The sequence below is a fragment of the Zonotrichia leucophrys genome, chromosome 4, assembly GCF_028769735.1.
Source record: "Zonotrichia leucophrys gambelii isolate GWCS_2022_RI chromosome 4, RI_Zleu_2.0, whole genome shotgun sequence".
Taxonomy (NCBI): domain Eukaryota; kingdom Metazoa; phylum Chordata; class Aves; order Passeriformes; family Passerellidae; genus Zonotrichia; species Zonotrichia leucophrys.
In genome coordinates, this window is record NC_088173.1 from 20,455,856 (window position 1) to 20,600,034 (window position 144,179).

A 144,179-nucleotide genomic window follows, 5' to 3' on the forward strand; every position below is an offset into this window, starting at 1 on the left:
CAAACAAAAATTTAATAATAAAAATACAGAAAAATCACTTATGCAGGGGGTTACAGAAAAGGAGAGGGAAAAAACCCACTCAGCTTCCAAATTTTTTACTGCAAGACCAAATCTTTTATTGCCTCCAGCTGTTAGATTACTCACACATGTTGCTGAAACCCAGCCCTATCAGGTATTTAGAACTGCTCCCTTGCTGGGTGGTGACCATCCTGTACATGTAACAATTCTGCATCAATACTCTATAGGCTTCAACTTCAATTTCATACAAAATGTATTTGACATTTGCACCTGTACAAATAGCAATGACTTATTGCTGCCTCTTGTTCAAGTTTGCAGGAGTAGTAACTGCTCCTGGGATGATGGTAGGTCCTGGAGATTGGACTGGAATGCTGCTTCTGAGAGATGCTACAGCCTGGCTATGATGCCAAGTATTCACACAGAGAAACTGCCATGCAGGATCAGTGTGAGGGTTTGAAAAACTGGCTGATAGGGCTTTTTAAAAGTGTGAATCATGATCTTAGAGGAGCATTCTTCTGGTCTTCCCCAGGGACTGATATTTCAAGTCCAAGGGTTAATTTATTCAGTGATTACATAAACGTGAATCATAACTGATTAAAATGTGTGGATGACAAAGAATGGTGAATAATAAGAATATAGAAGCTCTGGAATGTGATTTAGTTGGTAAGTCAAGCACATTTAAATATCTCAGAGCAGCAAATTGTGAATTACACTTAAGAGCAAGAAATGAAAAACACAGATGACAGTCTGGCAAGCAGCATTGCCAGAAGCATTGAGAGATCACTAAAGCTGGGTGATGACTGTATGTTCCAGGGCAATGCTTAGACAGAAAGATAATGGTTAAGTGGGAGTAAGTGATTATATCACAAGGTGGTCTCAGAGAGAACAACATGGACACACAGTTCTGATATCTACAGCTGAAACAAGACTGAGAATTCAGAGACAAGCCACAGCAGTGATTTGAGAAACAGAGGGAATGCCTTACCCTGGAGGATGATACCATCTGGTGAGCTGGTGAAAAATAAATTGAAAAGTGACTTGACTACTGTATTTACTACCTTCACAGACAGAAAATTATAGCAAGAACTAATGGCTCCTTGTCTCTGGACCTGCCAGTTACAGGATTCAATGAACAAGATGTGCCAGAGGGGTGCAGCTGCCAGAGCAAGAGAGGCAGCCATAATTGGGGCAGAAATTTGGAGGCAATTAACCAGACACTGTGGTTAACAATAACTAGCAGTAGCCATAATGAAAGTTTCAATAAGGTAATTTTTCAACAAAAATGAACATTAAAAATCTAGAAACATATCACAGTTTAAAAAAATTATCATAAAGCACGCAATATAACACTGTGAGGAAAATAAATGAAATAATGTAATCTTATAATCATAATAACAATCAATATTAAAATTTTCTGGCATACTCTGCTGTAGTGTAAAATAAAGCACCTTATTTTGTATTTCACATCAGCTGCCAAAAGCAGTTGATTATTTTGCAATCCTAATCATTACAGTTTATAATACTTTTCCAGTTTTCCAGTTTTTGACATTAACTCCAAGAAATTAATTCATGGTTTACAGAGAACTTAATTAATGTCATATCCTAAGGCACAGCACAAACTGATATTTTTCCACAGATGAGCTTTAATTAAACTAAATCAGACTTTCAGGAAAAGATAAAGTAGTGGAAAATGTTCCTCCCCCACCGATTCCCCTGTCCTACCTTATTTAAATCTATCTCCTTGTTGAAGATAATAAAGGACAACTGATTGTGTAAGGTTTTGTTATGCATTGTGAAGACCCAAAACTGTTAATCCATATGTTTATCATTTTTTACTATTGCACAAAAACCTCTTTATTTTCAGATCTGCACATACTCTATAGACTCTCTCACAAAATATGGGGGGGGGGGGAATCAGTGAAGTCTCATTTAATAAGGGCCTAAAATCTAAAAAATGTAATTTCCTCACACAATTCTTCATTTGCATAAAAGACACAAAGTAATGAGGTCGCTCATTTACTCACAAGCATCACATTCAGCAATAAATACAGGCTCCTACATTTGAAAAAGCAGTGGGGTGGTGGTAAAATGCTCGTCCATCTGAGTCCTGAAGAAAACAAGCCTGTGGTTTTCAAATGCAAGTTCCTGTGTTGAGAGGTCCAGCAGGCACATTTTTGTTCCACAAAAAATAAATTTATAAAGCACAGCTTGCATAATTCTCTAGGGATTTGTTAAAGAAAGAAGATCAGAAGCAATGATGTGATCACACTGTACACTAAGGATGTACATAAAATAACCCAAAAAACTAAAATAGCAGTGAGTGTCAGAAAAACACGGATTCAACTAATTTTAAAAGATCCAAAAAAGCCCCATGCACGCTTCCCTAGACGCACGTTTAAACTGCATTCTTTATTTTTAAACCTCTTGAAGAATGGAATGTACATTACAACTTTGTAAGTCAATCCCATCATGTTTTTAGCACTTTGCTTCAGCTTTCCAATAGCTGAGGAGACACCAAGCTTTTACAAATACCTTTACTGGAATATTTAATCAAGTGGCTCCCAGCTGTGCATAATTTGCGGCAGTGTGAGTGGAGGCATAAGCCAGCAGGCTGAGAACAAATGAGTAGAATGATGTTCACAGGAAAAAGCTCTGAAAGCTCCTTCTGTTTTTAGGCTAATGCTTCAGTCAAATAAAGCAAAGTATAGCTGCAGCTGCAGGATGGGAGTGGAAGTTGACAAAGCAGAGGATAATGGCCATCTTTGAAATCTGATTAAAGAGGCTGCTTCCACCATGGAGAGTTCAGGCAGGCAGTGCAGATGGATTCAGCAAGGCCTAAGTACCAGTCCCTGCTAAAAATTGAACAGTGCAGGGATTTCAGTTCTGTTCACCTCCTATAGTCAAATATATTTGTCTTACTTCTTTTTAGAGGGAAGAGAAAGAATACTGAATTTCAACAAGGATACACAAAGAAGTAAAAGCTCCTAAAAAATACATACAAAAAAGGAATCTGAACTACTTCCACATCCCAAGTAATATTTGAGTCATTCTGCATGTCATTAACACCCCACTTTTTGTTAGAAGCCTGATCTCATCTGCACTTCCACTGGATTGTCTGTTTTGACAGTTATAACAGATTGCATGTGAAGCAGCACTAAAATTCAGGTGTGTTCTTGAGTAAGCAAAACACTGAAAAGTCGTGTAAGGAACATGTTGAGTAGATGAAGTGGTATTAGAAGTCTGAAGAGCAGCTGACATGACAGTACAAAGTACAAAATCTTTTAAGGGTTTAAGCCCTTCTGAAATACTTCACTGTTATTTCCTGTGCAACAGATAAACACTTAGAGTAGATTCCAAAATCCTAGACTACTGCCTGTGTGATTAGTGCAACTCAAGCAGCAGATTTTGAGATTCTAGCTTGTGATCAAGCTGCAGCCTGAGAATTCACTCATCCCAAAAGATGCTGCTACATTGATCAGATATGTATCCAAGCCTTCCAAAACAAAAGCCAGCAGAATTTACATGTTCTGTTTCCATTTCTCACTGCTGCTTCTGTAAGTAGTTTAACAGATGGCATTGCTGCAAACCATCCTAACAAATAATGCTTCTTCATTAAAGAGATGAAGAGTAAGACTATATCCTACGTGCTTTTATCTCAACTTGTGTTTAAAAGCATATGAAAAGTATAATACATGCATCAAACCAAACCACGTTTATTTCATCAGTCACAAGTGCAAATATAGCAACAAGTCAGATCAGCAAATTACAACACAGAAGAATGTAATGTAAATGCTAAGTACACTGACAGACCGACTTCAAGAGAGCAGCAAAAAACAGTGTCTTCAAATAAAAATTTCTACTCTTCTTACTCTTTTGTAATCTAAATTAACATAATAAATCTAGATCAGGAATGTCTCTGACAATTCATGTTTAGCCAGGTATTGTTATTAGCAGTTCACATTATCCAGTGTGCAAAAGACCTGTCCAAGCTTCCTAGTAACAGACATTTTGGTTTTAAGCAATTTTTACCCAATATTTAAATAATTCAGTGCTGATGCTAGTTAATAACTTCTGCTATTTGATATTATAAATTCAAGAATATATATTTAAAAAAACTAAGACCAACTTCAGCGTACGTACATAATTCTACCCAGATCCAAAAATGGGCAACATTATAGATAAAACTGATTTTTTTCTTGTCAAAAAAAAAAGATAGACACAAGTTGTCTCTGGTTTTTTCCATCATCTTTAAATCTGTAGTTAAAATATATGCAGTACTTATGTACAAAATAGAAAACATTCCCATTAGAAAGATACTGCAGTTCAATTAGCTGTTTTCCCCTACCTCTTAGTAGCCAGGGAACAAGATTTATGCTAAACACCCAATCACTATTTTGCTTTACAGAAAAGCAAAAGATGACTTTTACACTGGAAATTTAGTTAGCCTTCTTCTTTGTTAAGCATTGTTTCTTCTTCTCCTTTTCTTGATAGGCAATGAACTGAGAGTCTGTGCCAAAGAGTCTGTCCCACCACGTGAAGGTCGAGGCGTAGTTGCCGATGAAGTTCATGTGGTGGAAATCATGGAACCGGGCCCCGGCGTAGAAAGGCACCAGATGGAGAGGGTTCAGCGGCACGTCGTAGCCACTGCAGGGCAGGGAAAAAGGAAAAGCAACAAGGGTAAGGATTTTTCTGAGACATAAACTACAAAATACAGACATTAACTTGTCGTTTTTATGAAAGAAATGTATTTTATAGTATTCTTAGGTCCTAAAGTAATCACTGTGATACTGGCTTAACATGAAAACGAGTTCCCTCCACTCCCAGCCAAATGACTGTAAATTATCCCACAATGGCTTTGGCACTTGCTTTTCAGCTCAGTTTACTAAGCAATACAAAAAAAATTGAGCAGGTAACTTTAAAAAATCACAGTGGCTGCTCTCCTGCTGGCTTAGCAGTTTTCACTTAGAGTGACTTTAGGAAGGAGGAACAACGAGTAACATTAAGTGCAAGCTGTGGCCATCAGCACAGCAGCTCATCTGAGAGCATCCCAAATCAACAATCATTGTATGCCTACTCTTATTTTCACCTTACTGCAAGTTCTTCAAATATTTAAAATCCAAATATATGATTACAGTAAGATTAAAAGCAGAACAGTGTGCTCTAGAGGGATTCCAACTCCTTTGCTTGGTAGGGCTGGAAAGCCTCTTACACCACCTAGTGGGGAGAGTGCAAGGCAATTCATTATAAACTCCTCACGTGGAGAACAAGCTAAAATGATAATTGTAATAGGAAATTCATATTTTTTCTCAGTTTATGGTATATCACAACATATACTTCGGGAACTCTACAAGCAAAACATGACTAAACCTGGAATGCTTTATACCATGAATTTACTGGCAGCTTATGTTCCATTGAAACACCCGATACTCAGCTTGCAATAAGACACTATGTGCTTCATAATATATTTACAAATACAAGGTCAAGTGTTAATACTTATCATTTCAAAAATAAACTATTAGTGTCCTCTGCCTCTTGAGCACAGGAAAGAAAATCTCATTAATGTGTAGATGAACTAAACTAGGCCTACTGGGATTTGCCCTAAGATTTTGGAGCCAAATTTGTCAGTTCTACTACAGTGACAAGACGACTTGTTCTTTTTATTTACAATAAATAAACAAACAAATAAACAAAAGAAATCTATGCATTTGCTTTAAATAAACAAAAGAAATGCATGCATTTGTTTTAAACAGAGTCACTGGTTACAGAGCATGAAGTTTCTCTTGAGCAAGAAAATAGTCTGACAAAATATTAAACAGAAAGAACTCTTGGCTGGAATATCACCTTTGGTAATTGATTTTTGCTATTCCAATACGTATAAGATCACTTGCACACCAAATAGCTGTAGCCAGACATCATAATCAGGTGCCTAGCTTCTCCAACCCTCTGAGATGCTCTAGCTGATAGTCTACACTCCTCTAATCAGCAAGATCTGCTGCTAACACTGCCTCAGAACAGAAATGAGTGGTAACCCCCCAGGTAGGCTCATTCTTTGTACGACACAGAAACATATTTTAGTGCAAAATAAAACATACATCTCAGTGACAGAGACAGGTGAGTTTGATGTAGGGACAAGAGGAAAAACAATTAAGAAGCAATGAGCATCTCACCTGTGTACATCAATGGTTTCCATCAAGCGACAGATCACCCACGCCCACAGAAGAACCACATGGTTACAGAAAACAACAATTCCAATAAAAAAGCCAGCTCCAAGGATGAGTGTTTCCAAAGGATGTGCATATTCTGCTTGCATTCCAAATGGAGACTAGAAAGAGATAACAGACAGGAACAGTCACCATTTTCAGTTTTATGTACTCCCAAATCAAAAGCACCATTTTGCAAGGCTCTCCCTTTCCCATTACCCCACAAGACTACAGCAGGACAAATGGAACAATGCTGTGGACCAAGGGAACGGCATGACTGAGCAAGGGCCATAGCACACATATTTAGCTCCTCTTTGGAAAAACAGTATCCCAAGGTCATAAGGATTATCACTCTATTAATGATTCCAAACACTACACTACTAGTTGAAAAACTGAAAACTTTTGTTTAGGCTTACCATCACCCCAGGTCAAAGCATTATTTCAGGAGTATTAAAAATGTTTGGCAAACTCCTATCACCTTTGCTATACATCCAGGCTTGGAAGCAGAAGAAAGAAGAAAGCCAAAATATTCTCAGAAGTAGGCCTCACTCAGAAATTTATTATCAAAATAAAAATGAAAAATTCCTCATCTTTGACCACTTTTTAAAATAAATAAATTTGTACCCCTCAAAAGTGATTTTGAGATTGATATAAAACATATATATATACACACATACACCAGTCATTCCTACATTTGGTTTAGCAAAAAAAGACATTCTAAAGAGTTTTCAATCACAGAACACCATACACAGAGAACAGTTTAAAAAATTTTAACCTAAGGCAGAAAGTTATAAATAAGATCATCAGAAAAAAAAAAAAGTCCATTTTATCTTAAGGGATACTTTAAAAAAATCTCTTTTTACTGTCAGGAAAAGTTTTTAGTGGAACAGCCATTAGGCCACAGATCACTTCTGAGAGAGCTGCTAACCACTCTCAAGAACAATGGCCAAAAGCTGCTCCAGCTAGAGACCTGAGGGGCTGCCAAGTGCAAGAGGAAGAAAGCAGCTGCTGCTGCAGATGTCTGTACATATGCATGCATCAATCCATACCAGGCTCCTCTATTGCTGGCAGCACGCATAAAGCACCCACGACCCAGCAGCTTGCAGATTCTTTTTGGCACAGCCTAGGTTATACACAGCAGCACAGAAACACACAGCTCTGACTCCTGGGCTCCACAGGCAGTGCCTCCTAAACACAGCAGCACCACTTACAGAGTGCAAGCACTGCTGCATCCCACCTGGATCCAGCCAAGTGTGGTTCATTGCCTGGCACTCAATGCCAGCTCCAACACCACTAAATACAGAACCACCCAAAATGCATGCCCTTGATACATCTGTGTATTTGAATTGCACAATGGGCTATGCTAATTCCAGAGGCCCTCATCCAGAGCTGTAATCCTTTCCTTGAACCAAGTACATGATGCACACACTGGGGTTGTGCAAGAGCTGCCTGTCTGATCACATTCTGGGCATTCATATGCTCTGGGCAACAGCCCGTGTGGTGGGGAACTGATGAACAACCACATCCAGACATCTACTGTTTCCCTTCCCCTAGCAATGAGATCTATATGTGCATTCTTAAAAGTCCATTTCACCTTCAAACTTTAGCAAGAGTGTGATCTTTTATTTCTCTGAAATGAAATCAAATTACAGGAGGTGTTTTCAGAACCAAAATGGATGACTGCTCTTGACAAAGTGCCCGTGAAAAGGCATCTAATCACACTGTCAAAGGAATGCAAAATTCTCAGGTCTTTCAAATAAGATGCTTAAGTAACTTCTATGAAACATATACTAAAAGCTATTTTTAAAGAAAAAAATCAAGTAATACGTACAACAAACTCATGGTGAACCTTATGGATATACTTGTATATTCTCTTGTGATGCAGCAATCTATGCAGAAAATAGTGCCAGGCATCCTCAATCACTGCACATCCAAAACACTGGCCAACCAGAACATACCTTTAAAAAGCAGAAGATCTATTAGTTATAGAAAATACTAGCAGACATCTGTTTCTGAAAGAGAATATGGTTTATATGCTAATAATGGTCAGGAATGTTTATACCTATTACTGACTGAATAGCAGTGCACTACTTTTTTAACATAAAAAATACTAAATACTTGGTAAAAAGGCTGTGGTGCTTATCAGCTCATCAGTTGATATGAAGTGAGTTAGCACACGGTAACTCACTTTGGCGAGTGTTAACTCACAGTTAGTGTAACAAGTTGTCATTTCAATATTACAAATGCATTCTACAGAGAACAACCACAGAGTGTGCGAGGCCTTGACAAAGAACTTGGAGCTGCATCAGCCATCTACACCAGAGAGCAAACAGCTCTCCAAGAAAGATGACCTTCTGTGATAAAAAACTACTGTTGCTGGGGTGGGGGAGAAGGGGGCACTTATAGCTAATCCAGTTCTGTTCAGAAGTCCATCAGCTCAGTGCAAGAAAAGAACACTGTGAAGGTGGTATATTCTCCTTTGAGGAACACTCTTCTGCTATGACACAAAACAGGGTGGAAGGCAGAGATACTTAGGAGGAATAAAAAATTTAGATAAATAAAACCCCCAGACAGTCTAACATTTAACCCACCCTGCCAGGAATCTTGCTTTGCTTCCATAAACTCACTCCTAATCCCCCTTCTCTCCCAAAGATTAGAACAGCTTGGGGCCATTTAAAAAAAAATTAGAAAATTCTAATTAGTTCTTACAGCAGCTAAGCAGCAAATGAAGGATGATTAACAAGCACAATTTACATTGCCAAAAAATTATTTCCTATTAGAGTTGACAACACTAATTGTTAAATATTCTGCCTCCAGCTGTAGGCAACTCAGCATCACCATACCAGAAAGCTCTACATACCATCTTGGCATCTCTTCCCACCCATACGGGATGTTAAAATACTCCGTGAAGTAATAGGTACCACAAATCAGGGGCAGCTGAATGAAGAAGTGATTGAAGAGGAGGGTTTTGAAACACTTCCATTGTTTTTCCCATGTTTCTGGTTTATCCTAAAATGAAGCAAAAAGAATTGATTGTGTTACGTGTTTCTGTTGTACACAAGTGAAGTGCTCCAAAAATTCATTTGGAGTCAGTTTAATTTCACCTTGGAAGACAGATGCCTTCCAGTAATACAGATTAACTCAGGCAACACAAATAACATAGGATTGCATTCAGTTTTATCAAAATCTCATTTTTCTAGGCTAGTGTTTTGAGATAAGCTGTCTTGTCAGACACCTCCAAACTATTTCTGTTTTTTCAGTGTTTATAGCTAGGAGGAACATTTCATACTCAACAGTTTAATACAATCCAAGTTTTCTTTCCTTCTTCACACCACAGAATGCATTTCCATTGCTAAAATAATACAAAGAGAGGCTGAAGAGACAAGCTTTTGAAGAAATAATTGTCTTGAAAACATTCAGGTTTTGCAGGGAGGCATTCTATCAATTACTTCAATAACTTCAGAAGCTGTTGTTATTAATTTCTAATTCAAATTCTAATGAACATGGGGAAACCAATTATCTTTATATACTGGATATGCCTTTGCCTCCAATTAGGAGTGTGCAATCCATCCCAGGCTTTCTTCATTGTCAAAATATTTCCAAATCCTGTCAAGAGCATGTGCATGGAGGTACTTTGAAGAAGAGCACTGCCATTAAAAAAAGCACATCATGTAATTATTTCATGCTACTAAGACACACCTCTAACACCAGATGCCAGAACTCTATTCACCGTCTCTTACTGATATAAGAACTATGTATATGAAACTTTAGTAACAGTAAGACTGACATACCCTTTCCTCTCTATAACATCATGGGGGAAAGCATTACCCTTCCTCAGGAGAAAAAACAACTCCTTTTCTTCCCTAAAATCCACTTCTCTTTCTCTCCTCATACACAGAGTAAATTTACTTTGTTGTTTTCAGGATGTCCAAGTGGCAGATGAAATGGAGCCATATACATTGGTGATACTGTGATGATATACAGTGTGACTGCATGCTCTGCCTGACAGGTTCAAAGACAAGTCAGTGTATGCCTCACAACTTTCTCTTACCTGTTGAATTTTGTACTTTTGCATGTATGGTATAAACTGAAAGATAAATCCAGGTACACAGAGCAAAAAGTATGAAACTTCATGAACTAGAAGTGATCCCCAGGTTGCAATCTGGAACTTTGTGTAGTTATCCAGCATGTAATTCCAGGCATTTTTAAATGGTTGCTGCAGGGGATTGTCAGGTAAGAAGGAGTCTATATATTCCACTGCCAGATAAGCAGAGTTCAAGATATTAACGCTGTCATTCATGGCCATGGTTCAATCTTAAAACATCACAATTAAGCTCTTCTGTAGTTGTCTGTAAGTAACCTGCAAATTTTGAGAAAAATACAATAAAGAGAAGTTAATCTACAGAGAAAAAAAACCAAAACATTACATGATAGTCATTACCTAGTCTTAAAGTAAAAGCTGAGAAAGGACAGGAAAGACAGATTCTCTTCATACAGAACAGCCTGAAAGAACAAACCTTTAGATTGGTTTGAGAGGCAAGCCAATTTGAAAGGCAATCAGCTCCTAGGTTTTGAGATTATGTCAAGGGAGCAAAAGGATAAGGAAATATTAATTACTAGCCAAATTTTTATTTCAATGCTTTTGCAGGATAATTGTAGTCTGTACTAAAAGAGCAACGGGAAGGTTAAAAAAATATTTAGTATTAATTTTTAATTAGCTGTGATCTCTTGATTATCTAGTCCCGTTTTTCTCATGGCTGTGAACCAAAATCCCTGCAAATTACATCAACACTCCAGCTGGCTTGAGGCAACCCACCTTTCCCTCAGTAATGGACTTTTCCTCACAGCTCCCAAAACCACAGAAGCTGCATTTCTGCAGGTGCCCTGAACTCATGCCATTTCCACAGAGTAGGCTCCTTGCTGGTTTGGCTTGGAAGGGACCTTTAAACATCATTTACAGTCCAACCCTCCTGGGATGGGCAGGGACATTTTTCAAGACATCAAATGGCTCAAAGCACCATCCCACCCGGCCTTCAAACACTTCCAGGGATAGGGCATACAGAACTTTTCTGCTCAACCTGTTCCAGTGTCTCAGCACTCTCATTGTAAAAAATATCATTCTTATGCCAAATCTAAACCTAGCCATTTTTAGTTTAACAACACTGCCCTGTGCTTTGTCATTGCAAGCCTTAGCAGAAAGCCCCCTTGATGTACCACAGGATGGTATCCCTTGAACCTTCTCTTCTCCAGGCTGCACAACCCCAACTCTTGCAGCCTCTCCCCACTGATGGTGTGTCCTCTGACCGCTTCCAGTGCCCTCCTCTGGACCCCTTTATGCTCCATCCTCCACTCTCACACAGGTTGGTAACTCACAGGCCAGAGGACACTGCTCCATCCCCAGCTGGTATGCTTAGGCTAAATCCACAGAATCACAAGGCTGGAAGAGACCTTCAAGATCATCGAGTCCAACCCGCTCCCCAACACCTCAACTAAGCCATGGCACCGAGTGCCACATCCAGTCTTTTTTTAAACACACCCAGGGATGGTGACACCACCACCTCCCCAGGCAGACCACTCCAGTACTTTATCACCCTTTCCATGAAAAACTTTTTCTTAATACCTAACCTTTATTTCCCTTGATGCAGCTTGAGACTGTGACCTCTCATCCTGTCAGTTGCTGCCTGGAGAAAGAAACCGGCCCCACCTGACTGGGACTACCCTTCAGGAAGTTGTGGAGAGCGATAAGGTCGCCTCTGAGTCCCTTTTCTCCAGGCTAAACACCCCCAGCTTCCTCAATCGTTCCTCAACACGTTCCTCAATCCGACACAAATCAGATAGCTGCAGGTTGAAAAACAGCTCTGAGATCCCATAACCAGGACCCACCTGTAACCCCTGACCCACCGCCCCCCTACCCAGCAGAGCACAGCACCAAGTGCCACATCCAGCCTTTCCTTTAGCACCTCTGGGGAGGGTGACTCCATCACCTCCCTGGGCAGCCCATTCCAGCGTGTCATTAACTCGCACGTACTAACCAGCACACCAGGCCACTATCCAACAACATCAGTTATCGCTTTTCTTCCTTAGCAACAGCATCGCGATGCTGACACTTCTTACTGACAGCAAAAGCATCGCAGCAGGCAGCGCACAGCCCGAGCTCCCGGGCGGACGGACGCGCAAAGCAACTTAACCACGGCCGCCACCCCCGAGCACGCCGCCAGGAAGCCGAGGAGCCAGCGGACGGGCTGCACCCGGGCTCCTCCGTCCGGACACGCACCGGCACACGCCACCCACGCGCGGGGAACGCCGGGGAGAGACGGGGTCCCTCGGGGAGCCCGCACCCCGGCACCCGCAGCCCCACACCGGACCCCGCCCGCCCCGGCCCCTCACCTGTCGGCGGCAGCGGCTCCGAGTGCGCAACAACACCCGCCGGGCCGCCCGCGCCACCGCGCGCCGCCTATTGGCCGCCGCTGAGGCCCCGCCCCCGCTACCCCATTGGCCGGCGGGCGGCAGCGGCGCAGGGTCAGGCGGGCGGGGGGCGGGGCCGCGGCGACGGCTCCCGCGCGGCCATTGGCTGGAGGGGTGGAGTGAGGATAGTGAGACTCCGGCGCGTGGCCAATGGGGAGGGAGGACAGCAGGTGACGCGCACGACGCCATGGGGCGGGGCCCGTCTGGGCGCGGCTGCGGGAGCGGCGCCGGGAGCGGCTCCGTGCAGCGGCCGGGACTATGACTGGGACCGGCACCGGCACCGGGACCGGGACCCGCCGCCCGCCTGCAGGAGCACCGCGGCTTCGGACGGACACGGTGTCACCCCTGCGGGTGCCTGCGCCCGCTCCCCGTTCCGCGGTAATGAAAAGATGGAAGTGCACAGGCGGCGGTGTTGTCATGGCAGCAGCGGCCCCCGCCGCGTTCCCGAGTTGTGTCATGCGGGTGAAAGTGTACAATTCCGATACAAGGTGCCCTGGGTGAAAGTGTACAATTCCGATACAAGGTGCCCTGTGTGGACGCGTACAATGCCGATACAAGGTGCCCCGGGTGAAAGTGTACAATGCCGACACAGGGTTCCCTGGGTGAACGCGTACAATGCCGATACAAGGTGCCCGTTCACAGCCCCCGCCTCGCCCCAGCGGTGTGGAATTGGGGCACTCCGTGACTCCCAGCCCTGGCACCTGCAGTGTCACAGCTCTGACGTGTCAGGGAAGCCAGCGGTGGCCATTCGTGCACTCATGGACAACCACAGCTTCCAGAAACTGACCTGCGGCATACAGCGATGTTCACATGACTGGCTCCTAAACCTTAATAACTCCCAGTTCGGTGGCATTCAGACCTTTAGAGCTCCAGCTTCTCCCCGCTCCTTCTCCCCTGCCCCAGTCCCCCAGTTTATTTCACTGATTATTTGGTTTGAGACTTGTATTGAGAAACACAAGTTTTAAGCGACCTGTTGGCATTAGGAAACAATGTACAAACTTTTATTTGAAGAAAATGTCTCAAATATGACAGTAGCTTTGGTCATGTTAAAAGGAGGCCATCCAAGAACAAATAAAAATGTGCTGCTGTATAAGCATGGCCATATACAGTGTATTCAGATATTGGCTAATAGAAGCTGAGATTACACGCATAAATAGGCCTTTGTACCATGCAAGTTCAACGCAATTGCATACATTCACTATAAATTTTCAGTTATTTTCATGCCAAATCACCTTTTGGATAAAAAGGTAAAAAAGAAGTAACATCTAAACGTGACCAAAATTGAACAGGAAAAAAAAAAACCTTGTAAGTACAGACAACATTTTTATTAAAAAGATACTGAAATTACACCTGCTCAAGAAGTGTCAAACCGTCTCTGATCTCCTTCAGCGGGAATTAGTGTTAAGCATTGTTACATATCAAAAAATACATCTCTGTTTTACAACATAGTACTGACATATTCAAAGTACTGTGCCAAATTATAAATAGTAAAATCAGGTTTTGAAGAGTTTCAATAGAGAGCAACTTATGCTCACACAAACATATGCACGTAGTATAGTTACGTAACAAAAGTTTTATAAAAGGAAGCAAATGTACCCCATGCCAGTTTGAATTACTGAGGTGGGATTCAGTACCTACAATGAAGACTGACAGTTCATTTCCTTAAATATATTTATTAGTCTCTGGAAAAAATAAGACAAAAATTTACTTTCACCAGAATACACACCATTCTTCACTCACAATCCGTTTCTCAGTCATGACTGACAGAAGCTGGTCCTTATGAAAGTGTTGGGTTTTTTCTGAAGACCTTGCAATACAAAAATTGGTCTACCAGACTTCAAAAGTTCAATCAGCTTCTGCTCAACTGCAGAATAATCCTACAAATTGCTTCTACCTAGAGTAATCTTCATCGTCTGTCATCTGTAATTGTAGACAGTCACATCTTCCACTGTGACTCAAGGTGCAGCTACAAGTAGAGAAGTGCTTAGATACTCAGTCACTTCAAATACACTTGTTGAAGACTGCTTCTAGTGCATAATCAAGTTGAAAATCCTTTTACTGATCATAAAGGTTTGTCAATAACTGTAACACCTAGAGGAAAGGAGAGAAAAAGGGATAAGTCTTTAGGCAGTATTGTTTTTGAAATCAAGAAAAAAATTAATATGATACATTGCAAATAGCATTTAATTGTGCATCAGCAACAATGCACATATTTTTCCCTAATTTCTCTTTGACACAAAGCTGTCTGAATCAGCGCCAAGTTATGAAAGTTTCTGTGACTAATCAAATTTAATTTTGCTATCAGTGAAATACATCCTTAACATTCACTTAAATAACTCACTTGAAAAACTGCAGTTTTTGAAGGAAAAGATTCCTGAAACAGCTCATTTTCTAAATATCAAATCCCAAAGAACTTTGGAATTGGGATTCCCAATTATGTCCCTTAGATTGAGACGCATATTTCTTGTTAAAAAAACTGGTCATACCAGAATCATCTTTCTGACTCACCATGTATGCGCTAAATCATTCTTGATTACACTTTAATCCCTTTTTTTTCCTTGTAGTGAGTAATTATTTGAAGTCATCATTCAAAATATGCCATCAGATTCTTCCTACCCATTTTATTATCTTAGATTCTACCTTAGACAAGACTCTGTTTGGATGCTTTGTCAAATGTTATACTTTAAAAAGTGTATTAACAATATCTATATGGCTTACCTGCATAGCTCCTCCCTGTACTCATACAAGATGACACAACTGTCCATTTATCAGTTGTTGGATTATAATACTCCACTGTTGATAAATTACAGGAACCGTCATCTCCTCCAACCACATACAAGAGACCATTTACAGCACAAACACCTGAAAAAGGGCAGGAAACCAGAATGAAAATTAGTAATTGACTTCCACACCCCCCTAAAAGCATGTTTTTTTTATGAAAGCAGCAGAAATCCAGGTACATGCCATCCATAATTGACATTGGCACAATTTTAGTCATTGTTGCACATACCTGCATTCCTTCTGCACATGTTCATGTCTGCAACCTGCTTCCACGTACTGGCAATGGGGTCAAACACTTCCACACTTTTTCTTACCAAAGGACCATCATGACCACCTACTGCATACAATAAATTGTTTAACACACCAACACCTGCAAACATATGAAAATATGCAGAATTAACCAGAGAATTATTTGAACGATACAAAGGAGAAACAACAAATATGTCAGCTAACATAAATCCTCCGTTAAGTCAATGTTGGAAACTATTTCAGAAAACATTTGGGTCAGGATGCATTAAAGCAGAGAGACAGTAACTACAGCAAGACACTGATAAAATGCCTTGCATGCCCATCTACCATATTGCAGCATACAAAGACCAGAGCTGTTCTGCAACAGAAGATTTAGAAAATTTTGGACGAAAAATGACGTGCAGGAAAATGAGGCTTGTTGAAATTTAGGACTAATTAGAAGTGACAGTAAATGAGACAATGTGCTCAGCCAGCATAACAGAAATCTGACAGGATGATAAAGTGTAAGTGAACTTTTAGAAAGTAAAAGCTGTGCAGTACAGAGGATAAAAGCTGAATGGATAGACATTATACAATAGGGATGTTTCCACTGAAGTGTTGGAATACCTTGTAAACAGATGGAACAGAATTAAACAGTTAGCAGTGAGTACCTTCTCTGGGACTTGAAGAACACCAAGCTTCTTTGAACCAAGCTTCAGTTATCAAAATATCCAAAAGGATATTAAAGGGTGTCCTTTAATCCTAAGGTCTCCTTTACTTTACAACATAAGTTTATCAATCTGTGAGCTTGGAATGAAGGCGTGAATAAAGCTACATCTATCTACTTGCTATTTGGGTTGCACATATTGAAAAGATGGAAATGGGGGAAGCAGAAAGAAAGGCCTGCTTATTTATTACTTCCTTTATAATGCATTATTAGAGCCAAAACAATAAATTTCAGAAACATAGGGTTTTTTTTGCATTAAAACTTCTGAGTGATGGACCATAAAGACAACTAAAAAAGCACTTCTATGAAAGTATACCGGGAAATCTAATAAATGCCACATTTAAGACTATGAAACTTAAAGCAGAGATACAGATTTGCAAATATAGCTCATAAAGTATTCAATGGAACCATTTAAAAAATTTTTAAAGGGAAACAACAAATATGAATGCAAAAAATCAGGTAAGTCCCTCAAAGAAAAAAAAATGGAAGTAGAAAAAAAAAGTAGAAAAAAAGAAGAGAACCCCAAGACCTTAATAACGAGCTGAAATATCTTTAAAAACATATCACTAATTTTGTGTTTAAGAGCCATTTCTATATGTGAAGAGAAACGACTCCTACTGAAATGACTAAATTTTCTTATTAGAGACTGATTTTAAGAACTAAAAGAAGAGAGGAAGGAAACATGGAAGCTAATTGGTACTGTAAATCTGAAAAATAGCTTCTTGATAGGACACTCTTTTAAATCATGCTATTTAGGGCTTTACCAGTGATATTCACTACTAGCATTTCCCCATATCCTTCCCAGTTAATTGAATTCCTCTTTTATTACTATTATTTCTAGCTATCATGCCACAGTATAGTATGACAACTTTTCTTTCTCCCACTATGATCACACTTTATTAGAAAGGAAAGTACAACATTCATCTTTTGTAGAATTAAACATTACAGAAGGAGGGCTAATATTTTCAGTTTAAATATGGGATGTGACATAAATCCCCCCACCCATGCCTTCAATAGTTACTGGCCTTCCTATTCAGTGTGTAGAGCTTTCCCTCTGCCACATTGCCACTTTTTTCTTTCATAGCTCCTTATTTTTAATAATGTCCTCCCTTCCTCCATGGTGCTTCATTTTCCCTTAATCCCACACCCAGTTTCCAGGTCCTACCTTATTTCTTGCTCCTTCCGTCTGTATCCTCTTGTTGCCGTCTTCTGAGTTCTCCTTTCTTTGTTATTTTTCTTTCCTGCCCATTTTTCAGGACCCTGTCTTATATCTCTCAGCCCTCCCAAATGGCCTATATCTGGATCTGAAGTTCCTCCTCCCAATATGTTGCTGGAAACAGATCTGTCCCCGTATTGATCAACTGAGAAGCAGTGGGTACTAAAGAAGAGTAACTGAGGGTTAACCTCTGAAAAGTTGCTTTTGAGTGAAGCTGAAGCAGTAGGAACAGAAGAGATGAGCTTAAGTTCTTTGAGATGACCAGACATCCAAAAGTTGAATACAGGAACAAAATTTTCTTTAGTTAGCCCCCATAACACCACCAGGACTGATTTCCAGTTGAAACAGTTTTGGTGGGTTTGGCTATTTGGCTTCTACAGCCAAGCTCAATCAACAGTCACGATTTTCACATTACCACCCACTCCTCTGCCATGCAAAAATATAATTTTTCCATGTATTTAACAGAGTGGCTGTTGATTATTTTACTCAATTATATGAAACTGGAATAACTGTCTACATTTCGTTTTCCTCTCCATTTTTTTTATCAGTGGACCAGGCAAAGGGCAGAAGAGAGTTAGATAAGCAAACATAGGGACAAGGGAAGAGAGGAGAGGGGCAGGAAGATCCCAGTAGTTAGTATATTTAAGGAGTTATAGAAGAAATTCAACATCAAAAAAAAAATCTGAAAACATCTGCTATATAAATAGGCTACATGCACAACAACAGTTTGCAAAAACAGAGTATCAAAAAATAAACCCCAAATGCTGAAACAAAATGTGTGCGCAGGCAGACTGCAAAATGAAACTTTGTCACAACCCACCAACACTATTTGTCTTTAAAATTATTCTTATAAGTTGCCCATTTTATATAAATATATTCCTCAACACTTGCCAATATTAGAAAGGAATATTTTCCAGTACCCTTACTGCAACTCTGTCCAGTTTTTAATCCAGAATTTACTTCCAAGAAGCACAGGCTGAGTTACTAGAAGTTTCACAAGGCAACTGTGTTTTCTTGAGGTATATTGTATCATGTTTCCTTCATTATCATCAAAGTTTTAGTTTAGAAATACAATTGAAATGTGACTTCTAGTAATAAGAGTTATCAGCTTGCTGATCTTGTAAGGATATGATGGAAGTATCACAGACTATGTTAATTTAATAACGAATTTAGTACTTTGCTAGATTTAATTTGAAATTATTTGAACTTAATTTATTACATAGGTAAAAACTGTTCAGAGTTAACAAAGAATAATGGAAGGTAAGATGAGAAGTTGGGGTAATTACTAATCATATACTGAGTATACTAGAAGTCCATTCAGATTTATTTGTAGCAGTATCTCTTCCCATTATGAAGCACGTTATTGCAATCACCAGTAGATACTTGAAGGGTGTTGCTAAAAACCACCGTTAAGTACTTGGCAAAAAAAGTGACTTAACTACTAAAAAATAAATGTAGGAAATAATATCATGGAATTTGACTTGAAAAAGTCCATGGGAACGCATCTAGAGAAATAAAACAACTTCTGCGAGTTGAAAAAACCTGAAATACCAAAAGACAAATAGAGGACAGTGAACAGTAAATGAGATTCAAGTCCATAATATTAATAGATAATGAAAATGCTAAAGTCAATTTGGAGCTGTGGAAGCACCATTTCATTAGACAAAAGTGGAATACCATAGGCACTTTTAAAGATGTCTTTAAAGAGAAATATACACACTCAGAATTGCAAGAAGGAAAAAAGAAATCCACAAAAATAAAAAAAGAGAAGGGATTTTTAAATTTATACAGAAATAAATGGATATACCTTGGCTAAATGATAAGGAAGAATAACATGTAGTAGGCTGTACGTGTACAGGGGATGCAAACACCAGGTGATGAGAAGAATTACTGAAGGTGAAATAAAGGGTACATAAGTGGAAGTAATAGGATGAAACCATTAATACAAACTTAGGAATGAACAAGGACAAAATTTCCTGCAGTGAATCAGAATGCAGAACAAGTCCTTCAAAGAGGTGGAAACCTAGTCACAGTTCACATGTAAAGTCAACCTGGAAACGCTGCTAGAATAATCAGCCCTAACTGGCAAAGAGATCCCTGTAGAAAAGACATTTTTTCATTCTTGCTGTATAGATTTTGATACTTAAGAATTGAGGTGACAGTGATTATTACAATCCATGAATATTAGTCTGTATGTTAAAAACCATCAGAAGTTGTGGGAAGAGGAGGAATATGAAAGTATGAAAAAACAAAGAGGGATATTTACTCTTAACAGACTGAATCTTACTCAGTGGAAACAGTTGTGCTGTGCATCTAGAACCAGCACATTCCATTAGATTCAGACTTTAGCTTACCTTTCATGGTTTTAGATGCATTTTAAACCCACGAATTTTCATCCTTGCAAGGACAGCTGATCCTTGTCCACTCACCTGCTCCGCTCCGCCTCGTGCTCATTTCTGCGACGTAGCTCCACTCGTTGGAATTGGCATCGTAGCATTCCACTGAACTAAGGCACTGCCGTGACGCTCCATCATAGCCACCAACAGCATACAGCTTCCCTGGGGGGACCAAAGGAGCCTGCCAGCTGCTAATGCACATGCAGAGACTGCCACACCACAAAGAGGAAGGCATTGCTCTCCAATTAACTGCTAATCAGCACCTGTCAATCACTGACTGAGATTCTATACTGTAAACACTTGAGGTTAGCATGCCACAGATCTTGTCGTTTTTAGGATGTAAAAGGCACCCAGTATTTAACAACAACAATACAAGTCAAAAGATTTTAAATTGCCTAGCTGAAATACAAAGGTAAGGTTTTTAATTAGTCATTGCTCAAAATCAAGCTATTTCAAGTATGTTTGATACTAGAAGCTCACAAATAGGCTTCCTCGGAATATTGGAAATTTAGTTGAAAATCACTCGCACAGTCTGCATTTTCAGATTAGAAACAGCAGTGGTTCCTATGCAGTTAAAGCACACACCCACCCATAAAACTGTTTTAAGATCCAAGAGCCAGGCCAGGCCTCCATTGTGCAAGTGACATCCAGACTATTCACCACCAAGCTGACTGAAAAGTCAGCAGTTTTCCCAACACTGCCCTTGGGATTGTCCCCAGCGTGCAGCCAGCAAGGTCAGCCACAGATAACAGAGCTGACAATACAGCAGTGCTGCATCACTAAAGACCAAATGATAAGGTCATCACGTCAGCTGAAATTGTTGGCATACATAACCTAGAGCTTAGAAAGGTTTCCCTCAGCTGGCCTCAGCCACAGCTGAAGCTCTGAAAAAAAATTTAAAACTACTACTGGTCAAACCCAAGCAGAATGATTACATGTTGTTCATACTATTTCGATCACAAGATTGAGCAAAAACATAAATCTGAAGTATGTTTTCAGAAACAAGGAAAACTAGTAGGGTAAATGATTGCATTTCCGTCTGGTTTTTTTAATATCATTTGTTGACTTACCTCCAACAACACCTACACCAACACTACTTCTTCTTGTGTTCATTGGAGCTACATGAAACCACTCGTTAGTCTTTAAGTTGTAAACTTCGACTGATGACAAACCTATGAAGACAATATAGCATTTTCTCTATAAACCTAGGTGCAACATACTGTCTAGCTTTCAGGAAATTCTTCATATCTGAAAACTCAAATTATTGCATTTTAAGGATTGTTAAATACTGAACAAAAAGCACAACCTTTTGTCCTTTAGAAGGCAATTACAGTCAACCGAACTTTACGTCTGAAAACGGGCAAATTACTGAACATTTTTGTGTAGCAGTGAAAGCTTCCTCCCTGGATTATTTCCATTCTTTTTAATTAAGTTACATGCTTTCTTCTACATATGCTTCTATGATAGTTATTCAGCAAAAAGGTCACTTCTGTACTAATTGTTTAATGCATCTAAGTAGAGAATGAGCAGTGTTTGTTTTCTTACAGGTCAGAAAAAGCTGTTTATAATCTTATTTACACTACATGAAAATGCAGAAATCAATTTCCTATGCAAACAGGACTAAACAGACTAGATAATTTTTGTCTCATATCTTCCACAAGTTAAGGACTCTCTGACTGAAGAAGGAAAACTGGAAAGGAACTTGCCAGAAGTTCACTAGTCTTTAAGCCTGAACACTTAGGAGCAAACAGTCCACTTTTCAGGTAAGGGGATGTGACCACTTAAGGACACTCCACACCACAAGGTGCTAGGCTACCCTCATGATTGGTTTCACCACAAGTACCAGCAAAAAGAGGCATTCAAATTTGCAACAGTTATGTTAAGAGTAGTCAAAGCTGTTCAGAAGTGTCTCAGGCACATACCTGTACTCCCATCAAATCCTCCCACAGCATAAAGAAGGCCATTTAACACAGCTGCTCCCAGTGTGCTTCTCCTGTCTTGCATGTTAGCAACACTTGTCCACTGGTCCTTCACTGGGTCATAGGAATCTACTGTACGAACTCTCAAAGAGCCATTGAAACCACCAACAGCATAAACCATGCCTCCCATGTACACCATTCCTAGAGCAGGGACATGGGAGGAAAGGTGAGTGTTTCAGTCTCTCTGCCAATTAACTGTATTCTGTAACTGTGTTCTGCACTATCCTAAGTATGCAGATACTTGACACAAACTACAGTACTCACTACACTTGTCGTGCTTTTGACAGTCCCCTAGAACCACACTTCATTCAGATTAGGCCCCAGAATTTCTAACATTTTTTGCTAACAATGCATGTTCCTGAATACCATCTTGCTGAATTTCTTCTTGCTTAAATTGCTCAGCTGCTTTAAGATCACATGTTCATGTTTTCAGTAGTGGATTATCACTGCTTCACATTCTTTATAACATTTAATAAGATTAGGGCATTTTAATAGGAAAATTAGTCGTTATTACAATGCATTAACATTTTGATTTATTTATCCCTTGTTTCTGTGGGAGGTAATAAAGCAGTTTATCCTACAGATTGCAAACTGAAGCTCAAATTAAGCACAATTGATCAAAGTTGTATTGTTCCAGATTAGCAAGTAATTCAATGATCGGTGAAGTCAAGGTTTAGCCCTTCTTAGGTAAATATCTCAAGTACTGTTCCAGAGAACATACAATGCCTAAATTCTGAAGCATTACCAACCACAACAAAAAATTAGGCTTCCTTACCTGCTCTACATCTTCTGGAAGGCAATTCAGCCACTTGATGCCAGCGCTCTTCTTTAAAATCATAGCATTCAACACTGCGAATTGCCTTTGGAGCTTGTCCCCCAACTACCATCATCAACTATCAGGGAGATAATAGCAATAATAACTGTTAGTTATCTGCATATATGAGAGCACCTGAAAGATAAAAAAAGTGTTTAAAAATAAAGCAAGCTTCTCTACAAGAAATAATTAAAGGATGGCTCTCCTATAGAAATTTGAGTCTTGTGAACCAGGCCAAATTAATTGCTAGGTGTTTTTTTTTAAACAAATGTTATTTGTAGTTATTTTGTCTGGAGGAAATACCAAGGGTAGAAAAACAGAAAGCAATCAGAATCTTGGTAAAGCTCCCACAAAAGAGGGAGACCTTGCTTTATCCTCACAACCTACTGTGATCTCAGGTATGAGAATTCACCATCTGCAATGTTCATGTAACAGCCTTACCTTGTTCTTCTAAGAAAAATGTGTTAAGTCTGCTGAATTGAATCTCCTATTCCATTATTACCATTTTCGCAACAGTACCACAAGAAAACTTCTTTACTTCATTGTAAAGAAGAAAGTATCTAATGTTTGTTTTATGCTAAAATAAACTAAAGATTAAATAAAAAAATCTCAATACAGAAGCTTCAGTCATTCTTTGTTTTGGTTTGAGGTTTTTTGGTTTGGTTTTTTTGTTTGTTTGGTTTGGTATTTTGTTTTTTTTAAACAGGCTTACTTCTCCATAGTTGTATATTTCTCAAAATAGCTGAAGAACTTACTAAAAAATGTTTTCTGGGAAGGCAGGTAGTGATGATTCTCTGTGTAGGTGGGAGGCAAAACATCTGGATCATAAATATCATGGAGTGTAAAGGTAATAACTTTATGATATTTATTTATGATAAATAATTCTGGTACAATTTTTTTACAGGAATACCTGCAGACTCAGTCATGCTCTCATGAAAGTTTTTAAAATGCAGTTTGAAATAGTATATACACTGGAAAAACAAGGGCTTTACCTTTGGAAGGCTGGCAGGTGTTCTCAATTTTGTCCGTGTGCTTTTCATCAATGCTCGTTGCTCAGTTGGTAGCAAGTGATACTTCATAGCTTCAATGAGGTAATCTTTGCAAGCACTGCTGTTCTTAACCAGTATTTCCTCTTCAACTCGCTGTTTATTAATAGAAGTTTAACAAGGTTTGAGCATTTTAAGGCAGTAGAAATCACAGTACAAAGTGTATTAAAGCCTATGATCTATCACACAAATGCAGATTAATCTACTTGTTAAGATTGGAATTTAACCAGTAGGGCACAAATTTGTGTTGGAAATATGCAGTCACTAAAAATAAATCAAAATATGCTGATTGTTAATTAGCAAGTGGAAGAAACAGTGATAAGCAAGGTAAATCACTTTTCTTACAATTGGGCACATTTTAAAATTTTTTAAATACAGACAGTACAGAATATTTTAAGACTGGAATAGAGGAGAATAATTTAACAAACTAGTAAGCCACCCTACAAAAATAACCACAACAGAACACAACAACAAAAAAACTCCAAATCCCACCCAAAACAACCCACACAAATTGGAGATTTGTATCACAAAACCAGAATTTTAAAAATAAACACCTATCAACCTACTTACACCTACTAACCAATGTTAATACTGAACTCATATTGTCAATCTTAAATATTTGACCAGACACGAAAATATCCAAATGAGCTTATAAAATTTGAAAAAATTTATTTTATCTGAACCAGGTAAAAGAATGATTCCTTTGTCATTAATTCCTAATCAGCTTAAACAACAGATATAATTCTGAAGGGGAAAATTCACTTATGAGAAAAAAACCTTTATCAAAAGATGGTATTACAAATGAAACCTAACCTGATCTCAGCAAATTACATTGTTCAGATTCCTGGTGTAGTATGACATGCACTCAGCCAAACAGATAAATTACTTACATAAGTCATCCTCTACATGGCAATCTCTCACCTCAGTGGGTGGATGTGCACATGAGTATGTGGTAGTGCCTGTTTGTTTACTTTTTCTATCACTAACATCCTAATGGCACTGTTGTTGAAATTTAAACTTATCTACCTAGCATTAAAATAACAAACAGAAATATTCCCATGCAGAATAATTAGTTTTCCTTTTTGCTTACCTGAACTAAATACTCCCGGGAAAGCAAAGGCAGCCGAACATGCTCCATCAGACGTGCCATTAGCTCCTGCCTTACATCTTTGTCATGGTTCACCCAGGCTATCACTGCTTCAAATACCTTCCAGAAAACAAACAAATTTAGTTCTTTGACTAACAAGTTCATAAGCATGAAAACATTAGTGTGCCTCCAAAAACAGTTTTGCTTATACTAAAATTCCTAACCTAAGAACAGATGACAGTGGTTACAGCTCCTGTTATTTCCATATTTATCAACTCTAAAATTATGAAGGTGCATTATCTGGTCTCTTTTTATATCTAATCCTCTACTGTTGTTTCAAGGATAGCTGTGCTACATTGACAAAATGCACACAGTGACTTCACTGAAACTGAAAACTAGGCAAACAAGCAACACAACAGCAGGAATACTACAGTCCTGATATTTTTCTTCCTTTCTTGGAGAACTGACCTGCCACATGCCCATTCAAATGACCTATCATCACTGAGTCTTAGCAGGACAAGTGATCCCAAGCCTGATTTTGCCTGCATTGCACAGTAGCTCATCATTCACTAGAGCATTAAAACCTTAATTATACTCTACGAAAGCAGCATCACGTGTATTTAGGTGATAGATCCAGGCCTTCAGGGTATTACAGGAACAACAACATAGCTGTGCTAGCTCCTGTTTAAGCAGATAGTTCTTAGATTCAAAGTTTCAAACATGAAACACTGCCTAACTGTATAAATGAGTATTCAAACATGCTTTTGTACACAATTTAGCCTCATTTGAGTACAACTATAAACTTCGCAGAAAAAAGAAAACCAACATATTTCAAATAGATCATAACTGAATTTAAAAATCTCAAAATTAATGCTACCACATCCTGAAAATCATTAGAGGTTTACAGGGACACCCTGTGCTCACTGAAGAGCGCAGTGTTTCAAAAACGGCTGCAAAAGATTGAGATCTACGCTAAAGATGAGCTAACACATATTAAACTCTGGTTTGGTAATACCAAGCTGCCATGTCATCTCCTGTGCAAACCACATGTGCTCACTTATACACACAGAGCTTTAATACCTTTGTGGGACTGCTGATGGTAAAGTTACTAAATGACATATAATAGCTCTTCAAACTTGAAATTATTTATTCCTTGGTAAACTAAACGCTTGTGGATATGACTCAGCATGTGTTCTGGTTGTTCTGCTGGAAGATGAGAAGGAATTTCTATTTAATGTAGTTTTATTTATTGGGTTCTTTTCCCAAAAAAGGTGATGTGATTTTAATATAGTTGTAGGATTTTTAAGAGTTGAGACTAGTTGTCACCATCAGACTGTCAACACTTTTGGGAAACATCCTTTAAACTTGAGCACAATACCTGCCTAATTTTGCCATGGACACACAGAACACGTCCGAAAAAGGGCACAAGATCAGTAGGAGCAAGCTCACTCTTTCACATGAAAGGATAAAAAAATAAGGGGATACAGATTGTCTTACCTTCTCCTCTGAGGCAATTGTGAGTTTGTCACTGGATATCAGACTGCACACCTGCTCTACACCAAGATTGAGGTATTCTTCACTAAGCACAACATCAGAAAAGTGCTGTTCTGTTTGGGGGAAAAGAAATATGCTAACATACAGCAACAGGTCTCCTCATGTTTAACAAGCATCAACACAGCAGGGGAAAACAGAGGAAAATGATTCAATATGCAAGCTATTCTACTTTGTCTAGTAGCAATATATTGACTTAAAACCTCTTCTACAGGTTAAAGCTTGGTCTCACAAATAGCTTTTATATTTAAACATTCTTTAACTGAAATATTAAAGCACATTATACTAAAAGTATTGTAGTAATTTTCAGATGCTTGCTTCATCTCAGTACTTGTCCTTGAGAAGTACCTAAGACTCATTTTACCAAATTTGTATACAAAAATACAGAAAAAAGACTCCAGAGTCTTTATACTCTGTATGCTGATGACAAGCATATTTTAAATTGGTAGTTTGACATGAACAATGGTTGATTCTTTAGAACCAACCAACAACGTCATACAACAAGTCCTGTTGCATCTCTCAAAGCTTTTCCAAGGTCATAAAATATTGCATATTGCAATCTCTACAATGTGCAGAAGATATGTAGTTTTTCCTAATGTTTTCTAAACCTCACCATAAATAAAACTGAAAAAAATTCAAGTTTCCATGTTGTCATTCAGTTATTCAGTTGTCCCCTCCCTTCCTTAAAATTGCTTTTCATGGCATTATTTTGCTTAAAAAGTTGTTCCATTCAGTTTAATTATTTTTCTCCTTCTTCTGCTATTAACAGAAGTCAGAAGGGACAACTGTTACTAAGAACTTAAGAACTGTCTCAAAATTAGAATAAATAAAAAGAGGCCGGAAAACATACTCAAACCAAAGAACATTTTATAGGCTTTTCAATCACTGTATTAGTACTACTGTAACTAAGAATCCAAACTTGAGAAAGTTGTCTAAGATGTTAAAAAAGTTAAAGAATGCTGAATGCTTAAGGTCAAGAAGTCTAATTTTTCAGTTCAACTTTGCAGGGTACAAGAAAACAGCTGTTTTAATTCCAATGATCATTAGTACAAGCCCCTCTAATTCTGCAACATTCTCTCATGATGGACAGGTAGTATTTTCTGCAATACTTCAGACAATGGGAAAGAAAGGATGAAAAGAAATACTATTGATTTTTATAACATGCCCATTACTTTTCCACTCTACAAATTGTATCTGTTTGCTTTTCAGAAAAGCACACAGTTTCTCAAGCTAAGTATCTGATAGGTTTTATTGTTTGCAAATAGAAATTGAGAAAGAAAATTTGTATAGATTATTTTTACAATAAACTCCAAATTTTAGGTGAGTGTCACAAACCAGTATGCCTGACTGTACTGAGAAGCTGAGTTTGGAGAGAGAAAGGGAAAGCAACATGCATCCAAATCTCAAACATTCTGAGGTTCTGAAGCACTGTTCATCTTTTCTTGAGAAATACAATGCAACAGTGGAACACATCAAACAGAGTATATTTCATAAATCAGAAATACCAGTTTGATTTTATGGACTCACATATAAAAGCCTTGCTTTTTTAAAGTTTATTTAGATTTATGTCATGCATGAAGTAGGAAGAGATCCACCCTCTAAACCAGGAGAGGTGAAAGTTGAGAACTTTCCAAGTAATACAATGAATGTGAGACTGTCTCCAGTTTTCATGCTAGACATAAGAACGATAGAAGAGAAAAAAAACCCCAGTGCTTGAACAAAAACTGTTTTACTGGATGTCAGCCTCTTAAAGCATAAAACATGGCACATGGTCAAGGGAAGGAGTGGAAAAAGGAGAAACACTAAACCAAACTACTCAATCAACAGCTACATATCCTCAGGTGATTATGGACAAAAGAGAAATAGAGGGGATTTCGACATAAATTCTAGTCATCAAAAAAAGAGGTAAGGTGAAATAACTTGTCTTGTAAGAATCAGATCCCTTGTTGTCTAGCAGACCATCGTCACTGATTGATAGATAACATTTGGCAGAAGCCAGTTGCAATTACAGCTACATGGATTATTTAATACAATTAAAAACTGAAAAATAATAAGGAAATGTAAAAATCAATTAAATCCACCAATGGCAATTTATGTTATGCTGGTTCAAGCGTTGAAGACAGAAGGCTTCATTATTTATAAAATTCACACTTATGAAATTCAAACTTTTTGCATCCTTTTAGCAAGAAGGATATCAGCATCTTCGAAATAACGACTCAGTACTAAAATTTCAAGAAATCACACTTGGATCCTCTTTTCCCAATAACGATGAAAAATAGCACTGGAGGTGTGGGGGTTTTTTTTGCCTTCTGGGTTAGGATTTTTATTGTCTCATATTACAGCTCCCACCCTGAGAGCTTCGATAATCTGAAGACATTAACATCAAACATGATGAAAGTTATGCTTAAATGATTAAATATTTCATGTAACTGTCCCCTGTAAAATCTCAAATTATCATGGTTTTTATTTATTGCATTACAGAACACACTTCTTTCTTTATGAACATCTCTTAGAGAAGCAAAGAGAGAACTATCCATATGGAAGTTTCCATGAGAGAACAAAATAATTTTTTTCCCAAATCAGAATTTTCCACACGGTATGCAACTTTGACAAATTTGTACTGGAATCCTGCCCCATTTCTTGCCTCTTTACCCAGAAATTGAAGCCAGCTGGCTCTACAGTCTGGCAGCCTGAAAACAAGCTGGCTTAGGACCTGCAGAGGCTTGGCTTCTAAATTCCCACTTCTTAAGAAAGTAGAGTCCTACTTCTTTATTATCAAGACTAATCTCTGACTTAAAAAAAAATAAAATCAATTTTAAGACGTTTCTAAAATATCTGTTCCAATTGCATATGAAAAACAGATTTTCACATTTTTGCAACTGAGTCAGTTTCTATCTGAATAGCTAAAGATCTGTCCTTGTCTGCCCTGTGCCAGTAGGGTGGAACAAAAAGAAGTCTTTAACAACAGGAAAAGGGCTAGTAACAAAAATGTCTGGAAGCACAATAAACAATGCCAGCCTGGAAAGCATAGAAAGGAGCATTAAGTAAATGTACCACTTTTTGGTATTTGTTGTTCTGGGTCTGGAACTGTACATGCACATTCAGCAAAAAGCACTTGACACCTCTCCTATCCAAAAGGCACACAAGTCTGGCTATACAGATAGTGACATTTACTTTATATTTTTCAATTACATAGGAAGGAAAGCTACATCTGAAACCTGCACAGGACATTTTATACTTTAAACATTTATGCATTAATTCACAATGTCACATTAAGATTTTCTGGCTTGGGACAAAAGGCCTTTGCTATTGGCCTATTTTAAGGCACTGGTCAAAGAGGAACCCCAGCTTTGCTGCAGAGGTATAAACACAAGTTCTGCCAATTGGAGAACCAGCAGAAGCTAAAACTGCAGAATCACATTTTTTTCCAAAGAAACTGATTTATTTGCAAATTTTATACTTAAATAACTGTTTTTTAGAACATCATGAAATTCACAACAGCCAAGGCAACAGCAGCATAGCAACAGACGTTGCTACTCAGAATAGAATCATAGGAATGATTCTGACAACTCCATCCTTTGCATGCCAGGCATACGGATGTACACAAGAACAGTCCACAGAAGATGTGCACGCTTCCAAGGCTTGCCAGGGCTCAAGTTTCAGACTAAGAGCACCAGAATCAAGAATGCTGTTATCCCAAATACAATGCAGCAAACCCTGCATCACCAAACATGCCAGGGTTCCCTAACAAAAGAATCTTTAACATCTCAGCACAGTGCTAAAAGCCAAAAGGTGTGCCACGCCTCCAAGGACATCACTGCCACAGGTCTCCCAATGCCTGTACTGCCCTATGCAGTGGGTGAAATACATTACTATTCTTTGGTTCAAACTAACAAATGTGTCAGGACGTAAGCACTGAGCTGTGGTTTCTCTAGTCCAAGACGGCGCACCTCTTCTCATTAGAAGGTTTTACCAATTAATTTATCTTCAGGTTGAAACATAACATTACAACACCTATATAATGCACCTCCTTCTTAGGAAAAATTGTTAATTGGTGAACATTCTTTAACATCACATAAGACATATCCCACACCCAAAGTAAGGACAGACTAGCAGTGCTGATGCCACATACTCTTCCTAGGAATCCTCAAAAAGAAGGAGGAGAGGCCTCAGCTGTACACACTCTGTGACTGTGCAAGTGTAACAAGACCCAGAGCAGGACTGCTTGCCGGGACATCATGGGGACATGTGCCATCTCCAAGTTAAATTGCAACAGAAGCTCATTCCAAGTAACCTGTATCAATTGTCCACTATTTTCAGATCACAGGTGCATATAAATGACTATCCTAGAGATCTTGCTCTCTGCTGCAAAGGACCAACCCACCACAGGAATACGAAGTTCCAAATTTAATGGAAGTTGTATTTTCATTCCCACTGGAAGTTCTAGAGTTTCACTTATCTAATAACTTCTGATCCATTGGCATCCATCTGGTTTTATATTATCATTGTCTATTAGCAGAACTATCTCACCGGCTCTTTTTCTAAATCTACAATAGCAGATGTAACAAAGTAAAGACTGGGAGAAGTTACAAAACAAAATACTTTTCATTTTCACTAGCACAAAAATATTTTTACTATTTTTTTCAATCTAATAATCCTTTTCTGTACTCATTCTAATTTCTGGAGTCTTAATCCCAAAATGTGTGCCCTGGGAGTTAAGCTGCCTGTGATACAAAGCTTAACTCTGAAATGGCACAGCCATGTATTTTTGGCTCAGATTTTGAGAATTTTTTTTTCATATGTAAGAAAGCTGTGACAAAGTACAAAGAGACATTTGAGATAAGAACAGGGGAAAAAAGAAGCTATGATGGTTGAGATAAAGGCAGTAAGTAGCCTGAAAATTCAAGAGCAAAAACATTGACCTGAAAAGGTATAGAACTGTATGAAATGAAATCAGGGAGCCAGCAGACAGAAATTCAGCAAGACTGATGATGAGCCAATTCCAAGGAGAAATGAAGGCCAACGCTTCCTCCCCGGATTATTTTATCAGGAGTACTGAGCATTCTGGTGTTCAGTCCAGTATCCTGCATGTCCCAACTTCCCTCCTCTTTTCACTTGTCTGTGTTATGCTTGCAGACACTCTCTCTGCACAGCAAAGGATGCCTGAACAGTGACCCAGGGAAGGAGAGTTAACAGGTGGACACAATTCCTGTGCTCTCAAAACACGTTTAGGTCACTCAAGGTCTTGCCAGGCTCTTAGAATCTTTATTTCTAGAAAGTAATCTATACAAATATTAGCTTCAACTACTAAACAGAACAAAGATTGTTCAGAAGTAACTTAAGTACTTTAGAGGTTTAGTTTAGAAGTAACTATGGCCCAGTCAGAACAGAAGCTAGAAAAAATAATTTAAAACTCAAACTTAAGTAACAGCTGTATCAAAATGTGTTCCCTAAAATATTGAATATCTGAACGTTAACTCTAGTTAATAAATGTATGTCTTGCTTCCTATTTCAAAAACATGTAATAGCTTTTTGGATTTAATAGTGTATTACTCAAAGACAAAAGGATTTAATTAAAACTTTTTGCATAGATGTCTAAATAGAAATACCACAAAGTCATTCAGTCATGTGCACACCACAACTTCACGAGTAAGGCAGGCATTACAAAAGCTCATACTTCCAAAAACAACCTGAAAAGCTTTTGAATTTTTTTAATTGATATATCAATCATTCTTGATAGAAATACTATAATCTCCCGTGAGTTAAAAAAATCTATACCACAAATCAGCATTTCTAGGAACGAAGACAACTGAAAGCATTCATCAAAGTCCTTGCCTTTCTGAGCTCTAAATTTATTCATGGCAATAAAAAGCCTATTATTGCAACCTGAGTTGAAGCACTTAGTGCTCTATTTCAGAAAAACATTCAATTTTAACTCTGTACTAATTTTTAATTATGCTAATTGGTCACTGTGCATTTAAGGAAAGTTATGAAAAGCAATGCAGTCATACATATTTTTTTCTACAGCCTTATCAGGACATTTAATTTTTAATTCTGTGTTTTCTATTGCTCTTGATCTAGGGCTGACAGTGCTAGGAGGAAGAAGACAGAGCAAAGAATGGACCTGACTATGCATTCTGACTATACACAGCATATTTATCTCAAGAGTAAGAACAGACTGTGCATTGCTTTAAAATCCACCCCACAGACACAGCAAATACACAGTAGGAGTTGAGCTGGCAGCTTGTCATACAGGCCAGCAGTACTCCAAGAATATGATGACAATAAGGAAAGCTTTTGGGGGGAATTTGACAGAAATGGAAGGTGGTTTGGTTACAGAGGAAAGATAAGGTTAGTACCAAGCATGAAAATAGGAGAGCTGGAGAGACACATGAAATACAAGATTCAAGTGGATGAGACTACAGGTACCCTTTAGAATAAGAAATTTCAGGTCTTTGGCTAGATGAGTAGGATTTTCAGAAGATAAGTTGATTACATAATACCCAACATTACATTTCTTGCTTCTTCTCTAGTGCAGTGCAGGGGCTACCCCTCTTCCCAATGCCTTTTTCTTATTTCTTCCCCCATGTGCTTCCTAAATACTTTGACTTATGGTAGTTGTCAGAATTTTAATTCTTCTTTCCCAATTTCCTCCCCTCAGTGACGCTGCAGGATTTTACACAGGAAGCTACATTCTTTCTGGATTAGAAATGGCTTGGACCCTGCAGAGTCAGAATAGTCTGAGAAGATGCTGCCCCCTTCAACTTAAATACAATCGTGGGCCAGCCAGCACATTTTCTTTCTCTTGAAGGCATTCAGATCAAATGCAGTTTTCATCAGGAGATACATGTCTGCAATGCCCTGGATAAAACTCAGGTTCCTCTGGATCCCACCCACACTGACAGACATCAATGTGTGCTCCAGCAATGAGAACTTGCCTGCATATGTGTTGGCCTTGCTCAGGAGGTCTGTGCATGCATGCATGTCAGCAAAAGCACGAATCCCCAGGCAGTTGATAGGATGAAGCTGAGATTCCAAAAATTCACAGCAAGTCCTCTTCACATCCTGCAGTTGCAAGAGACCAGCTGCTGGGAGTAGTACCTGAAAGGAGAAGCAAGAGCTGGTTAATGTCCCAATTCAATTCTGATGTTATACAAGAGTATTGTGAATATTAGGAAACAAAATAAACCATTAAAAAACCAAGACCAAAATAAAGAGGAAGATTTCAGCATTCTGCAACTGAGGAAGTTAAAACCCAGCAGAAGCATGATTTTACCTCCCTACAGATACCATTTAGAATAACAAGCAACATCTCTACCATTGTGTTCACTGGGGAACTCGTTCCACAAACTGTAACTCACACTTTATTTAAACTCTTTCCAATATTCATTCACAAGTTCCCTTCCTGCATTTCCCAGCATTTCATAATAACATCTCATTTCCAAGCCTTCAGTTGGATATTTTTAAAAGAAAGTTTTCTAGATCATGACAGAATACGTAAATCTTATTTGCATGCAAGCAGTGGACACTGTACAATTTTTTGTTACCATCAAATATAAGCATCCTTATGCAAGAGATTCCAGTAAGGACAGAATTCAGACTTCCCCAGAAGTCTGTGACCATCTTGGAAGAATAATAATTCAAGATTGTCTGGCAATCAATATAGACAGGAAAAATAAAGGATCACACATTTAACAAGAGTTTGGTTTGAATATCAACTATTAATGAAGGAGAAATTAAGAAAAGACACAAATGTGATTGCACTCAGATAGACTATTACTAAGCAAAATACTTAAAAATTAGTTTAAATCTTAGATAATTCTTGAAAATATTTAGTAAGTCTAACAAAGTAAGTGAAAAAGATCTAATAATGATAAAAGTCAGTGTTACACAATTCCAAACAACTCTAGTAAGCTTAAAGGTTATTAATTACAAGGTTGAAAGAGTACATGAAATAGTTTTATTCTGGTATATGTTTATATAAATGCTAAGATAATATCACGAATACAATTTATATTATCAGAACACAGTATGATTAGTTATAACAGTGAGTAGGTAAATTCATTTGCTAGTTAATTCTATGATAAGATATAATCATTAACTTACATAGAAAAAATCAATGCCAGAAATCTACTACAAGTATTTATTTACACAGTTTGCCCCAATGAAGCAAACGTTTCATACCTGATCACAAATTCAGTAACTAATTCAAGGACAGTCTTAGATAATTTTAGGCACATTATCAGTATAGTTGAGAAAATAATTCTGAGAACAATCCTTGACTGCATAAATGGATCCAGTAGAAAAATCTGTAAAACCATCATCAAATCAGAATACAAAATGGAAATGTGAAGTTTGAGAATGGCATGGAGAAAATAATTTAATATTTGTATTCACAGTTATCCCAGCATACCTATATGAACAGTAAAGGAATGTTACAAGAACCAGATTATTCTTCATTATGGGAAATTTACTTCAGTTCTGAGATCACTGTAACTGAGCTTGCAAACTTAGAGATTTCAATATATTTTAATTATGACAAAACAAAACATTCAAGGCTAAATGTATTTTACATTCTGCTGCTAAAAAGGAAAAGAGAAGAAAAGTGCATCAAATTTATCTCGTTGAATTACACATTGGGCTTTGGTTACTAGGCAACAAGAGCTGTGATAACATCTAGCTATTTTCATTTGTACCTATAGAAGTGTTGGTCTGAAAGCCATAACAACCTGCATTCAAAAATACAGTTCCATCACAGTCAGATTTACTCTGCTGAAGCCAGGGACAGAACTAAAGAGGGAAGAAATATCAAAGCAACCCAAACTCCTCACAAATCCATCAGAAAAAAAAGGAAAAGGAAAAAAATACTACATTAAAACTGCAGTACAGATTAAGTTTAATTGCTGCTGACTCTAAACTGGTCAGTTATAGCTCAGATCTGTTCCAAAAATAGCCAGCAGAGGGTATCATAACTTTCCTTTAAAGATCAAAAATACTGTAATGCGCATACTGCTTTGTACTGCAAGAAATGCAGGGGTGGAAAAAAAATCTCCGATTTCTTGAAAATATGTTCTATGAAAATATATTCTCAACATGGCTAATGTTTTTTATAATTAAAGAAAACTGAACAGATTATTACTACTGATGGCAAATAAGAAATTAGGTATTCTCTTTCTTTGTGTCAAAATTGTGGTGATGAATCTCAGAATGACTGCTAGATTTCCTAAAGCAAATGATTTAACCCTTACGAGCCTGTGAAGACTCTTCCCTGGTTATTTCCTTTTGGTTCTCCTTCCTGCAGTAACATGTCTATTCCCAAAGCTCTGAGCACCCATCATGCCAAATACATCTTTCCAACCCCACAGAGAAAAAAAGGACTGTGACCAGGTGCAAGTATTTGTTTTAAAATCCACCTGCAATGTCACCTGCAGGGTCAAGAGGGATCTACTTAAGCCTGGAACATGGGTCCATGTTTTCACTGCAGTGAATTCAAGCCCTTCACAACTCAATTAAATCATCAACCTGTAAATGAGGCTGCTGCCCTTTCTTGTGGTGCTTCAGGTACCTGCCAGGAGTATGTCAGGGGCTGAGGGTACTAATGATGCCTGCAGCTTTTCTCTCTCCAGTTTTTTCCTGACAGCATTACGACTCTGTTCATCTTTGTGCAGCTGGAGACATTCACCTCACATGACTGAAACCTGTGTTGAACTTGGAGGTGAGGAGCAGCTGGAGCAGGCAGGCACCTCTCCAGGTGCTCACAGGCCCACCAGCTGACCAGGAACACATTTACAACGGTCCCAAAGAGATACAGCCTGCCTGAGTGATGAACAAACCTCCTCAAGGAAAGAAGGCTCAGAGGAGATGGGCATGGGTGATGAACTCGAGGAAGAAGTACAAGAATGAGCATCTAGTGGCATAAAGTCAAATTTATCTCCACATAAAGGGGACTGGAGGGTGACTTCTCCTTAGGTATATGGCTGTACCAGTAAGTCATGAGGTTATGCAAACAGCCTTTTCTAAAATAATTACTAGCAAGTAAAGTCTCCCCCAGCACAGCCAGGCCAGCAGGGGGAGAAGTACGTACGTGACACAGCTCAGTCCCATGAAAAGTGTAAAGCTGAAAAAGCAACAGAAGGAGCTCTCAAGAGAGCCATAGGCTTGAGAAGGCTTTAGCCCACATATTCCTTACTGGTGAACTGGAGATGCCCTCCATCCTGACAGTGGGCATATGTAGATCAGAAATGGGAATCACTTTTGCATAATGATCCAAATGTATATTTCAAGTGCTGTGTCATGCTTGTGTTGTGATTTCAGCATATTGCAGTATGTCTCTACTAAATCAAAACATAACGCTATGTAGTACCAAGTATCTTCAAAACAGCAAATTTCATGGCAATCATTAAATGTCCCTCAAGGGACTATCCAGGAGAAGCTGGTCAGAGCAGCTGCCCTGGAGTGCCTCCATAGCAGACAAGGGTGCTCATCCCACCTGAGGGCTGCTAGGTGACCTGACAGGCACGGACCCTTGACTGGTACCACTCCTTCAACACACAAGGTTTCAGTGGCTGCCCTGCTGCTTGAGAATGGGGGAACAAGTCCCGTGGAAGGAGCCACCAGGATGATCAGAGGGCTAGAGCATGTGGTATTACAAGGAAAAGCTAAGAAAACTGAGTTTGTGCAGCCATAAAAGAAAAAAAGGGAGACTTTATTACAGTCCACAGCTACTTATTGTGAGGGTATAGAAGATTGAGCCAGAGTGTTCTTGAAGATGCATAGCCACACAATGGAAACAAGGAAAAGTATGAACATAGGAAAATCTGACTGGAAAAAAAAAGGAATTAGGTGGCTTTTTCTGTTTCATGTTGCGTTTTGCTGGGTATTTCTAAAGTGAGGCAGATTAAGCCCCAGAACAGGTTGTCCCAACCAGCTGCAGAATCTCCATTCCTGAGTGATATTAAAAATTCAGGGAACAGGCCTCTCAACATGCTTTTGCAAAGCTCAATAAAAAGTGAAATTTAAATTGATTAAAGCTTTCTGCCTTTTAATTTAAATCAATTTGATCCAGTAATTTTATATCAATCCAAGCTGTCCTGTCTGCATTCCTTTTTGTAGCATGGGGTTCTCCTAGACAGACCATATTGTGATACCTGACATGAAGAGGCTTAAGACAATATTTTCTTTACTGCTTTCAAATTTCTTGTAATCATCTTAAAATTTCTGCCAGGAATATTAGCTCAAATTCAAAACCAGTTTAAGTATAATGTCAATAGGAAAATAGTGACAGATCACATTGCAGGTTTTGAAAACAAGATCCCACAATATAAACAAACCCAAAATTTCTCAGAACGCTGAAGCACTTTTCAGGCAAATAAGCCAATAAAAATCAGAGCAGTGTATGCCAAGAGAATTGAATAATGTGGTGTCTAAAATAGAAAAATTCCATACTTTATTGCATGGAGAGGAAAGAAAACAGATCTGAGACATTAGGAAAGACACTAATCGAGGAAAGCAGATGCATGAGAATCCAAACACACTACAATACAACACAGAAGCTCACAGAAGAGCAAGTTACCTCCTTGCTAATCACAGATATTGCATATTTTCAGTTACAATATTAAAATGAAATAAATTTCAGAGAACAGCAGTTATGTTAATGGCTGTAATAAAGAAATCTTGAGGAAATAGATTAAGGTTTAACATTTATTTTTAAGTTTTAAATAACCATTTCAGCATACTAAGCTCCTTCATTTGCTGTTTACATTATCATAGCACGGGGAAGAAGGAAATTAACATAGTGGTTAAATATAACCCAAATGATCTTATTTTTTTAGTCTCATCTACATGCATCTGTGCTGTAATTAAAACTGTGGTTTGTAACTGAAGTGTAATCTAAATTCTAGTGAAATCATTCAGCACAGCATTGAAATTATGCTATTTGGGAGTATGCATACAAAAGCACTAAAATAGACACAAATATTTTAAGGCATCTGTGGGATAAAATGTGGAAGTTTCAATTTCAGAAAATTCAGCCCTGCTTGAATTTCTGTCTGAACAACATGTGCATGTTAAGCACGGTGTTCCAGTGTTAAAATACAAAAATAAGAGGTTGCACTGGAATTAAAGATGTGCATGAGCTGCAAGTTTAGAACATGATGTCATGAAGCCTATGACATATACCTTCTGGATATCTTAACATCCTCAAGGCTATTGCACAATGAAGACATGGATGTATTAATTTTTCCTTTAGCTTAATGAGCCCTATGCAAATTAAAATCAGGTGCAGGTGGCAGTTTCATAGTAGCACAGGAGGGAATCAGATCACAAAACAGCCTCATTCCCTCACATTCCCCTTGTACTACATACAAATAGGTAGAGCACCACTTCAGTAGAAAATGATTGAATAATCATGAAAATACAGAATTTTAAATTATTGACATGATCTAAAAAACACTAAGCAGCTCCCAGCTTGGAAATCATTGTGACAGATTCAAATGAAGGATAAGGAAGAACTAGGTGTTTTACATATCTGCTTTTTAACTTTCATCATAATCTGTACTTAAGAGTCCACTTCAGTTAATGACATTCAATTGATAGGAAGTAATTTGCTCAAAAAGCAGCTTTTGAAGAGACAGCACCTTAAAAGATGAGTCTGAATGAACTACTAGTTATTAATAAAGACATTAGGTACAGAGGTGGGTTTTCTGTTGTTTTCTTGAGGTTTTTTTGAAAGGGGTAGTTTTGGGAGGGATTTGAGATCCAGTTAGTGGTTGCTGAAGAGCAGAAACAAGATTTATGAAGCAAAACAAATTACAGAAGAGTTACTTATTTAAGTAATACACTATAATAAGGGATATCTATCTAGTCTACAAGGGAGAACCATGCAGTCTTGCTTGGCTTCAGGGTTCTCCTACATCTTCTCTACCAGAACAGTGCCTTAACTACCACATGAAAGCACATTTTGGCATAAGCTTTCACACAAGAGAGACAGATTGATTTCCTAGTCTGATATAATGAACCTAAAAAAATTTTAAAGTTTTACATTTTTCTTTCAGTGAAAAAAATTGCAGACATTTTGATTTTATAGGAACAAAGTTCTTGATTTGAAGTTTGGCCACTGAATTTAAGTATGTGTATAGTAAGTAATCTAAAATGAAAGCTCAGAATCCTTCATCATACTTTAATTAATTCAATGTTTAGAAGATTACACAGCTGCATAAAAACACCATCATATTTTCTTAGGGACAGCATAATTTAAACAAGACTAAATTGAGTCTGAACAAAGCTACTTCTGATATTGTGTCATTCAGGAACTGGACAATTTGTTCTTTAATTACAGCACCAGAAGTGCTATGCAGTCAAATCATATACATAGCTACCCTGCAGAAGGATTAGAAGAAGCTGAAAAGATTAAGTAGGCAGGATAACATAACTCACACTGCATGGTTTGCTTTCTTCCTGTAAAGGCTGACCCACATAAAGAATCGCTGCATCAGCTGGTGCTCGGAGCTCTCAGGGAGCTTCTGCCACGGCACTGAGCTGCAGCAGCTCAGCCTCCAGCACCACACCAGCCTCAGCCCACACCCCACTGACACACACAATCACTTGGGCTATGCCAAAGATCACTACAATAGAAACGACTTCAAAGGATTGCCTCAAACTGGAGATGCGAAGGGTTGACAAAAAACTAAAAATTTTCATTTGCTGTTTCCTGAAGTACACAAAAAACCTTTGATGAGGTGGGGAGAGAGGAAGGAAGGAATTGTTGGTTTGCTGGGGGTTTTTGTATGTTACAGAATGACTTGTGACAAACAAGATTTGGTTTCCTAGTATGGCTCAGCATTTTCTGACAATTTAAAAGAGAGGGCTTGAAAGGCCATTTGCAAAATCCTAAACCTGGGCAGGAAGCAAACAGCAGCATAACTGGGATAGTAGATTGTGAATATTTGCTTGCTCTATTATTTCATTCTCTGGTACAGAAGATATACACTACCAAGTCTTAAAGTAATACAAAACCAAGAACTAAGGACAACAGAAATAGCATGAAGTAGAAATTATTTCTGTGCATGGTGCTTATCTTCAATGCAAAAATTATGTCAAGATTAACATCTAATATGCAGTAAATGGTCCTTCAGTGGACTCAAAACACATTTGATTACTTCAAGCTTTTACCATAATTATGTTTTTGTAGTTTATTAAGATAATCTTTTACTTATCACTCAGTTTCCTACAACAGACCATAATTACATTCTAGAAATGTCACAGAGGATTTCCTTGGAAAAAAAGCATTAGGCTTAGTGACAAATTTCATAAATGCTTTAATCTAGATGTTGTGCTTTAAAAATTCAGGTATGTAGAACCAAAATTCCCAAAGTAAATAGCATCAACAGCTTCCCATTTGATTTTTCTTTGCAGATGCACATTTAGTACATACATTTCACGATTTAAAGCACAACCAATATCAAGAAAACAGAAACATTTTCAAGGAAGCCTTTATGCATCTTCCATCTTACATGTTGCAACATGTCCTGAACCTACCTGCAGGTAAGAGAGGTCAACTGTGCAGTCTCTAAGTGACTTCATTTACACATAATAAGCACCTTGAATTTTACAGGGAGGTGGACAAGCACACATGCATTCATTTGAGCAACTGACCTCTGCACTTTAAGTTGGCGTGGGCTACTTTTCAGGTTTTGCCACAGGTAGCTTTATGGCCATACAAAGAAATAGAGACATGGATGCCTACAGCAAAAGTTGTAGCTGAGACAGAAGTAGCTGCTTTCATCCAACTTGACTAGAAGCACCTCTAGCATTGCCTAGCAGTGGGATGATTTTCAAGACTCAGAAAAGTCATACAAACTGTCAGTCTGACAAGGCAATTTATACACCTCCATTATTAATGTTTAGCTAAAGAGCAGCCACATCCTAGCAAGGAAAGATAAAGGCATCAGGTTTTGGGATCACAAAACTTGTGATGTCAATACTAATTACTTCTGATTTACCCAATGGTCATCATATCTGATACTCTTTTTTTTTTTCCTTTTTTTTTCTTTTTTTAAAAATTATAGAATGGCCTGGGTTGAGAGGGACCTTTAAGATCACCCAGTTCCAACACCCCTGCTACAGACAGGGACACCTTCTATTAGACCCAGTTGCACAGAGCCCCATCCAACCCAGCCTTAAACACTTCCAGGGATGGGGCAGCCACAAATTCTCTGGACAAAGAGTCTACTCAAGTCTGTAAACTCTTTTAGGCCACACCATTCTTAGAGCTTGTTGCTGTAATTCTGCTCAATGGAATCCCAATCCCAGGTGGACCATAAAACAAGGAGTTAAAAATATCTTCCAGGCTGGTCTAGAACTTCACAGTTTTCCAGAAGAATATTTATATAATAGGTAAATCCAGACCTTCTAAAAAGAAAAAACAATACTTCTCCCTAATCAACTGCATGAGAAAAAAGAGAAATCTCAGTTTCCTTCTACAGAAGGAAATGGCAACATTTTTGCCTTTGTCTAGCTCTGCAACAACCAGCTAAGGATCTCCTCCACTCTGGGTCACACTGGAAGCAATTTTGGCATCTGGTTTGAGACAGAATCTGTTATGTCCTCCATCCTTCCCCCGTATGTGTTGGTTAAACCCAGTATTTACTGAAATGAAGCTTCACAGCACTGCTCTGCTTCTACCAGCACCATCCCTTCCCCTGTCTTCCCCTCTTCTGAGGAAAGGGAGAAAAGGAAACCTAGGATGGAGAAGATTAGAACAGGTCAACTCAACCCAGATCTGGACCTCATACAGTCTCACCTAACTAGGGAGGTAAACCTTAAGAGGCGAAAATACCTGCTTTGAAACACTATCTAATCTTTGTTTTGATAATGTTTTGAAACACTGTCTATCTAATGGTAATACAGGTATCATTTCCAGGGTTCACAGGTAATTATTTTCAAACCAACCAGCACAGATAGAAAGCAGCACTGCTCACCTTGGTACCCTAATGCACTCATGCATTTTGCAGCAATGTTCTATTTATTTAGGCATTCACTCACCTTAAACATACCAACAACTCCATGGATGTACATATATGTTTTTGTGGACTTCTCTTTAGGTACTCTAAAGAAAAGCTTGTTGTCTTTCAGCATAAATTAGTAACTCACCCTTTTACCCTTTACAAGTGTATGTAGAGTCTTCGAAACACATAGACACCAGAAGAAAAATAAGAGTCCTATTTTAGCCAACTCACAGTCAACCTAGAAAAGGCCTGAATTCCCTTCCTCTCTCAAATGACAGCTTTTCCACGCCTTTAATGGCTTTAAGCCTATCCCCAAAGCATGCTATTCCTGTCATATTTTAGACCATCCAACAGTGTTTCAGGTGATAATGTAGATTTCTACAGTGACATACAGATGTGCCATTTTTTATGCTCAGATTTAAAGACACTATTTTACAATAGCAGAACTTTTTCTAAGGTGACTTCAGTATGTTATTCTATACTAGGAAAAGCTGTTAATGTAAAACATAGCAATATGTAGGAGTAATTCAATTTTTTTCTCTCCATGCATTACTTTACACTTTCCAACATTAATTTTGGTCTGTGATCATGATAGCCTGACATCTAGCTTAGCTAGAAAGCAGTGAGATTTTCTATTTTTGTCTGATCTTGAAAAAATACTTAAACCAGTTCATTACCTACATATTTTGCTACCTGCTTTCCAAGACTAAAGGAAATAGGTCCTTTGGAAGCCTGTGACACATTACAATCACTTTGATACAGCAAAACCCGACTATTTATTCCTATTTGTTCCTTTCCTCCCTAGGGATTTTTGATCTATTTATTGCTCATCATGTGACAATTTAGGAGGGACTATAACTAACTTGACTTTCAAAAGCCTTTGATATGGTTATTTCTGGACCACTCTAAGAATTACAGAAGGTTTTTAGTAGCTATGCACAACTCATGAATAGAATTCTGAAACATATGAGAAGTTTGAACTTTCCTCATCTCACCTGCCACTAAGAAAAAACAAATCCTCGATAATCTCTATAAGGCTCAGGATCACTAATGACATTGTGATTTACTAAAACATGAGCTGAAATTCCAAGGAATAGCCAGTTACAGACCATAACATTTTCATACAGTCTCAGCCACCTTGCTTCAAAAGTTTCTTTTCTGTGGGTACACAAGGATTCTTTTTACAAATATGTCTATAAAATCCTATTTGCTCTAGTGATTAGATGTTTTTATTCATTTGGTTTTGTACTTCATCTTTTGACCCTCTCTCTAAGCCTATCCTTGATGTGTAAGAGGACGCACCTTGCACAGTCTGTTGTCGTAACTGGGACTTTCTACCTTAATTAGTTTTTGGCACCTTTCTCGTGCATGGCTCTGACAGCCCACACGCTCTCCTAAATCACTCATTTAAGAAACAATATGCAAGAAATGAATAGATGTTATATTTAGAGCTGAAGTGCTGAGTAAAAGTGTTTTATTCTTTTTATCATTTAAATTAAACATGCCTGTTTAAATCCCTCGGTGACTTCCCATTCACCTCCCACAGTAATCAGAATCACATGCTTCTGAAGTGCAGGATTACAGATCAGTATCTCTTCTGTAACACACTCCTGCCTCAACCCCACTTCTCTCTCACCCCATCACCTCCTCCAAGAGTTTCTGATTCATTCCTTGGCTCCTGCTTAGACCATGCTGACATAGCCAAGCTACAAGCCTCTTCACCGCCTTTGCCCACAAGTCTCTTCCAAATAAGCAGAAACAAGTGGTTTCATAAACCTCAACCCACATTCTCCCTCCCACAAAAAAAAACCAAACCAAAAAACAAAACCAAAACACAAAAAAACAGAACACCCAAACATCTTCTGAAGGTACAGAGATTTTGAGACAGGGGAAATCTGTGATTCAGTCCACAAGACAACAATCTCTCTCTGGAAAAAGCATGACTCTCTGCCTCCTACACACACTGGCACTTGATAGTCAAAGACAGTCTTTTACAGTCTTGGGACAATTTCAATTCACTCCTCATACGTTTGGATCCACATTTTAGATTAATTTTCTCTCTGGTGCTCATTCCTAGTTCTGTTTCTCCCTTATGTACTTCTCTTTGGCAACCAAAGCCAGTGTACAACAGCTCAAATGTCCATTCAGGTTCATCTTTTCATTCTTAGAAGGCTCATACCCTTCTGCCTACTCAATTTGCTTTATGAAAAAAGTTCTTGTATCCCCATTCAGATGGCCAAAAAAAATAAAATTAAAAAGCATAATTTGGAGGACAGAGAGAAATAGCAGTAAGATATCTGCAGAAGGGAAAGAAAAAAAAGGCAGGAACATAAAAATGTGAATACCTCAGGAGGGAGTATTTGCCATATCTGTGCAACATCTGCTTCTCCTGGTTCTGGTGGTCCTGCCACCATTTTTCCCTCTGCCTTGACCACAGCTACGGCTGTATAGACACAGCAATTGCTTTCTCTGCAGACCCCTTTTGCTACTTACCTCATTAACTTCACTAACTTCTATAATCCAGGGGAGGACATGCGAAAGAATTTATCCCTAAATGAAGTATGAATTGTATTTATTCAGTTTGTCTTGACAATGCAAAAGATATTGAAGAGACAAGTGCAAGAGACTCTTTAGGAAGACAGCCCAGCTCAAGAGAGAACAGAGCAGGTGAGTGTTTCTGCCTGCACAGAGCTGTGGGGCTGGCAGCGTGCACTGCACACATGGCATTGTGCACGCACCTACCACAAAGGCACGCTCAGCCTCACCGCCAGCCTGGAGCCTGCAGACACAGAGCTGCAGCCACCTAGTTGTTATCAGGCTGCCGGCTTCAGCAACCCTTAATGCTTTCCTCACACTGAGCACACAGTGTGATTTCCTCCTGTCACATACCACCAAGCAAGCCAGATCAGAAACGGAAATCCTTTAAGAGAGCATCAAACATCTATCAAATAAGCGTGAGGCTTTGGAACACATCTTCAGCCACATCAAAAACCCAGCTCCTCAGTTAAAAACAAACAGAGAGGAGTGACAATATAGCAACTGCAGCGATTCTGCAGTGCACAGAATAATAATGTGTCCCCAAAACCAGGCAGTTCTACTTTGCACATATATAATAGCTAAAATCACAAAAGATATGCTATGAAAAAAATAGAGAAAAACACAATTTAAATGCATTTAAAAATTGTCAGAGAACAAAATAATAAATTTTCCAGCAAAGCTGTTTGCTTAGTATTTTGGTCAGCAGCTCTTAGGTGAACCTTATTCATTTAAAGTGCAAATTAATGAAGCATATATTTGTAATAAAATAGGCTTGTAAAGAGATCACGCTCCTCTTTTGCCTTCCCTCCTACACTCATTCTCCTGACAAGCAGGCACATATAAGCAAATGAAGAATGCCTACTAGGATTATTTCACTGGAAAAAATGAGATCATTTACTGTTGCCTGACATGTCTTACAATGCATATAAATTCAAGGAGTGTGCCACTGTCTCTCCTCCGGCTATGCCACATATTAGTTGTGCCCTCATATTATTAAAATCCTCAAAGCTGTTGTCATAAATACAAAAATAGGTCAAAAGGAGGCAACCAGATGGTTGCTTGAAGCCTTAAGTATAAAATACATACAATAGCAAAACTCAGTGGTAGTCTTTCAGCACACAACCAAAGAGCACACTATAAGGCTGTTTAGTCCAGCATTAAGTTCTTGCTCAGTAAGACCTAAACATGTTTCTATGAATAGGGTTTGCAAGGAAACTCATGTCAGCTTGGATTTAAGAACCTCTCTGCAGCGTCAGCAAGCCCCTAATATTATTAGAACTGTAGTGTCATAAAAGAATAGAAGTGAAAGTTTGGATTACCATGTAGTTTCAACACACATCAGAATTTAAAAACATCAGCTAATCCTGTTTTAATCATAAACTTATTAGGATGAGCCAGTTTCATAAAGTATTTTAACCTGAATAACTCTGAATACAACTTCAGACTTTGCCAAAGCTTTCATAATTTAGTATCTATGCCACAGCAGCCAAAGTGGAGATGGAGCAGAAAGGCCAAAGGTTTGTTTATTTTTAAGGCTCTATAAGATGATCCAATAAAGAACTTCATCTCCTTCTAAAGCTTTAATAATATCTGTGTCAGGGAAAGATGACCACCAACCATCAAATAGTTCTTGACACTCTAATAGCTCGATTATATAAAACATATTTTGAAAAAGAAAATACTTTCAAGAACTTATGCAGTTGCTCGAAACCTCTTAAGAAAGAAAGAAGTGAGTTTATGGACAGAACATTTTAGGTTTTCATGAAGGCAAAGCAAAAAGTGATGGTAAAATGAAATATGATGGTGGATATATGGTGTTTTCAAGATTAATCTGAGTCTGGAAAAAGCCAGGGTATAGAAGAAAAGAGAACCAAAGCCCATGACAAATACTTTAATTATCTCAGAAACAAGCAGGATTGTAACCTATCACCTCAGGGCTCAATAATTAGCACCTTACTCATGGTATATTGAAGGCAGGAAGCCAAATCTGTCCAAAATTTTATAGGAGATTATTTGGGAGTCAGAATTCAGTATCAGCTCAGAAAAATAAAACTACAGCTTAAAAGACAGCTGTACAGTTTTAATGAAGATTTGGCCTATCAGTCTGTCTAAAAGCACATGTGCTGCACTGGGATATTTTGCTGAGAGTTGCTGGCAAGTTAAATTTAAGTCACAGGAAACAAATTCACAGATTTCACCTTTAAAGATGCTATCAACAAACTTTAATGTAAAGTCAAAGCTATTTTCATTTTTTGAAAGAATCTACCGTGGCTATTGAGAGGGAAATCAGTGCAAAGATTTCCAATGACACCATACACTTTTTTAGGAGCAGTAAAAGAAACAACTTACACTCATTTACTTCAAAAAATTATCTCTAGGGAAAAAAAAAAACCACAACAAAATAAATATCGCTGTTAACTTCAACAGGATTGGTATTATCTGACCTAACTGCATTCTTCTTTAGAAGCATGCAGATAGCAGATTTAGCAATAAATCAGCTCAGAGGAAAACTCCCATGGTCCAATACCCTGTCTCCAGCCCCTAAGGTGTAAGCAGCCATGTACTGCAGGAAAGACTTTGGAAGCTAAACCAAGATGGGGTGACTGTCTAGGGACTGTGGAGATGCAAGAGGAAGTCTGTACAAAGAACAATTTGTCCAGTGGGGACAGGACAGGGACAACCAACTAGCTTAAAACATGCCTCAAAATTCTATTCAATTAATAAATACTATAGAGATGATTTTTTAATGCTTTATCAGGAAAGTGTGGTTAGTAAATAGAGGCAAATGCAAACAAATAAAAGGCCTTTATGAAATCAGACAGCAAACTTCAGAGATGCCAACCTCATTAGCCTGTGGTACAGCAGCAACAGTTTTATTAAGTTACTTGCATCTGCTAGAATGCTGTGTCTGCTTCTAGCTAGAAAAACTGCCATCATGACCCATGCTGTCATCACCAAAGTGCACTGTCTAGAACATCATCATCTATTTGGAATTGCTGCTAATTTAGAAAAAAATCTTCATTAGGAGCCCTGCATTTCAGTAGAGTGCACAACTGGGGATGTACAGGACCTGTACTTAATAGTGATCTCTTGGTGACATGCAAGGTGTTAATCATGACCAGTAGGGATGCAATTGCCTAGATACAGCCTGCCAGCACCTACTGTTCTCAAGATATACTTCTGTTTAAGCTGTTTCACTTTCCCTGATTACCAAAAGCTTTTTAAGGAAGAGGTGACTAGAGGCACATCTGTCAATGCATCAAGATCAGACATTCCCTTCCTGCCCCTTTTACGTTTCTAAGTGTGGCATTTTTTTCCACACATCTATTTCTTAGCTTCTCTGAAGGAAAATAGCCAATTCCCATAGAAGCAATTTCAGCATTACCTTCTCTCAAACCAGTTTCTTACATAAAATATGTATTTTACATTTGAAACAGAACCTACTGCATTATAAGATTCACTGAAAGCTTCACAGGATTCAGTTCAGTTGAATAAATATTTCTTTTATCTCTTCCACCCACTTCCACAGCAGCAGGCACACTTCCAGGACACGGAATGCATGTCTCTGTTCAAGCACTGAATTCAACTCTCTCCTCTTACAATGCCTAATCACACATTTGTAAAGAACCTTTGCAAAGTCAGCCTTGGATTCTAAAAAGGAAAAATCTACCCCAATTAACACAGAAAACTTCCAATATTCATCAAGAAAATATACCCCTTTGGATAGATCCCTTTGAAAGGGAGGGACATCTTTTGATCCAATAAGGGAAAAGAGGAGTTCTGTAGTGTTTGAAGGTATACTTTATTGGCAGGCTCACAAACTCCTGAAAAACATTCCAAGTTAGATATCTAAAGTGAAAAGTGAAACTAGTTCCAAAGCACATGCTTTATGCTCTTCACACATCACAGTATATGAGTTAACTCATATAAAGACAGTTTAGTCACCTGTTCATATACACAAAACACTTGTTTTCAAGGATAAAGCTTGAAAAGTATCACAATATTACTGGGAGCATTTTGACTCTCAGCTGAGATACTAAGTTAGTATGGCTCTTAAGATTACCAGAATATAAGCTCTATTAATTTGATCATGTATGTGCTCAAAGACTGTGGCAAATATTAAGTAAAGAGATCAGTCTTATAAACTGGCTTTTATTAAGTCATTCTGCATTTTCCTCTAAAAGCACACACAACTAGCTGCTGTTGTTCAGTTGATGTGTGAAGTCTCTTTTAAATTAAACTCCTGTGAACTGGTGTACCTGATGTGAACTCTCTTTTAAATTAAACTCCTGTGAACTGGTATACCTGACCCTTAGTAGAAAGGGTACTGAAGGAAAGAATCTGAGACAATAATGAGACACAGATGTGGGGAAAAAGAACAACTACATTACTAGATCTGACATTCTGGTAATACAAGTTTCAGAACAAACTTGTAGCCCCTAAACAGATTATTTCACATCCTACCCCCATAAAACTGCATGAGGTTCATCATAAGCACACCAATTCAAAGTACAATACAACAGTTTATTCTGAATATTTTTATCTGATTTTATTCTAATGATTAGCAGAAGAGCAAATAAGGAATGTTTCATGCTGCACAGAATTTTATTTTTGTCTTTAAATTAGTATCCAGTGAAGATTAGGCACAGTAAATGCAGACCTTATGTTTGCATGAACTTCATCTTATTGATCATACATAGTTCTACTACATTTTATTTATTAATAATAATAATAGATATATAATAATAGATAGATATAAATTAATATCTACTCCTTGCTGATTTGTTGGGGGCTTTTGTCCTCCTCAACAAATACCAGTCTGTACTGTTCTTTATTTTGCATTCTATTTTGTGCAATGCTCTCTTCTACATTTTTCTTTCAGTTTTAAAATGACTTGTGCATATCTTGCTTCTCTCCTGCCCTTCCACCCCAAAACCAGATATAATTTTACAAGATTTTCAGTCATATTTTTTCTATTATTGGTGAATTTTAAAATATAATTAAACATTTTCCAAAGTGAAAATAGTTAATTTCTTTACTTTTTTTGTATTAAAAGCAATTTTAACATTTGATTGTACTCTGGAAACAGACTTGCAAATTGGCATCTCTTCCTAACAGGAAATTCCTGGTGTGAACCTGAAGTCTTGCCCACTAAACTCACCGAAAGAACTTACGCTACTACTGTTAAATCAGATAATGACTTCCACTGATTGCAGTTCTGGTTCATTAGAAGTATTATGCCAAAAAACATAAATGCTTAAAACAACAAATCCCTCAAAATGGCCAGAATTTCTTTCTCCCACTGTATGACTACTTTGATGTTCTCATTCTTACTCTCTCTACCATCACAAACATATAGTGACTACTAGAAACAATGTCTTGTCATCAGAAAATCAATGACATAAAGAATCAAACACTGTATTTTTTATTCACAAGATAACAGTTTCACTCTTGTCTGTAGTAACAAGGCCTTAATGGACCAATTTTCCCAATGCAAGTTAAATATGTCGATATAGGTAAAATGGAAAGAGCAAGAAGAATGGTAAAAGATTTAGAAACTACTGTCTCCAAAGAACAGTCTATGATGTTTAGTCTAAAGAAAAAATTTAAAGTATATGAATAAGAACAGTCATTCAGTACATGAGATTACTGCAGCAAAACAGCAACAAGCTGCTTTACAAGATGACAGAAATAAGTACTATTAATCTAATATAGACCTGGAATATTTAAGTCAGGTACTACCTACCTTTTGAACTAGGAAAACTATTAAATCAACTGGAATAAACCATCTAAGGATTATTATCCAGTTTCCATTGTTAGACAGAATATGTTCTGCCAAGTCTCGATACATTCAGTCACTGTTTCACTTCACAGAACTCAGCAGCAATTATCTTTTATGCTATTCCCTGTAACATCACATTCCTTCTTTGTGCTCCTTTAACATGCCCTCAGTCCAACTTATGGCATGACCCAATCCTTGTGGGTCATGCCACAAATATAATTCAGAAGCTGACCATCTTAAAAAGAACACATCTGTTTTCTTAAACTTCTCTGGGTTTTGGTGGGAGGCACAGGCTCATTTTCAACCTTAAGAATTTTTCAGCGTTTCAACAACCCTGCAACACTGATCAGCTAGAGGTGATTATATGTAGCAAGAATAGTCAAAGCCCATATTACCAAACATGGTACTGTAGAATGTCTACCTTAGTAAATAGCTGGGACAACATTAGGATCTTCTTTTTTGAGGATTTCTTGGGGAAATCAGCTGCTTTTTTGGACCTTGTTTTGACAGCACCTTAAATCAAATCTGCTGTCAACTCTTATGCCCACACCCAATGACACCATACAAATAGAAGCATCTCTGTTGTACTTTTTATGGCAATCTGTGTGAACAGTAAGAGTTACAAAGAAAAAATGCATACATATTAGTGTTCATAATATGCTTATTACTATGCAAACATTGTTCTTGAATAATTTCAAAAAATCAGAAGAAAAAATTATACTTCTTGTATGACCCCATTAAAGATTCTGGACTTCATGTCTGTTGTACCTAACAAAATTTTTAAAAGGAAAAAATACGCCAGGATAGAGTTATACAATTGTAAAAATACAATTCTATTGTGATTTTCTCTTCTATCTCTCATGCACTCACCTTGTCCAAAAGCAAGACAGCAGTAGCAGCAAAGTGAAACTACCTGTAATGCTTGACCCAGGCTGCAGAGAAACATCTACTTCCAACACTTTAATACAGTACTCCCAATTGGGATTCTTGCTTTCATCAATTGGGTGAAAACAACTGACAGGGCTGTGATCCACGTTAAGGATAACTCAAAAGTCCCCCAAAAACCCATGTGGGGTGGAAGTGGAGATACAGAGTGTTACGCTGTCAGATGTTTTTTTTGAGTTCAGTGATCTGCTTTACAAAACAGTCCAGCAAATCGTTGTATAAGCACAATTAAAGGAACAGAGACCTGTAGCAGGGAATCGAAAGGAACCAAATCACCTAACTTGTGTTTATTCAAATCACATCCTACTCAGCCTGTGTCAGGCTGGCCTCTAAAGCCCATAACAAATCCACAGCCCACCAACAACTGCAGGAATTTCTCCTCCAATATATTTGTGCTCAGGAGAGGCCCGAGGTGTACAGCTGACTAAAAAGGGGCTGCAGTGCATTCACATAGCGTGGGAGAGTTACTCACGCATGAGCTCCTTATAGTAACCAACTCTCCCACATTGTGCACTGCATGTAATTAATACCTATATGGATATCAAAAAAATTTGATATGGAAAAAAGTTGATTTGCCTTCTGAAAACATTAACTCGCATATTCTCTTCTTAAAATATGAAGAATGAGATATTGCACTAAGTCTGACATTTAATTTCATTCCTTAAAAAAAAAAGGGAAAAGCAAAGAGTTAAGAATGCAGAAAAATGTGACTTGATATGTAAATACAGTAGAAACAGTGGTATGGCATTATGCAAAGTTAGTGCCACTAGAGATGAATTATAAAGTAACTTGTTCTAAATGAAGGACAAACACTAAAAGAATGTACACATTCATATACCAGCTGTCTAATTGTTGCAGGCTGGGGGGAACCTATTGAACCAAGAACTGAAGAAAAGAACAAATGTTCTTTTGTGTTTAACTAATGTAGCGATAACACCCAGTGATGAGGGCCTCCCGTGCTGACAGTTTCCGGGTAAATGAATGCGGTTTTCTCCTCAATCACATACTTACACCTTATTTGTCTACTCCACACCTGCTCAAAAACATACATAAGTTAGAACAGGACAGTGGGGAGGAAAAAATGGACAGCTCTCACCGAGAAGCTGCAAAGGCACAGTCAGGAAGCACTCTCCTGTCCACATCTAGATCAACTAAGATCCTAAGGAAAGAAGCTCAGAATTAACCTGCCCCTTGAGAAAGGCCAATGAGCTGGGCTATGATTATGTATTCCTTTATAATTAGTTTTCATAAATATACAATGCAGCTATTTTAGTACCAAGGACTACTTAGCAATTCTACATTACTTAAACATGAAGCTTACACACCCTCTTCAAACATTGTATCACATATTAGAAATTAATTCAATACCTATTCTTACTATGTATAACTGGGAGAGATGGAATGATACACTTGAATTCCCATCAAAGGTATCAGAACAAGAATCATAAGGAGCGAACTAGAAGCTGACGCTCCAGTTCATAGTTCAACACATTAATCCAAACATAAAATTGCATCTTAGGTTTTCACACTTCTGTATTTCTACAAAATAAATTCCTAACTACCAAAATTTCACGATATATTCTAGGTCATATAGACAAGAAATTGAGAGCTAGAATTAATCTCAATAGCATGCAACATGCTTATGGAGAGAACACATTTTTAACTAATGCCTGACAATCTGCACTAGGTTTCTAGGTTTCCAGAAAGTCACAGCAACAATTTCCCCATCTTGGCTTTCAAGCATAAGGAAAAGAATTTGCATCAGCATGTTTATTTTTATCCACAGCGTTTATTTCTGCTGTAATGCAAATAAACTCTACATATCTAGTAATAATAATGTAAAAAGGATGAAAGTGACAAAGCAAGAGTAAGTTTACATACAATACAGTCATATTACAAGTATATTCACCATCAACATTAAAGTGCAACTATATTGGAAAAAAATCAAAACCCAACTTAGAAGTCTGACTTTCTTCTCAGTACTCAAGCAACCACAAACTTGTAATATCACTCACCAAGCCATATTATTTATACTAATATCCCCAGCATCATCAGATATCTATCTTTAGACAGATAACATGAAGCCATGAAAATTAAAGCCCTATCAGACTCATGAGCGTTAAACCCGTGGATTTCTGGCCTACAAAGACTCCTGTATGAAGAAGAAATGTAATGCTTTTCCTCCCTATTAACATGGAAGAGTCAGCATTGCCAAGGACAGGTGATAATGCCTCCTCCTAGACAGCACCAACAGCCAAAATACAGTAGCACACCTGTTAAGTCTCCTCCAATATTATGGATCAAATGTACAAGATCAGGGCCATCAAGCTCTGTCAGCAAGACAGAATATTCTGCTTTAAGGATGAAAAGCCAGAAGGATCAAGCAGCAAAAGGTTTGTGAGGGAATCTCTGATAGCTCTGGATTTGCTCAAGGTCTTCCACAGCAGAGATTTGGGCAACCACCAGACTGGTAAAATACAACAAAATTTCAGCCCTTTTTTTTTTCACTGTGTACATTCATCATCAAACCAGAACAATTCCTTAAAAAGGAAGATTCTTAAGAAACAAGTCATTAAGAAAGACAAGAAATTAGTCTTGCAGAATTAAACAACTTATGAGCTAAGATATGGAAGTCTTAGTAGCAAGATATTTTGTTGGCAGCATTTCTCATTTCAGGAAGTATTCAGTCAAGCATGGCTAAAACAAGCAGTGCCCCCATTGGATTCAGCAGCCAATAAAATTGCTATTAATTTCAGCCTAATGTCCAGTAAAAGCAATTAATTTCAGAATACATAATTGCAACAGAAGTTTTCAATGACAAACACAGCAACATGGTTTTTCACTCTGCTAAAGCAGCAAAATAACTGCTAATAACCAGTTATTTGGCATTGGGCAAGAATAGAAAGAAGAGCATAGCAGTACAAGGAAAACATGAGAATTAAATATATCATCCCTTATGCAACTAGTTTTAAACTTATCAAATGTCTAGAAAAAATCTCAAAAGATACTGGAAGGAAAATCTACTCTGTCCATCTTAAGTCCACCTCCATTTAGAAAATATTAAATGCAGGAGGCTATGTTTTCTAAGCTAGTATTTGTTTTCTTCTAATTTCTTCAGGTACAGCCAATTGGAAAAACTTATTACCTCTGTGTGGGATGGACAAAACCTTCATGATAGATATAAGCTGATTTAATTTAAAAAAAATCAGTAGCTAAACATTTCTGCACAGCTGGTCACTGGCAAGTTACAGAGATTGAACAGGGAAAAGTACTTTATTGTGCAGGCTAACAGTGAAAAAAATAAACAGGACAGCTTAATTGGAAAACATGGTTTCACATTAAGGAATAAATCTACTTTGCTTATGTAAATTTCACTTAAATATTAGAGAAGAGGTGGTACAGATGTGGCTGACAGCATTAATTTTAGGCAGAGTAGACCATTTATTTTATTGTATTACATAAAGTTTGGTTGCAAGGCCACTAAAGTCAACTAATTCTTCATTTACTTGAATTGTCTTTGAATTTGAGCCAGAATTTAAACAGCATGACTACTTACTATGTAAGCACTAGGTCTGAAAATATTCCAGTTTACAGATGAGATTTCCCATGTTGGAGTTGAACTACAATGACGAAATAAATGACTCTACACATTGCATCTCATTTGTTGCAGAAAATATTCTCACTCTTACCTGCACATTTTCTTCTGTAACTTGAATTTCAGCAGTGTAAATATAATCAATAAGCATCCTTAGAGTCCAGCCATCAACTTCCTTTATTCGAACTTTTTTTGCTCGGCTTTCACTCATCTCACCTACAAATACAGTTTATTAATCAAGTAAATAAGATAAAAATACAGCATGAATGTAGAAGTTTAACAGCAGCAGAAATTTTGTGTATGAACAGTTGTGATAGCAGAAAAACTTCGACACTAATAATTTAATTTCTTCCTTTCCTTCCTTCCTCCAATGAGGAAGGAAGGTTTTGTTGTCATCACGCAAATGCTACCTGGGTTAATACTTTTAGCGCAGGTGACCTATTTTTTCCAGTGTAAAGTATCAGGAAAATATTGTTATCAGACCTAAATATGACACTTCAAATGCATACAAAAACATTTTGCTGGGAAAGCAAGATATTAAAATACTCTAGCTTTATTAACTTCTTAACTGAAGGAGCATACCAAACACAGTCCAGAGTAAATTTATTTAAATAAGAAAAGTTATGTCCCCACAGAAGAATTAACATACATATTTCTTTCCTTGCCTACTTATTATTCCCTTGGTGAATTCACCTCTTTTGCAGCTCCAATTTAACAGCTCAAGCTAAGATAAAATGGTAAGCAAGGGAAAACTTGTTGGATCTCATTTTGTGGAGGCTGACATGTTGGCCATATGCCACAACCCATCTTCATAGAAAGGCCTGCAAAATATCTTCCACCTTCTAAAATATGATGTTTCTCAAAGTGCAATATTTTCTTTATGGCTGAAATAATTATCCAAATATATTTTTTGAAGTAATGACTATAATCTTCTATATGACTTCCAGATCAGGTAATCTCAGACCTTTAAACCTTCTTGCACTGACTTTCACTGAGAAACAAAACATGAACTACAAAAGTGATGTTGGAAGATATATAAAATTTCACTTTGGAAGAGTATATCCCAATCTCTGAATATATGAGTTTCTTATTCTTCTGTACAGGATATAATTTCTTTCTCTTGGGCATAGACATCTAGAGATAAGGGTATTGGTGATATAAGAAATTTAATGTATACAACAAGAAAAGCAGATAGGATGGAGAAGTGAACAAAAACATGCTAACCATTGCAGATATTTTTTTATGAAGTCATACACATTTTCATTGTTTGTTACCCTCTGGTCTCCAGGGTTAGTGTCAAACAATGCATTTTACCCAGTGCTTTCAGCAAAGAGATCATCACTGACAAATCTGTCACCACTATTCATGGCACCATACCTTTTTTTGAGCTGAAGGGTAAAGAATGGCATTGCAAATCAACCCTTTAAGTGGCAGGGAGTTCGAAAGACATAAAAACCAGCAAAATCCAGCTCCCACAGAACTTTCTCCTTTCACCTGCACTTCTGAAACATTCCCCTACATCTCTGAAGGATGACTGCAGAACCCTGCAGGGCCCTGTATTCCAAGTTCCTGCTTCTACTTTGACACAGATTAAACCTATTGATCTTCAGAGCATGTAAGCTGCAACTTATTTATTATGCAAGCTGCTGTGGAGGTGGTCCTCTGGGAAAATTGCGTGTGTGGGAGAGCAGATTTTGATATTCTGCAAGCACATTAGATTTGTTTTCAGATTTTGTGTCAAGGCTTTTAGAGTCATGGATAGGCACCTTCTCTATTTAAAAACCAGGCCCAGAATATAAAAATAAAAAACCCTGAACAAGAAAAAGAAAACCAAACCAAAACACCCCACACCCAAACAACAATAACAAAAAAACACCCAACCAAAATAATCCCAAAAATACTTGCTTCCAACTTTCATGTGAACCACACATGCAATCCTACTACAATTCTAGATCAACCCATACCTGTTTGCTAGATCATATAGAGGAGATCAGAGATGCACTCAGCAGGCAGGCTCAGTCTAGAATTCAACCTGCTGAAGAGCTCAGTTTATGACTGGGAAGCAGCACCACCATGTCTCCATAGAGTTCTTAGTGACAGGAAAGAATATCATGAACTGAAAGAAAGCACTGAGCTGATCCAACCTCCCAAGCAGCAGCAGCAAAGCAACAGCTAAGCTGAAGATACTACGGGGCTACAAAGGGGCTATCTAAAAAGCTTACATGGTTCCTCACAAAGTAATGCAAAGAAGGCCTTTTTCTTCTTTTTTATTTTTATTACCCAATAATTTTACAAATGGAGAATGGAAGTGAAGAGAGCAGGTAAATCCCTAAGGATAACTGCCATCATCATCCTTATCTGAAGTCAGCCCCTATAGCCACTGAAGAGTCCCTTCTCTGATGCTTTATATTCAATTCCTCTAAACATTTTGGTAGATTTAAATTATATTTCTAAATAATTCCACTGTATAAGACAAAAGAATTCCTATTAACATAGATTAAATAGCAGAGACTCTCTTCCCCATCTCTTCATGGGATAATTGTTACTAACTTACTACATTTTGTAACTTTAAAACAGTAAATTTTTCTTTCCTGGTAATTATTAGGGCTACCATTACAAGTACAAATGAGGAAAAGGAAAAAAAAAAACTAACAGGCAGAGAGTTTGAACCCAGTTAGTGCCATATCCCAGCCTGCACTGCAGTAATATTTAATGACTCAGAGAATGATGGAATCAACCTGCAAACACATGTTTAAATATAAGCTTCTAATTTCTATTCAAGAAGTAACCCTAAAGATAAGAGTGCAATTTTTACCACTGTCTTTTCAATCAGTGTTTTATTCTGGATAGAAGATACTTCTCCCTTTGGTTGTGGCTGGTTAAGGGATCAAATTTGCTTATTTGAACTTGCAGATTACTGAATGAGAATAAAAATCCATCTAGGAAGTGTGGATTCCAGGCTTCATGGAGAGAACAATCACAATGAAATTCAAGAATTTTTGTGTGGGGAATGGCTGAAATGCACCAATACCACAGCTGGGCCATGCTGTAAGCAACATATAAGCCTAGCAAAAAATCTGCTGATAACTCTTAAAGCCACAGCTGAATTCTATTTAAGCTCCCACCTATTTGGCTCACCAACTACACAAACCTCACCACAGATATATTAGTTAAACACTTCACACCCATTACTCAAGTGAGTGTTCCCACCTCCTGCACCACTGGGGCTAAAGAACGCCTACATTTAAAAACATAAAACAAGTTAAAAAACTTAAAAGGGAAGATTTCAGTAATTCCATCTGGAGAGCAGCTACAGACACTGCTGCACTGGCACTCTGAATGGGTAATAAACTTCTTCACAGAAAGGGCAGTCAGGGCAAGCAGAAATGTCTTAATCACAGAAGACATAATAAAAAGCTATATGCTGAGCAAAGAGTACTTGCAATGTGATAGTCAACAACAGCTAGTCTTTAATACAGAACTAACATAAGAGGCTTGCATTTCTCTGCTACTAAGGTGATAAAAAGGAACTGTAGAAGCAGCCTTTTTTATTCTAATTTTATAGACAGCAGTAAAAATGAAGAAAGAATTTATCAGTCACCCACAATGTTTGCCTCAACCACAAATGCAAACTAAAAGAACTGCTTGAGGAAAAGATATTTAATTTTACAAGCAATTTTAAAGCGTTCTTGTAGAAGTTACTCTACTTCTGGCCTTGAATATGTCAAAATATTTGCCTATAAAATCTAGAATGCTCAGCTGCTTCGCCAGAACACAAGAACATTTCAAATTTCATCCATCTTGTTGCATACAATTAAAATTATTAAAACACCAATCTGTTTGCATATGGGCAGGCCAAGAGTCACATTTCTACCTGCATCTGAGCTGGTGGTCAGAAGCAATGGATTACAGAGAAGTCTTTTAATTTCAGACAGTTGACATTAACTACAAAGCTGGCACAAGATTTCAGGATGAACAGACAAAACCTCAGAAGTTAATTTTAACATGCATTTAGTAGCATTCTTACTTTGGCACAGAATTTCACATTATTTCAATGTGATTTGTAACCATGATGGAATTAAGCCCACAGCACAGAAATTTCAGCTGGAGGCTCCTATAAACCTGAACCTATCTTAGCCTTGCAAGCCTTCAGCATTCCCGCTCTAGCAGTAAAGCAGTAACTTGGCCAGCATGGAGTGAGCAGAAGTCAAATCAAGCCTGTACAGAAAAGTAGTGGCAATGATGCAGAGTACATATGTCATGGAGAATTACCCTAAAAATACTGAAACATGCACTCCAGCTATAGGCTGCCAAAGCCACAGAAAGCTTTCATATCTACTAAGAGCCTAGAGCACTCATGGGCTGAAGAATGTAGAAGCACTAGTTTTTAAAGGACATAATTTACTCCAAAATTCACATGAAAGTTATTTTAACCTTCTTTTGGACAAGTGAGATTACTAGAGGCTTAAAGGGTATAACAACTTGACTATCGCTGGCTTACTTAACATCTAATTTGTTTTTTAATTAAGGAGACTTTTTAAAGCATTCATCATGCTAACAAAGGCTACGTTGACAGTATGTCCTTAGACTGCAAAAAAAAAATCATTAAGAATCCCAGATGTTCCTATTGGCTTATCTAAAAATCAAATTAGATCCTAAAAAGCAAAAGTCATGAAAATTTATTCTTTATACAGTTAGACTGGATTGCAACATAGTAAGTATTGAAACATTTGGTACCTGTAAACATGGCATGGAAGTAGGGGCTGCAGGCGGCTAACACAACTCTATGCGCTGCAATTTCCATGTCTTCAGCTACTATCGTCACATCACACAGCAAGTTTTGACTATTTAGAAATATCAGAGAAGGCAATTTCACATAAGTGAACTACAACAGAAAAGTATATATTATATCATACACAATTTCTTTTCCCATGCCATCAAAAGAGGCAGGCAGACAATGTTGTTGAAGCATTGTTTTTAAATGTGTTACACAACCACATGGCTGTTACTCAATCAGATTAGGGATGGGGCTTGGGTACACAAAACTGTTTAAAAATCAAACAACTGAATTGTGATTCATTGCACAGAAGTTTTCTGCATTGAATAACCATAATTTGTATCAGCCCAATTTATAAACATTCTCTCTGGAAGTCTGGGCTCCTTTGAAAAACAGAATTTAATATACACAAGCACTAAAAAAAAATTACATAAGAAACAAGGCTTTACAGACAACAAAGAATCCAAATTTCAACGGAGGTGCCTGTATTACATTACACTGAAAACTTATGCCTACTTAATTGCACAAATCCACTACTCAATCTTCTCTATATTCACTGTTTTCCAAGCATTTTTCATATTCAGCCCATGCACACAATAGCAATTATTTTTTCCAGTCTGAACAGTTTAGAATTTATTATGGTCAACTTCGTATCTTGACTGACTTTGTATCTTCATTATAAGCATTTGTATTCTTGTCCTTTGTGACTGTAACATATTTCCTCCCCATTCAGTTGCAATAAAGTAACATCTCATAACCATTAGAAACACAGGTGTTTCTAACACAGTTTACAGCTATTGGCTATACCTCTTCCACTTAAACCCTTATAATCCAATGTTCTAGACTGAAAAAGGAGAGGGGGGAAAAAAAGAAAAACACACCACGACACAAAGGCTGCAACTTCACAGCTTCTAACTAAGGGTTACAGTCACCTCTTCCTTCCTGTTCATGCTAGCACTGTCCCTGTGGAGGTAGTATGGAATCCACAAAACTCAGACCCATGGCAACAGAGGGAAGAGGGAAAAGCACGACTTAAGAGAACACATTCCTTAGGGGTGGAATTCCTTAGGGATTCCTAGAGCTGTACACCAGTCTAGTGATTTCTATTCTCAGTACCATCAAAAAGATAATTTTTTACCCTTCCCGAATACATAATGAAGATTTTTAGATAGTTTGCAACTACCACACTGAGTTGTAGCAAAGTCAGGTGAGCAGCTGCATTTTGCTTGGGCAGAACTAGAGCTCTCAGCCAAACTGCTCAGATATTCACCTCAGTCCAAAAGAAAACTCTCATCTCTCAGTTCTGCAATTATCCAAATTTATGAGCCCAGACTCTAGTAAGGTGGCTTTGCAGAGGTCACACACCAAAACTTTTGGTGGCCACAAGTAACCTTTGGGGCCATATTGCAATCCTGACAATTATCTTTCTGCTTTCAACTCTTAATACCTACAGCAACTATGTAAATCTCATAAATTTAGCTTGCAATATAGTTATCATCAAACAATATGTACAATGTAATGACTGTACCAGACAAAACACACAATTCAGAGGATCTTGAAACAACCATTACATTTATTATAAAAAAATGGAAACAGAAAGCTACACATAAAAGGGCATCAGATACCCAGCTTTATCAGACACCTGCACTTAACCTGACAACAGGAACAAGAAGTTTTATACTTAGTTGCACAGAAATACTAAAGGTAACAACGAAGCCAGAAGAAACAGATTACATCAATGCACAACTAGGGTTACTAATTACATGGCACACACACAGACAGAGTAACACCTCTAGTCTGGAACTGCATCAGGTGAATGAATATGCTCTGAGCTACTACAGAGCTGACAAACCAGAGAAACTACTGCAGAAACGAGCTTAAAAACTTAATCATGTACTCTGCTGCAAGCATCTTGTGGCTTCCACAGCAACTCAGCACCTTCATTTCATGAGGGCCATCAATTTATTTTAGAAAAGGCTGTGTTCTGAAGTGGTATTGTACCAATTTGCTTATATAGAGTGACTGAATGAACAGAATTGTGGGGGATAAACCATCAGGGTATGGAAAATGATAAAAAGGGGGTTAAGCAAGTATGCATTTAAGAATAACTGAGCAACTGTTTACCAGCTTGCAGGCTATTCTTCACTGGTTCATACAGAGAAAGTTTTCATTACCCCCATCTTCAAAAGGTTTTGGTAAAGTCTTGTTTGTAAGAACAAGAATTTTGATAAATATAGGTAACATCAAATTCCTTTGTGATAAAAGCAAATTATAATAAAGTGAAAAGATAGGCATCAGAGTGTAATTTTGTCACATGTCAAGAACTAATTAGTTTTCCTAATGAGCTTTCTATTCAGTGTTGAGGTGATGCTGAGCAATGAAATGACAAAAAATATAAAGGACAAAATTGCTAAAATTTGTCAAAATTTGAAGGCACATAAAAACTCATTAACAAGCTACTAGAGCCAGACAACCTGACAGCAGCCAAAAATTTAACATAAGCACAGAGACTTAAGCATTCAAAACCAAATGTATTTAGATGCTTAAGCAAATTATTTTTTCACTAACTATTCACTTCCTGGAGAGTATACCTCGGGCAAATACCTGTTTGTGCTACATTAATGAAAAGCACTGAGATTCACTATATTTTTAAAGTTGAATCTAAATAAAAAAAAAATTACTGGATTAATATTAGATCTTTGTTTAGAGCAATGAAGTCTGAAAAATTTTTAAGATTTTCTGTTTATTATTTCAAACAAATGAATGCAGTAGAAAGGTTTATAATTTTATTTAATTACCACTTACCATCTTAAAAGCTGTATTCAGCTTAAATTGTAAATATTGTTGGTGTACCTTACTAAATGGCAACTAGTTGAGGTTATATGGCACAGCTCCTGTTCAAACTTTAAGTATTTATACATGCAAGGCAAAATTGCTCAAATTGCTTCTACAGCAATTTGAATTTAGGTAACCATGGAAACTAAAGTATATTCTGAAAATAATCCATGGGCTTCAAAAATGCACTCTGCTGGAAGACTGTGAATCTTTTACTTAAAACACAGCAAAATGCAGGTAAGGTTTCTAACTTCCAAAACTATTGTTAAGATAAATTCTGGGGAACTTCCTCCATGTAAACTCTTGCTCATCCTTAGGAAGTCATTGCTACTGGCTCTAGCCAGGCTCTGTTACACTCCTTGAGACACTGCATCTGGTTACTGGGACACTTGAAAAAGCCAATGGCATAAATTAGGTGAAGCAACAAGTGTCAGTCTATCCAGCACACACTTTTAAAGATTTATCTATACGGAACAGCAAAAGCCAAAGGCAGAGGCATACTTTTAAAGGGTATCAGTTGCTGTGTTTCTTTCTGGTGAAGCCTCTCCAATTTTTAATTTTATATAGGAAATAAAGAACTACAGGATTTTCACAGCCTCCATTACTGTCTCTGCTAGAGAAGTATTTTTATTTATTTAATTTCTCCATTGTTGCTGTAAGTTGTAGCACTAAATTACTATCAGTGATAGCTGTGAGTCCTGATTTCCAGAGCTCAGTTGTGAGCTCTAATTACCAGCTGTCACAGTTTTCAACATCACTTCACCTACTCATATGTAAAACATAAATCAATATGGATGCTAAGAACATCATCCGCATCAGCCTCCCAGTTTCACTGAAACTGATGGTATTATCCCTCAAAGTCTTACAAAACTTTATTGAGAAAAGTTACTTCCAATATTTGATTTGGGAGTTCATCAATTTCTCCCAGGGCACAAGCAAAAGATAACTAAGAAAATGTGCAGTCAGTTGGTTTATACTGTGAATTATGTCTCCAGACTAGAAAATTTTAATATTTTTCTGGTTCACAGCCTACCACAAAAATCAACAACGGGCACACAAAGAGCCGAAGGCTCAACCAGAGTCACTTTTTGTCACAGATGAAATACATACAAGAGAAGATCAGTAGCTGTAACTCCTTAAGTACAACCTGTAAGTATTTTTCAAGTCTCACAAAACTAGTTTTGACCAACTTATGAAATGCACAAACATACTGCATACGTTACAGTTATCATCACATGGCTATTATTCAGTTATCACTTCATTGTATATTTAATCCTTCTCCTCAGCTATACTTCTGAAATTCCATGTTCTTAATAAACAAACTATTATTATTAACTTAACGAATGCAAATGAAAGCAAAGATGAACTTTGGACTCCAGGCAGGTGTATACAGTGAAGTCATACCTTCTTAATTCATTCATAACTTTAAAAGCTTTCTTCATGTGCCATGGATTTACTGTAATAGGACAGTGAATTTCGGTGTTATCATCTTTCAGATCCAAGGGCTTCTGATGGCAAAGTTTGGTACATCTGGAAAGAAAGAGGAAAAAAATAAAGTTAATACTTCTGTCTAATCTCCAGTGCTGTTGCTTCTTACTTCGGCCACCTTCATCTCGGGGAGAAGAAGATTTGCACTTGAAACTTCTCCTTTACTCCAAGCAATTTTAGTTTCCTTATTACCAAAGGTGGAGGGGAATAGGTAGAATTCCCATGGAAGTGGAAGTAGTAAGTTGGTGACTAATAGTAGTGACATTGTCAGAGGCTAACTTTAATCTATATTAAAGAAAACATGAGGATGTTTTCTGGTTTTGTGAATATTATTTTATTTAGTGGAGAAATAGTCTAGAATACTTCCAATAAGCTGTGAAGTGAGGGCAGAATCAGAGTTTTGGGCACTTTTCACCTAGTGCCCTACAGATCAATGGCAGAATGCAGCAACCATCACCCAAGTCTCTTACTGCCTTCACTGCCTGTCAGGTAAGAGCTCCTCTCTGCCCTTCTACCAGGACCTCAGTTACTGTTTCACACAGCTCCTGGTTCTCCTCTGACAGGAAGAGCACACATTGACTACTGCAATTATCCAGGCTTTCCCTAGCCACAGCACAAGAAGTGGGCGACAGAAAAATTGTGTACTTTTGTAGATTCACTCAATGTTTTGAAAACCATAATGTACATAAGCGACCAGCCTTTTAATTTTTGTTACTCTCAAAACCCCACTCCAAATAACAAGAGAAAAACTAGGCAGTGTGAAAAATCATTACATCTAGCTACAATTAATTCTTTCTGTAAGACATACCCAAGTTCTACAGACATTAACTTCTGTAGAAAAATCATTATATACACTCCTCAGTCACTTGGAGAGTCCAAACAGCAAGCAGACTTCTCATGCCAAACCAAATCAATGAGTTTCCTGTTTACAGTCACAACGTTGTTCTTACAAAGCAAAATGTGTTGCTGTAGCACTTAGAAAATGCTTAGCATCAGTGATGCTTTATTCTACAGTATTGTAACTGTATTCCTCAACAGCTAAACTGGAAATAAGCAAAGGCACTGAGAAGTCATTTGGCAGGCCACAAACCCTGGTATATCAACAATCTGACTGCAAGTGAAAATTCAGCCTTACCAGCGTTAGGTAAGCACAGTCAAACTGAGCATATTCTGTGACTCACATAATTGCAACCTCTCTTCTACTATACCTGAAACTTTTTAATTGGGCATGTCTAATGAATTTAAAAGAAAAAGCCAACAATAATTTAAGATTTTAACCTAGAACTCTAAGTTCCACGTACTACAATTGTGCAAAGCCAAGTAACTGGTTCTGTTTTCCATTATCCCAACACTGGCTACAAAATTTTGGAGCAAAGCAATACAAAACTGCATCAAGCAACAAAAGAATGTGAAAAGTTTCCATAAAACTAACCAAGCAACATCCATCCACAGAACTCTGACTACAACCAGCTTACTCGAGTGTACCACAAAACTGATATGAATTAAAAGTTTCATGTTCAATTTTGAAAATTATACACTTCATTACTGAAAAAGGACAAATTACAGGAATTCTGCATCAATCAAAAAAAAAAACCCAAACAAGTTACATGCTATTCAGCACATAAATATGCTAGTTCATAGAGGTAAAAAAAAAAATACTTTCTATCTAGCAAACTCCTTTAGACTGAAGGTTACTTTTCTACATTATGTGACATATGTTGTGATCAGAATTCCAAAAAATTATAGACAGAAATCAATGACTGCAGAAAACATTCAAAACACCAAAGACCTATAACCAAGAGACCCAGCTTTTAATTATACCACTGACCTATCAAGTTCAAGATAGAACACTTTCATTGCAACTTTCTACATCCCAAAGCAATGCATCAGATATTGATATCTATTTATCTGCATATATATACAGGCTGTGTACACACCAAATACAGCTATGCAAGGAAAACAAAAGTGATCGAGTTGTCCGTAAAGAGCTGCCAAGCAACCTGGATTAGATGGAGGAGTTCACATGAAGCATAAATTAATTTGCTGAAGTTTCATTTGTTTGTCACAAAGGGGGACTTTGTTTTAAGGTAATGAACCCTACAAAACCATCAGTCATACGCCTTCTGTTTTGCTAAGTGCCAGTCTGCCTGAAGTACTGAGGTCTCTCTTACCATTTCACCCACAGGGCCAGAGCTGTCTGCAACTGGTTTCTTTCAGTTTGTTCTCAAGAACCTCACGCACATCACGCCTGAAATCTACCTACCGAAGGCATAAGATGAAGTAGCACTGAACCGGAGCCCGTGAAAGGACTGAGGAGGCCAGCTGAGGTGCAGCTGGAGATGGTTGCCTGGAATGCATCGCCTGGGCACTGCCACTAAAAAAGATGCTTAACTAAATAACCAGAAAACCGGGAGTGAGATAAGCACGACTGCTGAGTCAAACATGGAGTAATTTGGGACCACATATGGAGGAAGCAGAAGGAGTGAGGGGGAGGAGGGAGAAAAAGCCCGCCTGTCCGCACAGGCTGGAAGGCACACGGGAAGGCGATGGGGCGGGGGTGCCGGCAGCGCTGCCCGCCCGCGGGAGCCCCGCGCCCGCTGCCCCCGCCGCACGGTGCCCGCAGCGGCACGACCGGGCATCTCCGAGCGCCGCGCTGCCCGAGGGAGAGCCGGCCGGGCGGGCACCCGTTCCGCCACCAGGTCGCCGACACGACCCTCCCGCCGGCGCTGCCCCGCGGCCGCTTCCGAGCGTGCCCCGTCCGCAGGCACCGCTCCCCCGGTGCCGAGGGGCCCGGCGGGGCCGGCCGGGTGCGGAGAGTCGCGGCACCTTCGCTCGCTGCAGCGCGGCCGGGCCCGCCCCGCCGCCCCAGCCCACGGACCGCTCAGCGATCCGCTCCGCACCGCCGATCCGGCGGGCTCCGGCCGCCCGGCTGCCTCCCCGCCCGCCCCGCCGCCGCCGCCGCACTCACACGGGCGGCAGCAGCATCTCCATCGCGGCTCCGCTCGGGCTTCCTCCGTGCAACGCGGGCGCGGCGAGCTGCCGCCAGCACCATGCCAGCTGCGCTGCCCCGCCGCTGGTGCGGGGTGCGGGGAGCGGCTGCGCCCGCCCGGCCGAGCCCCGCCGCCGCCGGGAGCCGCCGGCGCTGCGGCTTCCGGGTGCCCGCCCGCGGGAGGGCGCGGCGGGGACGGGCCGCTCTGCGCAGGCGCGGCGGCGGTGGGACCCGGCCCGGCCCGGCTCGGCCTGTGCGGCGCCTCCTGCGGTGGTGGCCGGGGCTCCGGTACCCTCCGGTACCCGCCTTGCCAGAGTCTTCCGCCCTGGAGGTGGGACAGCCTCGGCCAGGGGCTTTAGGAAGAGGAGGCTGAGGCGCCGGTGCCCTTGCTGAAAGAAGCCTGGCCTCCGAGTGGGATGAGTCGGGTTCAGCGCCCAAGTGTGCGTCTCCCGTTTCCCAGGAAAGCGGCGGTTCAGGGCGGGTCGGAGAGCGACACCCGGAGCTACCCTGCGCAGCCACACGTCCCGCGGAGCGCCCGGGCCAGCGTGTCCTCAGCGCCAGCGAGGGTGGCTTGGGGTGCTCGCGTGGGACACACAGGTGCTCTGTCCCACGGGGGAAAAAATAATTAAATATGAAAGCGGTTCCAGGTCTCCTCAGCGAGACTGACAGTGAGAAAATCCACCAGCAGGTGCACACCATGAGGGACATCGCAACTTCTTGGCAGGCCAGCCAAGGAGCTGGCCCGGCACCAGCTCATGCAGGTGGTTTCTGCTCGAGCAGGGGCCGAAAGGAAGAGCAGAAGTGGCGTCGGCACGGAGGAGTTGAACAGGGTCTAATTCCCTGTGACCTGCTGGGTGTCATCGACTTTTATTTGATCAGTCCAGCAGGAGCACTGCCGCTCAAAACAGCTGGCCTCCTGTGTTTTGCAAACATTGCTGACGTTGATCATTAAGTACTTGTATTGTGGTTCAATGTTTGCTGAAGTAGCCTCTGTGATACAAAATGGCAAAAAGGAAAACGAACAGACATCTATTTCAAATGTGTCTTTGTAAACAACACTAATCAAGAATCTACATTTAGCAACTTCTGACTTGGGGCACTAGAGAATAATTTACTGTACTTAAACCTCTGTAAGTTTTTTTCCAAATTTTGAAGATTGTGTGGTGGAAAATGGATTTAGCAGGCTGGACACAATTCAGATATTTAAATCTGATTGTGTAAAATTAAAATGCTTTTTCACTGGAGTAAAGATTTTAAATAGTAGTAGTATCTCTAAACAAATAAATCTACCAATAACTGACCAACACTATTTTTCTAAGAGTGAGAAGAGTTTGAGGGCAGCATATTTCAAGTAAGATACAAAACAAAATGGCAGGAGTGTTTTGGGTGAATACTTGTTATAAACGGATACTGAAAGCCTTCACCAGTGTTTCTAATAAAATCACTGGCTATTAAAACTAAATGTATTTTAATCTGTTATTTTCATTTTTGCCAATCTCCAGTAATACTCCTCCCTAGGAAAATGTCATTTTAGTTTTCTCAGTTTACCAATCCTCTTTCACTACAGTGATGTTTGATTTGGGAACACTTCAAAATTTTTTCAATGGGTTATCACTGGAGGTTTTTCTAAATTAAATAATCACAATTGGCAGTGCCTGTTTTTATGAAGTCTGTGCTTTGTAACTACTGAATTTGTCTCTTCTCAGGAGACAACTAGATTTGCCTCTGGGTTGTGTTGAAGAAGACAAGGTACTTGCTAAAGATTTAAATACATACCAAAACTTGCTTTCTGGGAAGTCTGCTCCAAAGGAGCCAGCCAGAAATAATGCTCTCTGAAATGGAGGTTTAAAATTCAGCTGGCTCCACATAACAAAGCATGTCCGAGGTCTGAGTTCATAAGCAGGTGTTGCCTGGGTAGATCTGAGAGTGGATGATGTCTGTCACATCACACTTGCAGGTTTCTATAATTTAAACTCCTGGACACATCACTTTGTAAGACAAGGATCCCAGCTTCTACTGATCTTTAAGACCTAAGTGAATTCTACTGTGTTGTGTTTAAGGGTGCACACGAGACCACTGTGAACTTGTGAGCTGGTCTGGAAGCTGAGGGGCTTTGAACACTCTTTGCATATAGATCCTGCAAGTAGGTAGGCAGCTGCAGATTCTGCTCCATGCTAACACGGCAGAACTGTTTAGTGATGTAGCTGTTGTGGTTTAATCCCAGCCAGCAGCCACACCCCAGGCAGCCACTCACTCACTCCCCCAACAGTAGGATTGGGAACAAAATCAGAAGGCTAAAAGGTAGAGAACTCATGGGTTGAGATTAAGGCAGTTTAACAGGGAAAGCAGAAGCTGCACACACACACAAAGGAGAACAAAGAATGAATTCAGTGCTTTCCAGGGCAGGCAGGTGTTCGGCCATTTAGGAGAGCAGGGCCCCAGCACATGTAAGGGTTACTTGGGCAAACAAACACCATCACTCCAAATATCCTCCCCTTCTTCCTTCTTCTCCCCACTTTATCTGCTGAGCATGATGTCACATGGTGTGGGAATGTCCCTGTGGTCAGTTGGGGTCACCTGCCCTGTCTGTGTCTCCTTCCAACTTCCCATGCACCCTCAAATTCCCCACCAGCCTGGCCATAGAGAGCAGAAACAGCCTTGGCTCTGTGCAATCCCTGCTCAGCAATAACAAGAACATCTCTGTGTTATCAACTCTGTTCAGCACAAATCCAAAACACAGCCCCATGCCAGTCACTGTGAAGAAAATTAACTCTACCCCAGCCAAAACCAGTACAAACATTTATTCTTAACATTAAACATTTCCAACCTGTGACTTCTCTCATTTTCTTGCAGTGTTGTTTTGGCTTCAGAGCCAAATGTTCAACATTAGTTCAGTTAATTTCTGTGATGCAGAGCATGAGAAAGAAACAAATAGGGCAAGGTTCAATTTTTTTCCCCTGAAAATTATATCTTTATAGTTCAGCAATTTCAAGAGGAATAGAAGCAAAAACAACTTCATCCAAAATACATTATGTGGTTATGGCAAAACAACCTGTATCTCTAACCATGGGAAAACACATCCTTTAAATACAATGCCTAGATTTTTATGGGATTCTGCTTGATCCAATACCTCTTCTTAGAAAAGAACTTTCAGAGAAAAAATTTATTTATATATGTCTGTGGGTGTATGTATGTAGATTTGAAAGGAAATGGGCTATGTATCTTATCTATGATGAAACAGCTGTCATTTTTGTTTATGCTGCAGCAATTCAAATTACTGCATTTACTGAGAAAATTCCCTGTCATGTTTCAGGCTGTTCCTGTAATAATTCTTAGCACTTTCCCACTTGTTTTAGTGAGTTACAAAGAATGTGGCCAATGCTTACTTAGGATCACACAGTTCTTCAGATCTATTGACACTAGAAATATTTTACTCATACAGAAACTGCAATACTATCAATGAATTGCATCCAGTGAAAATGCAGTTATGCTAGCAGAGCTCTGCTTGCTAACAGGATAGCCCCACAAGTTACACAGACCTATAAATAGAATAACTAATGCTGGTAAAAGTCAATGTGACTGCATACATACCTGGTGGTTTATTAGCATGTTTAAGGGATCATGCTCTATGCTGACATGGTCACTTTAGAAGAAATCTGGTTTAGGTTTAGCCATAGAGGACACTGATATAAGTTCTTACTTAATTTTAAATGACCAATATAAGCTAGGAAGACATCTCCAAGAAAGGACAAAATATAAGGTCGTAAGAACATTTGCTCTTGTTTAAGATGTTAGAAGTCATCATTCCTGAAAGATTTGGGTAGAATGCTTATGAGGACATGCTGCTGAGGCTGGGATTATTTTCATGAACAGGGGAGAGGAAAGGAAGAGCTCTGGAACTCAATACTTAAGTACCTCTCAGTACTCCTATTGCTTCAAACAGAAAAATAATGTGCTTCTTCCTTTTGTTAGCTTTTAGATTATCCATTATATTTGTATCCTACTGAATTGAGTTGAGAGTAAATTATGTACAAAAATCTATGTAAAGATAAGTATGCATTTATCCAAAATACATGGGGGCACACAGGCATTTTTTTTCCCATGCATTTCACCCTCAATAACTCAACCATCCAGCAGCTGACCTTTATGCAATCCGGGCACTTGTATCTAAACAAATCCACAAGGACTTTTGTGGAATTCATGGCAGGACTTGAGTTCAACACAGACACCAGCTACTACTACATTCTTTTGTCTAAGACACCAGCACTAATATCAGCATTAATCCAGCATTGCCTAATCTTAAAAGGCCTCACTCTAGTGGAAGAGATTCCTTTTTCTTGCTTCAGAAGCATGGAATATTTAAAGTTTCAGAGAACCATTGAGATAAGGACATCAATGCAGTTGAGAAGAATTACACTGAAAAGCAATGTGAAAAGGAAATGCAAGAAAGTGCATGTAGCAGACTGAGAAAGGGACCAGATTGCAGAGAATATGTACTGGAGAGTAGGCAGAGAGAGAAAAAATAAAACATGTAAATTGGGATTGTGAAATAAGGAATAGCAAAGCAGCTGCTATCGAAGAGAAATTGTACTGTGACCAAAATCAGTGAAATACAATTAAGCATGGATTAAAATATTTTGTTTTTTCTAGCATTTATTTTCGTATGTGAACAATTGCTGAAGCACTAAGAATAACACATACTTAATGAAAATAGGTGAAAGGGTAAGATTTTTTCTGTAAAATTCATGGACCTTATAATGATGATGATGAAAATTAGTAACTATGAACTGGTTTTTTCAGTGTTCAAAACCAGATATAGTGTAATTTCTAAAAGGACTTGATATGACACACAGTCTAGTAAACAGATCTAATCTTATTTCTGGAAAATAAGGCCACAAAGAAGCAAATGATATGACACTTTTGAATTCTACTTGATGAAGACGCCAAGTCCCTCTGGTCAGTGCTGTGTTCCTTCTAGATTACAGCTTCCAAAAGAAAGTCCTAGCTGAAATAAGAGTTACAAATGGAAGCAAATGTAGGTCATAGCCATGATTCATATTTGTACTGCAAACTACAAAGATTCCAAGTAGATATCTTGTTGAGTAGATCTAAAGCCCAATGCTACAAAGCTATATATATTTCACATGTAGTGTGTTCCTGAGATAACTGTGAAAGAGATGGAGCAATTCCTGTTCTCGTACCTGCAGACTCATGTTGTTTCCTGTATACTGAATAATGCAGTCAGGTCTCTATACTGAGTGGGTTCCATTCACCAAATCAGAAGAAATCCCATCAGTAATTACCAGATTTCACCTTGTAGCCACATTACTACTTAGACATGATGCAAAGATAGCAGCAGAAACCTGCAGCAAGGATGTTTTGGAAAAAGTTGGACCAAAGCTGATGAGGAGTTTCACCCTTAACACAGAATTATACATTACTGAAATAAGTTATGCACCATTTTTGAGTACAGCCTACACCAGGAAAAAAAAATATTTGCAATATGTAGTTTTTAGTGAACAATGCATCATAAGCAGTTTATCCCTGATTATTTTACTTTATGAGAGTGTAGAAAAGATTTCTGTTTATTGTTGTGTTCTGTCATACTTGTTTAACTCATCAAAACGTTGTTTACTTGAAAATGAAGCAAAAGTAATTTTCTTCACAGATAATAACTGTAAGGTACCTATTACATGCAAGCCCATCAAAGTCTGTGTACTTCTCTATCATGTTCCCACTCAAACAGCAATGTTGTGAGATAGCGCTAACCAGGTCAATCAAGCAACACGCCCCTTTCTCAGAAGAAAACAGTTACAGCTCATAAATTAAAATCACATTTAAACAACTGATGTACTGCCATCTAGTGCTTCCTGAATGCACGAAGAGACAGAGAGATGGACTCTCCTGGGTATCCAGGATTGGCCTACTGCAAACCAATAGTAAAATCATCGATTTTCTCCAATCGTGCTCGTTGTGAGCTTACCTAAGAGCAGTAATTGGGAGCAATTTACACTGTGAAAAGCAGCATAGTATGCTAAAGTAATCAACCTGATTATTTACTGTTTCATATGCATATAAACAAGACAGGAGGAGCAGTATTTGCAGAGTCTGCATCACTTGAGGGGACATTCAGTGAAAATGAAAAATGCTGTAGACTGGGAAAAAGCAAGTGGGCTATACTTCACACATTGTACAGATTCTTTTGTTGTACAAAGAGGCAATGAAAACAAAGACATTAAAATACTAAAATGTTATATTCAGGGAGGTATAGCAATTACAATCACATAGGTCTAGTTGCTGCACATAATTTTGCAGAGAGGTTGTTCATAGAAAGTGAAAAGCATATCATGCTGCTGTTCCAGAAATTTAGTTTATCTTCATTTGGAATAACCTTTTCTGTGTAAGAAAGACTAGAAGTATTTATACCTCTAGTATTTCTAAGCATATACTCATTGTTTAATAAAATAGCTCAGGATCAGTACTTCTAACTATACAGAATGTCTATTAAAACTGGACTCCTAGTAAACTGGAAAAAAAAAAATAAGGGGAAATTTAAGTCAAAGATAAAGATATGAAAATGTTTAGTCCAATAATTCTGGTATAAGGAGGTACTCACAGAATAAGTAGCTTATTATGGTGTTTCTGGAGTAGAATTTTCACTGGTATCAAGGACAGTCCCTTGCCAGTATTTCTATGCAAAAGAAGATTGGGATCTGGATAAATATACTGAGGTAAAAAAATAGGTAACTTCAGAACTTAAAATATTCAAAAGAATGTTTGTTGCAATGCTAATATTTAACCATACAGCCTAAGAAGTTAGTTTACACAAACTAGTTCTTGAAAAGTTAATTTTAAGATTTTCAGACAAACTGTGGAGAAAACTGAGAAAAAAAGCTATGGGGGAAAAAATCAACTGATTTTTCCTTGAAATTTCATCTTCTCTCTTTATTTCAATTTTATCAGTAGTTTTCCCAAGGTAATTATCTCAAACATACCTCATTTTTAAGAAAATCACCCTAGAAAGCATATAATCTAAACTGAAATATTTTTAGAAAAAGCTCTGTGTTTCCCTTTATATAGTTCAAATAAATGCTTGTCATATTGTGATACCTTATAACAGAATGTAAACAGAAATGTGATTTTGAAAAATCAGAAAAAAAAGGAAAAATATAACTCTACAGAGGGAGTACTTTTCACCCTGCAAATTAGGCATTTGCTTAAGTGCTAATTTAAAACTCAAACTCATCTTTAGCATAAAGTAAGATACATTGTGATAGTTAATTCTGAACTTTTATACTTCTGGTGTGTATTTTTAAAAATAGATATGAAATTGAAAAGTTGTATCCTTTCTTTAACCCCAATTTATTTGCTTTTTAATATATATAAGAAATCAGTAAATTTTTTTAAAGTAATCAAGAGTGCCCATTCTGTTTTTCACAATTTTTCTCTTTGCTATTATTTCACTCTTTGTCTCATCTGCATAAAGCAGTCCAAATTCTCTCTACAGCCATATTATCTACCCTTTTTCATCAGTCCTAACTCTGGAATTCATTATGGACATTATGCAGAATCATTTTGCAAAATCATTTGTACTAACAGATTAGCTGAAGTAACCCCTGGGCACACTAATCCTCCAGCATTCAAATTTGTACATTAATCGGTGAAAGACTGAAAGAGTTTTTATCACTACCAGTGTAACGCTCTTCTCTTTTCAAGAGCTTGCATTTAAAGGGCACAGAATTTTTAATGGGCATTTTACTCAGGAAGCAAAGTCTGCATAGCAAGTGGCAGTTTTTGATTACATAATTACCATGCATAAATAGCCCCATGCTGCTCAACACAAAAAGTTGATTTCAGATTTTCACATCACTTACATGATGTGAAAATCTGAAAGTGTACAAGGAGTGAAAGGTTCCTTTGTATTAAACATATTCAGCAGTGAACTGTTTTTTTAACCTCCACGGGATCTCAAAAATTTACAGGAGATTGAAATAAAATGAGTACTTCTGAAGTGTCTGCAATATGAGGCTAGAACATAGACTGCACTTACTACAGTATGGCTTTCAGGATTATTACAGCCAATTTATGCAAATAAAATTTTCTACTATTATTTTTACCTTTTCACTTCCCATTTGTATTTTAAGTAATGTTGGGATCTGTCACAACCCCATATTCTCCAAGCAGAGACTGTATTCTTTACATAGAACTGAATACAGTTTAAGTACTAATTGTACTTGTAGTATGAAAAAAGAAACAGTAATGATAATTATATCTTATAGCTGAATGTGAAGAAGTTTGTGAGCTCAATCCTGTTTCCATTCATGCCAAATTTTACGTGAAACTGAGAGGAAGAAAAGTAGATATTACGTCTCTTTGTGAGGATACAATTGTGACAGCTAGTCCCCAAATATTGTAATTATTACTGATATGGCAAAGGTAATGCCTAAGTAGAGCATTTACTCCTGTGCATCTAATGCCTAAGTAGAGCTTTCCCTAAGGGCAGCACCGCATTGTTGGGCCATACTACAACTTTTTGTCTTACCCTTAGCAGATACTTTCATCATTACTGATGGAATTGCAGTGGAAATCATTTAGGACCAGGCCATATCTTTATCTGTTTTAGACTGCCCAGCTTAGATCATGCTTCAGGAGCCAGACTTGCAAGTTTGGGTATGATTAAATTACAATGTCTGCAAAATTTGAAGGAAGATGGAACAGATGGAATGGAGTAGAAGAGAATGTTACTTTATTAGAACCTATCTTCATCACTGAAACCTCTCACTATAAAAAATACTGTGAATCTAGTAATTAAAATGATAGATCAAAACCAAAGCAAAGATTGAGTGATCTAGTAAGAACAAGAGCAGACTACTACTATAGAGACTACATACACGTTTTACATAAACCAGTTGAAACTGGTAATCACATACTTCTGAATATGTTAACTGGTGTTATATGCAGTAAGTATTTATGCACTTCAAATATTTAAACTTGCAATTTTTTCCCTAACTGGGCTCTTCAATAGTCCCTTGAGAACTCTTAATTTCCCATTCAGTAAAAAACAAGGTTTACAATTATATACAAAGTTATAGCTATTCAAAAGAGTGGTAATAAATGTAAACTTACTGGGACATTAGGATTTTAAAATTACAGCTAGAAGAATAGTTAGAAGAATTAGTTCTTTTGATTTTATCTTAAACACTTGTCTAATGACATGTCTTACACGCACTACATACATGTATGCAAATTGTGGCCTCACTTCACTGTCACTGAAAACTTTTGTTTGCTGAGCAGTAGGATCTGTGTTCTTGTCAGGAATGAAAAAATAAAGAGGAAGCACAATAAGGAGGAGGAAAAAGGAACATTTAGGCTGATAAACTGGAACAGAGCATGCGCTTATCACAGGAGCTGGACTTTATCTGAGTCAAACCAGCAAGTTTAAAGCTTCTTTTTAATTTAAGATAGATGTCCAGTTCATTAAATGTGTGTATCTGCATTAAACAAAACAAATGAATGCAAGGGATGAATGTAAATGCTCTGGGTGGGAGGTTTCAGTTGAGAATTTTTTTCTAGTAAAAGATAGCCAGGAAAAGTCACAGAAATTGAGATAAAAAACTTGGAACTTCTTCTCTGAAGAAGCTCATACCTCAAGAGCATTTTCACCTCTTGGCACTTCAACATGCTTTCAAGAGAGATAGAGCCACTGTAGCTGTTCAGGGTGACAGTCCTGGCTTCTCTTGAATAGTACACATAGAACAATTACAACCTGGAGAGGATACAATCTTACTTGTCTTTCAGAGCCCTCTAACAGCTTTGATCCTGTTCAGAGGCCTCACTAGCATTAACTGACGCTTAAGGGACGTTCATAAAGAACAAACAGAAGGTTAAGAAACATTAGCAGAGGAAGAGAGTACATAACAGATAACAAATATGATGCTTTGGAAATTCATACTTTGCACATGCTTGAACAGTGTGTCATTCTGATCCTTCTCATTTCAGAGAGGTTATAGCTGAAAAATGTCAGAGAGGCTAAAAATTACCAAATAATAACTAAGCACAAATAAGTGGTTGAGGAGTATGCAGAATACACAAGGCTGTCAATGCCAATAAGACAGAGATCCATAAGGGAGTAGTCTGGACACTGTCAGTGGCCACAGTCTGTCTCAGTGTGATCACAAAGGGTTAGAAAATGAAATTACCAAGGACAAGTTTCAAAGAAAACGTGTTTCTTCCCAAAATATACAACGGGGCCAAAAATAACTTAGAAAATGTAAAAGTGCCTCATGAATGCTAAAACTTTTCCTGATCTGAAGGGGTGACCAGATCCACTGGAAACAGTAACTAGCTGCATAGGCTCCATGCTTTCTGCAAGACCAATCGGAAGTGAGAAAACACTTCACTGCAAGCTGGCACCAGCACCACGCTGCCTTTACCCCACACCTTGGCCAACCACCTGCTACTGGGGCGCTTTCCCCTCCCAGCGCTGCCCCCCGAGCCGCGGCCCCGCAGGGACACTAGCCCGGAGCCTGCTCTAAGTGCTCTCCGTTTGGAATGCAGGCTCGGGCTGAGAGAGAACTGCACCGAGCACGGCCACGGGGCAGCGTGGCACCCCAGGGCGGGCTGGGGGGGCACGGACCTGTGCCGGGGCGGCGGGACCGGACCTCAGCCCGAGACCGAGACCCCTCCCCGGCCCCGGCCCCGGCTCCTCCGCCGGCCGGGCCGCGCCCCGGGGCGGTGCTGGCGCCGCGCGGGCCCAATGGCGGCCAGGGGCGCTGCTGGCGGGGCGGGGCGGCGGCGCTGCCCGTGGCGGCAGGGCCGCACCGGGGGCGTCCATTAAACACCGCTGGGGCCGCTGTGGTGGGAAGCGGCGATGGCGCTGACGGCGGGGAGGCGGCGGCAGGACCTGGACAACGTGAGCGCGGCGGGCGGGAGCGGGGCCGCGGCCGCGGGGACCCCGCCCGGATGAGCGGCCGGGCTGCCGCTGAGGGTGGGCGCCGCCGGGCGAGCGCCTCGTGTTTCGTGCCGTCCCTTCCTTCCGCCTCCTCCTGGCTGTGTTCCGTCCTGGAGCCCGAGGCTGTATCTGCTTCTTCCGGGGGCGCCCGCCGGCCCAGGCGTGTCCCCAGTGGCCCTGTGCGAAGGGCGGAGGCCGGCGCGGCCCCTCGCTCCCCGCGCTGCCTCTCCCCAGCCGGGCTTGAAGTATCCCCGAGGCATTTGGGCCTGGGCTTGTTTTTAATCGAGGTTATTAGCCTCTAATCGGGGCTGCTCGTGTGGCTCCTTTCTTTTCTGGGTTATTTTTCCACAGGCGGATCCTGTCTGTGCCATCTCTGGATTATGTGCTGTTGGCTGGCATGAGCACGGCGTTTCTGTGTTTGTTTGAATGTGTCTCCCCGCCCCAGCTGGAAGGCTGCGTGGGCGAGGCTTGCTGGCTGTGGCTTGTTCCTGCCTGCCCTCCTCCTGCCGGCGCTGGGCTGCTGTGGCAGCGGTCACATGCTGGATCAGGGAGCCAGGAGGCCAGAGCTTTAACCTGTGCTCAGCAGCAGTGCCAAGCAGGTCTGGATTTAAGGCATTTTGGCTTTTGCCAACTGTGGCTGTGGCTCATCTTAGTTAAATAAAACCAGTGTTTGCTCCAGTAAGGAAGCACACTTACTGGATTTTCTTTATGTCAGATTGACTGCATGGGATCATCATGTCCCATGGTTTAATTCCCCTCCTCTCCATGTAATAAAATCTCTTTGAATAGATTGTGTAATCTAGTGCTTCCTAATACTAGTTGTATTTTAGGATACAAAGATGGACTGTAGCCAGTCTTGTGAGAAAGTAGCTTGGTCACAGCTCTGATAAAGCTTTGTCTGTGAAGGAGTGTGCTGATCCTTCATAGAAATGAGGGAATAGTGAAATGCAGAAATGGTGAATCGTTTGTTCCCATGAGACAAAGGTTATTGTCCTAAGAAGAATTGCTGGGTTTGTGGGAGATGTGAGCTGTTAACCCCACTACTGATTCTGTGATCATAAAATGGTTTGGGTTGAAGGTTCTTTAAAGATCTATTTCCAACCCCCCCTGCTATGGTCAGGGGCACTTTCCACTAGACCAGCTTGTTCGAAGCCGCAGCTTGGCCTTGAGCACTTCCAGAAATGGGGCATCTGTAGCTTCACCAGGCAACTGTTCCAGTGTCTCTCCACCCTCATAGTAATTGATTTTTTACAAAATGTGAAATCTAAATAATTAGTTGAGATGCCTTGGCTGCTGGAGTGCTGGTCCTTGCTCTCAGAGCTTAAAGTGACACCTGGCCTGTGAAAATGGGTAAAGGAGGGCTACAAGGCATCTTTGCTCTCATGCTTCTAGATTTTATATCAGTGCCAAAAGAGGAGTGCCATTTGTAGACATTTAGGTGTGCAGTAAATTGTCATTTTACCAGGCAGGTATTTCAGTAGGGGTCATTTTCAGTCAAAGGCTGGGCTAATTAAAAGGTGTCAAATAGCTGAGGCTGCTCTGTTCACACTCCTGTGTGGCAGGGCAGGTGTAGTGTTCACAGTTCTAAAATAAAACTGCTTGTTGACTGAAATAACTCTTGATGACGATTTCCTTCACTGTAGGCAGCTGTCAGCAGGTGAAATAACTCTGGGGAGACAATCACTTTGTCCTAATTAACATGAGGTATAAACTTAGGTTTAATCCCTCTCTTCCCGTGCTAGTATCTAGAAGGATGGCATGTTTCATTTGTCTTGAGGCTTATGCTGCTTTTTCTCATGGCAGAGGGTCCTCACTTTATAAATCAGTAAATGGCCTGGTGAAACCTGACACATCAGAAGTCTGGAGTGGGATAGGGTCTGCCCTTGTCTTCTTGTTCTGGGCTGTGGTTGGTATCATGAAGATCAGCAGTCAAAACTTGAGTGGAAATGTTGAGCTGTTTTCTCCTGTGAGGCAAGGGATGTAACAGGATGCTAAGGGAGAAACTCTAGCAGTTTTGGCCATCATAGTACCTCGTGTATGTTCCACTTACTATGTATTGAGTGACGTTGTCCTGGCCTAATGGAGCAGGGATGCATAGCTATGGGGCAAGTTCCTTGTCCAAAGCTTTTCCCTCCACCCATACTTAGTTTTACCTTCTGCTTAGTAAAGAACACTATATTTGAGCTGATTGTGAAGTCCAAGAACTAATGCTTGGCTCCAACATGACACGAGCAGGCTGCATTCTCTCTAGTGTAGGTGAGAATGTCTTGCTCAGCACCTGGTAGCACCTTCTTCCCTCTGTGAGCTTCTGCTTCTTTCCTGCCTGAGTTCTGCTTTAGTTACTGCTGCAGGTGTTTTGGCATGCCAGTAGTATCAGACGCTGAACACTCAAAATTGTTACTGTTACACTGCAACTTTGTTGTTGCCTCCAACTGTAGTCAGACAAAAGTAAGAACAACAAAGAGTTTTGCAGTACCTGTATAAAGCATGTGAGAAAGTCTTTGTCACTTTTTCCCATAAGTATACTGATGCTTCTGACATCTCAGGGTTGAAGCTCAGATACTTGTATTACATTTTAAAAACTGAAGTTCCTGAAGGCTCAGTGTGATTCTAGGAAGTAGATTAGCGTTGGATTTCTCAGGGATGTGAGTTCTCACATAAAGATGGGATGAGAGTTTACCTGGAGTTTAAGAGCTTTTTCAAGATATTGACCTAGTAGGGGTTTTCCCCCTCAAGGCTTGATTTGCTAAGAGGAAATTCCTGAACCTTTGTACTTTACTTTTATAGCTTACCTGTTGCTCTTGTTTGTCTTCCCCTTGTGATTCAGGGCTCCTTGGAAATAACACAGAGTTTGGAAGATGATCCTCTACTGGATGCACCACTCATTTCGTCTCATACATTGCATTCCCAGCTGAGGCCAAGATTTCATGCTATCCCAGCAGTTCTCCTTGCCAATTTCTTGTTGCTAATACATGTAAGTTTAAGAAGCATGATTTCCCTAAGATACTTGCCATTTCTCTTCTGAATCCTTCAGAATCCACTGTTCATGTGACAGAATTTGGATGATATGACAGTGAATTGCGTACACTGGCTGTTCTTCCAAACCAGTGAGGTCCACTTTGCCAATCAATTTTGATAGTGTGTATGCTATCAAATACTTTCTGCCTTCTTGTTGTTGGTGCTGTGATACATCTTGTTAGTAGGAAGAGCATTTTAAATAGTAGCTCTTCTGTGCTGTTGGAAGTGTAATTTAAGAATAATATTATTGCCTTTTGTAATTTAAAAATAGCATTAAATTACAGTATTATTGTAATTTAAAAATAATATTATTTAAAAATAATATATTGAAGTGCTATGCTAGTTATAGAGGGCTGAGATAATTTTCATGCTGTTCCTTCTGAGAGCAAACCTAATTTCAGCGAGAAGGTAACTAAACAGTTAAAGCTGGACTTGCTCGGGGGGTGTTGCATAGTAGTGGATGGAGAAAGAAAGTAATCCAAATGTTACTTCTTGGTCTTACTTCTGGAGGTTGAGAGCAAAAAGCATAAATACAGAACAGTATCTAGGCATTTATGGAGGCTGGTAGACAGAAGCAGAGACCTGCGTAGTAATGAGTTTTTTCTTGATAAGCTGAAGAGGCTTGTTGTTGCTTGTGGGTATGTGGCAACCAGATATGAAGAAGGAAGGCTGAAGAGCTCAGAGCCTAAGATCTGGCTGAAATGTCACTTTCATGTGTTTTAGGGACATGGGTTAGTGGTGGATGTGGTAGTTTTAAGTAAAGGATGGACTTGGTGATCTTAAGGGTCTTTCCCAACCTAAATTCTGTGATTCTGTAGTACCAGTGACACGAGCTGTTTTAGGGCTTCATTAGATCTCAAACACAAAATGCAGTGCCCAGTGCTCTTGAAAACATGCTCTCTGCCAGGACTTTAAAAGCACATACCAGCCTCTAAGGTCTCTCTTTGGGCAGTTGTTCAATGTGCTTTAGACTTCTAATTTTAGGAGTAGCTGTTTTGTGGGCCTTGTAGTAGTATCAAGAAATGTTCCTCCTACTACCATAACTAATGCAGCCAAATGTCAGTCATCCAGATCCTAGGAAACTGCTGCCTATTATCCTCCCACTTTTTCCTCTCTCCTGCAAATGGTGGTTAGGTGAAATGGGAAAACTACTGTGGCATCTGTCAACATGCCATTTCATAGGTTAGGTCTTGTTGCTGAACCTGCTTCAGTGACCAGTTGGTTTTTGGAGCAAAATGGAGAAGTATCCTTTTCTGTTGGCAAAACAGCATTATAATTGCTACCTTGAGTGGCACTGTCTTTCTCACTGAAAAGATGGGTGGGCAAAACAATTGGATATCCTTCCCCAGTGCTTCTGCCAACGTGCATGAACCTTGTGGAATGTGGAGAGTGGCCAGGGTAGCTTCTGATGCACAGCCTGCCAAAGGGGTAAAAGTCCTGGAGAAGTTAAGCCATCATGGTGTTATGTGGGAAATCTGTAATGCATCTCTAAAGCAATTTGTGTGTAACTTGGAGTATTTCTTCTCCACCTTCCTGTGCCAAGAAGTGGAGTTAGGTAGCAAAATAGCTGCTGTGATGCAGCTGCCTAGTTACATACAGTTCTGGAAATGGGTAGGATGTGCTGGGCTGTGGTAGGACTGGGTTTTTGAATGCCTTTCCTTTTGCCAAGCCTTGCTTTTCTGAAAGCTTCCCATCAGGAGGCTGGAGAGCAATGTGAAGTGTACTGGCTAGAAATAATTTCATTATATTAATCTTTTCTTTCTTTTATTCTGTCTGTGCACATACACAAAATGGAACTTAAATACTACTCTTTATAAGAATAACTTTTTATGTAAAAATATGTGTGGGGTGAAGCACCTATTATTAAACTTCCTGACAATGCAAGCAAAACATATTTAATAAATACCACTCTAAATGCCAGCTTCCTGTTTCCTCTTGTATACACTGCTGTAGTAGTTTAGTAGAGATGCAATGCTAGGTCATTCCTGCTTGCATCAGTTTAATATAGCCATTTTCTTTACTGAAATGTATTCCTAACACCTGGAAGAAGTAGAACTAATTGTATCACTACTGTAAAATGGCAAACAAAACAGCAAACAGATCAAATAAAATAGCTGAATTATTCTTAACTTTGTAAGAAAAGAAGATGGTATAGTAATAGATTAAACAAATGATAAACCTGCCTCTTATTTAACTTCTTAATCTAGCAACTTAACCTATCTCAAGATAATATGGTATTTAATTTGTATTTGAAGTAATGGTCTTAGGGATAATGTAGGGTACACTCTTATTTTGATTTAAGTTTCTTTTCTTCCACCTTCTATTCTATCTGTCCTCTGTAAAGTCTTTTTTAGGTATTGACAGTTGTGTGAAAATTATTCCCCTTTCTTGCTCCCTTCACAATTACCTAACTCTGGTCACAACCTGAGCAAGCTAAGGGCAGCTTGTCTCAAGAGTAATTAAATGGTTCTGAAAACTTAATTTCTGTGAAGAGTGTTGCTTGAGGAAAGTACAAAAATAGGAATTACAAGTTCAAGAGGGTGAAAAGGGGGCAGTGGGATCTTAAATACTCATAGAACTAAGTAGGGAGACAAAGGCAGCAAAGGAAAATTGGGTGCTTTCATCTGTCTTCAGTTCTGAGGTGTTGCTTCTGTCAGTTATGACATGCAGAACATCTGACACTTTTTTTTTTAAGCTAAGTGTATTAGAAATCATTTATAGACTTGAGATAAATTGATTTCTTTATGTTTTGTATATTAGTAGCTCTCCATTTATTTCTGTATTGGTGGGAGTGGTTTTTCTTTACAGTTCTGTTTTAAAAATATTCCTGTTCTGTAGAATGAACCAGGATGAGAAAGTATAACGTTGCTCTTGTTCATTGAATGATCACAGTAGAGAAAACATTTTCTGTGACAAAACTCTATAAATATTAAGAAAGCCCTGTGTGTATACATACACTACAGATAATATGCATCCTCAGCTTTGCTTTCTAATTGGCCAAAATATTGCTAATGTTCATTGCTAATGCTGATGCTGAAAATTTGGAGAGGAGTCTAGAAGACAGGAAAAGTTATGGCACAATGGCAGTAGTCTGAAAGGATTAGTATATACACAGTCTGGCTATATATGCACTCTGACAATCTGTCTGGTTTTACTGACATAAGTAAAAAGGTAAAATGGAAAAATATGATGGTAAATATACTAAGGAATGATTACGATTTGGCAAAGATGCCTACCCAGTGCTAATAATTCACTTTAAGTTACTCTGATGATTTACTTTTCTAAAGTCAAAGTGGAGATGATCTTCAGTGGCTGTGGGAAAGTGTTGATTTTCACTTAGGAAATGTCAATTTTGGGGAATGTCAGTTTCAGGAAATATAGAATGTACCGATAAGATAATACTGCTCTGTGGGACAGGCTCTTCAGTGTAATTGCATGAGTCTTAAAAAGATGTGATTTCTCTTTTCTAGGAGCATAAATCAAGTTTTCTTTAAAGTAAAAAGGCATAGTAAAGAGGGTCTAGAAATGAAATAAATTCACTATGAAGACGCAAGGAAGAGTGAAATTGATTTAGTTGAAATTCTTGGAAGGGTGACAATTACCAGCTCTGTTCTCCTGGAGACTGCTTGAATTCAATCTTCCCTGCTGGACTTCAATCTTACTGCGTAGCAATTTCAGTCATCTGTATGTTCCCAGAGTGACATGTAGTGGTTGTAGCAAGTGTCTAATGTTTTATATGTTACCTCAACTCTAATAAAATCAATTCAGAAAGTAATGCATAATGAATTAAGTACATAATCCTGGCTTTCTGTTTCAGGGGTTTTTTCATGTATATAGCTAAATGTTGACTTTAAAGATTTTTCTCTCTTCCTTTCTCTTCCAGGTTGCTTTTGTTGTTCTAGCATTTTTAGCAGCTATGTTTTGTTCTTACCCCAATCCAAACCAAGATAAGTGCCCTGGAAACTACACGCACCCACTTAAAGTGCAGACTGTCATAATAATTGCAAAAGTGGTTCTGTGGGTTCTGCATGTCTGTTTTGAACGATTCGTGCAGCACCACCACAGCAGAGTCAGAAGAAGAGGTTACTTCTCCATATACCGATCAACAAGGCATCTGAAAAGGCTTCCACTGCTGATACATGCCACAGGTGAAGTGAACTTGGGGTTTTTTCTATCTAATAAAAGACTGAGCAGGTTATATATAATTGTGTATTCTATATTATGAACTTTTACAAACCTGCCTATGGGCACTTACAAATTATCCTTTAGTCAGATGAACCCCTGTACTGATCTTTCTGGTCTGCCAGGTGTAGGTTGTAAGGAACTGTTAGTAGTGCAAAAATGCTTACACTGTGAGGTTGAGTAAAACATTTAGCCATTAGCATTTAGTCTTCAGCCACGGAGTGTTCAGTCAGCAAGGATTGTGTTTGACTGCTAGTGATTTGATTTGCATATCCATTTGTCTGGTTGGATATGTGGGAGGCCTGCTAGTCCTTTCAGGAAGTGTGCTACTCTTCTTTTCAAGCTCAGCAATCCACATAGAAACAGATGAATTGCTTGTTGCCCAACAGCTCTCTGAATTTAGTGAAATAACCAATTTTCTGACCTTCACACAGGATGTGTAACAGTCAGCTTTGTATCTGACTACCTTTCTCTACTTTCTATGGACAAAAGGTGGTGTACAGAAGTTTAACTATTTAACTATATTTTTAAGTTACATCTCTGGCAAGATTAGCTGTAAAGTGTTGGTGCACCTAATTGGTGAAGCTTTTCTACAAATCACTTTCAAATTTTAAATCCATCTATCTTAAGGGGATTTTCCCTACAAATAGCAGTGGAAAAGGGTGGAGCAATGGCATCTACAGTATTTTTGCCTCTTATAATTGCACCTCTCTCCTGGAGTAGATCTTTTTTCCACCAGAACTAAAAAGTGAATGGTCCTGTTCTGTATAGGTATCTAGCTTTCTTTCCTCACAGTCTCTAAAAGAGCTAGTCATCTTGATAAATGTGCAACACTTCAGGCTCTGGCCACTAGATAGAGCTCTGAAGATGTAGAAGTGTTTGGAGTGCAGTGACAAAAGCAGGCTACAGGAGGCTTAATGAGGTAAAGGATTATTTCTGCCTGTTGCAGTGTAATTGGCAATGCTTTGCCCTGCTTTCAGTCTTAGATGGAGCCCACTTCTCCCCTACTAGACAAACTCTGGGCATTTGTGAATGTTCAGATGCAATCAGGTGTGTGCTGTAGAATTTTGATCATGTGTTGTTCAGAAGGTAGTTCTTCCATTATTGCAAGCTTCCTGCCATGGTAATGACTGCTGATACCACTTCCTTCACTTGACTGACACAGCAGGAAAGAGAACTGCACAGTTCCCTAGGTCTTTTTAAATTTAGTTCTTTATCCAGACACTGGTCTGACACATTTTTACAGGAAGGAAGAAAACACTTCACACTCAGTATCAGAAAAGATTTTAGACCTGTAACTCAGGTTTTTTCTCCTTGACTAATTGTACTAATTTCAATTAAACTTTCAGTTATGTTCAAGTATTAAGATAATAGCAAGTGGACGCCTATGCAAGTTGGCTTTGAAAGGAAGGTGTTAAGGGTTTTTGGTTTTTTGCTCTGTTAGCCTAATTTAAATATATTTTAAATCCACTACTTGAAGGAAAATACTCCCTCATTTTCAGCTGGCTTGCATGATCTCTTAGGAATTGAAAGAATGAGTAAGGTGAATAGCATCAAAGTCAGAAACACTTTAGGTCCATGTACTTATTTTAGGTATTTCTAGTGTGTTTCTTCCACTCTTTTTTTTTTTAAGTCAGAAGAATCTATAAGAAAACTCCCAATTGTCTACCATTACAAGCATGTGCTGAAATGAGACCTCATTTTGCTGCCAGCAGGTATAAGCTTGCACGTTAAGGAAATTAGCTGAAGGGGCAAGCATGGTGTGAAATGGAAAAGCATTACTGAAGTGTTGCAGCCAAATGCAGATACTGGGCATGAGAAAGCATGAATTAATTTTCAGTAGCTAATAAAATTAGTAAATCTTTAAAATATAACATTTGTTTTCTAGGTAATACAGCCCTGCTCTTGATTCTGTCGGTGCAGCATTCCTTTCCTGATCACAGCAAAGTGTACCTGTATCTTATCCTGGGAGTCCTGAGCCTGGAGATGATTAGTTCCCTGACATGCTTAGTGATTTACACAGGTGAGAGAGGCAAGCTTAGCCTTCTTTGTGACATTCATTATAGCTGGTACTCAGCTGTTTGTTTGCCCTCACAGTAGTTCACTTGTGGTACCCCGAGGCATTTAACTACCATTATAAATACAAAACGATTCTGTGCTTGTAGAAGGAGAACTAAGGCAAATCCAAAACAAATTGGGAAAGGTTGTCAGGCTTGATTTGGTTCCAAGGGCTGCTAAATGAAAGCTCCATGTTATCTCAAAGCTGTTAATCCAGTGAAGTGGCAATAAATGCCTAATTAATTCAAAGTGTCCTGTGAACAGGTTTGTCTGTTTATCAGTGTTTCTCAAATGCATGCACCACAAGCTGTGAAGCAGTAAGAGCTAGCTGGCTTAGTCAGAACCGGTGTCTGAGATTTACATGTGGGGTTTGCATAGCTGATTGTGTGATTGTGCCTTTTCCAGCCTCTTCCTCTTTCCCTGGTCCCACCCCAAAGGCTTCAGTTTCTCTTTGACACTAAAATTGAAGGTTCCTTCTAATGAATATTTAAAAGATGCATGGGTTTTGGAAGCTGTGATCATATCAAAACACTGTAGTGCTTTATAAAACTGTGAGGCTTTGTTTTGTGCTGTCACTGTTGTCTGCTTTAGGTTTGGTATAACTTATGAAGACTTGATAAAACACTTGCCTTTAAACTTTGCAAAGCTATCGAAAATGCTGATAAGTAAATGCTTAAAAGAAAACTTTGGTGTGTTCATAGTAATGCAATGGCACACAGAGAAATACTGCCAACTAGCTTGCTCATCTAGGAAATAAAACCTATTCTGACTCTCCTGCAACAGCATCAAAAATGTGCCAAGGAATCAGGTCCCAGCCCTAAACTATGTCTTTGTCTTACAAGTGTGCAGAAGCCTGAATGCTGCAGGCTTGTCAGGCTTTCCCTCAATGGCCCAGTGTGGCACCAGTAGACTGACTGTCCTCTGTAAGAATAAAGAAAGTGATGAGGGAAAGCAATCATGGGTGCTGGAAAACTATTCCAGGAATGCTGGAGATCATCCCTTCTTTGCATACGCATACTTACTTTCCTGGGAAACTCGGGAAATAAGAGATAAATTGTAAAACTTTAATAGGATGTCAGGAATTCCAGAGAAATGCTATTTCTAGCCCTAAGGCCTCCTGGAGCTCAAAGAACAGCATTGTGTGACTCTCACCTTGACCAAAAAGGATAAGTGCAAGAAAGATGACCTGCATAGTAGTAAAGTCTGAGCTTGTGCTTCTGTAAAAACTCTCAAACTATTTTTCTGCTTATTTGTCACCAAAAGCGTATTGTTTCCTGACTTGTACTTGTGCCAGTCCCTGTGACCTTCAAATTCATTAACCATGTTTGTGCTATCACTGTTGGTTTGTAAGGTTGTCGGCTTTAGGTTTGGTGTAACTTACAATGATTTGATAAAAGACTTGCCTTTAAACTTTGCAAAACTATGCAAAGTTGCAAAAGATGTTGGTAAATAAGGAAGTTGTGGGGTGCAGTGTTGTGCTTTGCAGCTCAAAGAGGGTTGAGGAAGGGTCCAGTGAATCCTGGAACTAAGGGGAAGAGTTGCATTGCAAGGAAGGAGTAAGGCAGTGTGTTCTACCAACAGCTGCCTTCTCTTGAGCAGCCCCAAATCAATGTAAAATTCATTCTCTAAAGCTTGCTGTACAAAGCTAGGGTTAATTTTTATGTGACTTTACACCTGCTGCAAGATGAGGAAGACTTCCAGTCACCCTAAGTTGTTTTTCCAGAGAGCAGTGTAATTTGTGTTTTCTATCCCAATGCTTGTTGAGGTAAGGTGAGAGACTGCTTGCATGTCTGTCTTATCTGTACTGGTGGGTTTTAAGGTAATATTTAAACAACATTTAAAATTTCAACTTTTAAAATTTCAACATTTTAATATCAAGTTAAGGTTGTACTGAGGCAAAACAAATGTATTTGGACAATTTTGAAAATACCCTGAGAATCTGTAGTAATAATGATATTCAGGTCAGTTTTTTCTCCTGGAGCAGAGTATGTGACTGAGTGGAAGCACGATGCTTCTTTAATGGGATAGTTTTAAGGGCAGCCATCTGCTGAGGTTGAGAATTCCCCTCTTCAAGGCAAGCACTTAGCAGATACCGCTAAGATAGTATCAGCTGAGCAACAATGGGGAGACTAAGGTAAATTTACACTAAAAACTACTGGCCCACCCTTTTTTGTATTAGTTTTGTACAATTTTGGAGAGAAGGCAGCACCATTTTATATATTGTTTCATCACAGTGAGGTAATTATTTAGCTATGAGAATGAGACATAAATGCTTATCTGTAAAAGGTTCATGTACCTGACTTATTTTCTGTTAAATAATTGTCTCACAAATCAGGAACACCTGACTGTAATTCTAGGTACTTCTCTTGCTTGTTGGACCTGTTTATGAATTGTATGGTAGACAATATCCTGTGAAAGACTACTGCATTCCTTAAAATTATCTCCATGCAGCAGTGTGTGTATATATAGCTGTAGGATGCAGAGATTCAGAAATCTACAAGGAATTGCTGTGATTGACCTATAATGGACTTGACATATATAAATCGTTCAAGTGAGGTAAAAGTGCATGGAATGAAGTACGATACAGACAGCTCTAAATGTCAGCTTACTATTCTAAGTTTTTTACTGCTAGGATAGGGAGTAAAGCTTTAAATGACTTACTAAATATATGTATTTAATTACTTTCTCACATACCTCTAATATCACTTGAATAAAAGACCAACATTCCCACAAACAACACATGTTGAGAATTCCATGTCCATTCCTTTGTGGTTTTATTTGTAGAGAAATACCATCATAGAAATAACTAACCTTTGAGCCTAACTCGTAGTTAACCTCTGGAGGGTCTCAGCATTGTTTTAGCAGGGTGGCCTGTAATAAACCCCATCATAGTGCTGACTTGTAAGGACACTCCTCTGTTACAGTAGTGTGGATTTCTCACAGAGCTGCACTGTAATGTTTTTTGTGGCATTAGATGCGTTGTTTCACAAGCAGCCCTAACTGCAGAGTCCCAAATGCGTACTCTGGATATTTAGATATTTTCTCTGAATCAGGATCTGACATTGAATGGCTTTAAATATTTTCAGCTTCCTTTTTGAAATAATGCAGAGGGTGCCTACAACATTTCCCACCCGTCCCACCCATACATCTGTTAAATTTAGCCTTAAACTTTATTCACAGGTGCCCAGGAATGACTTCTGGGTTTGATAGCCAAGGGTGCTTGGTTCACAATGGCTTTCTGTAGCAAGTCTGCCCTCGTCTGAGCAGGCAAACAAGCTGCTGCTTCACTGCAGCTAGTCTAGTTAAAGTAGTATTTATTGAAGAGCTTAAGCTGGAAGTTCTGAATCAGCTACCAGTACAAAACTTCTTACAGTTTTTTTTATGGCATGTTACTTAGTTTTTCCTAAACTTGGAGACTGAATCTTGGTACCCTGTAAAAGGCAACTAATGTTTCACCCTCTCTTAGGTGACAGATTAAACTTTGCAGATGTTAAGCAGTATGCTCAAGCTTCCCCATTCAGGGCTGCTTTTGCTTTCCCATTTCTCAAATTCCATTATTGTCTTTCCATCTCCTATCCTGAGGTCATCTTAGGATCATCTGTTACAGATTTTCATAACTTGGACTCTGGTCTTAAAGCTTCTTTTTTTTTTTTTTTCCCCACTTTCCAACTAATTTATAAAGCTTTCTTGCAGTGAAAATAAGCAACTTCAATCGTGCCAAGCCAAGACCTGACATAATTGAAGAAGAAAAGATGTATGCCTACCCTAGTCAAATTACCTCAGAAGTTGGATTCAGGTAAGATTTCTGTATTAATGTTGTGCTGTGTTCAGCCTATACAGGTAACATGAATGGAATTACATGATTTCCTGTAGACTTCCATGCAATCTTAAACTTGTCAGTTAAACCAGAGGTGGGAATAACAGTTCTGAAGGAACTGTGCATAAGCCTCCCATTTTAGATGCACAGATGAGATGCAGCAGTCTTGTACTTCCTCTGTAGTAAATGACAATTTACTATGGTACAGAAGGATCCTCAAACATAAGGATGGAGGTGATTTGACCATTTATGGCTGGTTACATTAATCTTTACTATAAATAGCTGTGCTTAATCTAGTTTAGTTCATTTTATATGGGGTTTAAGGAAAGATACTGTTGTCTTACACTGTTACTTAAAGCAGGCCTACAGAAGCCTAGCTGCTTCAGCTAGTTCTTTTCAGGGAAGGAGATACATTGTGGGCAATTGATAGACAAAGAAGAAAACTGAGCAGCTCTGTTCTGTGCCAGCAGTTGGACATGAGATTTTAGCAATGGATTTGGAATGCATTTTGAGTTTTGGAAGGAACTTTTAAGGTGTGGAGGGCACTTAAGAAGGTCTCAGTGAGAGTAGAAGCTGTCCGATAGTAACTGAGACTGTCCCAGGCACTGAGACTTATTTTTCATTTGTTCTTTGTGTACCTGCCACCTGCTCAGTCATTTTCCAGTTGCTGAAATCAGCCTGGTATGACTTAATAAAAACTAGTAATTGAAAAGATCATGGATTTCTGTATAAGAATTGGAGATTTTCTAATATACTATGACTTGCTTCTATATGTGCTGCCTTCTTGAAAGGTTGACTAATGAGAGATGACTAATACTTTGGGACTTTCCCTGGTTTCACAAATGCAGCATGCACATGCTTTTATGGAAGTTGGAAGTAGGTAACCAGGATACAGGAAGGATTTAGAATTGTCTTGAATTTTGATACCATGTCTGACTTCCATTTTGATATAAAAACCATGGTGATTGCATGGTGGACCTCATTTCTTTCCTATTCATCTTCTCCCCTGAGAAATTCTCAAATGCCCAGGGAATGTGTCTGCAACAATGACCAGCTGAGGAAAAGACTGTGCTCATTTTTGATTAAAGAGTGCAAACTTCCTGTGAGAACTGATTGCAAAACCGTTATTTTAATTTAGCTCTATACAACTCTGACTCTCTTTCCCTTGGGAGTTAACATCTATTGAAAAGTGAATCCTGTCAGCCCTTCAGTTGACCTTGTTATAAGAATGTTTTTTGAATATCTTGACCTCTGCAACCTAAGCTGCTGATCAGGAGCCTTCAGTTGGCAGTGCACGTTACTGGTTAATGTTGCAAGTTTTCTGTTTCCAAAACTTGTGTTCTTTACTTTGCCCAGTTTATCTACAGTAGGTTTTTAATTTGACCTAACCTTTTTTCCACTCAATATCCTTCTCAACACTTTCTAAGAACTATGAAATGGGCAGTGTTCCTCTACAAAACACTGTAAGGCTGAGGAACAACTTTCTCAGCACTAAGATGCTCACAAGTGTACTAGGAGGGCAGATTCTCAAGTCAGCTGAGAAAAAATATGGAAGGAAAGAGTAGACTACACTCAGGCATTGGTACTTCATCTTGCTGTATCTTAAAAATTCCTAATTAGATTTGACAAAATTCTCTACTTTTTCCCCCTCAATTAAGTGAGCTTTATTTAAATGTTTCAGTGTTTCTGTTGGAGTTAAATTGAGAGATATCTGAGAACTGGATATATCTTAAGGGAGGAGGGTAGTTGTACACAAGGTTGTAGATCTGAAGTAGCACAATTTTTTGGTACTGATGCTGTCTTGGTATGTGACAGATATTGCTGTATATATTAGCATAAAATGTATGCTACTTCAGGTTAATCAATTTCTATCTTAAACAGCTTATAATCTCCCACAGCTGAACTACAACATTATGCCTGGTCAAAACAACCTTCCTAATGTGTGTGGGAAAGGTTCCACATTCCTTACTGCAATTCTAGCTTATTGTCTGTCTTGGTTCCTTAAACAGTAAGATCCTCACTCTGTAACTGTCTAGCAGGAAATATGTAACTCACTTGTGTATAAATGGCATGAAGTTTAGCCAGACTTTGTCTTCCTGCCTTCTCATGCAAAATAGAGTTTGACATATAGGTGTTGTAGATTGCCTCTTCCCTCAAAAATTAAATGATCCCAGCAAAAATGAAACTAAAGGAAGCAATTTTTTAAGTGTGTGTTAATTAGCTCTGATATTTCATATATTAGAAGGCTGCTGTCATTTACTGAAACCCATATTTACTTTTGTTACTTCAAGGGAGAATTCCAGTTTAGAAGAGATAGTTGAGAAGCAAGGAGATGTAATAGAGTATCTTCAGCGACACAACGCACTGCTCAGCAAGAGACTGTTGGCGTTAACATCACAGCAAATCAAAACTTAACAGCATTTGGGAAACTCCTGCTGGAACTCTGGAGGGGAATGTAAAGTAATGTAATATCCAGACTGGTTTGTACAGATGTGACTCTTCAATCATCTTTCACATTTTGAAGTACAAGTTAAGCCGGAAGGATAAGCTCTGCATACTTATAAACCGATTAGAACTGGACACTCTGGCTTCAAATCGTCTTCAAATCATCAGTTCTGGAAAAAAGTTCTGCAGCTTCAAGGATTTTTAATTCCTCATAAGTTTAAGTTGGACCTGAGTTAATGGTTTAACTTTGCCCAGTTGTTGCTATTATTTTGTACTGCTATGTAACCATTAAGCTTCAGGCTACCAAAGTATTTTATTTCTGGAATACAAATTTGTTCTCTAGAAAAATCTGACTTTCCAAGGGATGTAAATGCAGTTTCTATTGCTGGAGCTGAGACTAGGTGTGTTCTGTCACTGATTCTTTACTTCCAGGGATAGGGGTGGATTACTTCAGTGATCCAATGCAGGTACTTGTTTTCTAGATGTCTCCTTTTCTCCTTTGTCAGGTAAGTGGAGAAATTTGGCATCTAACTTGGGATTATAAAAAAGTGGTGAGTGCCCTAAAACTGTAAATCTCGCAAGATTTTGGTAGAAAACCTGTGTTGTGATAAGAAATTGTTCAGAATTCTGGCTTTAAAGCTCTTAATAGGGATCCTCAGGGCTGGTGACTATCCCATTACCACAAGTTTGTGTTAGTAACAAGACTCCTACTCTGCCAACTGAACTAACAAAGCAAAAATATTTGAGCACGAGCTTTTCCATTGATCTGGTAACTAACTTGTGTTGAATGCTTTTAAAGATACCGTCAAAAATGCTTGTTACATACTTGCTCTTCCCTTTGGCCCTTCAAGAAAGTCAGCATCTTGATTCAAAAGTTGAAGTGGTGTATGCGGGGAAGTGGAAAGCAGCAGAAGACAGAAAGATCTTTTAGAAGTTGAAGAAACAAGAAATCTTGGTTTTAATTTATGGTGAATTAAGGCTGGTGAAAGAAACATTATTTTTCTGGGTACTATTTTGTCTACCAATGAAGACAAAGAATTATTTTAGAAGCCAATGCCTCTCTGGGGATATGGTAATCACTAATCAAAACTGGGAAGAAGACTCTTAAGAGGAGTGGTCTTGTAGTCAAATATAAGAAAGGAAAATTAATTCATCCTACTTTGGTGTTAGGGCACAACTTTAAAAGAACCTGGACAGTTTAGTGTGCAAAAAATACGGGGGTTGTCTCATTCAAAGGAAAACAAATATTGGAGGCTTTGCTGCTATCCAACACTAGACTGTTCTCCTTAGCTGTTGTTTCTTGAAAATGCAGCCAGAGTTTTATAGTATACATGTGTGGAATAAAGTTATTTGTTTTTAGAACTCAGGTTTTGATGTGACTCTGTATGTCAATTTATATAATTTCTATGAAAAGCAGTAAAATGTGACTGTGAAATTCATGCACAATAAATGCAACCAAGGAAGAGTGTGAATTCTCTTCTTTCCAAGCTCTTATACATCTGGTTCCAACAGGCAATCTGTGCAGATTTTTCTGTTATGCTGAAGTTCTCACAGTGATGTTGGCAGTTAAAACTAGCCGAAAAAGGAAAGCTGTACACTTGTTTTGAAGCTTTAATGTTTCTTTCTATCATGCTTCAGACTTCCTCTGCCACTTGTGTTTCTTTCCAAATTGAGAAGGATGCTGCATAGTGAGGCAGAACAGCTTTCCTGTGTTTTGAGGTCATTATTCAAACCTTCCTCTTCTCTCTGACTGCTCAAGGTAAACCTTGGATTAACCGATAGTGTTGCTTTCTGTGGAACATGGTAGCTGGAAAAAAGGCAAATATGGCTTGCTGTGCACACACATGTACATCTCCTGCCCTTTAAATGTTACCGTTCCTAAGTACACAAGTGATAACAAATGATAACAACCACCCACCCCTTGCCCCAGTTTTATATATTTATCATACTCCCAACTCTATCTTGTTTTCTTAGTATCTTTAAACTTTTTCTTTGGGCAGGGTGGAGGCTTTTCACATTTGTATGGGCTCCAGCCAGAAGCTGGTAATCTTTACTACTCACCCTAAACACTTGAACCTCTGGCCATGGCAGAGCTACAGGGAATTGTCAAGTAGGAGCTGCTGCTGTGTGTGGCAGCCCCAAGCCCCTTGTCTGCAGCAATGGGGCAAGGCCAGCCTTGTTTGGAGGCAGAAGTACTCCCCAGCCCCAGGTTCCCCTGTGCTGCCTGCCCCAGTGCATGGTGTGGTGTGGCTGGGTTCTGTGGGCCTGGGCACCAAACCTGTGTTTGGTGCTGTGGGCACCACCCTGCCCCTGGCTGAGCTCACTGCTCTGCAGAAGATGCTCAGGGGGCCTGTGTGTGCCATCAGCTGCTTGACAGGCCACATGGAAGGGGTGAATGGCTGCTGCTGGGGCTGGGAGATGAAGCTCAGCTGTGACCTTGCTGTGTCTGACGTGCCACAGTGCTAAATTGAACAATGACTCCCAATTGTTCTGGTTCTGCAGTATCCTGTTTATCAGACACCTCTGCTGCTGCAAGGCTGGGTGCTGGGGTGGCCAGTGCTGTCCATGCCCAGTGTGGCAGCCGGGGTGCCTGTCCCTGCAGTGGCAGCACCTGCTCCTGGCCTGGACTGTACTGTCTGATTGAAATCCACGGTATGCTGTGCCTGCAGCAAGCACTGGAGCATTGGGTCCAAGCTTCAGAGGGGCAAAATGTGCTGCTCTGTGAGCACAGGGGTTTGCACGTGCTCTGCTGCAAAGCAGTGCTTTGCTAACCACCAACACAGCCTTGCTTTGGTGAGGTGTGGCAAAGCCACAAAGCTGCTACTCTGTACAGCTGAAGTGATACTCTTTATGTAACTACAGCTGCTGAAATCCATCGGTATTTGCAGGTCTTGGTAAGAGCTACCTGATTGCAATTGGGGCAGTAGGAAGATAACAAAAGTAAAGTAATATTGCTAATATATGCTAAAACTGTAGCTTAAAAATTAATATATCATTATTTTATAATCTTTTTTATTACTCAGTGCTACCCCAGTAGCTTTTTATTTCTAGGAAACAAGCATATATACTTTTTAGGTCTGAGAAAATATTTTGTGCCACCTAAGGAATATATTTTCAGGGTTGCCTGAAAAATGCATTCACATTGTGGGGTTTTAACAATTTTTAGATGAAATGCTGAACTGCGCTAAATATTCTGAACACATGACAGAAAAGATGTGATGGTCTCTTGTGAATGCACATCTTACATGAGGGAAAACTCTCAATTGGTATTTCTGTTTTGTCTCTCTTAATTGCTCACAGTGGATATTCTATAGAAACACTTCAGTATTTCACTCCTTGAGGGAAATCACTGATTGTAAAAGATTTTAACAGGGTTTTCCTGCTGTAAGGTTCTACACTAACATGTGCGTAACTAACATGGAGTTATGCAGGCTTGCTCTACAGGAAGTCCTTAATCTAAAAAACAAGGTTGCAGCAAGGACCAGAGACTTGGGCAGACAACAGTCTGAAGAGGTAACTCGAGACATGGAAAAGCAGCTTCAGCCTTGGAATGAGTTGGGCTTTCTTTCTAAAAGTCATGATGCCCTGTTTGTGCTGTTGGAGTGTTTCCTGCTTTGCACAAATATTTTGCAGCTGATCACTAGCAAGGAAGAGAAAGGCCAGTAGAAGAGCAAGTAATGAGAGATCAGTGGGCTAATTGTACTGATAGTCAACATTTGAAACTAGTTTGCCATACTAATGTTTCTCCTGATAGATGTCAATTTAAATATTTTGTGACCCTTAGCAAAATTTGGCTTTGTGTAGACACTGAGATATTTATAGCATGTGTATGTGGCGTAAGGGAAATATTTCCAGTCTTTATTCTCCTATAATTTCCTTTTTTCCATACTGGAAAGGGAAGAGGTGAATTGTTTATTATCCTTTGGGAACATGCTAAACTGTTGTTTCTCACCAAAGCCTTGCTTTACCTCCGTTTCCTGCTGACCTGCTGTTACAGGACTTAATGAAATGTACTTTCAAATTAAGTTTTCATTTTTCCCATATTACAACTATCTACAAGACAAAGAGTTAATTCAACGTTTTAGAAATTCACATTTTGCCTTCCAGAATTTGAGATCTTAATCTATCTTGGGGTCAAGTCTTGCTAGATTACATCCATGCAAGCATCAGTTCTGACTTTGAGTAGCCAGCAATTTGTACTTGTGCAAGCTGCCTTCAAACGTACACTGGTGCATGCACAGGGAGAGCTCAGTCAGTTTGGCTGTTGCAAATAATTTGGACTGTGTCCAAATTATTCAAATTTATAGATGTGATCCCACTGTTATCATGCAAAGCCATTCTTACCACAAGCCTCATGTTTTGCAATCAAATGAAAAACGATAGTCTCAACAAAGTCAAATGCAAATCTGACTTGAATCAGAATTTTGCATTTTTATAAAGACAGAAGATGTCAGGAAAACTCTTCCATTATTAATCATTTGTTTGTGTCAGAAATTGAGTAAAAAATTTTCAAACACTGATTCTTATACGAATCCACAGGGGAAATAGGCAAGCTCTCAATTTTCTTTGGAAGAACTGCTTTTGACAGCTGAAGAATACAGACTTTGAGGAGTGTACAAAATTTATTTCAAATAAGATATTATTTGAAATGCATACTATCTTTTTACAAAATATACAATCAACCAGCTAGTTGATAAACATATATCAATTGAAGCTCAGAATTAATGCATTTTTCAAAACAGATGTGATGGTATCAGAATGCCTTTTAAGAACTGATACTTAGAATAATTTTGTAGACTGAGAGCAGGCATCCCAGGGTGCTGTTTTGTTTTTACTTCTGTGAAGGACCATGCATTTATAGTTTTTTGATAGATACATGATTAATTTTTTACCATTTTATCAAAGTTAATTGAATAATTGTCGTTATAGAAAAGATCCAGTGCCACAGTAGATCCATATACTCATTCATAAGACATAACTGTGAAACAGCTACTCTTCACCTTACTTGCTTTCCCACACTCTTTACCTGTAGTTCTAAACAGAGTTAGCCAAGGATACATATCAAAGCCAAGGTAAATAAATAATTTTAAAAACATATATAAGTGGTGGAATGCCTTTTTGGAAAACTGCTTTTTTTTTCCCAAGACTCTAAAGGTTTACCTGCAGGACTGCTTGTTGTTTTAGATAAGTTTGACCACCTTTGTATGATGGTTTTACACAACTCCAGAACTGGGTCTGAAATTACATTTTACTTTTTTTTTCATGGAGAGAAATTTTAAACTCCTGCTACACTCTGCCAGTATTAATTCAAGTAAAGTTCTAAGTTCTCAGAGATAAGGGGTTACATATGCACACTGATTAGAAAGGTTCAGCTATCCAGTTTTTTGACTGCTGTTCTTTCAATTATTAGAAACTATGTGTTGTAAGAAAAAAATAGTCATACCAGATTTAAACCACAGCACTTCTGATCTTTGATGATCTTTATATATTTTGTAAAAATTGTTGGCATTTCAAATCTAGTGCAATGATTTAAAAATCTGGCTATGTTTTATTTTCAGGTTGTTTTAGTTATGCTAATGAAAGGACTACCACGTTATCCTTTATATCCTTCTGCTGATATGGAAGCATGTATTTTTAAGACCAAAACTCAGACTAAAAGCTCAATGTATTCTTGACCTCCAGTGCTGAAAAGAACAGCCTGTTTTCTGTTTGAAGTCTTCATTCATTGTAGTGCTATGTTCAAATATCCCATTCATTTAAATTACAGGAATAGAGTGCTATGCAACACTGGGGCTGACCAAACAAAGGATTCTTTTCAATGGTCTATTTTTATGCTCTATTTATAATACTGTAGCTGGTATTTTAGGAAAACTACTATTAAGCAAATAGCTCTGTAGTACTGAATTTTCAAGCATGTTTAAACTGTCTGGTTTGGCAGCCCACTTTAAGAAAACAAATGATAGGCTTTGCAGTAACAGCTCATTAGACAGGAGGATGGGCTTGACCTTAAGGCCTGGCTTGAGAGATCTGAGTTATCAGTTTTGCATGACCCTTGGCTAATCTCTTATCTCTGTGTGCTTCAATTCTCTATCTATACAAAGGGATAACACTCTCTTTGCTTTCTTATGTTGTAAACTCTTACTATGCTTTCTGTACATGAAGCCAGTGGGACCAGTGGTGTGGTGCTGGCTTTGGTGCTATTACAGTAATGCATTCTATGTTATTATAAAGGTAATTCCATAAAAATGTAATGTTAGATGTTAAAACATAAATGTATATATTATTAATATATAAAAGTATAAACAAAAAATGGACTTTCAGAATTCCATACTGGAGTCTGAGACTATTTCATCCTAAACACAGCCTGAACTGAGTAGTCAACAGCACTTTCAATTTTACTCAGTCTGAATAATATGTATCACCAAGAGTAGCCTTGGACAGATCCTTCCTCCTTACTGCCACCGGAAATCTAGCTCAGATCAAAATCTACCTGATATTTGATTTGATCTTTAACTTTCACTAGTGATTGTGAAAGCCAAATCATTTGCAGGGAATGATTCCACCAGGTAAGTTCATGTACAGTACATCCCCCATCACCACACTTCCCCCCTCCATCACTTTTTAGGGTGTGAGACAGGGGCCTTTAGTTCAGGTCCAGTGGAATGTGACAGACAGGACTGCTGGAGATGGCACTGTGGTGGCTGTCAGGTCAGCTGTTGTTGATCTGCACTTTTGGCAAACTTCTCTTATTGGTTTAACTGTTGCTCCTTTAAAACACTGGAAAGTCCAATATGAAGTTGCTGAGGGAAAAAAGGAAATAAATATTAATGAGAGATTTAGTAGTCTAAATAAGTTTCATGCAAAGCAGAATACATTATTTGTGAAACACATGGATGAAACGTGGAATAATATTTCTTAATTTGGAAATTTCAGGTACAAAGCTGAAGAAAAAAAAAAGACAAAAGCAAGAAGGCTGCTAATATAAAATTTTCTTCCTTTTTTTGTCCCATGCTTTGTGTATGGAACTGATGAAAAATCAAATTCAATCTACTAATTTCAAATGCTGCAAGAGGCTGCTATGCTCATTTAGTTTCCAACCACTAGTTGAAATTCAGGCTTAAGGCTGCATCCTGTTTGCATCTGCAAATGGCTCTATCCATATGTACAACTCCACTGAGATCAATAAGATTACTCATGTGAGTCAAGCAACCCAGGCATGTAAATATTTGCTGAATTTGGACTAAAACTAGAAGGGAATGTAAACGTAGGTGGTAAATCCTACTTAAGATAAAGGATAGCACCCACAATGACTGAAGTTAAGAGAGTTAGTTCAGGTGCCTGTCTCCCCTTACTCCCTGGCAGAGATTTACTGAGTTCTAAACATCTTTATGAAGTGGAAGGATCTTCAGCTACATGTCTAAAAAATTTATTGAGAATTAGTAAGTACACTGTTTTATTTGGTCATTGACTTTTGTTTCAAGAAATCAGCTCCCCAAAGAAAAGGAGATAACATTGAAAATATCTTTTATCTTCATATTCTGTGAGGAAAGGAATTCCCCAAATAATATGGGGGATGTATGCAGCTACTGCAGTCTAAAGCAAAATGCATTTATTATATGAGGCTTCAGAGCACATTACAGAAAGTGTAGGTGCTTTCTACACAATTTCCAGACATGGATGTCAGATGTGAGAAAATGTACTCTTCTTAGGAACTGAAGCAAATCATTCTGAATTGATTCTCGAAGAAGCAACTGGGCCTAAATTCCTCTGTCCCTCTGTCCATTCCCTGCTGAGTGAATCGATTCAGTGCTTATCTTTTTAGGTTCAAGCTTAAACTGATGATGGAGTATCATTTAATCTGTCTCTTGTTTAAATGTAGCTGTGAGGAGACATGGCCTTCAGTAGTAAAGCATCCTTCTGGCATGTCCTTTCTACTTGCATCTCAATTCTGCCACTCAGTATGAAGCCCATCTGAGATTCACTTTAAGATACAGCAATCTTTTTTTTTCAACCTTACAAACTTGCCAGTTTGGCATCCCATATGCACATTCCATGTGTTTATGGGCCAGCCCTATAGAGTGGAATAGTACCCTTTTGCATGGCTGTTTTGGGAGTGGTGTAGGTTCTTTTCACCAGGGCAGTTTATGCATTGAGAAGACGTTGAGTTTTACTTTAGTCTCCTTTTCACTGCTAACCACTTAGTAAATCGAAACATCTTGGCTCCAGAGTGCAGATTCTGTCACCGTTTATTTAGGGCGCTGACATGCCTGGGGCTACAACATTATTTTAATATATAATGAGTTTCAAAGATGCAAAACTACTGACTGCATGTTTTATTCATTCTTAAATTGCAAAGAGGGCCCGGTTTCCTTTTGATGCCTACCCTATTAGCATATGCTACCTGTGTGCTTCTGCAGTCACTTAGTATTTGAATGTATCTGCCCTCATCAGCTATAAAGCATTAATGTTTTGCACTTGTATAGCCTTTCATCCAAGGAGCTGAAAGTCTTTTGCTGACAATGATTAAGAATTACAGTCCCCTTTGAAGTGGGTTGAGTGCTGCTACCTTCATGTTACTGACGGGCAGAGTGAGGTGGCTTCGCCCTGCATGCAGCACGGGGGAAGTGTCAGCGCTTGCAGCCCGGAGCATCCTCTGCTAGATCCGCTTTGCCCGGCCTTTGCACCAGTGACATCCTGCCCCGCAGCTCTGCCAACAGCCTCGGAGGGCAGCGTTCGGCCCGATTAGCGGGATCAGATGTTTTTCACTGCCCCAAGAAGGCATTTGGCAGGGGGGGTGGCCTGGGAGGGGGACAAGGCGGCAGCGGCCGGCGGGACGGGCGCCGCAGCCCCGGGACAGCGACCGCAACTTTGGCAGCTCCAAAGCCCCGTTCGCAAAGCAAGCGAGGGGAGCCCGTGTGCAGCCACGCCTCGCACGCTGCTCCGAAGGCAGGAGCGCGTTCCCAGAGACGCTCCCTCCCCGCGGCCCCACACGCGCGGGCTTACCTGGCGGGGCTCAGGGGAAGGGCACCCTGGAGTGGAGCGGCATGCAGCGCCGGTGCGAGCAGCCGTGCCGGTGCAGCTTCCTGCGCAGCGCCAGGCTGCCTGCGGACACAGACAGGGAGGGAGGGAGGGAAGCGAAGCATGAGAGGGGCCGCCGGCAGTGCCGCTCCCCGGGACGGGCCGGCCCCCGCGCTCCCCGGAGCTCCCCGGTGCCCGTGGCCGTGCCCTCCGGTGCCGCCGGCGTTCCCGGTAGCAAGTCTGCAGCACTTGCCACCTTGGGTCCCACCTTATCCCTGTTCCTCCCCCGCACCTCCCCGCCTCCCTCAAAGTTGCCAGACTCCTGGGATAGGCGAAGCATCCTCTCCCGCTGCCGCCAGAAGTAGGGATGAAGCGCACAGATGGATGCGCCAGGTCCAAACCCGTCCCGGAGGTCACAAACCGCGTGTGGGACGGACACGCCGGAGGTGCCCGCGGCAGGCACAAACCCCCGGGGCCCTGCCCGGCACAAGCAACAAGCATCAAGCAACAAGCAACAAGCTGAGGCATCGCCTACCTGGCCGCTGTCCGCTGGCTGGGAGGAGGCTCGCCAGGAGCGCCGCCAAGATCCAAAGCAGCAGCTGGAGCCTCATGTCTGCAGTCACTGCGGAGGTGTGTGTGTGTATGTGTGTATGTGTGTGTGTGTGTGTGTGTGTGTGTGTGTGAGAGAGAGTGCTGGCGAGGAAATGCCCGCGGGGCCGTGAGGGGCCGGCAGCGCCCGCAGCCCCGGCGCTCACATGCCCGTGACAGGCCGGGGACAGGCCCGGCCCTGGCGGGTTAATGATCAGGCCCCACCGAGGCTCCCGGGCTGCGCTGCGCTCCGGGCCTCCCTCCCTTCCCTGCTCCCTTTCTCCCTTTTGCTGTCACTCCCCCTTATTTTCCATAAGCAAACAGCGCAGGAATGAAAAGCCCGTGTAAACAGCAGCTCCTGTCAATGCGTAGGAGAGAGGAGCCTCTCGAACAATGCGGCCGCTCCACTTTAAATTCAGCCCGGCCAGGAAAAAAACATATGTAAAACAAGCGCCGATGTTCCCTCCCCCATTTGCAACTGTTTAAACTTTGCATTGCCCATATTGGTCCCACATGCAGACACCAATGGCAGGGGCAGGAAATGCCCCCCCGACCTTTGTTCCCCCTCCCCAAAGCGGGGGCAGGGAAGCCCCCCAAGCATGGCCCTTGTCCCAGCTCAAATGCTCCCTCTCTTCTCCAAAATACCTGCCAAGTTGTGGCCATTCAAAGTGAAACTGGCAGTGCTTAAGGCTAATGGGTGTCTTTTGTACCGTCAACTATTTATAAAGGATCAGAATATTCAGGAATTAATTTGTGAGGTGTTGTTTTTGGTTTGTTTTTTTTTTACCGTGTAGGGTAAAATAGATATATCTGTTCTAGCAGTGCCAGTTTGAGGCCAGCAGTTTTGGATGGGACATCCATTTGCATAGCCCACCTGCACACTGCATTATATTTATACTTGATTATGATGAGAGCTCACTTTAACAAACCACTGAAACCAATTGGTGCAGATACCCAAGCCTAGAGGGAAAAAAGGCAAACCCTGTGGAATTTGGGAGCAGCACTGATGGCTTTGAAATCCTGTGAATTACTGGCATCAGTCGAAATTCGACTGGTCCTTTTCTTTTTTCCGACCTGCTGATTTCTTGTGATGAGGTAGCACCAAGTTATTTGGCAAAACAAACCATTAAAATTTTTTGCTTTCTGGGAAAAATTTCTGTTCTAAAACATGCAGGAAAGAGTACATTTCTATATAAGCAAAGCACTACTATTATTACTAGGTAACTGCTATTGAAAGTTGCATAAAGTTGTTGTTTGCCTATTTCCTAAAAGAGTGGAATATATAGTTGGTTTGCTGGGGGTTTTTTGGTTGGTTTTTGTTTTGTTTTAATCCAATTGCCCCTGTATTGCTTTCCCTTATCGTGGGCTTTTCAGTTTTGTTTAAAAACCTGTTTAACTCAATAGTGCACACTACTATCTCCTCATAGAGTTATACATCATTACTTGGTTACTTAATTTGTCCAGGTAAAGTATGCCCATATCAATTAAAAGACAAATTGCAGCTTGAATACATGGAGGAAATAGTTACTAAATGTTGTTTTAAAATTATATCAAGACTGCTGAGGAAGGTGTCTCAGACAAAACAGGAAAACAAAAGGAAGATCCTCTGCTGGTTGATCAGATTTGCCTTTATAACCAGGAGACATATCCCAGTGTTCTTCTTTACAGCTTGATGGTCATTAAGTTTTCTCCTTGTGATTTCTGGCCTTTGAAGTGAACTTTGTTTTAATATTATTGCGACTAGCTCAGCTGAAATCAGGGTCCTGTGGTGGCAGTGACAGAATTTTCTTAAGGGTGCTACAAATTCAAGTACAAATATGATGGAGTAGGAGTGCTGTGCTCAGATCACCCAGCGAGTTTGTGACAGAGCCGGGGTTACATCCTCAGTACCCTTAATGTCATTCTGTCTCCACTAGGACGGGTTTAGGGGTGTGTTCTCTTGCTCACCATGAATGAGAGGACACTGGCCACCCCATTCATACAGCCCTGCAAATGACCATCACTTTCATTCAGCAGGTGAGGTTCAGGCTCATAACCTTAAGGTGGAAAGTAGTATAGACTTCAAAGTGATAGGGACTCTGCAGAAAGCTGAAGGGCAGAAAGAATGCATAGACTATTGCCAGTCCCTCGGGCTATCCAGGCCTCTTCTGCACCTGAATGTGGTGAAGTTTAGTTCTGAGGTCACATTAAATTTAGGGGACTTGAGATAGATGCAGTCATTAAGTGCAATATTTATTGGGGTTTTTCCCAGTTTTGTACGCTATAATCTGTTAATTCCCCTGCTAACTCTGTGACAAAGTTTACAAATATTTATTTGACTAATAAAATCCAAGTCACTGTAACATGAGCATGACAGAGTTATTATAATTTTCATGTAAGATACAGTAATAATTCTATGCTTCCCCACTGAAAAAAATTCTAAAATGTAATACAGCCTCACTCTAGAATTTGTAGCTCTTTTGCAGGCAGCTTTCTTTCAGGTACTTACATTCATGTGCTACTTGAAATTAGGCAAATAACAACTCAGTAGAATGTAGTGATGTAATAGTTCTGCCTTTTTCACAGTGTTTGCTGGTGGGGTTTGTGCTGGCTTGAGAGGAGAGGGAATGTAAAGTGGGTAGGAAAGCTGCAAGTCTCTAGATAACACTTTATAAGCTAGAAGAATTGGTTATTTGAATCAAAAGCTTTCCTTCTCTTATAATCTGGAAGGAACATAATAAAGGAATGATTATTTCAGCATTTATTACCTATATCATTACTACTTCTCCAATAGACACTCTCTTCCCCGTTTCCTCCTTGATAGGATCAAATAGTCAGGTTATCTGTTTACATCCAGAAAGTGAAAAAAACAGCTAGCATATTACAGAAACAATTTTGAAAGTGTTGAATAGGAACTGCCTTTCCTGAATATCAAACATTAACTGTAAGTAACACACAGTATTATCTTTTGCTTAACACATTTCAGTAAATACTGTATCGCTTCACTGGTTATTAATTGTTCTGGGTGACACTTTCAGTACAGTCGCTGCTACAGTCTTATTTGGGGAAAAGATTTTGAAAACATGGTGCCATTTCCAATAATAACATTGGAAGAAATAAGGGAAAAGTGGCTGAGGGAATATCAGATCATTTTGTCACATATAGAAGAATAAAAAATACCTCAATAAATGACAGAGCAAGTCACTGGAAGAGCAAAAGATGAAATAATGTGAGGAAGCAGTAAAATGCACAGTATTAAGAAATAGAATAAGCTTGGATGATTACAACAGAACAGAAAGATACTTGGGCACCTCCTAGTATGGAGTAAGAGATTAATTAGTATTCCCCATTGCTCTGCTATTCAGAAATTGAATACTACCTTTGGTTTGAAGGCCAGCACATAATTATCAACTCTAGCATTTATCGTTAATATTTAGAAAGAGTTTTCAAATTCTTTCAGTATAAAATGTTAAGTGATGATTCTAAAGTACAGGAATTAATTGCTATATATGTCAATACTGGTTTCAATCCTGGTATCTCAGATATCCCTTGGATAACAACTCTTCCCCTCTTAGAAGCCTGTAAAAATATATTGTGGGTCTCCAGTGTTTCATAAGAAACCATGCTGAATGCTCAGCAATGATAGCAACTGATAATAAGTGAAAATTCTTGTTTATTTTGACTTGAAACTGTCAGATAAGATATAACAGCAGAGTTTTTTGTCAGATTTTCTAACTTGGTTTTCCCCAAATTAATCCATCCTGCTGATCCAGAAGAATTATTTCACTAACCAGACAAGATCTGGGATAAACACGTTTACAGGTCAAAAGAATTTTGTGAAGCATATCTTCGAATCAAATTGCAAGTGTCACGAGGGAAAGTTCTCAGCTTTTCCTTGCTCCTTTCTATTACATTGCAAGATGGTAAGTGGGCTGTGCAACAAACAAAATTTTAAAAATGCAAAAAGTTCATGTGAGTAACCACTTGAAAGGAAGAAGTTGGCCAAGAAATGCTCACAGGGATAAATTTTGAAATGTTGTTTAGGTGTCTGTGATTTTTTTTTTTAAACCACAAATTTCACTGGGATTATTATCTCATGGTTTTATAGGGTCTATGTGCCTACCATGAATATAAAGGATGTTTTTTCTTCAGCCCAGGGTACAGCACCAGATGCCAAATACAATGTTTGCCTTCTTCGTTGACTGTAATCATGAAGACTACTTTTTCTAGGCAAAACTCATTAGCTCAAAAATTATGATTTCAGGAGAAAATTATGCACTCTGTCCTGAATTTTATCTGTTCTTGGAAATGAAAATCTACCTGGAAACAAAACTCTATTCCTCCTGTTTACCATTTTATGGCTTTTTCTGGAGGAAAAAAAAAATCTACTTCCCTGCCTATTAGTGTTCACTGCCTTTCCTGCCTGAGGGGAGACAGTGCTCCGGAAGAAAATGGTAGTCAGCAAGCACAAGGAATGTGCACCAGTAACCTGACACTGGAGACAGATGTGCTCAAGGAAAGGAAATGGGGATGGCTCAGACCAGGCTGAACCTTGCATAACTTTTTTTTAATGTTTTCTATGTGTGTTGCAGAGATGCACTACCTAGAAAGTACATTTTCTTTAATTTTAATCTGGGAAGAAAGTATGCTGTGTTCCTGCCATCATTTCTAGGTTCTTGCTGCAATATAGGTCATAATTACAATTATTAGAATAATGATAGAAGTAAAACATGCTCTGGGAGCCTCAGTCTGTCTTACTTCTGTGACCCTACAATCTGTATGGTTGATTTTTAAAAATACAATGAAATACCAGCCCTGCTCCTAAATAATCATAAATTATGAAGTCTCTCCTAGAGGGACAATTTCATCAGCAACAATTTTTTCATTTTTCAAAAGACAATTTCATCAGTTACCTACTGAACTGTATTGATGAATTTTCTTTTTTGCTTAAGGAAAATACATTTTCATGAGCTCCAAGGTGCACTTATTTATCAGTTTCCTTCCATTTCTTAGAAGTAAATTTGATTCTAAGATTCATCTAGGAAATACATACACATATTTCTTCCTAAGAGGAAAACACAGAGGTCAGCTCTGGAGCAGCAGTGCCTGTGATCCCCACCAGTGCGGCCGCATGTTCCATTTCAGGCAGCCCATTTGGGGTCAGATTCTTCTCTGGCACTGCTCATAATTTCAGAGCTTTTTAATTTAAAGAGTCATTTATATTGTCTTCAATAAATGATGTTCAAGAAAAACCCCACAATTCTTGCAAAGCACGAGGTTCTATAATAAATTTTTATTTGCTGGTTGACTTTCAAATATGTAACCCCCTTGCATATCCAGACCCTTCATGCCCTAGGTTTCAGCGAGGAAAGTATTTTTAAAAGTATGTTTTTCATGTTATTAAGAAAACCCTGAGAAGTTATCATATAAATAAGGCAAACATATTTGTACCTTTCTGCTGCAGCTAGAACACACACATGTAGGAAAAAGAGATGCCTACTGTAGTATTTAACATTGAAGTTACTGTTTACATTTAGTAGGGAAATTTCAGGAAGGAAATACAGACATATTTTTGTCCTAAACTCAAGGTTTTAGAGCTTCACATGCAGTCAGGAAATTATTAGTCTTACCCAAAGCTATCCATTTAGTTGTACAAATTTCTGGAAGCTTTTCAGACAGAAAGAGTTAACTTCCTGGAGATAATTTGCTACATAACTGATCTTCTGGTTTGGATTTGGGCAGCCACTAGCCACAGTAAAATTTTAATGCAGGAGGTGTTAGGACAGGCTTGGCAAATTTCTGTAAAGATTGGTTGAGTGATTACTTGAAAGGGAATTTCAAATTAACCTCCAGTTTTTTGCATATTTATACTTTTGACTTCAGGTAGTAAATTTAGGTTGCAGCTTTGGCAGATCCTTTTTCCATGTTGCTTGCATGTTAGCATTAGGGATATGGTGTCTCGTGAAGCAGCTCTGTAGCAAGAGTGAGCACAAGTTCAGGGAGTCTAGTGTGATGTAATGTTTTAATATCCCATAGTTGTCACCAATAAAGTTAACCCCCTGCAAGCCTGGTGACCATCTTGAAACCAGGTGAAATGTGTGCTTTAGGTAAGGGTTTTCTTACTAGGGTTTGGACCTGTTTAGTACAATCCTCTGAACTTTGCCTCCTGGCAAAAAGATTGCAGAACTGCCTTGCTCTTTATCAATGTCGGGGCTGTGACACTGCCTTTTCCATGTTTCCTATCTGAATTACTTCTTTATCTGCTGTGATCAGGAAGGTCAGCCTTGCTGTGGCCAACACAGCTGGTGAGAGGTGCAAAAGAACAGAAGGTATCTATGATTTCTCTGCTTTTCTGACCATCAATCTGAAAAGAAGGAATTGCAAGCTTATGTTCAAATAAAATATATGAACACAAGAAAAATAATGGAGGCAAGAGAGTCAAGCTTATATTTAGGGAAATGTGGACTTTCATTGAACTTCTTTGTTGTTTGTGTGGGAAAGACTAATGTTTCTGATTGCATTATATATACTTTTGCTTGCTTGAAAAGTTTTGTGGTGTTTACTCTTAGTTAGGATAACAGCACCTACCTACTCACTACCCTTTTTGCTGGCTGTTCTAGATGTTGCATGCTTCTACCTAATAACAGATTGTTCAAAGTGTAAGCTTCACAATGTAGACTTGTGAGATCTTTCTATGCCAGCACCTTTTTATTTGATTACATAGGCTGGATGACTGTATAATGTGCTGTGGTAACAAGTCTGCCAAACTGAAGAGTTTGCCTTGGAGAGATCTCAGTGCTGTAACTGCTGCACTTGCTGGGTGCCTGCTGTGATCAGTGCTCACTGTGGATCTCACACACTAATGATCTTACCTTTTCTCCCCCTGTTGAAGCTGCGCTGATAGGAAAGGTGGGAAAGTTTGAGGAAAAAAGCCTACTACAAGACAGAGCACTGCAATCTGTCACCCCCTGTACTAATCCAGTAAGGTGATTACTGGCTGTACAGCACTTATAGCTATACCAAAAAAAGGTCCTGGCTGTTTTTTTGGGGTTTTTTTTGGTAGAAAAGTTCTTTATCAATGGAAACACCAAAGACTAAATTAGCAGAGATGATGTCATGGAAATACGTGCAAAACATGACAGTAGATACAGGATATAGCAAAAGAATATCCTGTAGAAGCTGAAGCAGCAAAGCATTGGTCTTGCTTCAGCAATATATATATATATTAAATAATAATGATGTCTAGCATGAATAAAAGGCACAAAGCTCAAAAGTTAATTTTGTTGATCTCAATGTTTACCACAGGAATTATTGTGTTAAACCCTCAAAGAAGATCTTGAGACTCCAGACTCATCAAAGTTTTGTAATAGATACCGTGCTCCCTCAAAAATAGCTGAATCCAGGAAAGAAAACAGCAGCCCAAACCATCAGCCCTCAGACAAAATACATGCTTCATGGAAGAGAGGTTATGTTAGGTTAAGAGCATAACTTAGCTGTTGTCAGGAAGTGCAGTTCATGAGATGTGTTGCATCATTGACTTAGAAACCCTCAGTTGAAATTGGCAGTGTTTTTATTTGCTTTCAAGGCTAGTAAATATTTTCAGCTTGCAAATTTATACAAAATAGTAATAAATGTCTGTTGCCAGAGACCCTGATGAACGTTCCTTCTGAAATGTGCTATTTAACAAAATATGTTTTTCTGTCTCTATTCAACTTTTTTCTCATTGCAGCATTTCAATCTGTTAAAAGCACAGAGATGCAGAGGTAAAGATGCTAGTGTATTAGATCTGCAAAATTTTGTTCATTTTGAACAGTCCTTCCATTATGTAATAATTGCTAATTTTCCCCTTTTTTTTTAGTATGGTTTGATAGAGGTTTTGTATGTTTGTTTGTTTGTAGGATTTTATTGTTAGTTTTTGTCATTGTTGTTTTGCTTGTTTGTTTGTCCTTGTGGTGGATTTTTTTGGGGTCTTTTCTTTGGTTGGTTGGGTTTTTTTACTTTTTTCTTTTTGTTTTTAATGAGCCACCAAGGTGAGTAGTAAATTCCTAGCACCAGATAAACTTGGAGCCAAAGTGATTTATACCTTGTCGTTGAATAAATTGTCTTAATGATTTTCTGGCATGATACATGGATAGAAAAATCACAGCGTGAATGTCGTGGTTCAAGCATATATTGTGATGCTGATAGGTAGTAAATCACAGTTTTTAATTTTCATAAAATATAAAGGAAAGCTTCCTTTGGCCAGTCCATAGCCCTTCCAAGCAAGCAGCATGTGGTAGCTGTGCAGTGTCCTGGCTGTCAGAGCTGTGTGGGGCTGCTTTAGCAAAAGTGGCCACAAATGTGTGCCACCACTGGCCAGGCATCTCATGCAGCCTTTTGCTATCTGTCCTCACTCTTGGAAGGATCAGGATGGAGAATACCAGCTGAATTCATTGGTTTTGTGTCAGCAGTGTCTTGCTTCTGCTGTCATTCTTGAGAGGCTCTTTGGTTTTCCATCTGTTGTGTGTGGTTGTACAGCTCTCACAGGGTGTGGAAAGGGTGTTGTGGCCTGAAGGCTGGGACAAGCTGAGAACAGGCTACAAGCTCCACAGCTTGTTCTGGCAGACAGAAAATGTCATGTGGGCTGTTCCTTGGATAACTTGCAGATGGAAATCCCAGTGAAGAATTGTTTATAGAATGAGCTTCTTCACAAGGCTCTTATCACTGCAGACCCATAGCAGGTCTCAATGTGCTAGTCCAGGTAACCATAGCAGTGTAACAGTGAAATAACCATGCTCCTGAGTGTTTGCTCACGTCCTCTGATGAGTTTACAGCTGTTCCTAGGGCCATGGTGCTGCCATGGTGACAGGGGTGGCCTTCCTGAGCTAACTGATTTAAGGCCATCATTCAACTTGTACTAATTTCAGCCTGAAACCCCCAAATTAAATGCTATGTACTTAGAGAAATAAAAAAATAAATAGTGTGAAGAGTATCTACATTAAGGTATAAGTGCATTCACTTGAAGGTCAGCAGCTTACATCTGCTGTCCATCACTGGCATGTAGCAAAATAAATAGACCATGATCGACTTCACATTTCTCTATAGCAACAGCAGGGTTTTCTGGTTCTAAATACTTACAAAACAGTGCTAGGCATATGAAAACTGTTGCAGAATTCAAACAGAAATTGACTGCAGTCACCTTTGTAAGGCACCAACAAATTTGCTATTCCTTGTCCTGTTTTTCAAAGGATTAATATGTATGTACTTGGACCTTTATCATAGTATAATCCCAAATGGCCACTAAGCCCCACACACAGCTCCCTCACGCTCCCATGTTGGATGTGGGAGAGGACCTTAAGAGAAAAAGTGAGAGAATTTGTGTGTTGAGATAAAGACAGTTTAATAGGTAAAGCAAAAGCTGGGCATGCAAGCAAAGAAAAGCTAGGAATTAATTCAGCACTTCCCATGGACAGGCAGGTATTCAGTCATTCCCAGGAAACTGGAGCTCCATCACACACAAGTAATGGTTACTTGGGAATACAAATACCATCACTCCAAGCGTCCCCCTGTCCTTCTCCTTCCCTGAGCTGTGTATGCTGAGCATGATGCCTTATGGTCTGGAATGCCCCTTTGGTCACTGGGAGTTGGTCAGCTGTCCCAGCTGTGTCCCCACCCTCAGCCTCCTCGCTGCTGGGGTGGGATGAGGGGCAGAAAGGGCCTGGGATCTGTGCAAGCCCTGCTCAGAAGTAACAAAAACATCCCTTTATTATCAACACTCTGCTCAGTACAAATCCAAAACACAGCCCCACACCAGCTAGTTTGAAGAAAATAAACTCTACCCCAGCCTGAACCTATCCAATCTTTTATTTGAATCTCAACAGCAACAAATTTGGTTCACAGTTTTATAGATAAAGAAAATACTGTATCATTTTCTCAGTGTGTGTCAGTACCAATCTTAGGTAATGGTAAGGTAAGGTAACCTTTCTACTGCAGATATATTTTTTCCTGTTTGGTTTGTATAAGAAGACCTGAGAAGAACCCAAATAAAAATTCAAGGTTTATTAAACTCTAAATTACATTTAAATGAGTTATAGTGTCATATTCATAGGACTGTGACTACACTTTTTATATAGAATTTCTGTAGGGATTTTAAATAGATCTCAGAGATTTACAGCTGTCTTCTAGAAATACATTATTTTCAGGGTTTGTTGCAGTTGTTACACATTAACTTACAGTGTGCTAACAGCTAAGTAAATGTTTGGCAACTGATCAGAAGCCCTAAATGAGGTCATAACATATGGAGAGGTGCTGAGAGGTTACAATTCCTGTGTGTCTCAATTAATACTGTAGCTAGTAAGCATTCTTTGCAGCTCATAGGCTCTGATCCAGCAGTGTGCTGGCGTGGAAGTGGATATTTAAGCCAACAACCCAATAAGTAGATCTGTCAGCTTCTCTGAGGGTGCTCATATACTTGGAAGTATTTTCAGGAATGAGTTCTTTGCAGGGTCAAGGTATCTTGGAATAAATATTTGTTGGGAAAGTTTGAGTACAACAAGCTGAAACACTTGAAAAACATCCTTTTCCTGAATGCTACGTTGCATCTCATCAGTGCATGTGAGCAGCAATAGATTTCCTTTATGAAAAGTGTTATTTTCTATCTGATTGCAGCTCATTTAAGCATAAACACATTTAATGTACTCTTGCTTTATCCTTACCTCGAAGCCATCATTGTAGCTGACATGATGAAAGCAGAACTGTAGTAGTTTAGGCTAATAGGCACATTTCTTATGATGTCAGTCTTTATTGAGAGGCAGCTATTCAGCCCAGTATTTCAAAGGGATTAGTTTATGTTCCTTTCATATCATCTCTCATTGTTTTGGTATCATTTGGATTGATGGATTGATTGTATTGCAGTGTTTGCTAACTGACATAAGTACAAATGCATAAAAAAGGAAGCATCTTCATTTATTTTTCCTATAAAATACTTAGGTATTCTACAGGAAAACATTATCTGAAGTATTTCATTGTAAGCAGAGAATATCTCAGTCTTTGCAGTTTGCAGTGGAAAGCCAGTGACCAATTCTTAAGATTGAGCAAACCTAAGAGAAATGAAAATGTGAGTTATTTGCACATTTGTATGGGATGCCTGTCTGACTCTGCTGTAGAGACAACAAAAAATACTTCTAAAAACACAGAAAAGGAGAAGTATTTTCTTGAATTTTTGCTGTCATACTATCGGTTAATTCAGAGTTTCATTATCTCTTCTGTTATCAAACAGGAAATCCTTTCTTTGCTTTTACTGCCCCTGAAAGGTAGCCTTATCAACCAACCATTCTTCACATGTGGCTCCCCAAACTTTTTTCCACTTCTAGTATCTCACAGAGCGATTAGCTCTGACAGAAGCATGCAGAGCCAGCCTGTGTTTAGCACTTGTACACACCACTGGGTATTTTATTTGTGTGAAGATAGAAAAGATTAGTCTTGACTCACTGAGGCTGGTTAAAGTAGTGGCCTGATTTTCAGTTTGTTCAGGATCCCACTTACTGAAAATATCATCATGACTCAGAAGGGACCTTGCCTTCAGAGAGGTCAGAGCCGTGTTTAATACTATCAGTTTTATTGTAGTGATCTACCTATGGTATTATTAGCTATACAGAACCTGAAGATACACATCTTGAACTGTGATGATTTTGAGAATGTGGTTCAGTTTTTGTTGGGTCTTGAGTTTGGTTTGGGGTGTTTTTCCGGTGGTGGTGGTGGTTTTCTTGAGGTGGTGTCTTTTTGGTTACAGGAAAAAAAATTGTCTTAAATGTAGGGTACTCTTTGAGTCCCCTTTTTCATAGATCTTATTCCAACTGAGATTTTGTTTTGTCATGAAGATCCAGAATATGTTTTGAGGAGTTTTTTTTTAATATTCTTGGTTTTTTAAACCAAATTTAAGAAAATTTCCATTGACTTAAACGTGACTTTTTTTTACCAACAATATAATTTAAATTAAAATCCCTGTAACTTTCATTCATAACTACTTTCTCCCTGAATCAATACATAGATATAATCCTATACTAAATAGCAACCATGAGCCGTGGAGACTTGAAGGATGAAGATGAAGCTAAATCCTCATAATAGTTTCCTCAGGGGTTTTAATAGGTAATGCTCATGTTTTTACTTGGTTTTAGCTCCCTCCTTCATGTAGAAAAGCCAGCAGAAGTAGAAAATCAATCAAATGTGAGATAGACCTTATACTCATTGTCTGCATTAGGACTGTCCCTTTACCTGAAGGAATATGTGATATTGTGATTTTACCAGTAAATACATATTCTACTTTACACTTGAAAATTGCAAAGTATCTTATTTCTGTAAGATGGCATAGTTGTGCATCCATTATCTTGGCATTTAGGAACCAGCTTGTTACAGATTTCAAACAAACAGCAAAGTTCCAATTCTTTTCTTGATTTCCATCCACCCTCCTTGGTGCTCTCCTTGTATATCCATGAGCCCAGTGGGTATATTCAGATAGCACAACAAGTTTGCCTCTGTTTTCAGTTCATCCTGTAGATGTTTCCAGGTGATGAAAGGAGACCTTTTGAAAATTGCATGTTCCTTTCTTTTTTCTGTAGTGATGAAAAGCACGCCATGATGCTGACAGAGACTGCTTTTGTCTCCTTGACATGTACGCATAATTTATACAGCCTTATAAATCTTGGCTTTATGGGACCATGTGTCTTATAAATGAGATGAAGGGTGTCCCTTTCACAATGGGTTTGTCAAAGCTGAGGGAGAGCTGAGGTTGTTCTCTCCCTCTAACCTCTTGGCCACCCCTTGGTAAAATAGCATAGTTTTAGAGTTAATGGACTAATTGCATGTACAGCAAACATCTTCATTTTCCAAGCCAGTGCAAGCTGACAACTTTATTGTCCTGCATTAAAAAAAAAAAAATCAAAAAGGTGATATTTCAGAGAAAAGAAATGGGGAGGAAAAGTTTGGTAGGGTAACTTATACAAGAAAGCATAATATCTTCAACAGAGCAAACTTTGAAAGGCCTTGTCTGTGTTCATATCTGGTATCATAGTTATAGAAGATTATGGGTGTAGTAGATATGAGATGATTATATTCCTTCTAAAATATTTAAGAACTTTTTAGAACGTTCTTAGGTAAGAAACTTTTACAAAGTTCTTAGAAAGTATGCCTTTCTTGATAATTTTTTTAGGTTTTTTAATAGGTAGTTTTGATCCCTAGTATTTTGGAACTGTTCTTCCCAAAACTAGCTATAATATTTTAATTTTGATGTTATTCAGATAAATTTAGATGAAGTTAGCAAACATTCTCTGTGGAGAAAAAATTTGTCCAAATGACAATGTATCTTTGCCCCTCAATTTGTCTGGAAAAACTGAAAGAACTGGGGTATCCATTTGTTTTAGTTTTTACAGTCTTTTTTTTCCTTTGTCCAGAGTTATCTTTGACAAAATGGGGGATTCCAGCATAGCATATTGAGGAGAGTGTTCCAGTTAATCAAAGACAACTGTTTTCAATTCAAAATGTATATATTTATTTTTATTAAAATATTTAACATTTTTCATTAAAACATTAATATGTTCAATTTCCCTCTGAACACCTACACACTGAAAAACATAGTAAAAGATCTGTCCAGTATTCTTTACTAAATCATCAAAAATCTGCTAGAGGTGAGCTACCTACAAAAAAGTAAACATAAGCGAATATTTTATGTCCTGTGTAAATAGAAAGTTAGAAAGAAACAAAAACATTTAACACAGGTCTTTTACTGAAAAAAAAAAACTTCACACCTAATTAAGTAGCCAAATTCTAATTATATATTAAAGGTGAAGATTCATTGGAAAAAAGACACCTTTGATTACTTTTTCTCTATCAGTTTTTCAAAATCAGTTTGCTGCAGTACTGCTTCAATTGGTTTGAATTTCTCACACAGAGCTAGAGAATATGTTCAACTGTGATCCTTGTTTATATGCAGGAATTGTGCCAATTTAAATCATTTAGATTCTGCTGTAAATTGTCACTGCTTCTTTTTATAACAATAACAGATGATTTAATGTTTTCTCATAACATCTTAATGCCAATTAGCTACTAATTTTTTTATGCAATTCCATGTGTTTTGCATTAGATTAGGCTTTGATTTTTTTTTTTCTGTCGTAGCTGTTGGTCCTTGGCTACACAAATCCAAAACCCATCATTTTTAGAAGGTGTAACAAATTCTGTAAGAACTCTACCTCTTGACAGCATTGGTCCGTCTAGTCGTACATTCATCAGAAGTTTATCCTGAATCTGGAAGATGAATAAGTAGGAAGTAAGTGATTGATTAAAAAGTTTTGTGTATAAAAAAAGTAGAGTGCCTGAAAACATTCAGAGAGCATCATACTTGCTCTGGTGTAGCAGTTATGCAAGCTGGGACAAAGGCAGCTGAGGAGGTTTTTATACTGTGACAAAACCTCACTCAACAAGAGCTCCCATCAAGGTCAAACTTTCTCATATTAGCAGCCTAATACCTCTCCAGCTTAATATTGTATTACTGGTTATTGAAATGTGGCTCCTAACCTCTCTAATTAGATGCAGTGCTGCTCTATAAGTAAATGAGATTACAGAGGCTGGTGCAGTTGCCTGAGTCGGTCCTTCATGCGGCTCACCTGGGGCTGCAAGTGCCCTCCGGGAAAGAGGTAAGGGAGTTCAAACTTCCCTGCCTTCCAGACGAGTGCATTCTCTCTCGAATAGATAAGGCCTCTGCCTAATCTGTCCTCACTATCTCTAATTCAGGTCTCTCCTGTTACAGATTTTTCCCAAAGTACTCTTTGCTGCCTCCTTCCTTGTCTTTTTTTGCTTGCTCTTTCTGAACTGCTCCAGATAGCAGTAAGATAACAGTAAAATGGAGGCATTGGTAAATTTTAGCAGTATCTGCTGAACAGCCCTCTAAACAGCTCCTGCAAAGTGGTTTCTGAGTACCTGAGATATTAAAAATTGGGGAGGGAAATTGCTGTATAAAGCAGCCCTGCCAATATTGCCGTCATCCATGCCAATATGTGAAATGCATTCTCTGAAATTTTTTTTTCAAGTATGGTGGGAATTTGTGGCTGTGTTGGGAACTTTTCTAAATGTGTCTGATTGGATGTTTTAAACTTTGGATTTTCAGTCTAAGCATTTTTTTTCATGGTGGCTGGCAGATAAGAAAAAAAAAAAAAGAATTGTGAGAACAAATTTTATTTAGAGTTTTTTAGACTTTTAATTAACGAGAATAGAATACAATAGTTCTGCATGCTGTCTTCTCTATATTTTATCTGACTGGAGACAGGCCTGAAATGTTTTGGATGCTTTTATTCCTACTCCACACAACTGGTATGTGTTGGAGAACACAGTTTAATATAGAGATACATGAGTCTATTAGTAAACACAAAATTGGGATGGGAGCTTGTTGTCATGCAAATGGATATACAAACTAAATTTCTACCACCAAATGGTTTTCAATATATTTAATAGATGCTTGACAAGTCAAAGAAATTGTGATACATGAGAAAAAAAAAACCATTTGTAATGAAAAACATTATACATTAGTATAATGACTGGATATTTTAAGGAGATGAAAAATGTTAAAATGCCAGAAGGGCAGAGCAGAAGTAAAACTTATTTCAGAATAATCTGTGATCATTTGTTCAGGAATAACTGGACATAACTGTAACAGTCCAGCAGTTGTGGTCTTTAACACAGAAAACAGGTTTTTCAGCTTGTGCTGTGCAAACAAATGAAAATATGTTGGAAATACTGTTTTGTTGTAAAACAAAGGACAAAACCAGTCAATAAACTGTATTAGGATCCTTTGAGGACTTGCCCCAGATAGTCATTTAGAGATCCCCAGCAGTGTAAAAAAACCCAAAAGAAACCTGAGCTAGTGAGAAAATAAAGTCACCCTGAGGTCTGGAAGTTTACAATTCCAAGTCTATGTACACCGGCACACCAGAATAAACTACAGAATCCACGGCAGAACTCTAGTTTATCCCATTTTTTGGTTACTGTTTCATCATGAATTGTTACATTCTCATCATTGAGGTGATGGAAGGCATTGAAGCAAAACACTATGACCTAAATTTTTTTTTCTGTTTCTGGAGCACTGTGATTGTCTTAGATTCCTTTTCAAAATATTGTTAATAATTCCCATAAGCAATGCATATGTATACTTTGTGAATATGCATGGAGACAATGTCTTTATCCTGAAATCCTTGGTCTGTCACAACTAGAAGTTGCAGTTCAATGTGTTTACAAATTCGATGTCTTTAAGGCAACACTTAAAAACTCATTAGGTTCACAAATCAATGATTCTTTGAACTGAATGTTTGCAAATGGAAGAGGTATAAAATAACCTGTTTGTCCCAAAGAGAAGTAGAACTTGGCTAAAAGTAAAATGCATACACTTTCAGAAGTACCTCAGTAAGTGCTGAATCACTCAGACACTGAACTACATTTTGTCCCTGCAGACAGTCTATATAGCATCACTTTTTGGTAACAGTCACTGCATTAAATTTTTTAAAAGGCAATTACATATTCTCTATTTTACACCCTACCAAACCTTTTGTGGTTGATTTTGCTTGTTGTTGGTTTTTAGGGTTTTTTTTAATGTTCAACATACACAACCAGCTCAGACTAAAGAACAATAGTAGATGAAAGTCAATGACACTTCAAAAAGAGTCTAAAGGTAGGAAAAAAATTTCATCCAAGAAAGTTAACCACTGAAAATCTAAGACTGCTGGAAATCAGCACACTTTCAGTTATGGAGGTGCAATATTGTCATTGCCATAAGAAATGTCCAGTTGTGGTTGCTCTCAGCTTCCTTTCAGTGAGCTGTCCTTGCTCAGAAAGGCACCTATGGCATATATTCAAGGGCTGGTTGCTGAAGGGAAATCAGCTTAAGCACTTTCTTAAAACCTATCTTGTATGAGGACTTTCAGTCTGGGTCTGCATTTACTGACCTGGCTTCCTTTGCGAGCTTTTGGCCAGTCCTAATTCCCTCAAAGTTAAGGAGGCATTGTATGAACTTGTCAAAATCAAACAGGTGATGCAGGTTCTTGTGGAAGACCTCTTAAGGTCTGTGCACCTTTCAGGTGGTCACTCTCCTGGTTAGTAATCCTTTCAAGTAAGGGAACAGAGTTCTGTGAAAAGAAACAGTGACAAAGGAGCTTAAATTGGGAAAGTTGTGTCGCAGACTGCATGAGCCTTCACTCCCTTCTGAGCAAAGAAGGGACTGTTCAGTGTATTTGTTATCTACAGCCAGCTAAGCAAATAAATAATAATGTTTTAGTGGGACCACCTGTCACCAAAACACCAAAAGCTGCCTTCCTGAAATAGAACTGCTTTTTAGATAGCCACCTGAACAAAACCAAGTACTTTAAAAGCAAGCCACACACAAATATGAATGGCTCACAGTGGGAGGCATGGACAACTACTTTCCATACAACAGGGTCATTGATAAAGGCACATAATGTAAGAAAACTGGTTGAGATGGCCATTCATATTCCCCCTGCACTTTTTATGTCCTTCTGTGCTTACAAAATCAGTAAAAGATACTTGGGAGGAAGAAGAGAAATGTAATAAAAAATATCTGGAATGCAAAAGACAAAAAAATTGATGAAATGAGGTAACTATATAGCCTTTTTTTTTTTTTTGCCAAAATAAGGGGAAAATAAATAATAAAAAAGATTAGAGAATTTGGTGACTGCTAAAGAATGAAGGGATGTGTTAGTTTCTTCAAGCACTGAACTTCCTATGCTAATAATGAGCAGCAGTGGATGCGGATGTCTACACCAGGTTTTCCTGAGCATACACAATGTGTCCATAAATTGCCTTTTGGGAGGAATATCATATCTTCTTCTGCCTCAATTTCTCTCTCTTTTTATAGTGATTTTTTTTTCTTCTGCTAGAATTTCTTCCTCCATGTTTTCTAGTATTGTTGAGTGTGTATTCTTGGACTTGTTTGGTTTTGTTCATGTGACAAGAAAAGAAGCTATTGTACTTGCTGGTTGTGCCTTCTGGCAGTGTTAGCAAGGAAATGTTATGCCTGGCTGAAATTCACTTATGAAAAGCACACCAAAGTGGCACAAAATTTTTCCTCTACATGTATTTAAGGGTAACTGTTTAGCCAAGGATGGTAGTACAAAATATTTCACTGAGGCCTTTAACTAAAAAAGAATTCCAAGAACTTAGGGATACAGACTATGAGCCAAGTTGGGAAGAAAAAGTCTTAAAGAGTCATATCAAGAGTCATTTAAGTGACAAAATTTGAAAGAAAGGTAGTTCTTTTACTAAGCAATTAAAAGGGCTTCAATATAATGGCTCCTTTTATAGTACAAGATCAGGAGTAACTGATTAAAGGGATACAATTGAGTAAAACCTGATCAAAATCTATTTCTTTCTTGCTTTTCTGCTTTTTTCTTCATTGTGTATTTTTCCTCCTTTCCTAATCTCTCTGCCTATGATTCTTTCTATATTTTTCTTTTACTCTTACCCTTCCTCTGTTTTCCTTGCTTTGTGTCCCTAGCTCTAACCCTCCTTCCAGATCCCATTCTTTTAGTCAGGCCCTTGTTTTCTTACCATTTTCTGTGACTGGTTCCACTGTGCCAAGGCCACATAAACTACAGGGATAACAGCTTCTGTCATCTCCAGTAATTCAGTTTCAGGTCTTAAAAGTAAACCCAAATCTGTAACTTTGTGCCAGTTTTGGGCATGTGGCTGGGCAGAGGTTGGTTCTTCATTTGGTGTTCCGTTTTTAAGTTCAAGTGTTATCATTCAGAGATAAGCAGTGTTGGATCTATCAGGGAGTAGGGGAGCTTAAAGAATGCTCAGGAAGAGCCAGCTTTGGAGTTTTTGTTTTGAACTCAAGTAATCTTTGACTTTTTGCTTTCAAGTTTACAACCAAAAAGTGCTCAAACACAAAAATTAGTTTAAATCAAATAAATGCTGACTGAAAGCTAGTTACTTACATTTCCACTAATTTTCTTCTAAACCATAAATTAATCAGATGTAATTTATTACAGTTTGAAACATCTTAATAAATAGAGTAGTTGTAACAACTCTAAAATTTATGATTTTTTTCTTATACAAAAAATACAGAAATTAATTTGCTTTCACTACCATTTTGGATCTTAAAAGCATAAGGTTGTGTTATCCTTTACTATCACTTAAGCTATGCAACTAGTGTTAACTCAGGGATCTGAATGCTTTTCTGAGGCAGGGGTAGAAAAAAAAGATGCAGTTAAAAGAGGGAAGTATTTTCCTGTAGAAAGTTAGAGATTCATAGGTGGTGACAGAGCCTGTGGGGGGGATTGAGGTGGGTAGCTTTGACATCTACAACTACAAATGTATCTGACTGAAGACATCAGGTCTGAAAAGGAGTTTCTGCATGTGCATGCATAAGTGGTTCAGCACATTACAATGTCAATAGAGCTGTTCTTAAACAGGTGGTAATGGGCAATTTTAAAAGGAGCTAGGTGTTCTGGAATGGTAAATGCGTAGTGTAGAAAAAAAACCGAGTATTTGCTGTAAAGAAGGCTTTGTTTCAAATACCAAAAATCTAACACTAGAAATTATATATCTTGCATACAATAATTCAAGGAATGACAAGAAAATCCATGCATTTTACTTAAGAGTTCTAAAAAAATACATTTGCAAGACTGGAATAGTAATTAAAGACTGATAAAATTATATAAAGTGTCATTTTGGCAAAGTACATATTTTATATTAAATCTATAACAAAACAAAAAAACACTGCAGTCTTTCAAATCAGCCCTGGGAATAGTGAAAATTTTAGTGAATGATAAATAAGATACGTCCTTGTTGATTGGAAGAGGAGGAGGAGCAAAAAGGGGAAAGGAAGAGCAGAAGAGGAGGAAGGAAGAGGGGACGAGTTACGGGGTGCCCAAAAGTACTGACCCATATCATGGCCCTTAATAGCTTTGTAAATATGTTTTTGTTACCGTCGTGTTCCTTGCACGAAGCTGCCCCCAGCATGCTGAGCTGTGCCATTAGCGCTGCACTTTCATCCCTGTGGGCCCCGAGCGACAGCATCGCAGAATTTATGTGTGTATCACTGTCCCGCAGCTCTGCTAATCTTCCTCAGCAGGGCCGTAAATAGCACCACTCAGATTCCCTTTCACATAAAAAACTCAATGAAAAAGAGAGAGGGAAGATCTGCAAATAACCCCTCCCAAGGCCATGACCTCCTCCATCTATCTCACGCAGAGCAGGTAGATAAGGGGGTTTGATAGGAAAGCCTTCTTTCTGAGAGACCACACGTTAAATCAGCCTGCAGATGAAGCTTTGACAGGTGCTGATAGGAAGGGCTGGCAGAGGCCACGTGAGAGCTGTGTGCTACCCATCCATTATTTTCCTGCTTCCCGAGGGTATTTGGAGAAAGCAGAAAAGATTAAAATCTTCCATCTCTGTGAGAAGTTATTCACTCCTCTCTCGCTGAGGTCTGTGCAGCTCTTCTGAAGCATTATATTGTTCTGAAGCAATATTTCACTCCAAATCTTTTGCTTCAGAAAAGAAAGACAGAGGGACATACAGCTAACATTTGAAGAGCTATGTTTTTATCAATTATAATTCCAGTTATTACTTTGGGCTTGCATCCAGGTATAAATTGCTAACATTTTATGCAGTTTCCACAGAACAAATAGTTAAATATTACATCTAATAAATCAAAGGTAAAATTTTTAAATGCATAACAACATTTCTTTGATGCACAGTACTAAATTTTCTGCATGTTTTTATGCTGTATTGAACCAATATGACCTTTACCACAGTCATCATCCCATTACTGATATGAGCAAACATGGGTAGTAATAAAGGAAATTTCTTATCAACAAACTCTGCCACCCAGAAAAAATGTCACATTTTACATCTGTTTCACTCAGTTGAAGAGATCATACCATGGAATGTGATATATTATGTCTTTGTAGAAAACTTTTATGAAGAAGGCTATGGGGTAGATTAAAAAAATAGGAAATATGCATCAAAGAGTAATCTTAAAGTCTAAATCTACAGTAGTAGCCCAAATGGAATATGCAAATACAGTTTTAAGCTTCCAGCATGACTGCTTCCAGGAACTAATTTGAATTCAATGCTTTAGAGTCAGAACATGTGAAGCAGAGTAAAATGTCAAATTTTAGGGTTGAGTATTTTGCCTGAATTCTAGCAAAGCAAGTAAGAATATTAAACTTCAAGTTTTTGTGCCACAGCACTAGTATGTGCATTCATAAAATCATACCCTCTCCAGGCTCTTGCTAAATTTGGGATTTTTATCAGGAGTGCACTTTTACAGTGGATATCCCAGTCATTCTGAATTAATGTACTTAGTGTCATGAAGAGGTATCAGAATTTGCTAACTGCATTTTTTTTCACCTAATTGTGAATTGAAGATGAGTACAATAGATGCAGTCCAACTGTTAAGGGGTGTTCAATCCACAGAAGCTGATTATCAGCCTGTCTGAGTACACACACCTGAAATACACGGAGTTTGGCTGTTGCATTCTTGGTACCAACAGGTTTGTTCTACAAGCCTTCTCCTGTGGGGCTGCACTACTTGCTTATGCAGAGATAACTTCAGCCTTCTGAGTTAGATCTTGGTCTTTTTGCACTCAGCCTGGCTGTTGGGATTTAAAGATAAAGTGGGCATACTCCCTGACAGTCCATGGCAGCTCATGAGTGAGCCTCAAAGAAAATTAGAGAATAACAAGGAGCCCAAGTACATTATAGAATGAGATAAGAAAATCTAAGACAGGATATATACATATATGTATATATATATATATATATATTTAATAAAATACTCACTTTGTGATTGGTCTGTCCTGAACAACCTCAAAAAATTGTACAAGTTGTGAAGTTTGAGCTAAAATTTGGCCCATATGTGCATATATTGCATGGCTTCAATATCACTTTGAGTACTTTGAGTGTTACTAGGAAAGCAATGAGAATACATCTTGAATTCCTTAATTTAAAAAAATAAGTGAATGCTATTTTTAGCACTTTTATATGACCTTTTTTAGAATATATAACCATATAGTCCCATGAATTTACATCTGTCAATTATCTTTCAATAAATACAAGATTTACATGTAACATAAAATGGAGAAAAAGACTACAGTGTGTAGCTTAATCTTCCAAATCTTCCCACTCAGACCAACATACAAAGTTTGGTTCTTAGCTGAATTAGATATACTATTTATGTCTATCTGCTTTCTTCTTTTGTGGCTTTTCCTTCTGTGCTCAATTACAACATCATCTTTGAAGACATTACTGCTGGAATTAATTACTTTGCCATATACCGGAGCAGTGGCATCCTGAATTTGTTAGATCAAAGGATATTGGCTGAGAAGACAAATAAATAAATGACCCGTAACACAGGTAAATGATACTCCTGGGATCAAAGGGATCCCCTAGGAATACTGTGTGCTGCTTGGTTCAGCCAGTCATGGAAAATGTCCTTGCAAGGGCTGTAGTGAGGCAGCTTTTGTCAGTCCTTCAAAGTAAGGGGTTTCCAAACAGGATCTTCCTGTTTGTTTTCCTTGTTTGCCAGTTGTTCAGAAAATAGGAAGACGAATGTAAGACTTGGTCAAGTATCAATTCATATCACATGGGTACTTAGTACTTGGGGGCCAAGTGAAATGGAAGACAGTCAACAGTAGTCTGTCATGGAAATGAGTGGAGATGGCTGACTAGGAATTTTCTGGTGCAAAAGGTATTACCTTTAAGTCTTAAATTAAACCATTGGTTTTAGTCGTATGAATTTTATGCTACTGCAGTAATAATCTGGTGTGATCAATTCTTTATGCAATTTCATGTAAAATAGTAGTTCACACAACCTTTTTCTTTTTCTTTCTTAGTGTTTTTTTATCATTACCTCTAAGTTTATGGCTTAGGTCCACAGGTTTGTTGAGGTACTTTCCATTGCTTTCTAAGATTAACTTTCTAAACTAATGGTACTCTTTCTTTTCTGCTTTTTACTGTTAAAAACCTACTAAAACAATAAGGAGGACAACAGTCAGGAGGAAGTAGATTTCTCTGTCAGTGCAGAAATAGTACACTGAGGAGCAGTAACCACTAAATTTCAAAACAAGAAAAAAATTACTTCACCTCTATGGTGTCTCTTGGAAAGGATTGCTTGCCCTGTGGAGAAGTCACTCTTATGGGAATTTTTGATAAAATATTAGTTTACTTCAGCCCTGAGGATGTGGCCATTGAGCTGAACAAGTCACTTCCAAAATTACAGGTCCTCTTCTCTAAATAGTGCCCTGAGCAGGAATGGGCTAGTAAATCCAAGTTGCTCCCTAACTGAATTCAGCAGTAAACATTTTCTGACTTCAACAAAATCAGATTCACATTAATAAAAGACTTACCTTAAGCCAGGATCTTTACTTGGGTCCACTACAGCTGGAAAACTTTGCCATGTGTCACAGAAGTAATGATTTTAACATGGCAGGAGAAGGAGGATGCTTGGGAAGAGCAGAAATTGCCTGCAGGAAAGTTTACAGCTTCAGTGTGGTAGATGACATGTTTTGTCCTCTTACAGAAGCATATTTTGAACAGTATATTCAAGTTGTGCATAGTAACAGAAGACAGCACAGAATTTTAATCTGGCAAAGTGCTACTGCATGTTCCTAATAAAACATCTGCCTCTTTACCGTGTATGCATAGCTGCTGCCTGTTTCTTAATATTAGACACGTAATTAGGTGATGATTCTATGGTACATTCAATGTTCCAATGTTTATACCTACAAATCATTAAAATTAGGTTTGTTATGACTGGACAATAATATAAGAAGTGATTTTATCTCCATATTTGGGATTTGCCAATGTGTCCGTGAAAGACTCATCTTTGCCTGTATAAGAAGGCTGAGTTGGTTTACAATGAAAAGTTTTCCAAGTGATACAGCTCCTGTGTGGATGTTCTTATTTCAAAGTAGTTTCTGTACTGTTCATCTTAAATGGGTTTGCAATCAGACTCTTAACTAAGTGTATGATGATCTGTTCAGAGGATCTCTTCATCTGGAGAGAAGTTTCTTTGTAGTATTTAATCCTAATTTTTGTCTTAAGAGAGTCTCCAAGATGAAGCTGAAAATCATCTCCGTCTAATGTCGGCTTCTGTATGCAATAGCAGTTTAGTGAAAAGAAGGACGCAGTATTTTTCACACTTAAAACTCTTTTCGTTGAATCCATGTCCCATTATACTGTCCCCTTTTCAAGTGGAATTTTACATGTTCTTAAAGCCATGACTCACTTAGCATGTAAAACAGGAACACAGGCCACTGAAAACATGGATTGAGATTTAAAAAGAATAATTTAATACTATAATTTAATTAGTACATGTGACATTTTCTGATACATTTACTGTACTGAGTGGTTGGTCCTGTACAGCTTTTATTAGTTAAAAGAAAGTTCTCTTTAGTTTTTCCCTGAATGTATGCAAAAGCTTGGACTGTAATTCTCAAGAAGGACTGGACATTCATGCTTCCAAGTCATGATTCCCAGTGCCCTCTTATCTTTGTGTCAACACTGAAGTTGTCTTTCCTAATGTATCTCCCTACAAACATGAGTTGTTTTGAATGAGAGCATTGAATGAGAAACAGTGGTTTCTTTTTAATCAAAATAACTAATTTGTAGATTAAATGTCATCAAAACAGTAATTAAAAAATTAATTAAACCCCAAATAAACTAGGTTTACAGATAAATACACTTTACTGTAGTTCTTAAATAAAAAGTATTAGAATATGTATGTGTTAGGTTCATTCATCCTAGAATGACTTGAAATCAACTCATGCCAAAGGTCGATTAAAGCAGTTTCTCTTAGAAAGTTTTGTTTACATAGAGATCTCCCATTAAGTATGTTTATATGACATCTTAATGAAGAGAAAAACAATTATTTCTTTTGTTATGTTTTATGTCCAGACTTACTGAAGTAGGTTTGGGTTGGAGGAAATTATTAAAAGAGTGGGCCTTTAAAAGATAATTTGCCTGGTCTGTGGGTGGTTTATTCACTACGTTGTTTATGGTTTTTGGTTACATATTTGCAAAAATAATTTGGTGCTTACACAAGACAGATGGTATTTGCAGCAAACACTATTCAATAATTTAAAGATTTTGCTACTTTATATAAAACTTTATATTTTTTTTTCACTAGTTCGACCATGTTTTCAATACCAGTAGCATTTAATGAGCTCTAGGAAAGTTAAATCAAAAAAACAAGTCGATGAAATAATGAAGACAAACCTGAACTTGTCTTAACAATGGTGTGTATGCTAGCAGAGACAGTTTCAGGGATTGTTGTTACCAAGACATTTAACACAGTGTGAAGCACTTTTTTTTTTTTTTTTTAATTGAGAAAACTTTGCTGTAATAAAGCAGTTTAGTATTTCAACTGCTATTTAGGCTATGGAAAAATTATTATAATACAATAATTTCAATGAGCTACTTCCCTTGAAAGGCAATGACTCCCAGTGAGGTCCTGCAAATACCACAGACATTTCCTTGTGCAAGTGCAAAATAGAGTCTTATTTCTGAATGGTGGCTTTCTTCCAGTTCAGATTTAAAGAGGCATCAGCTGCTGAGATGTCTTTGCTTGATATGAAACCAGGGGAATAATGTTTTTTACTATGGGAGGCTTTGACAAAGGCTATGCTGGACAAGGATTCCTGGGAGTGTCTACTATTGCCAAAAAGCAATTGTAATATAGATATCAGTTTTGTTAGCGAATTGATTTGTTTTGGAAAATAATTTTTGTTCTAGTATACACATCAGACTTTGGCTGACCAATAATGCCTTAAGAAAGTACATGTATTCTTCCAGCAAATGGCTCTAGCATTTACTTGGTCATGGATTATTGTGCAGATTGATTCTTTTTTAAATTAGTGGTTAACATGAGAAGAAAGTATTCTCTTTACTTTCCTGAAGAACACTGACAATCTGAAAGTGCCATAATTAGGCTGCTCAGATATTGCCATCTGAAGCTTTGGGTCAGGGTCAAATTTGTGATATTTGGGGTCAACAGGGTAAATTTAATGATATTTTTATTCATGTCATTGTGGTGAGGAAAGTAATTACTTCTTTCCTCTGCATATTACACCTTGTAGCCCAGCCCAGAGCTCTTCCAGTCATCTCCTAGTATGCAAAAGGGAGTTTTCTAACAATTAGTCCATGAGCTACTTTGTCCTTCCCTTTGCTTCTTTTTGCATGTGGATGGAAGAAGCAGTGTGGGTGCAGCACTGGATGAGACCTAAGGGAATGAATAGGACCCAAAAACTGCAGAAATGCTTTGTCCATAAGGCAAGAAGGATCAGTTCCAACCTCAGCCTTAGAAGTTCAGCAGATCTTCTGCACTTCAGGGAGGAAGAGGTATTGCTTCATTAGTTTTATCTGCTCTGTGAAGAAACTGAGGACTTCAGTACCAAGGCTGACTGAGGCACTCTGCAAAAGCAGTAAATCAACCTGATTTTTGCAAGGCACTCTATTTCTAAGTATTTAAAACCAAAGGCAATACTTGGATATAGATGCCATGATACTGAAGAAATTAAAAAACTCCACATTTGCCTGGTACTTTTCAGTCAGCCTCAGCAGCTTATTAACGCTAATGCAAGCTAAATAACTATTATAATAATATTGTTTTATTGTAAAAAAATTATCTTTCAATTCTGATATTCTATTGACTGAATAGGTAGAGAAGTAAATACACTGCTGTTAAATATTCTTTATAAATGACTGAAAAGTGGTGAAGGAACAAAAAATAATTTCTGAATGCAAGTTTCTCCTTGGGGAATTTAGAGCAGATGTGCTCTAAATAAGCCCTGGTACTTTTATGAAGGCCATGAAGTGGGGCTGTAAAAAGGTGCTGAAGCAGCTTCATGGGTCATGGTTCATTAACTCTAATTGTCACGTCTGGATTCCATCTGATGGATGACCAGGTCCTTCCTTTCTCACATCCGCTTTCTCACTGTCTTCAGGTGACCAGCATCCATCCACAGATACCTCTTTCACGAGTGTTTCCAACAGTGGACTTGGGTAATATTCTAAACCACTTCACTCATATTCGAATGCTTCTTTTTCTTGTTGGATTTTCTCCTTCTCTTGTTTTCTTCCTGTGTGTAGCTTTTCTCTGGCAAGAATAAAGCCACCATTAATGAAAAGCATTTTAGATGTGGAGGCATGACGTTACAGAAAGGTTTTCCTAATTGACAAGACTTATTTCTGAAGGTCACTAAGTTTTTACACACATTGAAAATGGAAAATGTAAAAAGCCTTATCAAGCACCATGTGCCTTCTGATTTCAGGCTTGCTATAGGGAGTGAAGAAGCAATGTTTTACATACCGCCCACGTAAGACAACCACATAATTTATAGTGTGGGGCCATCTGTGTGTTTCTCAAGTTCTTGGTTTTTTTATTAGAATTAGCTCTGAGCCAAAAGCAGAACATTAACTCTAAGGGAGAGGAAAAGATGTGAAATAAGTAAAGAATGTTCCTCCCTTTATTTCAGGCTATTTGTGACTGAAAATTTTGTCATGATTGTTTGCAAGAGGAAGGAAAATCAGTTAATTGAGTTAATGAAATTAAGTAATTAATGCTTTCAGACCAATGTCAAATAGCATTTCTTTAGCAGTGAATATATTTCATTTGTACATAGAACTGTCTGGTTTCCCCACTAAAAATAGCCAAAACATTTCAGAACTTGGAAATTTTTTGGCAAGTCTAATTCCAAAGCATAACCAAAACCTCATGTCATGGTAACAGAAAGAATAATCTTTCATTATTATGGGAGATTACAATTTGGATTTCAGTGTGGCTTAAGAACTTTCCTTAAAATAAGTAAATAAATAATGATGTGGTTTTAAGGGATAATTTCATTAGCATGATTGGTAGAAGGAAATTTTCTGAAATCAAGAAAAAAGATCTGTAAATCTGAACACGTTTTCTGAGTTTACAAAACCAAAGTCTAACATTTCATAAGGTTGTACTTTCTTCGCTGTTAATATTGTCATAAGTATTCAAACCATCTTTAATTTTATAACCCTGATATACTGTGCCAAAGAAATCAATAAACTTTAAGCATGTGAAACAGTGGAAACACTTCATATATTACTTTTAAATGTATCAAATTGTTTATACATGTAGCTAAAGTTTTGAAAATAATTCTTACAAATCCACTTCACAATTAATAGCACACAAATAACTTTCTAGAACTTGCCAATATTAAATATCTGTAAGTGTATTTTTTTTGAGTACGTTCGATTTTTGTTAACAATTTTTTCCCCCTCAGAATGCCACCATCCTAGGATATGTCTATCAGTACTGTCTGATACTGATTTTTCAAAATACTTTCAGCATTTATATTTCTTTAAAAGTATTTCCTGTATTTTAAAATAGGAAGAAATATTACAGATAAACTGAGTATCCAACTTCCCACTTCTGCTAACTTGCTAAAAGTTCAGTTATTGATAAATGCACTTGCTGTCAATGTAATTTATCAGTGTTACCACAGTATTATTAACTTTTTTTGGGTGTATTACCTGAGCAGATTTTTAATGCTTTTACTTACAATCCTAAAAAAATATAATATGCCTAACAAAATAAAACCAGCCTCTCTTACCTCTGTTTCAATATGTCTTGTGATTTTTATTAAAAGAACTTTCCTGTTTTCTAAAACAGTCTAGTTCCGCTCTACAGTATAAAGTCACTACTTCACTCTGGGCTTTGTATACTTATTTAATTATTTTACAGCCACCACTTTTTCATTATTTATTACAAGCTGGGATCAAACTAATCCTGGTTCAGCCATGGCATGCTAAGCTCATTAATTTTTAAGTCTGCAGTTTTCTCCAAAGTGTCCATGTGCCAGAGGGCATTAAACAGAGATGAAAGCTGGTGGCTTATTCAACAGCATCTCTGGCCTTTAGTCTCACCATACTTTTGTATTTTTACTGCCTGAAAATGGGCTTTTTTTTTTCTCCTGCATTTTATCTCTAGGTAAGGAGCTTGCTGACTGTTTTCACGCTGCAATATTTAAACTTCAGCCTGTTGTGGGCCTTTTGATTTTCTATACTAACAGAAGGAAATGAGAGGTTCTTAAATGTACACAGAAACCATTTTTATGCAGAGCTTTCACTTCTTCAATCTCCAGTGTTAACTTATTTCTTTGGTTTCCACTTTTCCTATGGGAAGCTCTACTACTCTGCTTCACTTTACTGTTTCATATGCATCTCAGTCATGTTTTCAGATGTTTGACCTTTACTAGTTGAAGAAAAAAGAATATAGTTTCTGCTTTGATAGCATTCAAACCCTGAAATTTATCATTAGGGAGTTACTCAATTTCCAGCTCTTTTCTGTTGGACCACCTCTAGTGGTTTTAAAATTGCAGTCATTGCATAGGCTTAACATACTTTGATATCTGATCTATACAATCTGCCATCAAAGAAAACAAGGCAAACATATATATTTGACCTATTGCATAAATTTGCAGCAAGGAAAAAGATTATATTTCCTGAGAAGACTGCTGGTGCCTTTAGATACTGTGACATCTAGTTTGAAATTTTTTTTTTTTGTTGTTATTCTCTCCTCTCCATGTACTTCTCTGTACTTACTCCATGACTGATTTGTCCTGAAGTCCTTAGGCATCTGTGTTCTTCCCTTTAAAAGATGCACTTTTATTTTTGCAGCCTTCCAAAGAACAGTTATTCAACACTCAAAGTTCTTGTCTAACCTGTTCTTAAATTATATCCTCCTATATTTGAACTGTTACTAGATGGAGGCCTTTGCTCTGGCCTTGGTAGCACACCTTTTTAGAATTGTTCTCTCTGGATGGGCTCACAAGTCTTATTTCTCTTGTTTATGCTGTGGCCTGAATCGAACACTGCCAATTTATGTGAGCAAAACAAGCTCCAGATGAGCCGTCCTACCTGCTTGTGTACAAAGGGACTGCTCTGGGTTACCTGATCACTACTAACTTCCAATGCCTCTGTTATTAATTGTCTCACAATGTTTCCAATTTTTATAAATATTTTTTATATGAAGAGGTCACTGAAAAACAGCTATGCTTTTACCTTAAGTTTGCCTGTTTATGCCTTATTACTTTTAATTCTGCCTCATTAAGGGTTAGTATTTTCTCTTTCTCTTTCTCCTCCTGATCCTTAAGTTATCTTCCATTGAAATCACAATAGCAATCTCTTAGTGTTGTTGTTGGTTTGGGGTTTTTTACAACTTTGTCAGCTTCCCCCAGGCTGAAAAGTTTTCTTTTCTTGAGGTTCTGGAAGTCAGGAGCATCCTTTTACATGGAGCAGAGAGCACAGAAATCTTTAACTTAGAGGTTGGTAGATCCCTCCCTGTATTTCAGTGCAAGTTGCATGAAATTCAACCATAATGAAGAAATATATTGCTTTTTATTTTAAAATATTTTCATATTTTAAAAACATGTTTTATAAGTAATTTTTTCTACTTAATCTTAGATATCAGTCTTAGTAGCAAAATTATCTAGAAGGAGGGGGATTTTATTTTTAAGCAGTGCAACAAAGCTTATCTTTGTTATAAACCAGTTTGAGGACAGATCGATCACTTTTTTGCAAAAATCTGCCCCCACCTTTTCTTCACACTCCATCACCCACAAACAAAATGTCTCTCAAGTTGAAGGCTGTATAGTGAAGAATACAGGAGACTAAAGAAAACAAATTTTATTTTGAGATATGTTAGCAAGATTCCAGCTGGCTCTGGCAAAAGCCTGCCCAAGGTCACTTCTCTGTGTTTCTGCAGTTGCCTCTCCTTCACAGGTGCAGTTAAGCACTGGCCTGAGAGAGCTGTGTGGTGTCAGTGAAGACAGGGGCAGAGCTCAGAGAAATAGAGAATAGAACATGGGAGCCAAGCAGAAGCATCAACTAATTTCAGATTTCACTCACATTTTAAACATTTCTAGCTCCAAGATGAGTCTGAGTGCATGCTCACACTTGTGGCTTTGCCATCCTTGAAGAATGTTCTAGGGCACAAAGCCAGCAGAACTCCCTGAGATTGGTGAGCCTTTCCCTTCCATATTCTTTTAGACATGAATGCTCCCACAGGCAGAGAACTACTTGTAAAACATAGTCCTCAAAAAGGCTTTTCTAGAGACCACGTACAGAGTTGGGGTGCAAGAGTATCATGTTTTTAAGGGGAAAATAGAATTAGTAGACAGAGAACAGAAGCTTGCGGAGTAATCTCATTTATTGCCTTCTTTGAAACCAAACTGTTATTTTCTAATCTGGGAAGGACTACTTAACCTCTCTGGCACTTAAATTGTTATACATATTTTATATATATATATATATATGTGTGTGTGTGTGTATGTATATGTATGTATATGTATATATCAGCAATGTTTACCTCCCAGGGAAAGAAAAACTGTTGTATACTTCTGAGTTTAGTAAAAATGTCATCAAATCCATGAGTGTTACTCAACATTTCAAAAGCAATCCTTTGACAGCAATATGGACTGAATTTAGTCCTAAAATAATATATGCCAGTTCCTTAGGGATTCCTGGGAAAGTCTTAGTGTTCACTCTTACTCCCACATTATTAGTTTGAAAACACAGAGCTGTTTTTTTCTTTCTTTTTTATCCTCCCCTGTAGGGCTTTTCAAAGGTGACTTATTTTCCCTGAGTTTTGCCACTGAAGGGAGTTATTGAACTTTAAACTTTATATGCTGGGAGGTAAAGGGGTGACAGGAAAGCACCCTGGCAATATTTTTGTATGTGGGAAGACTAGCTGTAGGCCTATTAGGTTTCTCAAAAAGTTTTCTCAAAGAAAAAACCCAACAAAAAACCCAAACCAACAAAAAACAAGACAATAAAACTATCTAGCTCATAGAGACCTAGACCCCTTGGATTTGGTGTTTGATGTTGATACTACTGTCTTTAAATACCTCAGTTTTGTTCTGATCAGCACATGGCATCTCATGGTCCACTTATCATGGCTTTTTTGAGTCAAAATAATGCATTCAATCTGCACTTGATGGAGCAGTGGCAGATGATGTTTACGAATGAAGACGTCTCCCTGGTCCTTCCACTGAGGACCTTTCATCCCCCTCTTCCTCTTCTGGCCTGTAGACTCTGAAGTACTTTCCTAGCAACTAAAATTGTTTATAAAATACCTTCAGACAAAGGAGTCGCTATAATTATTTCAGATTAAATACATTCTTTTCTTTAATTATTCAGCAATTACCTGCAAGTTTTCACCTCTAGGACCATGCCTGTGTTGCCATACAGATGGTTGTGCTTCAGCATTTCTTGTAGTTCCATCCAGCCAAGGTGCTACTGTCATTAAATCTGTACACCATGGGTGGCCCTATACCGATTTTTTCATCAGAGTAAAAGGCCCTACATTTTCATTATTCAGTGATAGCCTGGTTTTAGTAGTACATCTGAAAATTCTGCTGTAAGCTATATTCTTTCCCCCAAACCTCCATGATTCTTAAAAGAAATTTATATATGATACAGAGAAGAATATTAAATATAAAAATCCTCCCACAGGATTTACTTCTCTACAATTTTAAAGTACTTTACTTTAAATAATCAAATTTGGAACAGAATTATATCAGCTCCCACTTTTAGTGTCTTCAAAGAGCTGAATATTTGGGTTACTTATATTTTTAGAATGTCCTCCTCTTGCATTGATCTTCTATTAGGTGTAACACTGGTCTTAAGTACATTTGCTATTTTGGCTTTAGGGCTAAATGTTTCTTTGAGCATAAATCACATACAGTTTTATTACTGATTTGTGAAAGGGATATTCAGATCAACACAAGCTCTCTCTGAACTTGAGAAATTGTGAAATGCAACCCAGGCTTTTTTGAAACTACTCCAAATGGAAATTCATAAGGAATCTTTAAATTATAAAGCAAGAAATGAGGAAAAGCTGGAATGTACCCCCATCCTCTCATATGTCTAAGGATGTCATTGCCCCTTCCTTGGTGCTTTGATAATATTCTTATGTGACACATGCTGTGATTGAGGCCAGACATAAACATGGTTCTGAAGGGATTCTGATTCTGAAGCCCAAGTGCGTCTTTTCCACTGTAAACCTCATTTCTAAGGACTGCAAGTAGTAAAAGGAACATATGGCACATACTGAGGGGTCTTAAGTGTTGTGGTGATTTAATTCAATTTAAAAACCATTATTAAAATATCTGCTGTGACACCCAAGTAGTACTTCTGACGTCCACAGTGCAGTGTAAAATGCAGCAGAGCTTAAAGCAGTTACTGAAAAATACCTTTCTTTTTTTACTACAGTATCAAACACGATGGTAAGGAGCTCACATTTATGGTTGATTTTAAACCCAGGAATATGAATTCCAAATTCTCTTTCATCAAATGAACTGAAATTTTACTGTAATCTCACTTAAGTAGGTAGAATACTTCTGAATAATTTATAATACAAGTAAACTTTTGACCTCTTATTAGAGAGATCCTCAAAATAGTTTAAAGAGTTTTCACACATGGCAAGATCAAACACTAATGATAGAAGGAACATAGGTGTTAAAGGAAAGTGCTGATTGTAGCAAAGTCTGAAAAACACTAATTACATTATTCTAAGCAGTGACACAATCTTTAATAAGATGTGAAAGTAACCTGAGAACAGTTAGGCAGCAGAGAAAAAAATCATTAAGTGACTCACAGTCTTTAATGTTATTAATTATGTAAATGGGGTGAACAAAAAGCCCCAAGCTAAAGAGCCTAAACCTGACTATTTTGCTGCTTTAGAATTTGAAAATACTGACCTCTAGAGCAGAATGCATCAAGCATGTGAATTGTGCTATCTCCCCTTTTCATGGAATGAAACTGGTACTAAATTATCAAATCAATGCAGGCCACTAAGGACTGTCCCAAGGATGGTGAAAAGTGTCCCTTTGTGATTAAGGGAAGGTTAAACATTAATTCTCCAGGTTTCCTCCTGCAGATCTAACACTGTTGTTACGTGCTTTAATTTTCCCTAATAAGAATGGATGCATGGCCAATGCTCTTTATTCCTGAAATTGTTCTTTGTAGGTAACATACAGGTGAAGATTGATTCAGCTGGGATGAAAATGTGTAGAAAACTTTATCATGTCATGCAAAGTTTCTTATTCAAAATTATTCAGTAATTCCTAGTAATCAGTAACAAAAAAATGTGTTATGTGATTAGATATTGCCTTTTGCATGATATTTTATTCTCCATTGTAATCAGATTTATTGACTAGTAGGAAACTTCTTTCTTGGAGTTCTCAGGACTTGGCCCATACCCATCTCATTCTGTGAAATAGTGGCTGATGTACAACATTTATTGCTCCCTTTGGTGTGATTTTGAAGGTTTTAGCATATGTTATTTTTCTAGACATAACCTGTTTTTTGTAAATGTGTGATCACTAAGTTTGCTTAGTGAGCCTTTATTTTTATAAGAAAAAGAATCAGAAGGGGCTTTGTCTGCAGATTTGTGTGCTTGCAGCATTCTGTATGAATCCATGGCCTTACAAGGCTCACTAGCAGTTTGTAAACAAAAGAAATTATCTTTAGAGATATAATGGAAATATTAAACTTCCCTAATACACAACTTACCAAAAATATTAGAAGTATCTTAAACATTAGAAGATACATTTCTTGAGTGCATTTACTGTTTGTACTTCTCACTGTTTAGTATGTCAGCACTCAAATCATTACAAGTGAAGTCTTCAAAGAGATCAGCTCAGACAACTCAGTTTTTAGGGTCACTATTCTTAAACATGGAAAAATTTAAGTAGTTTTAATATAAGTAGATTTTTAAAATTGTGGTTTAGTGTAGGCAATACTTCCTTTATTTCCACTATATGAATAGTTTGTTTGTTTGTTTTTCTGTAAAAAAGAATATAGATAAGGAGAAATAAATTTTCTGGGTATCTTCCTTGCTGTCTTACCATTTGGATTATGCTGTGTAAGTGGAGCAAAACAGTAAATTTCTTCCACTGAAATTCTATTAGTGCATATGAAATCAAATTTCCCTGAGGCAAAAATCTGCTAAGTAAATAGAACTCCCTTGCTGCACCTGTGTTTGGAATAGCTTGTCATGCATTGGAGATATGAATGGCAAAACAGGCATTTTAATCTTCAGACTTGAGATTTCAATTCTAGCAGACACTGCTGAAAGCAGAGCTTCCAGGGATTCATGAATTGTTTCTGGTCTTTGCAAGATAATTCTCCTCCAAGTAGCAGAGCTAGTGGCTCACAGTGACTACACATCTCCCTCCAGTGGGAGATTTATTGCATAGACTCTGCTTGGAACTGTTCTTCTCATGACTGTCTGTTTTTGGCAGCAAATGCATCACAAGTTCTTAAAATCCCACTCTCTTTTACCTTTTTACAATAAATTTGTCATCTTTTATATTCCTTAGAACAAAACTCTGTGAAGTACACTGCACTGTGCCTCAAGGAGTTGTTGTTGGGTTCCTGACAGGGATACTGGTCAAATTGGGAGAAGAATTAAAGGCAAGGCTTACCTCCTACACAGAAGAAAGGATCCTAGAAAATCAGAAGACTGCTTTCTCACAGCTATTCCTTACATAAAGAGCTACAGTGGCACTGGGCCATGAAAATTATGTTCCATGGAAGTTGTGACAGTGGGTTTAGCCTCTTCTAAAAGGGCAGCAGCAAACACGTGCTGCAGCCTCCATCAGAACATCACACCACTACAGATTTCCAAATTATACTCTAATCCATGTCCTGCAGATTGTGCCAGATGCCAGCCTGTTGGCATTTAACTGTAAGGAACAACGTGTAATGCCAGCAAAAAAGGCTCTAGAACACAGCCAATGAGTATATTCTTGATTTTACATTTAGACTTTCTGTAAGCTTCTGTACTACTTCCAGTAGCTACTGTTATGCATAATGATGCATGCATTATTTTAAATTTAGTTTTCTGAGTTAAGTTTCCTTATGACAAACTGAGTGAAACATTCCTGCATTTTTCCACAATGTTTTTCTACTTGTTCATTGCCCTTCCTCAAGCATCTCGGTTGTCATGTTATGAGGAGTTTCTCTTACTTCCACCTCAGTTAATGAATAAATGCTCTCAGATTTCTTATTTTTCTTCCCTGAACAAAGAACATTGTTCCAAATATTCTCCTTCTCTTCTTCAGGTAGATATCCTTTGAAGGATGACATTCTTTATATTTGCATGAATTGTTGCATTTGCTCAGAGGTAGAATAATCTTACAGAACATGCCCTCATTTTTCTGAGGGAGGAAAACACTTATCTTCTAATAGAAGGTAAGCATACTTCTCACTTTCTAATTACTCTATTTGATATGTCTAGTTTGCCACACTTGGCCATGCACACTCCTCTCTCCCAGTCTCTTGAAGTGGCAAATCTGAGCACTGGCTTCTGAGCTAGAACAGGAACGGCTGATTTGCACTGCATCCCCCGCTACACAGTACCATGATAAAATACTGTAATATGTGGTGAGATTGGTTTTTCAGAACAATTTCCCTCAAAGCTTGCCTTAGAAGCTTGAGAAATACAGGATAACATTTCAATTTCTCATTTCCTTAACCTAAATAAATATCTGAAAAATACACACTATGTTTGGTGTAGTGGGAAAAGCAAATGATGTGCAAACTTCCTGGCCACAGGAGAAAATAAAACAAGCACAGTCATATTCCCCCAAAAAAGTACAACTATCTTCTCTTAAATAACTGAACTGGAATATAAATTAGAACCCTCCTGTAGCCCTTTTTTTCTGTTCGGCTAACATGCAAGAGGGGAGGCGAAGGAGACTTCTTCCAGCTGTGAGTAGAATGCAGGGGCCCAGTGCTGTATGAGTGTGCTAAAAGGCTGATGAAGGACAGCACCCCATAGAAACACGTTTCACTTAGCTCTTCTAACCAGACATCTGTCAATGTTAGTGCAAAGGGGGTGTAGGGTTTTCATTCTCCTTTTGCCCCTTAACTTAGGAAGAAGGCTTTTTATAGATTCCCTGCTTGCTGGTCTTTTCTCTAAATGCAGATTTTAAAAAAGCATTGAAGGAGAAAGGCATAAACATGGTTACAAAGCTCTGCTACTGCAGAAGGATGCTGCCTGAATTCAGGGGTTATTTAACTAGAGTAGTAAGCATGAATTGTTCTCACAACAATTCTGTCCAAAATAATTTCATACAAAGTTCTTTGAATATAGTTCTATTTAGCAAAGTGAGTCCTAGGCCTGCTGAGGCCACACCAAAGTTTTTGAGATATTTGGCATTTATGAGCTCTTAAATCAAGATTCTGCTCCCATACAGTGCTCAGCAGAAGATTCAGCTTTCTCTTTGAAAGTGTGGTTGTGGTGAGATAAACAGATCAAGTGAAAAGTTTGCATGCAGTTTTGACACTAAGAAGATGCTGTCAGTCACTCTACAACTCTGTTGTGAGTTACTGTGGAAGCTGAGGACAAGGAAAGGGACCTAACCTTGTCTTTGCACAATGGCAGGCATAAGTTAAAATCAATATGATTCTGTTAACTTTCTTTTTTGATCTCATAAGACATATCTCAGTTATAGACTGGTGAAACACGGTCTCATTTCCAAGTTCCTGCCTCTGCAGAATTTGTTGGTTGCCACAAGGACTGCATGCCTTGCAGCGCACGCTTCCCCCATCCTGCTCAGAGCGAGAGGAGTGGCTGCTCTTGCCATGTCAGTACAACAGACTTCTGCCAGGAAAAACTGCTTGTGTCCACGCTGTCTGAATGAGGTCAGTTCTCATGGCAACCACACTTTATCCACAGAAATGTGCATTGTTTTCAGGCACTTTCCCCTTCTGTGCAGAAATGATGTAAGATCTGAGGGAGCAGAAGAGCAAGAAAGAAACCTCATTGACATGCAAGCGGCAAGCGCTGTGACACTTCCTTACCTTTCATGCTGTCAGCTATTGTTTCACAGATTACTAGGCAGGCCAGAGTTTTACAATATGAGACATACATTGAGAGCACTCTGTTAGGGTTGCTCAAAAAACGTCCATAAAATAAATTTCATATTTTTGACAGAAATCAAGGTAACGCAGGATTAGTTTCTGTCATACATGGCAGAAACAACAGCTATATTGCTGTGTGCCTCAGGAGTTTATTGCAGTCCCTTTCTCCCTACCTCCTTTCCTTTCCCACTTCTCCAGTTTGGGGAAGATTAGCAGGGGTAGGGTGATCCAACGGGAGGCTGGGAAGAGGAGAGGAACTCCTTTACTGATAGGGATGGCCAGAGCTCCCTGCTCCCGCTCCACTCCAGCAGCCTCGCTGATACTCCTGCCAGCAAGAGATCAGATGGCATGAAGGTGGCTGTGACAGCACTCCTGTGAAACGGGAATGCTCTGCTGAGGGTGTAAGGTTATGTTAAATCTTTGCAGAACTAGCAGGGGATGTGGTTGGGGTTTTATTCAGATTTCAGAATCTTTTGAATGGGAGAAAGACACCCCCACCCGTGCTTTTAATGGCATTTTCACTCTCTTAAAAAGCAGCAAATTCTTGGCTTCAGCCTTATGAAAACAAACATTTACCTTGATTATAAGAACATTCTTAGTTTTGCCAGCCGAAGCACTTTCTAACTCCTCAGACCATGAATCAGAACTGCTGCCAGGAGAAAATCCTCCCCTGCTGAGAGCAGAGGTCGCTCGCTGCGCTATCTCGGCTGCGTGGCGCAGCTCCGGCCAAGTGGGCAGAGCCGGCTCTAAAGGGTTTCCTTCTCAGACCTCACACAATTTCTATGCTTGTGACTTTCACTGATCCCCTAAGCAATTACTCTCTGCCCCTTTAGGAATAGTATTCCTAAAGCTGGCGTCCGGTACTGTAAGTCTATCGGCAAGATAAAGCGCAAAACATGTAGTTAGAAAATTAGTTAGTAAAACCTGTAAAGTACTACATTTATTTTAGTTCATTACCTTCTTTGTTGTCATGGGAGTCACTGTAGATAGAAGCCAGGGTAAACAAGGTGAAAATGACAAAAGCCAGCAAGATGAAAGCTACTTCAAGGTTTGTGAAGGGCAGCTCCATGAACTGCTACTGCTTCGCCTAGGAAAAAGTGTAAAAGCGTTTACTCATCTGACTGGCTGTGGAAAGGGACTGCTCTCAATGGAGCAGTTAAGTCTTTACTCAGGAGGATACTAGATCCTGGTCAAACTGGTTAAGTCACTTCGGTGGTTAAGAGGGAAACAATGCTGCTGGCTCATACAAGAATGTAAGCTCAAACCCTTTTTACCGAGGGTTCAGAATGTGCTGTTGCTCCGGGGGACACTTTGAGCAGCTGCACTTAACTGTATGGGCAAATATATCTATATGCTATATTTATTTTTATATGTTTTTGTGTGCAAGGCATTTAATAACAGAAACATACCTGGACTCTGAGAGAGTGTTAAACTCCATTTATTAAAACAAAAATTATCTCTAATGATCTGTAGGAAAGCATAGAATTTTCTTAATAGAAAAACTGCTAGAATATAAAACCTCCTGCCTTCTGTGTAGTGGAAAGTTTAACATGTATTAGAGAAAGCTCAAACATTACCACCAAATTGCCAATCAAATTCCAGTCAATAGTCCAGGAATTCTGAAGTCAGTGGATTTAAAGTGTTCAATTGCCCATATGATTTAGCTCTAAAAAACATTCGCCCAGAAAACTTAAAACCAAGAAGTCTGATACATTTCTACGGAGTTTTGTGGGGGGGAAATTTTTAAAAAAGGGGAAAAAAAAGAAAGAAAAAGATAACGACTTTTAGTGAGTAAAGAGAAGCTGGCACTTACTGATTGCCAGCGATTTGTGTACATATTCCACTGGGTTTTCTTCAAAAGCATCCCAGTTCTATGAAATGGACCGAATTAATCACCCGAAGCTGGGAGGACCTAAAATGTAACGTGATTCCCTGTTGCTTTCCAGCCGCTGCCTTGCTCTCGCAGGTACAGCCCACACCAGACCAGGGGGTGGTGAAAGTGGCAGGAGAGGCACAGCTCGACAGGACACTTGTTTCTCCTCTACCTGCCTCCAGGATGCTGGCATATGAAAGCAGTATGAAGGCACATAATTGTAGCAATGCCTTTGGGGCAGTCAAGACTGAAGTTTGCACCTTGTAAATCGTGTTGGATTTTAAGCTCTAGTGAAATATTAACATGATTGTAAACAAGACTAACAAGTATAAGAAAGAAACCCAGCTCAGAAAATGTATGAGCAAGAACTTTAAAATAATTAGAATGATATCACTGTGTCAGTAAAAACCAAACCCATATAGGTTCAACTTATATGAAAGAAGATCCTTTTGAAGGACCTTTCTGATCAATCTGTGAGGTTTTTCCCTTTTGAGCCTTGGTTTGAAAAACACAGACATTGTTTATACAAACTAACTATAAAGCATAAGACACCTTGGATTGCATTAGCTACATGTTAGTTAAAAGGGATCTCTAAACTGTATTTTTTAACATTCTGATTATTCTATTTAAAAATATAAAGTATTTTGACATTGCTCTTTCTGAACTTTTGTATAGTGATCTAAGCAGGAATATTTCAATTGCAGGAAAAGGAATGATGCTTATGAAAACTCATGTCAATACATAAGAATAGAACATATAAAATAGAACCACTCTTAAATTGTGGACATGATTTGAACATTGTCACATCCAATGTATATTTTGCTGGATCACCTTGCAACAAATAT

General features: G+C 38.6%; 4 protein-coding genes and 1 long non-coding RNA gene across 8 annotated transcripts; 1 reads left to right on the forward strand and 4 right to left on the reverse strand.

The window, feature by feature from the left end:
* Positions 1-3,715: 3,715 nt before the first annotated feature.
* Positions 3,716-12,683, reverse strand: MSMO1 (methylsterol monooxygenase 1). Of its 2 annotated transcripts, none has more exons than XM_064710712.1 (6): positions 12,606-12,683; positions 10,270-10,578; positions 9,079-9,227; positions 8,050-8,176; positions 6,186-6,340; positions 3,716-4,662 (listed from the first exon to the last, which is right to left on the reverse strand). In XM_064710712.1, the coding sequence occupies exons 2-6, from the start codon at positions 10,522-10,524 to the stop codon at positions 4,455-4,457; spliced, it is 894 nt and encodes a 297-aa protein (XP_064566782.1). In that variant the 5' UTR covers positions 10,525-10,578; positions 12,606-12,683; the 3' UTR covers positions 3,716-4,454. The 2 variants fall into 2 exon arrangements, with proteins under 2 accessions (XP_064566782.1, XP_064566783.1); XM_064710713.1 differs by lacking the exon at positions 12,606-12,683 and adding an exon at positions 12,493-12,514.
* Positions 12,684-13,986: 1,303 nt separating this feature from the next.
* KLHL2 (kelch like family member 2) lies at positions 13,987-67,604 on the reverse strand. 3 transcript variants are annotated; one of them, XM_064710714.1, is made up of 15 exons: positions 67,441-67,604; positions 64,389-64,514; positions 60,110-60,216; positions 55,467-55,588; positions 33,447-33,609; positions 26,455-26,564; positions 24,961-25,077; positions 23,817-23,966; positions 22,786-22,903; positions 21,954-22,151; positions 21,102-21,203; positions 20,065-20,193; positions 15,694-15,834; positions 15,402-15,545; positions 13,987-14,774 (listed from the first exon to the last, which is right to left on the reverse strand). In XM_064710714.1, the coding sequence occupies exons 1-15, from the start codon at positions 67,461-67,463 to the stop codon at positions 14,746-14,748; spliced, it is 1,779 nt and encodes a 592-aa protein (XP_064566784.1). In that variant the 5' UTR covers positions 67,464-67,604; the 3' UTR covers positions 13,987-14,745. The 3 variants fall into 3 exon arrangements, with proteins under 3 accessions (XP_064566784.1, XP_064566786.1, XP_064566785.1); XM_064710716.1 differs by lacking the exon at positions 60,110-60,216 and having other exon boundaries at positions 67,441-67,579; XM_064710715.1 differs by lacking the exons at positions 13,987-14,774; positions 15,402-15,545; positions 15,694-15,834 and adding an exon at positions 18,930-19,177.
* Positions 67,605-78,249: 10,645 nt separating this feature from the next.
* Positions 78,250-95,395, forward strand: TMEM192 (transmembrane protein 192). Its single transcript, XM_064710717.1, has 6 exons — positions 78,250-78,373; positions 81,240-81,386; positions 85,314-85,578; positions 87,501-87,635; positions 91,364-91,466; positions 93,779-95,395. The coding sequence occupies exons 1-6, from the start codon at positions 78,332-78,334 to the stop codon at positions 93,900-93,902; spliced, it is 816 nt and encodes a 271-aa protein (XP_064566787.1). The 5' UTR covers positions 78,250-78,331; the 3' UTR covers positions 93,903-95,395.
* A 3,146-nt stretch (positions 95,396-98,541) lies between these two features.
* Positions 98,542-103,818, reverse strand: APELA (apelin receptor early endogenous ligand). Its single transcript, XM_064712244.1, has 3 exons — positions 103,486-103,818; positions 102,936-103,034; positions 98,542-100,732 (listed from the first exon to the last, which is right to left on the reverse strand). Exons 1-2 carry the CDS (start codon positions 103,559-103,561, stop codon positions 102,946-102,948), a joined length of 165 nt encoding a protein of 54 aa, XP_064568314.1. The 5' UTR covers positions 103,562-103,818; the 3' UTR covers positions 98,542-100,732; positions 102,936-102,945.
* Positions 103,819-115,116: 11,298 nt separating this feature from the next.
* On the reverse strand, positions 115,117-118,049 carry LOC135447312 (uncharacterized). The gene is made up of 3 exons (XR_010440064.1): positions 117,889-118,049; positions 117,740-117,794; positions 115,117-116,412 (listed from the first exon to the last, which is right to left on the reverse strand). It is a non-coding gene; the product is annotated as an uncharacterized LOC135447312 (long non-coding RNA).
* Between the last annotated feature and the right edge of the window lie 26,130 nt (positions 118,050-144,179).

What these genes read in the sequence shown, in the direction of transcription:
- MSMO1 (XM_064710712.1), bottom strand. Translation starts at nt 10,524, where the DNA reads ATGGCCATGAATGACAGCGTTAATATCTTGAACTCTGCTTATCTGGCA. An exon ending in AAAAGTACAAAATTCAACAG is followed by an intron (nt 9,228 to 10,269) that starts GTAAGAGAAAGT and finishes GCTTCATTTTAG; the next exon opens with GATAAACCAGAAACATGGGA. An exon ending in TGGGAAGAGATGCCAAGATG is followed by an intron (nt 8,177 to 9,078) that starts GTATGTAGAGCT and finishes TGCTTTTTAAAG; the next exon opens with GTATGTTCTGGTTGGCCAGT.
- KLHL2 (XM_064710714.1), bottom strand. Translation starts at nt 67,463, where the DNA reads ATGGAGATGCTGCTGCCGCCCGT. An exon ending in CAATTGCCTCAGAGGAGAAG is followed by an intron (nt 25,078 to 26,454) that starts GTAAGACAATCT and finishes GTTTTCTGGAAG; the next exon opens with GTATTTGAAGCAGTGATAGC. An exon ending in AGGATTTGATGGGAGTACAG is followed by an intron (nt 21,204 to 21,953) that starts GTATGTGCCTGA and finishes TTGTCTTCATAG; the next exon opens with GTTTGTCATCAGTCGAAGTT.
- TMEM192 (XM_064710717.1), top strand. Translation starts at nt 78,332, where the DNA reads ATGGCGCTGACGGCGGGGAGGCGGCGGCAGGACCTGGACAAC. An exon ending in GGCGGCAGGACCTGGACAAC is followed by an intron (nt 78,374 to 81,239) that starts GTGAGCGCGGCG and finishes CTTGTGATTCAG; the next exon opens with GGCTCCTTGGAAATAACACA. An exon ending in ACCTCAGAAGTTGGATTCAG is followed by an intron (nt 91,467 to 93,778) that starts GTAAGATTTCTG and finishes TGTTACTTCAAG; the next exon opens with GGAGAATTCCAGTTTAGAAG.
- APELA (XM_064712244.1), bottom strand. Translation starts at nt 103,561, where the DNA reads ATGAGGCTCCAGCTGCTGCTTTGGATCTTGGCGGCGCTCCTGGCGAGC. An exon ending in AGCCAGCGGACAGCGGCCAG is followed by an intron (nt 103,035 to 103,485) that starts GTAGGCGATGCC and finishes CTGTGTCCGCAG; the next exon opens with GCAGCCTGGCGCTGCGCAGG.